This window comes from Macrotis lagotis, chromosome 7 (genome assembly GCF_037893015.1).
Source record: "Macrotis lagotis isolate mMagLag1 chromosome 7, bilby.v1.9.chrom.fasta, whole genome shotgun sequence".
In the NCBI taxonomy this organism is placed as follows: Eukaryota; Metazoa; Chordata; class Mammalia; order Peramelemorphia; family Peramelidae; genus Macrotis; species Macrotis lagotis.
The window spans coordinates 19609158-19753016 of record NC_133664.1 but is presented as its reverse complement, the minus strand read 5'-3'; the positions used below and the strand labels follow the sequence as shown (position 1 = coordinate 19753016).

Genomic DNA, 143859 nt, shown 5'->3' with positions numbered 1-143859 from the left:
TCTTTTAAAAAATGCTTTGTTGATAACATGTTGTCTTTTTATCACCTTTACTTCCTTCTGTATCCATTCACCCACCCCATTCCCTTAAAAAAATCCCTTAAAACAAAAAAAATAAAAAAGGAAAAGATGGAAAAATCACTTCAGCCAAATTAACCCCCATTTTAACTGTGTCCAATGAATGAGTCCCTCTCTACCTCCTCTTCAAAGAAGAGAGGGGAGCCATATCCTCATTTCTCTTTGGAGATCTTTGGTCGTTACTGGATTTTCATTAATTTTTTTTAATTCTCATTTTATAAAGTAAGACATTTAATAATTTGCATTGTAAGTACTCATTTTTTTTTGAAGGCCAAATGAACACCATCACATCCTGCACCCCCAACCTTCAGCAACCCTTGTTTTGTTTTCCATCTATTTCCAGGTCATCTGCAAGGGTGCCAAACAGAATGACCTGCCCTCAGATTATCAGAAGAAATTAGAAGAAATCGAAACAAATCACTACCAAGGACCCGTGAAAGTCCTTGAAGAAATTGAAGCCATCATCAATGAATCACTATAGCAAATGTCCATTATAACTTTAGAACATATATCTATCTAATCTGACTTTTGACCTTATCATTAATTTTCATTACTGTCTCTCTTTGCCACTTTTGCAGTTTTTTATATTTGATAAGGTGAATCCCAAATTGTCAAATAACTTATGCTGCCAGCTGTTGGGACCTTCTCTTGTTTCTGACTTTCCATAGGGATTGGGGTCAAGGCTCAGGCATAACAATTTTGAGACAGTATAAGACTTGTACTTGGTGAAATCCTTCTTTGGATATTGGCCATGATTTTAGGTGTGGTCTGAGAAGAAGAGGACACCCCATTGGCCTTTCTGGACAAGGAGGCTGTTTCCCTTTGTTTAGCAAAGGTGGGGAAGCTGGAGATTGCTTTCATCTGATGGTGATTTTGATAATAAAATGAATGTCAATGATCTGTTACTTTTGGAGGAATAGAAACACCTTGGGGTACCACATGGATTCTGCGCTGACCCAGGAATAGGAAGAAGTAAAAAATTTTATCTGAATCGTCTGTGCTGCAGTTCTGTGTGAGAACAGTTCCTCATCTTTCATCATCATCTTATTCTTTTTTATATTGTATGTGGTCCCCTAAGTGAAACAAGACTTTGGGAAGCCCAACCGACAAGGTCATGAAGGGGAAAGGACCTTGCAGCAGAGTTCTCAGCTGTCTAGGGGCTGACCCCTCAACATTTGTATCCCAGTGATCTTGGACTAGTCTCTCCTCAGCCTCTGTTTCCTCAGCTGTAAAATGGGGATAATCATTGCTCCCACTTTCCAGGATTGTTGTCGGAATCAGAGGAGTTAACAATTGGAGCCTCTAATAATGTGGTTTTGGCCTTGGGAGGGCCACAACCTTCCAGGGCTCCAACTACTCTCCGAGAATGATCTTGAAGCTCTCTCCTCTGGGCGTCCCTCTCCTGAAAAACCCCTAGGTCATTCCTACCTGCCTGTTCTTGAAGTCTCTCATTTCATCAGTTATCCTAACCAATAGTTTGGAGAAGAGTCCTGAGATTTATGTGGAAAATCATCTTCCTGCTGCTACTGTGGAGAGCAAGTCCTTCATACTTAAAACAGGTCTTTGAGATAAAGGAATCCTGTGGAATCATCAGCCTAGAACTGGAAGGCTTCCTGAGTTTATCTATTCCATTGCCCTTGATTTGGCAGATAAGGAAACCGAGGCTCTATCTGGCTCCAGCATTCAAACTCATGTCCCTGACTCCAGGCTTTCAAGGTCCAGCTGTGACTGGCAAGAAGATAAGTCACAGTTGATCGGATGGACTGTATGACCTTCAGACCAGATAACTGATCAGAAGCTTCAAACCTCTTCCACCCAGGCTGTATCACAGGGCCCCAGGATGGGATGTTGGTGAAATGGATACTGGAAGCTGAATATTGGTCCCATAAATTAATTCTATCACCCACAAATCTACTGTTTTATTCCAAAGTGGTGTCAATGACCCTCACCGACATATCTCCTGGTCCTACATTCCCCAAGCAGAAAAACAATTTATGGTTTCTGTTTTAGGGCATCTTAAATAAAAGGCCTGGAAATCTTCAAACAGATTTGCCATGTATAGAATTAAAGACCAATTAAGAAACATTTAAAATCAACCTCTCTGTAGCTTTCTAGTTTCACCTTTCCCTAAAAGGCCTTTTCAGTCCCTTCTTCTGTGTACCAAGGTCTCTTCTTCCTGGTGATGCCAGTGGGTTTCACCCTCCTGGTTCTGTATGAAGGATAATCCTGAGGGGCAGCTAGGTGGTACAGTGGATAGACTGCCAGCCCTGGAGTAGGGAGGACCTAAGTTCAAATCTGAACTCAGAAAATAATTACCTACTTGTGATTGCCTCACAGCTTTGGGCAAGTCACTTAACCCCATTACCTTGCAAAAAAGCTGATACACATTTATTAATTATTATTAATTATGAGCTTACTTTGATCAGAGCCTCAGAGAAGGGTAAACTGAGGGAATCACTATATTGGGTTTCACTACCTTTTGTCCTAGGAAGTTCAAAAGGTGTTCATCGTGTATCTGGCTTCATGAAATCATAGGTTTTAGAGCTCGATCAGACCTTAGAAACTAAGTCAGGTTCTTTCATTTTAGAGGTAAGGAAATAACCCCAGATTGGTGAAGTCACTTGTCCAAGGTCACACAGTTAATAATTCGAATTAATGCAGGAGTTAGAACACAATCCTTCTGCCTCTGAGGGGAGCAACCTCTGAATTTCAGCTCCATCTATAAAACAGCTTCCTTTTGCATGAGGAAAACACACTTGTGTTGTCAGACACCAAACCTTAGTGTGGATTTTAATCATTTAACTTGCAATGTTTGAAATTTTTTTTCACTCTTATTAGTGATTCTTGGGGACAGCCTTGAACATAGTCCTTCCCCTCATACTTGTAGCTTGACCAGGTGACAGTCTCTGAGGCTTCATTTACATTCATTTGCAAGGCTTCAGGGATAAGTGTCTTGCTCAGGGTCGCAGGGCTCCTAAGTGTCAGATGTCTGAGGTAGAATTTGAACTCAGGTCTTCTTGACTCCAGGCCCAGTATTCTACTGACTGAGCTACCTAGCTGCCCCATGCTCACATTTATATGGTGTCCTCAGGGTAACATCATATTTTACATAATTGACATCATAGATTAGATTCAGGAAGAACCATAGACATCGTGTAGTCTGACCTCATTTTACAGATAATTTGCCCAAGGTCCCACAAGTTGTAGAATTTGAACCTGCCTCTTTAAGATTTGTAAAGTGTTTTACAAGAATCTCATTTTCTTTTCACAGTAACTCCGGGAGGTAGGAGCTATTATGAAGTGCATTTAATAGACGAGGAAACTGAGGCAGCCGAGGTTAGGTGACTTGCCCAGGGTTATACAACTAGTGAGTATCTGAGGTTGGATTTGAACCCAGGTCTCCCAGACTCCAGCTCCAGGATTTCAACAGAGTTGGCTAGTAAGTGTTCATGGACGGGGCAACAAGGTGGTGCAGTGGATCGAGCACCAACCAGCCCTGGAGGCAGGAGGACCTGAGTTCAAGTTCCTACTCAGACACGTCATCATTACCTGGCTGTGTGACCTTGGGCAAGTCACTTAACCCCACTGCCTTGCCAAAAAAAGTGGGGGGTCATGGCCATTGTCACCCAGAGGTGGGGCTTGAAACCAGATCTTCCTGACTCCAAGCCCGGCCTAGACCCAAGCGCCCTCTCTCAGTGATTGCTTTTTACAGCTTTCATTTCCCTTCCCCACAGGAACCACAAGGTGCATTTTTTCCTCTGACAGTAAGAGAGCATTCACCGGCTCCGACTCCGCCCCTTCCCGCAGCCCTCCCCCACCCTTGGCTCTCTTGGACGCCCCCTCCCCCTCCCCTCTGAGAGAAGCTTCTCTTGATTCCAGCAGCCACCTGGATGGAGGCCTACTATGTGCGGGCACTGTACCCACCCCTGGGAAGGCACTAGACCTGAGGGGGATGGGGAAAGGGTCCCCTGGGGGGGGGTGCTTCACTGGGGCTTGGAGGAGCATTCCAGGCAGGGCACACAGCCAAGAAAAGTGGCCAGAGGCTGGAGATGGGCAGGCTGGGTGCGGGTGCGGGAGGACAGTGGTCCCGAGGGTGCCGGGTCCAAGTGAGGAGCACAAGCCGGGTGGCCAGGTTGTGAGGGCTCTGAATGCCGAGCCAAGGGGAGAGGCTCGTGTCTGCAGGGAGGCGATGGTGGGGGGCTGGGGAGAGGCGTGACATGGAAGGGCTGTTGCTTTTCGAAGTCTTTTGTCCGCTGAATGGAGGATGTGCGGATGAATAAAGGGGGAGAGACTGGAGACAGGGAAACCCCACTTCTCGCCCCCCCCCCCGCGGAGACTGCCTAAATTCAGGCCAAGGAGATGAGGGTCTGCCCCCGGGGTGGGGGCTGCACGCAAGGGATGTGCCCGGGGTGAACTCCACACTGAGCGAGGGGGATCAGAGAGAAGGGGGACCGAAGGCTTGGAGAATGGGGGAAGAAATCGGATCCCCTCCCACAGAGTGGCAACGTCCTGAGGACCCCAGTGCGTGCTTGTCGACTTCCTGGGTCTCAGTTTCCTCAGCTGTAAAATGGGGGGGGGGCTTGGCTTGGATAATGTTTGGTCATCGACAGCATATGCCCCATTCCGCACCCGTCGCCCCCACTAGCTCTGAACTAAGGGGAAAGCACCCCCCCCATGTGGCTTGGCCAGGTCAGCGGGGTCCCACCGCTTTTTTGGTGCTGACCCCTCCAGGGGGGCCTTTCCGGAGGGCCGGGAGAGGACCCCGGGGCGGCGCCAGGCGCGGCCTCCCCACCCTCGACCCGCCCCCGTCCCGTCCCCTCCCCCTCCCCACTTCCGGGCCGCCTCCTCCAGAGGCGCGGGGGGGGGGGGCGGCGCTGCAACATTGTTGCCTCTCGGGCCGCGCTGAACTTGGCCGCGGCTGTCCTGGCCCCGGGCCGCCTGGGCCGCCTGCGGGCTGGGCACGGGGGGCGCAGCTGTCCTCCCAGCCGAGTCGGACGTAAGTCCCGCGGTCCGGGGACCCCGAGTGGGGGGTGGAGAGGGGCCGGACTCTGAGCCGCCTCCCCAGGACCCGCCTGGACCCCGGAGCTGCTGCTCCTGCCCGGTTGGCTGGAGGCTTCCGCGCTCCCCGACTCTCAGTGAGTATGATTTGGGGGCGCCTTTAGAGGCCAGCCCGACCACCCCGGAGGCCTTTTTGCGTCTTTCCCGGGGTCCGATCGCCCAGGACTCTGCAGGGCGGCCCCCCGGGCGGGCGAATGGGGCGAACTCGCAGTGGTCTGAGCTGTCCCGACGGCTTCCCGGGGGGTGGGGGGGAGGCTACGTGGGCAGCGTTTGGAATGCCAGCTGCAACCCCAGGGGTCTGAGCATGGCTACTCAGCCTTGACCCTTGGAAAGCCAAGTTGGAGGGGCTTTTCCAATCCGGGACGCCAGTTTAAGAGTGCAGCTTGAGGCGGAAAGGGGGTGGGGCTTGCTCTTGGGCTCCCTTGGGAAATGTGAGTCCAGTGGTTAGAGAGTCCAGAGGCTCGGGAGGACACTAATCAGATCCCAAAAGACTCGTGATGGAGAAGGCCGGCCGTGGCCAGAGAAGGTCTCTGGAGTGTAAATGGGCCCAAAGTTTACCGTCCCCAGGGGTTTTAAGTTGTCTTATGAATTAGGTCAGGGTCTGGATGTGATTCTTTTTTCCAACCTGATATTCTAGATCTGTGTTTAACAGAGTCTGTCTTACATTGCTTCCCGTCAGGGGATGAGGGAGGCAAGAGAGGGAGCGAGGAAAATGTAAGAGAGAGGAAATGATTACACGGAGTCGGGAAAATAAGTAAAGAAGGAGGGGAAAAAGAGAATGCACTGTCTTAGGCTGGAGCTGCCACTCCTGCCCTGTCCTTCCTGCATCCTCTCATGCCCAGTGCCAATGGTGGAACCCTAAACCCAGGCGGGGCACAGTTTGGAGGGTAGGGACGCCCTTCCTGGGAGGCAGGTCTGTGGGTTTTGAATCTATCCTTCAGATGCTTACTTCCCATTTTCCTAATTTGGGTTCTGCAGGGCCAGTCTGGGCCCTTGTAACCTCGGTTACCCCCTTCCCCACAGATAGAAGTTAAGGATGAGATCGGTGAGAAGAGCTAAGGGAAGGGGACCAAACACCAGGACACCAAAGAGACCATCAGTGGTTCAAATGAGGACCAGTTCTTGCTTTCATTTAGGGATTTGGATTTGAGCAGCTAGCCAGAGTTCTGGACAAAGGTATCTTTGGGGGACTTTCCCCAGGCCCTTTTCCCTTCAAAAATCTCTAGACTTTCTTCCTTTCACTTTTCTTTTCCTTTTGATAAAGGGCCCTCTCCATCATTTCCTTTTCCTTATAAAGTTTTCCAGTAGCCTCCAGGAAGCCCTGATGAGGGTAGTTTTGGGGGTTAACTTCATGCCCCTCACTCGATTTGGGGTTCACAGAAGTGGGACCCCAATGACCCGCCTCTTTTTCCACTTGTAGTTACCGTCTATCTGTTTGGTCGAAGAGCCAGTCAGCCCAGCCCACTGAACAGAACTGGCCTTGGAGCTGGCTAGTCCTGCGTCTGATACATCCTGGCTGTGTAATAAGCCTGGGACAATCACTTCCTTGGAAATGAGTTTTTCAGAATTGCTCAAAGGAATTAGGCAGTTCCTCCCAGAATATACAAAGGAGTGGGAGCAAGCATTTATTAAGTGCCTGTTGGGTACCAGATATCATGCTAGACACTTTACAAATAATATGTCAGACTGTACAGATAGGAGTTTCCTTAATGTCAGTGAAATCACTGGTCCAGTCCCTATACACCAACGTTTTGTGTTTATTTTCATATAAGCCTGTTGGCTTCATCAGTTGAACACTTCCCCTTTGTCTTTCTGTCCACAGGGGGACACGGTCTGGTATACAGCAGGTGCTTAACAGATGCTTGTTGATTATTTTACTTTCTCCCAAGTTCTCTCTCTCTTTTTTTTAGATTCTTCAAGGCAATGGGGTTAAGTGGCTTGCCCAAGGCCACACAGCTAGGTGATTATTAAGTGTCTGAGGCCAGATTTGAACTCAAGCACTCCTGACTCCAAGGCCGGTGTTCTATCTACTGTGCCACCTAGCCACTCCCTGTTGATTATTTTATTTCTGGTTATCCTGCACCCAATCATTCCCCTTTTTTTGGTGGAGGGAAGAGCACCTCCAATGGTGCTAAGTGATCTCTAAACATTGCTTCAATTCGTCCTCATAACCCAGAAAAGTAGGTACTAGTATCCCATTTTACAGCTGAGATCATTGAGTCAGGAAGAGTTAAAGTGACTTTTCCCTGTGTCTCAGAAATAAAGTCCTTTTAGCTCATAAGCCCTCTGTCGGGAAAATGGCTCTTTATTGCTTCTCCCTCCTCAAGCAGGCCCTGGGAGCCAGAGCTGAGCCAGTCTCCACCTTCCAAAAGCAGCTCACCCAGTGTATAGGGATTCTGCAGCTGATTATGTCCAAGCCCTGGCTGAACTTTTCACCTACATGTCACCCTGCATGATATTCATAATTCATAATTGTGCCCATGCATCTCTTTGACAAAAGAGTGGCATTGTTTATGTTAGAAACCCACGTGGTGAGGCAATTCAGGCATAGCTTTCTGGTATGATCATTTTTTGCTCTAGTCAGCAGCTGAAGCCTAGTCTCTTCCCCTCCCCTTATGACCAAAGGATCCTCTTGATTTTAGTTCATAAGCATCTATTAAGCACCTCTGATATACTCTCCCAAGTAGTGAGGTTGCAGAAATGAAAAGCTACATTGCATCTGCTCCCAGTTAGTTTATGATCCAATCTCAGGAAGGATTGAGCTGGGTGGTTCCAAGAGGACCTATGTTCAAATCCCCCTCCTGCCTGTCTGATCTTAGACAAGTCTGTGCTAGCTCAGCTCATAGGACCATAGACCTGGAAGTGGAAGGGACTCCAGAGACTGGTCACTCCTTTATTTTAGAGCTAAGAATGCTTAGGACTAGGAAAATTCTTAATTTATACCTATAGCACATCTCAGAGGTAGGATTTGAACACAGCTCCTCTGACTCCACAGCTCATGCTTTTCCCACTATATCAAAGTAGCTTAATCCTTCCTAAGGTTGGAGGATAAGGTGAGACCAAGGAGTCACATTATTGTTTTCTGTTTGCCTGTTTGTTTTTTTCTGGATCTGTCAGAAACTTTCTCTGAGGAATCTCTCTCCTCCAGTGCTGACCTTGGGTTACCTGCTGAGGGCATTGAGGGGATCACAGGTGTCTGAAACAGGCTGGGAGCCCAGGGCTCCCTCCCTCCAAGGCTGCCTCTCCAACCCACTTCATCAGGATACTTCTCTCCAATTCTAAATCTACCATCCCCCAAAGTTTTTAGGTTTCAGATTTCTTTTGTAGTTTTTTTTTTCTTTCCAGAGGTAATTTAGCCCAGCTGCAGAATTGGGAGGATTAAAAAAGCTTTACTTGCAGAATTCTTATCTTGCAAAGGTTGGGCGCTGGGCTGTTCTCATAATTTACTGGAGTACTGTTTTCTCCTCTGGGCAAATTCACTTGTTTGTAATACGCAATAACTTCTTTTCCCTGCTGCCTTCCATAAAGGTCTAGACTTGTCTCCTGCAGAATGCCTCTTGGACTCCTCAGATACTGGCTCCTGCCTTGACTCATGTCTTAGGAGAAAAGGAGTTTGATAAGTTGGCATTGCAGTGAATGAATGGAATGGTTCTATCCACTGCCAAACATTCTGACTGCTATTCATCTGGCACTGACACTAGATCAGAACTTGCAAGGACTCCATCCTGTAGAAGGACCTTCCCCATCTCTACGTGGCCCTAGACCAGGGGCTGCAGAGATGTTTAGGTGAGGGAAACTACTCACAATGTGCCCCATTCTTGTGAGCAGTTGGGAAGTACATCGGATTGGGGGTCAGTACACTGATGGAATGACATTTTAGTTACTTGAAGCCCTCCCCCTTCCATGCCTCACTTTCTCCTCTGTAAAATGAGATTACACTAAACCAGGAGTTCTTAACTTCAGGTCCATGGAAGCCAGTTTGTGGATGGATTTTAGAGAGCCTGTGAACTTAGATAGACTTCAATCATAAATGTAGGCACCAAAATGGCATTTGGAGAAGGGCTGAGCCTAGATTATTGCAAACAGAGTCCGGGACACATTAAAAAAGGTGGCGGAGCCTGCCCTGAGGGTAAAGATCCCACAGGTGCCTCTTGCTCTAATGAGCAGAGAAATGAGCAAACTTTCCTCCTAATTCTTGCTGCCAGATTCTCTCCAGATCCTAAGAAGTCTAACATTTCCCACCTCTCTTAGAGTTTTCCTAATAACTTTCATTTTCTTTTTTCTTTTTTGGCAAGGCAGTGGGGTTCAGTGACTTGCCCAAGGTCACTCAGCTTGGTCATTATTAAGTATCTGAAGTCACATTTGAATTCAGGTCCTTCTGACTCCAGGGCAATGCTCTATCCACTGTGCCTTCTAGATGCCCCATAACTTTCATTTTCAAAGCACTTTCAGTTAAAAAAAAACAAGCAAACAAACTAAAACATGTTCATTACTCACAGTCTGCATATGGAGTAGGTAGTGCAAATATAAGCTTCTTGTTTTATAGAAGAGGAAACTGAGCTTCAAAGAAGGGAAATGACCCACCGAGCGTTCCAGAACCAGGCAGCTGCAGAGCCAAGATTCCGGGTTGACCATTCCTTCCACTCTGCTAAGAATGAATGAATGGATGGATGGAAAGATGGATGGGTGAATGAATGGATAGGAGGATGGATGGATGGAAGATTAAATGGATGGATGGATGGATGGTTGCATAGATACATGAATAGACCACAACTAGATAACACTTTGTGCCAACCTCTGAGCTATGCTGAGGATACCATCACAGAATTGAAGCAGTTTGCCCTCAAGGAGTTTAGATTCTAATTTGGGAAAGCATGTCCAAGGGAATAGTGTTCAGGGAAGTCAAAATGGTGACTGGAGCATCAACATGTTTTTTTCCAGAACAATGATAGGATAGTAATGTTGATGGGATTTCTGAGCCCGAAGCTAGAGGTCGAAGTTGAGGGTGGGGGTGGGCAGGATTTTGCACTAAGAGGAATGGCAATCTGGACAGAGTGGATAGTGGGAGGGCACATGACCTTAAATAAGTGAGTGAGGCAGGAGCAGGATCCAAGAAATGTCAAATTAGTCTGGAAGAAATGAGCTTGGGGAGGGCCAGTCAAGATTAAGTGGTGGAGGGTGGTTTTGTTTTTTACCCCAGATGATTACCGAGAGAATATATCTCTATAGAAAGGGAGGGAGATATTATCAAGTACCTACTGTATACCAGGCATTGTACTAAGTGTTCTGCAAATACCATCTCTTTGATCTTTAGCAACCCTCTGAAGTAAGCTATATCCCCATTTTCATAGGTGAGGAAACTGAGGCTGAGAGACATTGGGTGACTTGACCAAGGTCAAACATTGAGGAAGTATTTGATCCTCATTTTGAACTCAGGTTTCCCAGATACCAGACTCAATGCTCTATCATACATAAAGGATATACACACACATACACACCCTCCATTGTATAGAAGTAACAAGGAAATGTTCACAGCTTATATTTTTGGGGTAGTTCTTGACTTCTTCCCTCCCCTCCCCTTCCCTGTTGAATTCCTTATGACTGACTGTACATTAAAGATGAGTTGATCTGATTTGGGTAGAATGAAATTCCACAATGAAGCAAGTGATTTATAGGGTATTTTCCACAATATTATGTACAGTGTTGTACAGATAAAGAAATTGAGACTCAGAGAAATGAATCAACCAGGGTCAAAAGGGTGACATGACAAATCCATCTGATACCATGATTTTCTCATGCCATTTACATATGGTGGAATAGCAAGTAGTCTACCTGACTTTTTTTGCTGGTATCTGTCTGGATAATATTGTATCAGAATCATCATGGTGGGATGGAAAGATTTGGAAGTGGATGGCTCAGGCTTGAATCTGTTCTTATCACATATGAGACCTTGGACAAATTCCTTAAATTCTCTGGCCTTGGTTTCCTTATCTGTAAAATGGTGGAGGATTGGACTAGATAATTTCTGAAGTCCCTTCAAGCTCTAAATCTCTAAATCTAGAATCCAAGTCTCAACTGATTTAAGGGTCTGTAACTCAACAAGATCCTTGTTTGTGAACCCAAACAAGAAATTCAGCAAGAGCAATTGTATGGAGACAAGCCTGTTCTTTGTCCCTGCCATTGCTCGCCCTCCCCCTCCTTTTTTTTGTGGTGTTGAGGAACACGAACCTTTTCATGGAGAAGGAACTCTTTCTTATCCTCCTTTTTGAGGTAACCATTGTTCTGTGGAGTTCATGAGACAGACAAAAGGCAACCTGGCTTGGTGTCTAGAGCCCAGGGTAGGTCTTGGAGTCGGGAAGACGAGAGTTCAGATCTTGTCTCTGATACCTGTTGGCCGTGGGCAATTTACTTGGCCTTTTAGTGTCTTGGAAACCTCCCTAAAACTGTAAATTGCACACACACACACACACACACACACACACACACACACACACACACACACACACACACACACACAAAGATATATTGTCTCTGCAGTTATTGTCTCTCATCCCGAGAGAAGATGCACAGAAGTCACCTTAGAAAAGGCTTCCATCTTCCCAATGGCCTACATGACCACGATGTCCTCTAATCTGTAATTTTTCAGTCTTCTCCTTTAGCCTACAAAGTCTACAAAACTTTGTATCATTTCAAAAGAAAAAAAACCATGAAACTATGAGACTGTTGTTGACAGCAGGGATTAAGGGGGGATTTACAGTATTTATTTTGACATAAATGTGGTTCTCTGAGACTGCTGGCTAAGACATAAGGAAGACAAGGAGTGACTAGTAGTTAAGCATTCCTTCACCTGGAGGTACGTATCCTGAGCATGATTCTGGGGCCACTGGGGCAGAGGAAAAGTTGGATAAAATGGAATGGCAACCCCCCTGGAACCTGTGTTCTAGGAGGATGATTCATTGGGAATAGGGATTAGCACCAGGGCAGATTGCCATTCATTGCCCAGGACAATGGGAGGTTAAGACACTTGCCCAGAGTCACACAGGTAGGTCTTGAACCTTGGTCTCCTGACTCTTGGATCAGTTTTCTAGCCACTATGAAGATAGCCCTTAGGGAGGAGGCATAGTATTACTTGATTCATGAATTAGATGAAAGAGATCTCTGTGAGAACAGAGGGAGTGTCTCTACCAATGGTGGAAACCAGTGAAGGCTTACTGGAAGAGAAGGTATTCGTTTTAAAGGATGGCTAATAGGGGAAAGTGGAAGGAGCATTGGTTTTACTATCAGAGATTCTAGGTTCAACTGTCTAATTGTGGGACCTTGGGCAATTCACTTTGAGCCTCCCCAGGCCTCAGTTTCCTCATCTGTAAAGTGAAGGGATTAGACTCTCTAAAGACTGTTCCAACTCTAAATCTGTGATCCTCAGGCCTGTAGATTTGCAGAGGAAGGGGGTGGGGGAATGTCAACAAATGGGAGCTGGATGGGCATTCTTAGCATAGGGAATGGAAGGAGGTAAGAGATTATACTCCGTGTTGCAGGGCTTCAGGTGTGTGTGTGCTCTTTGAGAACAGCACCACGGAGGGGCCAAGACTGGCTGGTATATAGATATAGGACAAGAATATGAGATTAAGCGAGAGCTACATTCCAGGCAGCTAGGTTGCTCAGTGGTTAGAACGCTGGATTCAGGAAGACCTGAGTTCAAATATGACCTCAGATACTTCCTAGCAGACTGTGAGCAAGTCATTTAACCCTATTTGCTTCAGTTTCCTCTTCAGTAAAATGAATTGGAGAAGGAAATGGCGAACCACCCCAGTATCCCTGCTAAAATGGGGAGCTGGACATGACTGAAACAACTTATGTAGGGCCTTGAATGCCAGAAAGAGGAGTTTTAACCTTACAAAATAGGCAGGAAGAACGAGTGTAGAATTTTGATTCAAAAAGTGAGTTCATGTGACTATAGATTCAAAGCTGGAAGGGACCTCAGAGACCATCTAGTCCAACTTCCCCATTTTTCAGATGAAGAAATTGAGGCACAGCAAGTTTAAGTGACTTGACTAAAAGCATGCAGTAAATTGCAGAAGTAGGTCTTGAACCCAGACCTCAGACTCCAGAAAGAGCATTGGTACTTTTCATTGCTGGGTCTCACTGCTCCTCTAGCACCACATCCCTCACCCTATATTAGTTTTTGAATCTAAGTACAGGCCTGTGTATTTATTTTTTCCAAACCTTTATTCCATTAGATTCTGCCCAATGTTCTAACTTGCCCAAATGGATTTGGATCCTGGTTTTGCTTTCTTTTCAATTGATTACCATTATATTATAATATAATTGAAAACATTTATAAAAATGTTGAAAAGCCTCGGATCAGGGGCAGCTAGGTGGTAAAGTAGAGAGAGCTCCAGCCCTGGAGTTAGGAGAACCTGAGTTCAAATCTGGCCAAGACATTTAATAATTACCTAGCTGTGTGACCTTGGGCAAGTCACTTAACCCCATTGCCTTGGAAAAAAAGCCAAAAGTAAAAGTAAAAATTCAAAATTTCTGTGTCATGACATTTCCCTGTGCCAGTTGAGTAATTCTGTTTAAAAAATGGAAGTAGGGTTAGCATAATCTGATTTTATAAACCCCTCCCAGTTCCCAATGATCATCATTTCCCTTTTTAAAAAGAAATAATTTTTGAAAGTTTTTGTTTTTTTATATTTCTTAAATTTCTCCCTGTATCTCTTCCTCCCAGAGAACTGTTCTTTATAAACATGAAGAGGGGGAAAATCTCAGCACAACCAATCAATACATCAGAGGGGAAAATCATGATATTATATCCAAAATCATGACCCATAAATCCCTTTTCTCAACCTGTGCTAAGAAGTGGGGGAAATATCTTCTTCTGTTTCTTCTTCAGCAACAGGCTTGTTCTTTATAATTTCTCAGCATTTGTTTTTGGTTATTTGGTGACTGCTCTTTTCTCCATTTCCTTGTTTTCCTGGTTTTCCTGCCTTTACTTTCATCAGTTTTCATGCTTTTTTGTATTCATCATTTTCATTGTTTCTTATAGCAAAGTCTTATTCCACTACAATAATGGAATTAGTTAATTTATTTACTCATTCCTTAGTTGATGAGCATTTACTTGGTTTCCATTTTTTTTTTTAGGTTTTTGCAAGGCACTTTTGTCTTTTTTAAGTACTCACTTTTTAAGTACTCACCAGGCATCTCTTCAAAAATGCAATCTAGACTTTTTCTAGGAATGGAAGAAATACAATTTATTGACTTAAGTTTAAAGACTCCACTTTCTTCCCCCTTTTGAAAGCTGTGATTTATTTTTATTGGTGTACCAGTCCTATGGTGTCCCTGTTGTTCCCCATGGCTTTTAAAAGGACTCTGACAATGTCTCAGAAATCACAGCCACATTTTCTTTCAGGATCCTGGGATAGATTTTATTTGGGCCTTGGTCTTGTTTAAAGAAGGCAGCTGGGCAGAAACAGTTTGAGTTGGAAGGACTAATTTGGAATTATGCATAGCTGTCCTGCTCCTACTTTCTCTGATCCCTGGCAAGGAGTATTCTCACCTTTCCTTGAAAACTTCACTTCCCATTCCACTTTGAAATAGCTCTAATTCTTGGAATGTTATTCTTCTTCCAGCCCAAAGCAGCTTCTTTTCGACTTCCCTCTCCTGGCTCACAGTTCTTTTCACCCCCACCCCACATAGCTCTAATCCATTTCCATGGGACAGTCCTTCAAACACTGGGTGAAGGCTATCAATGCCTCTTAAGAAGACTTGAGTCTTCCATTCTCTCATCTCAATAGCCTCAGCTCCTTCATCTCCAGTCCTTTGAATTAGCTCCTGCTCCTCCTCCTCCTCCTCCTCCTCCTCCTCCTCCTCCTCCTCCTCCTCCTCCTCCTCCTCCTCCTCCTCCTCCTCCTCCTCCTCCTCCTCCTCCTCCTTCTGCAAGGCAGTGGGGTTAAGTGGCTTGCCCAAGGCCACACAGCTAGGTCATTATCGAGTGTCTGAGGCTGCAATTTAGGTCTTCCTGACTCCAGGGCAGTGCTCTATCCAGTGTACCACCTCGCTGCCTTGAATTACCTTCTTCTTAATTATCATCTTAATAGCCCTTTTTTTTGGACATTCTCTAACAAGTCAGTGTCTTTCCTAATGATGGATCCCATAGCTGAGCACAGCATTCTAGATCTGGTCTAACTAGTACACAGTGTGGTCAAACTCATCCCTCCCAAGAGGGAAGTAGCTGAGTGTAGTGTTAGCATTATAGAGGCTGCCATATTTCACTATTAATGCAGTCTACTTAGGCCCCACGGTCTTTTTCAGAGAAACTGTTTATAGCTACACCTTTTCTAATCCCCATGTTCTTTCAAAAATCTTGCAGGGTCTCCTAGTTCCTTAAATGTTTATTTATGGTTTATTATTTATGGTTCCTCTAGGCCTGAAAACTTGAATTAACCAGCCAGTTGGATATTATCAGGAAAGGAAACTGAGGTGCTGAGAAGTGAATGATTAGCTGTCTTCCACAGCTGATGGGTGTCTGAGCTGGGACGCTAGCTTCAGTCTACCCATTGCTCCGTCCTACTGCTTCTGGGGATGGGGTCCTGTTTTAGAAGCCATTGAGATCCTCATAGACTAAGAGTGGCACAACTGCCAGGTCAGGAGTCAGAGTGCAGCTTCTCTGTTTCACTCAGAGGTCACTAGGATGAACTTTGTCACCCATTCCTTAGAAGATGGTTTTGCACCTTGACCCACCTCCCTGGAGTCCCATGGGGTGAGGGGCTAGGGCTTCTCTCTTCTGTGCTCCCACTCTTCTCCCAGGTCACTCCTTGCTGGACCTCAGATAGTTTCCTTCCAATCATTGTAGTCAGTCAAATTCCCAGACACTGGCAGGTTCAGGTGGAGTTGACTCCAGTCTCCCCTCCAGCCTTTTGGTTAGGATTTCAGGCCAGGACCACCTGCTCTTGCCTCTCAGCAGCCTTTTATTGGAGATGCAGCATGAAGTGATGGGAAAAACCCTAGGCTTGGGAGTCAGGAGAGATCTGGGTTTGAATGTGGCTCCTGGAATGTTCCTCATATGAAAATTGGGATGACTTTCTTCCTTACCAGGTTCATTGTAAGGATGCAATGAAGTTAATGACTAGAGATAATTAATCTATTCTAAAGAAAGATACCCATGTCAGCCATTGTTATTGAGGACCCTCCCATGCCATTTTATATTTGTGTTCTACAGCATCGATCAGCAAGTAGTTATTAAACATATACATGGGGGGGGGCTAGGTGGCACAGTGGATAGCGCACCAGCCCTGGAGTCAGGAGGACCTGAGTTCAAATGCGACCTCAGACACTTAATAATTACCTAGCTGTGTGACCTTGGATAAGTCACTTAACCCCATTGCCCTACCCCCCCCCCCCCCCAAAATCACATACATGTATTAGTCTCTAGGCTAGGTGCTAGGAACATTTCCTGCCCTCATGTAGATTATGTTTTAAAAAGGAGGGACAGACTACAAATACTTAGGGTTGTGTATTTAAATCTCCACAGATAGAGAAAGGCCCTGGTAGTTGGGGAGCCAGGGAAATGTCCTACAGAATGGTGCCTGAGCTGAGCAGAAGGGAACTAAAGGGTGCGTGTGTGTGTGTGTGTGTGTGTGTGTGTGTGTGTGTGTGTAGGAAGGAGGGTGCACATTCCTGGCATGGAGCCAGCCAGTGCAAAGGAGAGGCAGGAAATAGAATGTGTGTACAGAATAGCAAGAAGGCCACTTGGGCTCCACCAGAGAGAGCATGGAGGGAAATCATGGGGTCATGAAGGGCTTCAAATAAAGGTGTGATTGTTTCAGGTGTGTATGAGTTTTCATGATCCCATTTAGGGTTTTCTTGGCAGGGATATTAGGGTGGTTTGCCATTTCCTTACCCAGCTCAGTTTACAGATGAGGAAACTGAGGCAGACAGGGTGAAGTGATATGTCCAGGGTCATACAGCTAGTGAGTACTGAAGCTGGATTTGAACTCATGAAGGGGAGCCTTCCTGACTCCAGGCCTGGGGCTCTGGGCACTGTGGCACCACCTGCACCAAGTCAAACACAAATAAGTCTGTGTTTGATTCTAGAGGCAAGGGGGTCCCAGAAGCTAATTGAGCAAGGGAATGTCATGGTCAAGCCCAAGCTTTAGGACATCCCTTTGGAGAGGGGAGAGGCTGGAGGGCAACTAATTAGGAGACTGTGAGGGGAGACAAGCTAGGAAGTGATGTGGGGTAGTGACTGTGTACATAGGAGGACCCTCCTGGAGGGGAGTAGGGAAAGACCAAACCTGACAATCCCCAAGTTATTAATTTACAGAGGCCAATCCCTTTGAGGACTTCCTCTTAGTATGATTTCTGGAAGGTAGCTTTTTCCTAAGTTCTGTGGGGTTCATTTCCTTTTCCTCCAGAAGTCCTTTTAATTAGCTGTCCTCTTGAACAACACATCCATACTCTGGGTGGTTTCTAGTGTTCTGGGGCTCCTGAAAGAAAGACTTTGATTCAAATCCAGCTTCAGATGCTTACTAGCCATGTGGCTCTGCCCAAGACACTCTTGGTTTGCTGTTTCCTCACCTATTAAATGGGAGAATAACAGCATCTACCTTGCAGAGTGCTGTGATACAATCATTGTAAAGGGCCTAGGCCAGCATTTAGTACACAGTAGGTGCTCTGAAAATGCTTATTTCCATTCTACTCTCCACAATGAGAAAATATCAACCAATAAATGCTCATGTTATAGCCATCGTGGAAAGAGCTTTGGATTTGGAGTCAGATCTGGCTCTTCTTGCTAGCCATGTGTGTGACCTTGGGTGAGTCAATTCTCCTCTCCTGGCCTTGGTTTTTTCCCTCTCTAAAATAAAACCTGGTTCTTAATGTTTACTGTGAGTAGTTGATTCCCACTCTACCCCCATGATAACCAGGTGGAGGAAGAAGAAAATGAACAGACTAAACTACAGGAGAATGGTGAGGCAGGGATCCCAGAAGCCTGATTGTGCTGACCCAGGAACAGAAATGTGGAATGTTAGAGGTCTGGTGATATTATCCTGTAGAGGACTGATCCAGCTCTCCCCTAGTCCAGAGCTCTCATCTCTGCCATTTGACAAGGGTCTCTTACTATCATTTGATTCCTCCCTGATAAAGAACAATCATGCCATCTTTGAATGGAAGGTTACACAATCACCTGCCTTGGACCCTCGTGTTGTTTCTTTGTGGTTAAGCATAACACTTTAATAAGTCATGGTTGGAAAAAAGGGGGGAGGTTGGATGCCATGATGCTTTCATGAGATCCCTTTCAGGTCTACATTTGTGGTACTGTTGGGGCTAACTGCTTAAGAAGGGTCGGTTCTTTGGCATTATAGGAGGTCAAAACAAGGAAGGTTCCCTGGGGGCTACAGTGGATTTCAGTGCATATAGGTCTCTTATGAATTGTAGGTCTCTTTTCAAGAGATCAGTTATGATAAGGAAATCATTTTAGGAAGGTCAATAGAAATGAATAGATCTTAGATGTTATCTGAAAAAATAAGTGGAAGTCCTTACATGGTTGTATGACACATGTATGAGTGACCCGTCCATGTATATAGATATTGCCAAGGCTCCACCAAGGTTCAGTGGGTGCCTAGGCTGTTTCCCAGATGACCGGAAGCCAAGGTGCCCATCTGAGAGGCTTCAGTTTCTCAAACCCTAGGGGGGTGTAGAAGGGCAATAGCTAATACTGAAGCTTTTGTCCGATGAAGTAGAGTCTTTTTGAATTCTCATGGGCACAGTCTCCCGTCCTTCATTCAGGTGGCTCCAACAGGGCAGGGGACCTACTTAATAATCCGGAGGCTTCACCTACCACTCTACCACTTCCAAGGATCCAACTCAGCACCTTCTGGTTCTCAGTGACTCATCTTTTCATTTACTAGGGAAAAACTCACCAAATATCCCTTGTAAGATCTCTAGTGCTCATTTAATCATCTCTTAGTCTCCAAAGATCTGGACTTTCATTGTGTGAATTTTACAGGCTCAAGATTTAAGACAGTTAAATGCAAATGAGTCTTCAATTAACTCCAGTGTAGTAGCCATCATCCCTGACATGTTTCTTTATATTGAATTTTACCATCCTTTATCAATTGATTTAATTCTTTTTCTTTACTCACACATCCTTTTTGCCCTGTTTAGCATCAAATTGCTACATGCGAGAGGGCAGAACCTTAAAGCGAACATATGATATGTATAATGATACAGAATATCAACCAAGGGATACAGTGATAAAGCAAAAACTGCTCCTGCCCTCCAGGAGCTTCCATTCTGATGGGGGAAGACCTCATGTGTCTAGATAGTCACATACCAGATAGAGATGGAGCAGGTGCAAGGCACCCTTAAAGGACTCTAGCAGCTGAAGTCCTTGGGCAAAGCTCCTGTGGAATGTGTTGCTTGAGCTAAATCTTAAAGGAAAGCAGGGGTTATTCTCAGAGGGTGAATTGAGGAGAAAGCATTCTAGGAATGGGGAACAGCTGGTGCAAAGGTATGGAGATGGCAGATGGAATATTACAAATGGAGACCAGCAGATGGGCAGTAGGGTCAGATTGCAGAGTCATGGAGCAGAGTAGCAGGTCAAGAGTTTGTGAAAGGGCGGCTAGGTGGCACAGTGGGTAAAGCACCAGCCCTGGAGTCAGGAGTACCTGGGTTCAAATCTGGTCTCAGACGCTTAATAATGACCTAGCTGTGCGGCCTTGGACAAGCCACTTAACCCCATTTACCTTGCAAAAACCTAAAAGAAAAACCCTAAATACTAAACACAGAAGTTTACCCAGTACTAGAGGGTGACAATGTCAGACTCACCCTTTAGGAAAGTCACTTTGGCAGCACCATGGAGGATGAGCTGGAGTGGGGAGAAGACACAAGGTGAGAGAGCAATTTAGAGGGCTGCTGCTGCAACAGTCTGAGGGAGAGGACTGAGCTAGGGTGAAGGCTGCTTGAGTGTCAAAAAGAGGACATATCCAAGAGATGTGGAGAAAGAATGACAAGATTTAGCAACTTGTGACCCTGGACAAATCACTTGACCCCATTTGCCTCAGTTTCCTCATTTGTAAAATGTGATGGAGAAGGAAATGCTAAACCATTCCAGTATCTTTGCCAAGAAAATCCCAAGAAAACCATGCCAAAAATCATGAAAGCTCATATATGACGGAAACAATAACAGCAGTATTTTATTTAAAACCGCCTAATAAATGCTGACAGACTGGCTGACTGACGACTGTCCTCAGCATCATCCTGATCACCTCACTCCCTCACTTCACATAAGCAGTGCTTGTCAGAGCTTGCTGCCCTTTCTTCCACAACATCATTACCCGCGCTGCCCTGCTCCGTTCAGCTATAACTTCCTAACTGGTCTCCCTGCCCAGTTTCTCATGACCGCAGCCCATCCTCCACACTGCTGCCAAAGGGACTTTATTTCATTATATGGTTTCCCTAGTCAGCAAGGCCAGTATGATACAGTAGAAACTCCTGTTTCTATAGAAAGGTGACCCCAGCCAGCCTTTCCAGCCTCGTTAGTCATTGCTCCCCCTCTCACCCTGCAGTCCAGCCAACCTGGTCTCCTCTCAGTTCTTCAGTGATGCTCTCCCTTCTCCTCCTGGTGCTCTAGGACTGGTTGGTCATCCTCTCTGGGAAGGATGCTCCCTCTCTCCCTCAGTCTCACAGAATTAGCTCAAAAATGGATCTTCCTATGGATAGCATGTCCCATACCTGCAAGTACGCTCCTTCCCTCGACCTGTCTTTAACACCATTTGTCCTTAATCACTTGATCTATAAAAGCAGAGATGCTTCCCTAGGTCTCTGTGTTGTCTCTCATTAGAATATAGATTCCTTAAAAGTGAGGACTGTTTCCTACCTTGTAGTTGTATCCCCAGTACCTAGCAGAATACTTGCTACATAGTAGGTGTCTAATAAATGCTTAGTAATTGATTGATGCACAGAGCTGATCATTGATCTCATCGGAGCTGATAAAATGGCCAGGTGAGAGGGTGTGGGAGAGTCATCTAGCGGGCTCATCCTGAAGATCCAGGAAAAAAAGAACCAATTGAAAGAGGAAAGGTGGTCAGCCATGCCACATGTGGCTGAAGCAGCCCCCAAGGGTGGGGCCTGGGAAAAGATCACTAAGCTTGGGCAATTCCCAGATCCCTGGTGACTTTGGAGAGGTTGGATTGTGTTGACTGGAAGTTCAATTTCTTATGCAAATCTTTCTAACAGTCCCTTCCAGTCCTGATGTTCCAGAGCAGTAGAAATTCTTGTGGCTGGCTCAGTTCCTCCCCCAGCAGCTGGGTTTTTTTTGCCAGGGGCGGGAGCCTCCCATCACTGAGTGATTCTGGGAAGTCTCCTGACTTGCCAGAGCTCCTTTGGCTTCTCACCCTCCTTCAGACATTGCGCAAAGGCCTGTTTCTTTTTCGATGGTCTCAGCGCCTTCCTGGCCAAGGAAGGAGGTCAGCCTCCTGTGCTAAGTTCTCAGCGAGGGGCTGGGTCGGGCCTTTTCTTCAGCATTTGTGTTGGGAGGGATCAAACTCTGGCAGATCATTCAAGTCTTGAGGGCTTCAGGTGGCAGTGGGGTTTGGGTTTGGATTTTTTCTGCTAAAGAGACATCACCCAGAAATGGCAATGAAACTCAATTAGTGGTGGCTTGGCTCCTCCAGTAGGGGTGCCATGGTGCAGCGTGCCAAGTCTAAGACTGGAGTTCAAATCAGACCTTAGAGCTTACTGGCTGTGTGACCCTGGGCAAGTCACTTAACCCTGTTTCTTCAGTTTCCTCATCTGTAAAATGAACTGGAGAAGGACACCCTGCTCTGCCAGCATCTTAAATGGGGTTGTGAAAAGTCAGACAGGGCTGATAAGAGCTCTGGGGAGCAGGTTTGTAACTTTGAACATGGCTAAAATTCCCAGCAACTCCTTCCCAGAGAGACAAGACATCCCATTCACCAAGGCATCTCCTCCATCCTCTTGGTTCTTCCTGGAGTGACCCTTCACCTAACCCTGAGGCTGGATGTACACCGAGCATGACCAGGACCTTTACCCTCATTCTAATTTCATTGACAAGATGTCAATGGTCCAGATTTCTAAAACCCCATCCAAGTTTTGGGGTATCAAAGTGGGTTTTCTGGAATGATGCTACCAGGTCACTTTGACCTCCCAAGGGCTTCTGGGGGCCAGATTCCCCATCCTCTCTATTCTCTACTCTGCTGTCCCATAGTTCTGGTGTCCTCATCAGCCCATGAATTTCCAGAGATAAGGTGCTTACAAAAAGCCACTAAGTCACTGGGGAGTTCTACTGACCAGGGTTAAATTCTAAAACCAGAGAAACCCATCCTTTCCATCTTCTTCAAAGAGGAGAAGTGACTCATTATAGGGGCTTAGCCCTAGAGCCGGAAGGGCCCTCAGAGACATCTAATTTAACCCCTCACTTCACAGATGAGGAAAGTGAGGCCCAGGGAGGAGAAAATGACCTCAGAGTCACACAGAAAGTAAGTTCTGGAACTGAGATTGGAACCCAGGTCCTCTGAACTCGTCCAGGGTCCCACAGATAATAAGTAGCAAAACTGGAATTCCAAGTCAGGCCTTCAGATTTAATGTTGGATGAAGAAGCCTGAGAGGTTTTTCAGCTCACTCAGTCATACAAACTCTGACTCCAAATCCCTCCCCCTTCTTTCCATTGCCCCATGCTTCCTTGCCTCTAGAAACATTAAAAAAAAATTTTTTTTATTTATTTAAGACAATTTAAATGACTTGCCAAGGCCACACAGCTAGGTAATTATTAAGTGTCTGAGGCCGATTTGAACTCAGGTTCTCCTGACTCCAGGCTCAGTGCTGTATCCACTTCGCCACCTAGCTGCCCTGTATAGAAACCTTTGGTAATGGTAGGTGATGTGGTAGTGGCCAGTACATTCCTGGAGATCAAGGCCCCTGGCCTCCAAGCTGGGCTTCATCTGGAGGGGTGGCAGAGACAAGGCTGTAGCTTTAGATTTGCAAGGGAACAGATCCTAAGAGTCTGTGGCTGCCAGATAATCTGATTGTTTGTCAGCCGGCATCTGAGAATCGAATTTTCTTGAGGTCTTGAGGCTATTTGATTCCTGGAAGAGCCTGGATACACACTGGAGCACACGTCTTCCTAAGCTCCTTTAACATTTGAGCAGTAAAACAGTGTCCTTCCTTAGGAAGGAAATGTAGATTGATTGTTTAATTTGGGTGGTAGAGTGTTGGAGTTTCTGGAAGGCAGTCAATTGGAGCTCCAAAACCTTGATAAGAAGCCCAGGCCCAGCATAAGCCGAGACCACGTGCATCCTTATATCTGGCAAAATCAGATAGCATAATAGCGATAATGACAATAATATTATTATTACTATAGACATTTATAATTGGTTCAAAGGATAGAATGATAGCTCTAGCAGAGGAATATTACTTGTGTGACTCTGGGCAAAGCACTTAATCTCTCTGCCTCAGTTTCTTCATCTGTAAAATGGAAATAATCATACCTACCTCCTAGATTTGTAATGAAGCAGAGAAAATATCTATAAAGCACTTTGCAAATCCTAAAGAGCTAAGTCAATATGAACTAATTGCTGGCTACTTTGATAATTAATTATTGTGAGTAATAACGAATATATAGCTATATACTATATTCCATAGCTCTTTAGAGTTTACAATGCACTATCGCTGTCTGTATTTATCAAGTTACATCTCATTTGATATTTATAACAATACACTGAGGTAAGTACTCTTATTAGTACTTCCATTTTAAGATGAAAAAATTCAATCTAAGAGGGGTTAAGTGACTTGCTCAGGGTCTCCCAACCAATCAATTGCTGAGGCCAGATTGCTCATTTCAGCTCTGGTGTTCTCTGAATCAGAGTTTAGCAATTGATTGGGGGTTTTAAATTTAACTTTTGATACCTAGTGCCTCCAGGGAGGATTAAATTTAGACAGGATTCTTGCCGGCTGGTCTTGGGGAAATGGAGATGCAGATGGGATACTATGGGGTGAGGAACATTATGTACACTGTCAGACTCAGTTAATATTTTGAATAGTTTTGCTGAGTGGGTTTTTTTGGGGTTTTATGTTTTCTCTCTTTTAATAAAGAATAGTCCTACATACGGGAAGGGTAGGAACATATCTGGAAATGAAGGTGATATAAAAACCAAAGATCTCCATAGCATTTTTTAAAAAGATTGTATTTATTTTGAGTTTTACAATTTTCCCCCTAATCTTACTTCCCTCCCCCCACCCCCCACAGACTCCATAGCATTGTTAAAAAGGTCATGGGAATGTGGGGGACATCTACCGCTTTTTAAAATTTGGTCCAGATTTCATTATTGGGGTATCCATAAAGATGCGCAGCTCTCTTGCAGCTTAGTCTTGGTCAAACGGCTGGAGCCCTAACTTTGTAATTCAGTGACTTTGCTCACCCAAAGGTGTCAGATGTGGAAACTGAACTTCCATCCCCCATCTCTCAGCCCCTAAGGCAGGCTCTGTATCCATTATCTCCTCGATTTAGAATCAGGATGCTCAGGAGGCAGCTAGGGATAGAGCACTGGCCCTGGAGTCAGGAGGCCCTGAGTTCAAATCCAGCCTAAGGTACTTAATAATTATCTAGTTGTGTGACCTTGGGCAACTCACTTTATCCCATTGCCTTGAAAATCTCCCCCAAGCCCCCCCCTCAAATAATTAGAATGCTTTTTAGAGATCCCTGAGCCCAAGCCTCTTATTTTACTTGTGAAGAAACTCATCCCAGACAGGTGTTGTCTTGCCTAGCAAGCTTCTGAGGCTCAAAGCCAGGTCTTCATGACCCCCTAATTCAATGCACTATCTATTACACTACACTGTCTCTCATCCCTTATGATAGCAAACCAGGTGATTTTCTTTTTTCTTTTACTCATTGTTATGAAGCAAAACCCAATGAAAAAGACATTTATGTGAGTCAGAGACCAGATCCTCCTGCTCTGGAAAGGTTGGGATGGTTAAAGAGAGAAAACCTTGTAGTTCAAGAATGAAGGAAGGTGGGAAGGAAAGAGAGAGAAAGCTGGGGAAGAGTGTCTCTGACTCTGAGCCTTTCTCAGGGGATCCCCGGTGACTGATTAAGCAGAAGTATCTTCCAAGGACCCTGAGAAACTTGGTCAGAGGGGAGAACTTGAACCTAGGCCAAGTCATGGACTCAGGTCCCTCCTGAGTTGCTGCCAAGGACATACCTAAGGGCTCCTGTCCCTGAAGTGGGGAGGCAGGGAGCCAAAGGACCCTGAGACAAGGAGAAAACATGGAACTTGGGGCCAAACCTCTCTCAGGCAAGAGCTTTAACCAGTTGATGGAACTTGCCCAACACAAAGCTGGTTGATTGACTGTCTGACAGCCTGCACTACTGACTATTCAGAAACCATGTGACTGTTTATTAGCAAGCTTCTCCCTTTCACACAGGCGCCATGAGGATGCCACCCAATGGGGCCTGGAGCCCTGCCAGGCCAACTCACCTTTCTCGTGGCTGTGGCCAACCTCACCTGGGAGTCAGGAAACCTGGACTCTCCTCTCAGTTCTAGCACTGACCTTCACTCCCTGGACCTCAGTTTCTTAATCTGTAAAATGAGGGCATTGACCTAAATGACAAGAGCCTGAGAGGACCCAGAAGGAAGGAGAGGAATGATCTGCATTGGTGAACAAGACACAATCACACATCCCAGGGCCCTGAAAAATCCCCAAGCTCAGAACTGGAAGTGACTAAAATTATCCGGAACCAACAAAAGAAAGGATGCTGGCCGGATTTTATTTTTGCTGGGTTTCCTCTTTTTATTCTTCATTAAACAACTCTTCCCACGCCTATTTAGAAAATTCAATTGCTCAGTTTTAAAGAGAAAGGTAACTTCCTGGAGTTCACATAGGCAAAATTGGTTAATGAATATGAATAACTTTGGAGGGCTGAACTTCAAGTAGAGGGGGTGGTTTCTGTCAGACAGAATCCTTCCTTGTGCCAAATTGCTGCCTCTCCTTTTCATCCCAGAGAGGACAGAGGAAGCAGAACTTGGGAAGGACACAGAAACTTGGGTGCCCCATTCACATTTACTAGCTGTGTGACCTGGGCAAGTCACTTAACTTGTTTACCTGTTTCCTCAACTGTAAAATGGAGCTAAGAACAGCCCTCACCTTCCAGGGCTGGGCTGAGGAGTGAGGCAGATAACGTTTTTATAGGCCTTGACATCTGTTCCTTTTGGTAATTGCTCCCTTTCCCTCTCTTTTCCTAATTTCACTTTAGCAGAAAAAAAAATGAAGGCAATGGTTGCTTAATTTCAATAAGTTTATTGCTTTGATCTTTCTAGGACCTTTAGTGCCGAAGGAGAAGCAATAGGCATGAAGGACCTGATTGCCAAAAAGCCTCAGAGACAGATACAGCCAAAGATGAATTTGGGAAAAGTCCCTTAGCCATGGAAACCCAAGCCCTCTCTGAGGCAACAACAACAAAGCCCAAGGACACCCGCTCTTGCCTCCGACTGCTAAAGGTGAACCGAGAAGGGCTGGTCACCCACATCCGCAATGTCCAGTGCCTGATCGACAACCTGCTTGTCAATGAGTACTTCTCTTTGGAGGATGCGGAGATTGTGGGCGCCTGCTCCACTCTGCCAGACAAGGTACCTGTGATCTTTGGTGGGTCTGTTGCCTCTGGGTGGTGGCCCAGGGAGCTCCTCCTCCAGTCCCAAAGATCACCTGAAATGGGACGTGCAAGTGGGGAGGGAATGGGATGATCTCGGTGAAGAGGGCCAAATTATCCACTTATTAACCAATTCAGATTTGTGTGTTTGGGCTTTTTTCTTAATTGAAACTTTTCATTTTGACTCAGTAGAATACCAGGAAATGTGGTGGGAAAGGGACATTGGCTCTAGAGTCAGAGACTCTGGGTTCATGTCCCAAACTGTATGTGTGTGACCTTGGGCAAGTTCCTGCCCCTCCCTGGACTTCAGTTTCCCAATATATAAAATGAAAAGCTTGGCTTAGTCTTCCCTTCTGGATAAATGATTCTGTGATCATTATCCCTCAGCCCCCCCCCCCAATAGTTAGGTAAAAGATTGATTGTGACTCCCTGTGTATCATTTTCCACTCCCCGTGTTTGTGTTTTCACTTTCTTCACTTGAAACCAACAAAGGCCACTGCATCTACTCAGAGTTTCTGTTTTCATTCATGGGAAGGGCCTCAGGAAGCCCTCAAGTTTAACTCAAATCCCCCCATACCATCTCTGCAATAGCAGATCCAGGAAAGGGGGCTCATGTCAAAGCAGGAGGCCACAAACTGCCTCCTCATCACCTCCTCTGGACTTTCTTGGCACTGCTCCCTCCTGCCTGCATTTTGCCTAGAGAAGGAAATAGCTCCCAGACCACCAGACTAACTGTCTAGCTTGCTAACTGATTCCCTTGGGTCCCTTTGACTGGTAAATGAGTTGGCAAGAGAGTCCAGGTGCTGATGGCCAAGGAAACTTGGGCAGCTGCTGGTCCAGCAATGAGATAAAGCTGAGCAAATCCATCAGGTGTTGAGCACAGAAATGCCAATCCCCTAAGCTGTCTACACCACAAAGGGGTGGGGTGTGGGTGGGAAGACTCACTCTTCTGCAAGAGTGGTGAGTCCACAGGTATGGAGTCTCACATGGAGCTTAGATTTTTGTGTGTGTATTGATCAGTTGTTGATTCTTTTTTCTTTTTTCCTTTTTAAAACAAAATATTATAAGGGATGGTTTTCTAGGATGGAGATGGATACAGTGGAGCATTAAGATGAAAAACTATTAATAGTTAAAAACTATCAATAAAAATTTGTTAAAAAAAAAATAAGGGGAGGGCAGCTAGGTGGCATAGTGGATAGAGCACTGGCCCTGGAGTCAGGAGGATCCGAGTTCAAATCCAACCTCAGATACTTAATAATTACTTAGCTCTGTGACTTTGGACAAGTCACTTTTACAAAAACTAAAAAAAAACGTGGGGTAACAACCACATTTCCCTTCCTATATTTCTTCATTAATCTTTTGAGAAGTGTGGAGAGCTTCTCATAACCTAGGGCCATAGGGGGTTATCCACTGCCCTAAAGACCATCCTCAAATTTGTCAGACATTCTCAGGCAGATGTGGGTTCCACTTGGGGGCCTCTGAAGTCCTTTGAGCTCAGAGCTGATTCTTTGATGCACTTTTTTAAAAAGCAAAAATATTTCAGTAACAACAAACCCTTTTTGGATAGTGAAGACACATTGACTTTCTCCTAGAAAATTCTTTATGGATCAGACACCTCAAGAGGGGTCCCTGGAGACACTGGGGATCTGGTCTTCTGTCCCTGAAGAGTAAGAATGTGGTGTGTCTTTGCTAAACTGAGTAGGTTTCAATCAGGTCCATTTCTCTCTTGATGCCTCACCAGCACTGTGCCCTAGAAGGTGGTCCAAGATGATGATCAGTTCCCTGGTTCTCTCAAGATCATAGAACACCCTGGGAAGATCATAGTATTAGGGCAAGAACAGAGATGAGGAAGGAAAAGAAAATTCCACAGAGAGTGACCTTTGGGATCTGACTAAAAACTTTGGCAACCTGCTGGGGTTCTCCAGTTCAGATAGCCTTGGTCAGATGGCCCATTCCCCTAAGTCCCACTGCCCAACAAGCCCAGTCCCAGAGGTAGCATCAAGCCCCCTCCATGTGACCAAACAACTCCATCAGGACAAAGAGAACTGGGAGATGGGGGTGGTGCAAGGTGAGCTGACCCTGCCTATTTGTCACCGCTAGGTCCGTAAGATGTTGGATCTGGTGCAGAGCAAAGGGGAGGAAGTGTGTGAGTATCTCATCCATGTTCTGCAAAAAATCCCGGAGGCCTTCCTTGATCTGCAGCCCTGGCTGGAGGATATCTGCTTCTCACCCTCAGAGCTTGTGAAGGGCAAGAGAGTTGTGAACACTGACCCTGGTAAGTCAAGAAGCCAGCTGGTAGACGGGTCACAGGATTTGCCAGGAGCTCTGGGACCCCCCAATTCAGAGCCATCCCCTCTCATCTTTTGGGAGGAAACACTCAGTATCTGTCTTTTCAAACTCTCAATCAATGAGTATCTAGTATACAATTACAATGATCCCAATTCTGTTTAAAATAATTCCAGTTCACAAGGATCCATGTGAGGCTAGATACCCTCAGATTAGTCAATCAGCACCCATTTATTAAGGATTTACTCTACCAGGAGCTGTGCTGGAAGGTTCAAAGAATGAAGCAATCCCTGCCCACGAGAAGCTTCCATTCTAATAGTAAGACAAGGACTTCTCTAATTGTGTCTATACTTGCAGAAATAGGAAGTAGTGGAATCTAAGGTCACTGGGGAGAGAGGCTGCTATCAGCAAAGGCTTCCTGGAGAAGGTGAAGCTTGCACTGCCTGGGGAAGGGTATCCCCAGATGGCCAGTACAAAGGCAGAAAGAATGAACCAACAGCACAGTAACTCCTGGCATCTTAGGTCAAGTTTGCCAAGCTGCTCTTTTATTCTTTGTTACAAAGCATACCCAACCCTCAAATCCAATTGGTTCTCCAAGTCCCATTGACACCCCCTTTATAACATCTCTCAAATATGCCCCCTTCTCCCGTAACATTTCCAGCCCCTGGTGCAGGACCCCATCACCTCAGGTCTGGACCTCTGCAATAGCTGCTGGTGTGTCTGCCTGTCCCAAGGCCCTCCCCACTCCTGTCCAACCTCCAATCAGCTGCCAAGGGGATCTTCCCAAATTCCAGAGCTGACATTGTAATCCCCTTTTGCTAAATTCTAATGAAAAAGGCTTGTTTGTACCAGGATGTTTGCATGTTTTCTTCCAATCAAAGCGTAGGTTCCTTGAGAGCAGGGCTATCTTCGGTCTTTCTTTGTATTCTTTGTATTCCCTTTGTATACCCTAGCATCATCTCTAGGATACAGTAGGTGCTTGATAAGTGCTTACTGTCTTGACTTGATTTTTATCAGTTAATTTCTTTCTGAATCAAAATAGTCTGCTCCTGATATTAGAATCCTGAATTAGAAACCAGACTTCTTGGAAATGTTTGCCCTCATCTCTCACTCTCTGTCTCCCTCTTACGGCCTCTCTCTCTCTCTCTCTCTCCACTGCCCCCACCCCCTCCCTCTCCTGCTCTTTTCCATCATCCTTTTCTTCTTCCTCCTCTCTTCTTCCCCTTCTCCTCTCTTTTTTATCTTTCCTTTTCTTTCTTATTTTTCTTCTTCCTTCTCCCTTTTCTTTTTTTCTTCTTCCTTCTCATTTTTCTTTTCTACACCTTTTTCTTTTTTTCTTCCTTCTCTCCTCTTCCTTTCTTCTTTTTCTTGTTCCTTCCCCACTCCTCCTTCCTCCTTTTCTTCTTTTTCACCCCCCTTTCTTCTTCCTTCTTTCCTCCTCCTTCTTCCTTCTCCTTTTCTTCTTTCTCCTTTTTCTTCTTCCTTCTCTCCTTCCTTTCTTCTTCCTTTTCCTTTTTTCTTCTCCTTTTTCTTTTCTTCCTTTTCCTCCTTTCTTCTTCCTTCTCTCCTTCCTTCTTTTCTTTTTCCTTATTTCTTTTTTCTTCTTCATCCTTCTCTCCTCCTCCTTCCTTCTTTTTATTCATTCTTCTTTTTCTTCTTCCTTCTCTCCTCCTCCTTCTTTCTTTTCCTTTTTCTTCTTCCTTCTCTCCTCCTCCCTTTCTTCCTTCTCCTTTTTCTTCTTCTTTCCTCCTCCTTCCTTGTCCTTTTTCTTCTTCTTTTCTGCTTTCTTTTTTCTTCTTCATCCTTCTCTCCTCCTCCTTCCTTGTCCTTTTCTTCTTTCTCTTCCTTTTCCCTTATTTTTCCTTTTTCCTTCTTTTTTCTTTTTCTTCTTCCTTCTCTCCTCCTTCTTCCTTCTACTTTCTCTTCTTTTTCTTCTTCTTTCTTCTCTCCTCCTCCTTTTTCTTTTTTACTTGTTCTCCTTTTTCTTCTTCCTTCTCCTTTTCTTTCTTCTTTCTTCTTCTTCCTTCCTGTTCCTCCTTCCTTCTTTTTGTTTTCCATTCTCCTCCTTTTTCTTCTTCTTTATCCTTTTCTTCTTTTTTCCTTCTTCTTCTTTCTTTCCTCGTCCTTTTTTCTTTCTTCTCTCCTCTTTCCTTTTCCTTTTTCTTCCTTCTCCTTTTTTCTTCATTCTTTTTCCCCTTCTTCCCTCATCCTTTTTTCCTTTCTTCTCTCCTCTTTCCTTTTCCTTTTTCTTCCTTCTTTTTCTTCATTCTTCTTTTCTTCTTTTTTCCTTCTTCTTCCTTCTTTCCTCGTCCTTTTTTCCTTTCTTCTCTCCTCTTTCCTTTCCCTTTTTCTTCCTTCTTTTCTTCTTTTTTCCTTCTTCCTTCTTTCCTCGTCCTTTTTCCTTTCTTCTCTCCTCTTTCCTTTCCCTTTTTCTTCATTCTTCTTTTCTTCTTTTTTCCTTCTTCTTCCTTCTTTCTTCGTCCTTTTTTTCCTTTCTTCTCTCCTCTTTCCTTTCCCTTCTTCTTCCTTGTCCTTGTTCTTTTCTCCTTTCTTTTCTCCACCTTCCTTTCCTCTCCCCCCCTTCTTCCTCCTGTTCCTTCTCCTCCTTTCTCCCCGCTTTCTCCATCTTTCCCTGTCCTGCTCCTGCTCCCCCTCCCCGGGCGGGCAGTGAGCAGGTACCGGCAGCAGCTGCGGCTGGAGTGGGCCCGGGAGGCCAAGTTCGTGCGCGCGTACGGGCAGCAGGAGGAGCGGCTGCTGGCGGCCACGTACACGGAGCCGCTGATGGAGCTGGTGGACTTCGGCCAGGAGAGCCTGGGCCCGGTGCGCGGGCTGGACGCGCTGCTGGCGGCCCCCGAGGGGGTGCTCAACCCGGAGGCCGAGGCGGTGCTGGTGCTGGGGGACGCGGGCATGGGCAAGACGGTGCTGCTGCAGCAGCTGCAGAGCCTGTGGGCGCGGGGCGAGCTGGCGGGGCCCGGGCCCGGGCCGGCGGAGGCGGCCCCCGGGGCCCCGGCCCCGGCCCCGCCGCCCTTCCTCTTCCTCTTCCCCTTCCGCTGCCGCAGCCTGGGCCGCCTGGGCCCCGCCGCCCTGAGCCTGCGCGAGCTGCTGTTCGGCCACGCGTGCCGGCCCGAGCTGGAGCCCGACGCCGTGTTCGCGCACCTGCTGCGCCGGCCGCAGTCCGTGCTGCTCACCTTCGACGGCCTGGACGAGCTGCCGGCCGACTGGGACCTGGCCGGGGCGCCGGCCGCCGCCTCCCCGGCGCGCGCGGCGCCGGCCCCCGAGCTGCTGGCCGCGCTGCTGCGGGGCCGCCTGCTGCCGCGGGCCGCCAAGGTGCTGACGGCGCGCAGCGCGGCCCGCCTGCCGCGCGGCCTGGTGCGCAAGCAGGTGCGCCTGCGCGGCTTCTCGGCCGGCCAGCTGCGCGCGCACGCGCGGCGCTGCTTCCCGGAGCGCGCGGCGCGCCTGCGCGTGCTGGCGCAGCTGGAGGCCAGCCCGGCCCTGGCGGCGCTGTGCTCCGTGCCGCTGGTCTGCGGCATCGTCTTCGGCTGCTTCGGGCCGCCGCGCCGGGCCGCCGCCGACGAGCTGGGGCCGCCGCCGCTGCCGCCGCCCGCGCCGACGCTGACCGACGTGTTCCTGCTGCTGGCCGAGGCGCACCTGCGCCGGGCCCTGCCCCCCGCGCGGCCCGGGCCGGGCGAGCCCTGGCGGGCGGGCCCCGGGGAGCCCTGGCCCGCGGGCCGCGGCGCGCTGGCCGCCCTGGGCCGCCTGGCCTACTGGGGCCTGCGCCGGGGCCTGCTCGTGTTCAGCGCCGAGGAGCTGCGCGCCGCGCGGCTGGGAGAGGCGGCGCTGCGCCTGGGCTTCGTGCGGCGCCTGCCGGGCCCCGGGCCGCCTGCTCCGGAGCCGGGCTCCGGGCTGCCTCCTCCGGGGCCGGGCCCTCTGCTGCCTCCGGGGCCGGGCCCCGAGCTGCCTCTGGAGCCGGGCCCCGAGCTGCCTCTGGAGCCGGGCCCCGAGCCGCCTCCGGGCCCCGGGCCGCCTCCGGGCCCCGGGCCGCCTCCGGGGCCGGGCCCGGGCCGCCCCGCGCTCTTCGAGTTCTCGCACGCCGCGCTGCAGGCCTTCCTGGCCGCGCTCTTCCTCGTGGCGGACGCGGCCGTGGGCACGCGCGAGCTGCGGGCCTTCCTGGGCGCGTGGGCACCGCGCGGGCGCGGCCGGCGGGGCCCGGGCTGCCTGCGGGGCGCCGAGCCCGAGCCCGCGGAGCCGCCCGGCGGCGGGGAGCCCCTGCAGCTCGCCGGCCTCTTCGTGTGCGGCCTGCTCGCCAAGGCCCAGCGCCGCCGCCTGCGCGCCCTGGCCCCGGCCCGCGCCCTGCGCCGCAAGCGCCGCGCGCTCTGGGCGCACCTGGCCGCCTGCCTGCGCGCCCACCTGCGGGGCCTGCCGCGCACCCGCGTGGGCGCCGTGCGCCAGGTGCAGGCCATGCCCGCCTTCCTGTGGATGCTGCGCGGCATCTACGAGACGCAGAGCGGCCGCGTGGGCCGCCGCGCCGCGGGGGGCGTCCGCGCCGACTACCTCAAGCTGAGCTACTGCGACGCGTGCCCGGCCGACTGCAGCGCGCTGGCCTTCGTGCTGCGCCACGCGCCGCGCCGCCTGGGCCTGGACCTGGACAACAACCGCCTCAACGACTACGGCGTGGCCGAGCTGCGGCCCTGCCTCGGCCGCCTCACGGTGCTCAGGTGAGCCCGGCCGCAGCGCCCGCAGCCCCGCCCGCCTCCCCGCGGCCCGGCCTCCTAGCTGCCCCTGCTTGCTTATCTCCGGCCGCGCGGAGCGCAGCGCGCTGCCATCTGGTTGGGCCAGAGCACGTGGAGCCCCTTGGAAACCAGACCCAAGTCGTCTGGCAGCCCGCCCACTGCCGTGCTCCGGTTCAAGTCTCCTCCTACAGTGATCCCTTAGACTTTTTTCTCCTAAGTTGCAGGCCCCTCCTGGGTGAACGTGTCCCTGCCTTGTTTGTGTACAGTCTGGGACAGTCCTGCCATTCCGTGAAGCACCCGGATAGGAACTAGGGGTCAGACAGCAAAGGCAATGCCATCTGCCCCCTGGGGGGGCATCCTCTGTAAAGAGGAAAAGGCAAACAGAACTAGAGAAAGTGTGACAACCCTTAGTACTTACACAGCATCTCCTAGGGGCCAGGCTCCACCCTGAGCCACCTCTCTCCACCCACCCCAGGGCACTGGCCTTGGAATTAAGGCCAGAGCTCACTGGCCGTTACACTAGCTGTGTAACCTCGCACAGGTCACTGAACCCTGCGACTCATTCTCCGTGTGAACAAAGGCAGATTGCCTCCTGTCTCTGAAACTCTGACCCTGCTTCCATGTGACTTCTATTGGCTCCTGACCGTATTACTGTGAGGTCATCCTTTAGAGCCACCCTTGAGTCAATACTTCCTGTTATAGAGGAGGACCCTCAGGTCAGTGGAGCTTAAGGGACTTGCCTAAGAGCACAAAGCTAGTTCTTGTCCAGGGAGTGAGATTTGAACACAGGACTTTCTGACTCGGGTCCAGCCTATCCATTTCTTGGAGTCAAACTTGGTTGAAAGGAAGGGCCAGAAGGTGGCACCGTGCACACAGTGGAGAAAGTGTTGGTCCTAGAATCCAGAAGACCTGAATTCAAATCTAGCCTCAGAGCCTCACTATCTCTGTCACCCCAGTGTGTCTGCCTCATCTATAAATGTGGATAATAACAGCACCTACTTGAGAGGGTAGCAGTGAGGATCAGATAAGATAATTCTAAAAAGAGCTAACAAGTGCTTAGTCCTTTCCCTTTGGGTATTTCAGGGTCTGTGACAGCCAGCATGGTCCCACCTCCTAGGGCCTGCTGGGCAGCAGACCTAGGCCAGACTGGCTTATCTATTGGGTGTATTTCTCCTTTCCTTTCAGACTCAGTGTGAATCAGATCACTGACTATGGTGTCAAGGTGCTGTATGAGGAGCTAACAAAATATAAAATTTTGACTTTCTTGGGGTAAGTATTTAGGGTAGGATGGGGACAACCCCTAGAGAGACATCACCTTGGGAGGAGGGAAGCCTGGGTTGTAGTTTTGACTCTGTTGTGTGATTCTGGACAACTCAAATCCCCTCTTCAAGACCTTAGTTTTCCCAGTCTGTTAAATGGGGGGGGGGCAGCTAGAAGAGCTCCAAGGTCCCCTCAAGGTCCAACAGTCCCTGACAATTGCACAATTTTATTCAAAGCTTCAAGTTTATGTCTGAAGCTTTTGCATTGACCTGCCATCAAGTAGCAAAATGGCCCTGGCATAGGCATGTGGGATGATGACTTGTTATATGCATCTGGAAGGGGGCAGTGGATAGTCTCTTGGAGATGCCTCCATTCACATTCCTCTGGTACCCTTGATGAGATGTAGGGGTGAGGAAGGAAGTACCAGCAGGTTTGGAAAGATTCCTCCAAACTGGAAAGACTTTGGGTCTGGCTATATCTTTGTTGACCAGAAGTAACCCAGAAAAATAGAGATAGGAGGTGGGGGGGGGGAGGTCCATTTGTAGTCACAGCAACTCTTGAAGAACATCCTTGATATTCTGCAGTATAAAAAACATAACTTTGAGGTCAGTAAATCTTAATACTTATTCCCTAGATGATCTTGGCCAAGTCCCTGGGCCTCAATTTCCTCATCTGCAAAATGAGAGCAATTGGACTGGATGGTTTCTGAGGTTATAGAAAGGTTGCTATAGCTGCATCAGTGGGGAGAAAGGGACAAAATCAAAAGTACTGACATATTTGTGAGTTGATTTTAATTTTCTCCTGACTTTGGAATCCCCTCCCTGGCCTTGTTGCTCCAGGCTATGGTACCCATACATACTGTGCCTTTAAAAAAAAAAGATCCTAACAAGCTTGCCCCAAGAAGTGCTGTGGAAAGACATCTCCCCCTTGTTCCTTTGTGGAACAGTGAGTGTGGAAGCAGGTGAGAGTCCATGAAGGGAGCACTGTTTTCACTGACAAATTTTTTTTGATGCATTGATTGGAATATTGAGTAAATAAAAACAAAAAAGACCAATAAAAATGTACTATTTTCAAGTGATCCTAACTTTCAAGATGGAAGAGATCTTAGAAGTCATGGAGTCCAGCTCTCTCATTTTACCATTGAGGAAAAGAAGGCTGAGAAGGCAAGTAAGTTGCCCCCAAGATCATCTTAGAGATCCCAGTGGTTAGAGCACTAGAGCAGAAAACCTGAGCTTAAATCTGACCTCAGGCAGTGTGTGACCCCATCTGCCTCAGTTTCCTCATCTGTAAGACAGGATAATAATAGTACCAACCTTCTGGACTTGTTTTGAGGGGAAAGAAATATTTGTAAAATGTTTTGCAAGTTTTAAAGTATAGTCAAATGCTGGGTATTATCATTATCATCATTATTGTTATTATAATACTTATAGTAAGTGACAGAGCCAGAATTTAAACTCACATCTTGGGGCAGCTAAATGGTGCAGTGAATAGAGCACTGGCCTTGGAGTCACGAGTGCCTGGGTTCAAATCAGTCTCAGATACTTAATAATGACCTAGCTGTGTGGCCTTGGGCAAGCCACTTAACCCTCATTGCCTTGCAAAAAACCTAAAAAAAAAAATCTTGTCTAGTAAACCCACATCATCTGACTTCAGACCCAGTGCTTTTTTTCATCACAGAGTTTTGACTTGTAAAAGCCCCCAGACCACGCCAAGACTCCCTAAAGTTTTGCCTGAAACTGTGATTTCTCTCCAAGGTTATACAATAACCAGATTACCAACGTTGGAGCCAAATATGTTGCTAAGATCCTCGAGGAGTGCACGAGTCTCACACATTTAAAGTCAGTTAAAAACCACCTTGGGCTGAGAAGAAGGGAGAGGAAGGGGGGAGGGGGAGAGAAGGGGACAGGAGATGAGGTGGGGAGGACTGTCTGGGTGGTGTGGGGACATGGGATGCCTGGGCTCCCTTCCCTTAGCTTTGTGAAGGTAGCGCCATTAAAATTCAGAATGAAGGAGGCTAACCAGGGGTCTCAGAGGCAAGAAGACTTGGATTCTGGGACTTTTCTCTTGATCTCCTCTGGTACCCTTTCCTGCCTTCTCTCTTCCTCCTTCATTTTACAGATAAAGAAACTAAAACTCAAAGAGATAAGGTGACTTTTCTAAGACCACACTTACTAAGTAGCAAGTAGGAGAGTCAGGATTCGAACCCTGGTCCTCTGACACTGATAGTTTCTTTCCATTTGACCAGTCCCTAGTGGCCTCTTCAAAGGAAGGCTAAATGCAAGTTAGACTCACTGACCTTCTAGGTCATTTCTGAGGTTCCATGATAGAATATGTGCAGGAGAGTGCCGGGCCTGGAACTGGGAAGTCTTGAGTTCAAATTCAACCTCAGAGCTTTACTAGCTGTGTGACCTTGGGGAAGTCACTAATCTGTCTGCCTCTGTTTCCTCATATATAAAATGAGGAGAATCATCGCAACCACCTCCCAGGGCTCTCGTGAGGATCAAATGATCCGTTATTTGTAAAGCCCTTACCACAGTGTCCAGCACCTGGTCACTACCATAGAAATGTCAGCCAGGGTGAGGAGGGAGTCTTCTTTTGGACTCTCTGCCCCAGAGTCCTAGCTTTTTTCTGATTCTAAGTAAGTTAGCCACTTACTATTACGATTCCCCTCCTGACTAGAAGAGGAAAGGCTGGGCTAGAGGCCACGGCCTCTCTGGGTCATTCCTTTTGTCAGGGACAGGTAGATCATAACTTTCTTCACAGACTGGGAGCAAACAACATAACAAGTGAAGGAGGGAAATATCTGGCCTTGGCCCTTAAGAAGAGCAAGTCCATCATGGACATTGGGTGAGTAGGAACCTTCTTCGACCTGGGCCTTGTATGTGGTGGTGAGCAGCTCTCTGAAATAGAGGCCGTCCTGGGGTCTCCGATTAGAGTGGACGCTCCTTGAGGGCAAGGATCAGCTTTTGTTTCTTTGTATCCTGGACACTTAGCACAATGCCAGCCCTAGAAAAGTCACTTAATCCATGTGAATTGATAAATTGATATTTGTAGAGACCATTAATGTCCTGGCCTTTTTAAGCTGGTGCCATCCTTGTGGAGTTGGCATCAGTGACCCTGTCGCCCTCACCTCTGTTGTGTCTGCCCTGTTTACTGCCACCTAGGAAGGGAGATGAGGAACAAGTTCAACTCTTCCATCCTTTCTAAGAGCCCCTGCCTCTCTCCATCTGACTGATGCATGATACAAATCACTAGCATTTAAATAATACTTTTAGGGGTTCGAATTTGGCCCTTCTTATTTGGCCCTCATCAACCCTGGAGATGGGGGCTATTGTTATTTATCTCTGTTTTAGAGCTGAGGAAAACTAAGTGACTTGCTAATAAGTACCTGAGGCTAGATTTGAACACAGGTCCTTCCCACTCCAAGTCTAGCACACTATCCACCATGCCAGCCAGCTCTCCCTGTAACTGCCTGTAAGAAATCTTCACCTGGATCTTTGGGTCCTTGCTCAGGTTTCTTCTCCTCCAGGGAGACTTCCAGATTCTTCCCCCAGATTAGAGTTCCTCTCTCTCCCCGCAATCCCCCAGGGCACAGGATCTGGATCTCTCCTTTGGCTCCTTGGCTCTCTACTTTATGTGGTCTTCATCTGTGTCCATTGTCCTTCCTGCTGTGGACTGTGAGCTCCCTGAGGGTAGGACAGTCTAATCTCCTCATCTCCTTCCTACCTAGTGCACAAGACCCTGATACCTCTGATGGAGGGACTCAGAAGGGTTTAGGCCCCCCCCCCCCAGTTTCCATTCATAAGTATTCTTCATATTAAGAACATGCATATGTGGTGTCAGAGAGCATGGGGTCCTGGGGAGATCTCTGCAAGGCCTGGCTTTTCATGTGTTCACTCTGGGATCCCAGCAAGTTTGTCTCCAGCATGAGGAGGTGACTTGCCCAAAAAAAGCTCATCCTCAGACTTAACCCTAGTGTTCTCTCTGTCGGGCCATGCCACCTCCTATGGCCATCTTATTCTTAGGCTGCCTTTCTCCAAGGGAGAACAGGTAGTTCCAGGGAGGCTGGCTCGGAAATAATGAAGCGCTGGGATTCTTTTTCTTCCCAGGATGTGGGGTAATAAGATCGGCGATGAGGGGGCCAAAGCCTTTGCAGATGCACTGAGGAATCACCCCAGCTTAGCCAACTTGAGGTAACCAAGGCACCTCCTTTTTGGACCTCCTCCTGCCCCTGGGATAACATTCTGGAGAGGTGTAGCAGCCTCTCCAAGCCCATCGCTCTTTCCTCTTCCCTTACCTAGTGGGGTGGAGGGGAAGGAGGGACAGGGGCTCCCTACCTTCCCCATCTCCTTAAACAGAATCTCTCCTTCTTTATTCCTGAATGCTGGGAGGTGGGGAGAGAGGAGGACCCCCCCCCCCACATACACTGAGCCAGCAGCCTTCTCCCCCATTTACATTTGTCATCCTCCTTCCCCTTGCCCCCCCCCCCCCCAGTTCTGCTTCCAGGCTCTAGGCCTCACTGTCATGCTGGCCCCTGCACCACTCCCTGCATTTGCTGACATTGTCCCTGGTTTTGGCCTGACTCTGGACCGGGCCCCTAAGCTGAGAGATCAGTGGGAGCTTTCTGCCCCTGACCAGAAGATCCAGAGTCAACCTGGTTGGGAAGCAGATACTTAGACAGCAGCTTCCCTGACCACTGCCCAGGAATGGTGGCCCCTAATGAAACGTCCTTGTGGCTTTCCCTTCCAGTCTGGCCTTCAATGACATCTCCACTGAAGGAGGCAAAAGCCTGGCCCAAGCACTGCAGCAAAACAACTCGGTGAAGATAGTTTGGTAAGTTTGATGGGAGTCTGACTGGAGTACCGGTCACTGCATGTGCTTGGGGTTGATACCTGACAAGCTCAGGGGGTGCTGGGAGTCGGGAAGCCCTAAGTTTGAACTCTGCCTCAACATTGAAGAGTTACGTGATCCTCCCATCATCTGTGAAGCAGGGATATCAGTAGGCACTGCTCCCCAGTGGAGTTATCTGGACCAGTGAGATATATCTGTAAAGGGACTCAGTAAACGACTGGCGTCCTTGTTATTTTTATATTAAGCACTAACTAGGGGCAGGCTGTCCCAAAGACATAAGCCAAGTGCCCCAAGTGCCTTGCATTCATTCTCCGGGGGGATCTGAGTTACAACAGACACACAAACTAGAAGCAGGGCCTTGGCTGCACAGGCCCAGTGAGCTCACACATCCTCTCTCTCTCTCTCTCTCTCTAGGTTGACCAAAAACAACCTCAATGATGAAGTGGCCGAGAGCTTGGCTGAGATGCTGGAGGTCAATCAGAGCCTGAGTGATCTATGGTAAGTCCATCTTCAGGAGCTGCCACCTCTGGGATCTCTTGGACTGGGGATGTCACACTCCTAGAGAAACAGGTTCCTTAGCTGAACGTGAGGAACTCTGCAACCATCTACTGGCTTGGAAAGCCTCACCTTGTCTGTATCCTCTAGGACTTGAATGATTTTATTAAGGATTACCCAGTTACACTTTAAGTCTGGACTGGGCAGCTTCAGCTGGGCTTGACATGTCTCTTTTCTGCTATTTTTACATCCTTGGGTTGGGGCAGGGGCAGGATGTATGTGCGATGGATGGGGATATTATGTGTACATGTGGTGTGGTATATAAGTATGTGTGTGTATATGTGTGTGTGTGTATGTGTGTGTGTGCACTATGTGGATGTGTATGGTGGTGTGGATGTGTGTGGTGAATGGGAATATTATGTGTATGTGTGGGCGCAGGTGTGGTATATCAGTGTATGTGAATGTGCTGGTAATATATGTGTGGTGTATGTATGGTAGATGGTGGTATGTGTACATGTGTGGGTGCAGGTGTGGTACATGTGATATGTATTGTGTTGTATATGACTACGTGTGATGGGCATACATTGTGGTGTATATATATATATATATATATATATATATATATATATATATATAGAGAGAGAGAGAGAGAGAGAGAGAGAGAGAGAGGGTATTGTATGTGTGTGTCTGATATATATGGTATCTGGTATGTGCATCTGCATGTTTGATGTGTGTGTGTATATATGTTGGGAGTGGTATATGTGGTAGATGGCTGTGGTGCACCTGTATGGAAGGTGGGGATATGGTGTGTATGTGGCATGTGCGTGTGTGTGTGTGTGTGTGCATACGTGAGTGTATGGTTGTATGTGTGCATGTGTGGTGTATGTGGTGTGTCTGTGATATAGGTGTGTGTGCAACTGCATGTGTTGTGGTATGTGTGGGGGTGTGTGCATGAACCCGCCTTCCTGTGGTCTTCCATGGAGGGGCATCGAGGAGCCATGACTTCAGACCCTGGACCTGCCATTTGCTCCCTGCTTGGCTCTGGGCCCCTCCTGCTTCCCCACCAAAGCCTCAATGTTGCCCGTTCACGGGTCCCAGTGTGCCTTGGCTCGTTCACCCGCTGACTTGTCTCCCCTGCTCCTTTTGGGCAGCAATTATCTTTGGGGTGGCAGGAGGAGCCCACACGTGATCAGCAGCACAGGGGAAGGGGCTGGAATGGGGCCAGCCAGCTCATGTGGTCAGTGTCCAGCTGGCTTTGGTGGGAGGCCTCCACTCTCAAGGATCGGGCTTGTGGCCTTGCAAATCTGCCCCAGGATGCTCTTGGTTGCCCTGGGCCTGGCAGTGGCCTCCCTTCCTGGCCTCCCCAGTGGTGATCACCACCATTTTGGGATGGAAAAGTGCCCAGCCAAAAATGAAGAGACCTGAAGAACCTCTCAATGAGATGGTCCCAATCCAAACCTATGGTTGCTACAGAAAGAGGAAGGCTTACGTCTTGCTGCCTCCCACCTCAGCCCCCAGCTTGGTGTTGCCAGAACAGCTGGCTGCCGGGAATGTGCTTCAAGCCAAACAAAATATTCTCCCTGTCTGACTGGGCCTGGCCGTTTGCCTCTTCCTTGGCCCGCGCAGGAGCTGGGTGAGCTCGCCCCGGGCGAGGCTTTCTGAAACACACTGTTCTGTGCATCCAGGTCCCCGACCTTTGTAGGGCTTAGCCCCTTCCCTCCTTCCTAGAGGACAAAGCAAAGCAAGGGGGAGTTCCTAAGAGTCCCAGAGAGGGGCGAGCTTGAAATCATTCTTACCAGACTGTGGATGTTTAATGGCTCAGAGTGCTCACTTGTGCAAGTCAAGTCACGGGGCTTCTGGGAAAGGTTCAGATCCTGGTGAACAGGAATGCCCCCAGCGCCCAGCTTCCAGATGCCTTGCCCTGCATGATGGGTCTCTACATCCAGTGAACTGACCTCTGGTGGAAATCTTGCCAGACCACAAAGACCGAGATCATGGCAGAGATCAACATAGGGAGGATCTCAGACAGGAATCTAAAGAAGAAACCTGGAGAACCCTCAGAGGCTGGCTATGGAGGTCAATGCCCTCGTTTTTCAGATGGGGAAACTGAGGTCAGCCAGCAGCCCTGTAACTTGATAGTTTCACACAGAGTTGACCAAAGTTAGAGGCTGTCTTTACAGATGAGGGAAGTGAGGCCTCAAGGGTGAAGTGGCCTGCTGAGTGTCACCCACAGGTGGCTTTGGCTCATCTGCAGTTCACATCTGTATTCATTTTAGAAAACTCTCCAGAGTTGCAGAGTTTGGAGCATGCAGAGGGAGGAGACCAAGGCTGAAATCCTATCTTGTGCCTGTGGGACCCTGAGCAAACCCCTTAAGCTTCACTAGGGCTCCCTTCCTCATCATCCCGTCTAGCTCCAGCTCTCTGGACATTTAGGTCCCCCAGTCCAACCCACCTTCTGGCATCCTGGAGGGTGGTCATGAAACCTCTGCTGGAACACCTCCAGCAACAGGGAACTCTCTCCATACAAGGCGGCCCATTTCACGGTGGGAAAGCTAAAGCCAACAGGAAGTGAACCAGAATCCCAGTTGGTTACAGCTTAATCCCACTTAACTCTTGAAACCAATCCATTTTCCTTCCCCCCAGAGCAAAGGGCATAAGCATCCCTTGGCAGCTCTGAGCCAGGACTTTGAAACTGGAAGTCATGGGGGCTCTGGGAAAAGTGCAGCTTAGAGAGCATCCGCCCCATCCTCTGCTCTCCTATCTCAGCACCTGATGAGAATGTTTAATATGAGGCGCCTTCTTTTTTCAGGCTCATTCAGAACCAGATCACAGCCAAGGGGGTCTCACGCCTAGCGGATGCTCTCCAGAAGAACACCACCATCCTGGATATCTGGTATGGCCCAAAGCCCTTCCCTGCCTTGTGGGGTGACATTTTTTGGTGATTTCTTATAGCTGAGAAGGCTCAAGTTGAAATGATAATGAGTCTCTGAATTCATTCTATTTTTTCCAATTCCCTGAATTCCAAATAGATTTCCAGTTTTGAGTGAGTGGTACTGCCTCAACTTGCAGAATTTGGTTGTGCTAATGAATAGTCACCCAATGGTTTGCTCCTTTCATAAGCTGTGGATCTTCTCCCTATTTTTTCTCCCTACCCCTTTACAGAAAAAGGTCTGGTTAGATGACTAAACCCCTACTTATCCCCTTCTCATATCCACAGAGGGCACTATATCTACAATAGTAATGTTAAACCAAGGGCAGCTGGGTGGCACAGTGGATAGAGCATCAGCCCTGAAATCAGGAAGACCTGAGTTCATATCCAGCCTCAGACAAATAATCATTACCTGTGTGACCTTGGACAACTCACTTAACCCCATTTCATTGCAATAGTAATGGAAATAGTAACGGAAACAAAGCTAACTGAAAAATCAAGCCAGCTGTCTTACAATGACCAGTTTTAGTCCAGAATAAATTAAAAGCACACTTGCCTCATCTCTACAGAGCAGACCTGGAAAACCTTTTTTTTTTTGGGCAAAAGGCTATGTAGACATTTATAACATCATTTACCTGCTATATTTGGTCAAACAGTTAATAACAACCAGTGTGAAGCTACCCCCCCCCCCCATCCCTCCAGGACCCAGGAGGGACACCCCTGAGAACTGAGCAGAGTAGAAGAGGGCTCTCAGTATTACAGATCTGGACTTGGCTGTCAGAGTTCACATTCTCATGACCTGGTTTGGAGGGGATGCAGAGACGGCTGTCTCCGGGTGGGCCAAAGGGCCAGATTGTTGACTGCTGGTTAGTGGTGGGGGTGGGGGGCAGACTCCAGTTCAGGGAATACACAGATAATCTTGGCTGTAGCTTCCAGAAAACAGGGGTGACCTCTGCAAGGCCGGTCAAAGACCTTGTGGTATTAGCAGATGCAAGGCAGTGTCCACTTCTTCTGTCTGAACAGTGGGTGGTTTAAGTTAATGGGGCAGGGGATCACAGTCTTTTCCCTTAATTTATCATAACTCCCTCTTCTCCCTCTTTTGTTGGACAGACAGGTCATCCAGGAAGGCTGGGTCTTGAGGCCTGGGTCCCTGTGAGACCTGCCCTATTTCGGCTACATTGGGGGATGGGGTTCAATTCTGAGAGCCACAGTTCAGAGAAGAGTGGCCAGGTTAAGGGAGATCTGGGCCAGGCCATCACTCTGCTAACACCAGTGAAGCAAATCAACAACAAAACCAGTCCTTGCTCTCAAGGAGAATATATTGTGATGGGGAAACCCAGACATGCTAAAGATTACCTAGAGGATAAATGGAGAGTAAATGGAAGGGAGCCTTGGATGGGAGGGTGGGGAGATGGGGAAAGACCTGCAGGAGCTGATGCTTGCACTTGTAAAGGAAGCCAAGTATTCAGCACACAGAGATTAAGAAACAGCATTCCAGGAATGAGGCACTGCCAGGGCAAAGACCCATAGATGGGTAACAGCACATATAAGGAACAGCAAACAGGTTAGCATGACTGGAGAGGTTGAGTGAGGTGAGAAAAGCTGTAAATGCCATAGAATAGAAGGAACCAGGAATTTTTCACCTGGAGATGTGACAACTTAGGGATATGGTTGCTGTTTTGAAATATTTGATGGAATGGGACCTTGACCCATTCTGCTGAGGCTTATGGACCTTATTACTGCCCACATTCGGAATTGAAGGGAATGCGAAATTTCAGTTAGAGATGAATAAAATTACAGATGTCATCTCTACCCCCCTCCAAATACATGGACCCTTGAAATCTAAACAAGACCCTTTGGGGTCTGTGGACCTCAGGTTAAAATGAAGAGGCTGGTCCTCATCAGTGTCAGGGAAGGAGGAGATCAGTGAATAGACTTCCAAGGGATGGTTTGGGACTTGTAGGAAGAACTTTCTAAGAAAGGTAGGAAAAATGGATTGAGCTTGCTCAGACAGAAATAAGTCTTGGGTTGAAGGCTGAGTGAGCCTTGAGAGGTGACACCATAGTGCATAGGACCTCTGCTCTGGAGCCAAGAAGACTTGAGTTCAAATCCAGCTTCAGACTTGCTAGTTTGTGTGACTCTGGGAAAGTCACAGAACTCCATTTATCTCAGTTTCCACATCTGTAAAATGAGCAGAGAGGGAAATGACAAACCGCTCCAAGTGTCTCTGCCAAGAAAACCCCAAATGGGTTCATGAAAAATCAGACACAACTAAAACGACTAACCAACAACAGAGAAGGAACCTGTTGCTCAGGTATGGATTAGACCAAATGACCTTTCTGGTCCTCTGGTTGCATTAGCAGGTTAGGCTTGTCGAGGCTGTAGAAGGGCTGTGGGAACACCAAACCTCAAAGAGCTCAGGTGGCCCTGGGTCATGGTTAGTAAACCACACACCTTGGGTCATCAAGTGTGAGACGTTTAGTGGGTGTCCATCTTGAAAAACAGAATCACCTGAAATCCTCCCCTCCCAAATCACTATGTGTCCCTATGAACACTTGCTTCGCTTTCTGCTTCCCTAACAGCTTAAACGGGAACCCAATCAAGCCCGAGGAGATCAAAATTTTTCAAGATGAGAAGCGGTTCCATTTTTGAGGAGATGTGCCCTCATCAGCACTACCTCATGGTGTCAGTGCCACTGGTACCCAGAAAGAACTGTGCTGCCACAGGAACCCAAAGATACAGCATCACCCACTTGGGCCAACTATCAGGGTGGAGTGACCATCAAGGATGGGAGATGGTGGCCTCTACCATACAAGCACTAGGCAGACAGTCTGCGGAAAGCAACACATTTTACCTTTTCCTATAAGTGACTTGACTAGTATTTTGTTACTGCAAAAGAATTCATTTGGATTCTTTGGACTTGTGTATATGCCACCGGCAGCTCTTGTATAGAGCCATAATTTTTCGTACATAGCTCTTAACAGTGCTGTGCCTGCTGTAAGCACTTCGTTGAGGATGAATGAATGAGAGAATTTATTTTTCTATGTAATAGAAGGAAGAAAAAGCAGAGCTGGCCCAGTTTGATTCACATCCTGAACCCTGAAAGCTGACAGGTATAGGGGACACAGGGAAGACCTAAATTCAAATCTTGCCTCAGATACCAGCTGGATGAACCTTGACAGGTCTCTTCACCTCTCTGGACCCATTTCCTCATCTGTTAAATGAGTTAAGGATTTGGTGAGGTAATAGATATAAAGTGCTTTGAAAATCTGAATGAATTATAGAAAAGCTTTCAAAAATTATTATTTTTGTTTTGAAATGAATCACAGCTGGACTCAAAGACCTGAGCACTGCAATGGCATGGGGTCATAGATTTAGAGCTGGAAGGGACCCTAGAGGGGAAGGAATAAATATTTATATGGTATGGCACTTCCCATGTGGGAACCAGCTCTACATTTAACACTTTACCAATATTTTCCCATTTTATTTTCCACACAAACTGGTGAGGGAGGTGCTGCTTTACCTCCATTTTACAGATGAGGAGACAGGCCAACAGAGATGAAATGACTTGCCCAAGGTCACACACCTGGGAAGAATCAGTGAATTTAAACTCAGGTATTCTGCTCTGTGCTCTCTGGCACCACCTGGCTAGCTCTCAAGTTCATCTAGTCTAGCCCCCTCAATGTAGAGATGAGGACCCAGAGGCCCAGAGATATCCAGCACCTCACCCCTGAGGTCCAGTGTTCTCCGTGTTCATGTTGTCTCTCCAAGGGACAGCTTTGTGTAGTGACATCTCCAGTTTTGGAGGCAAAATGTGTTCAATAAATAGGAAGTGTTTTATCCTGCTGTGGTTCTTCCTCATTCCTCCCCACTCCAGAGGAGTCTTATTCTGCCCATTCCACAGATGAGGAGACTGATCCTACAGTGACTCAGGACCCCAGGGATTGTGAGAAGGCAACTGTGACTTCTGGGCCCACCCCAGGGAAGTTGAGGTTTTGGATCTCTTGAATTCAGGAGTTGTCAGCTGCAGTCGGGATAAAACCAACCAGGGGTCCCGATGGGCACCCATGCAGTGAGTTCCCAGGGCAGAGGGCTCCCAGGGGCCAAAGGAGGGGCAAATTAGCCCAGGCTGGAAGGAAGGAGCAAATTAAAGCTATCTTGCTAATTAGAATTGGGTATGGCCATGAATGGGCAAGAGGGAAAGACCTAAACTCAAGAACAAAATGGTGCTAAAGGAATTACTCGTGATGTGTAGATGGGCTGCATATTAGGAAAGCAGATGCAGGATTGTTAGCCCAGGAGCTACCCTGGCAGCTGGGAAACCCTTGACTCAGGGGCTCCACCTCTTTGATGCCATCCAGCCCCTTGGCAAAAGTCTTGGAAAGTTCCAGGACCCAATTCAGAATCTGGGATTGCATGTATTTTCTTTATCCATTTTAAAAACATGATATAACATGGATAAAGAAAATACATGCAATCCCAAAGGAAGCCGATTATTTTGAAAAGCACTTATCAGAGTGTTTCTTCAAACCAAGTTCATGGTCCCCAAGTTAAGAACCCCTGCTTTTTGGAGAATTTCGAGGAGTACATGAACAAGATTCACACAGTATGAGGAGACAAGGAGTCTGGATTTCCACTGGTAAAAGAAATAGCCCTGACGAAGAGATCATGGACTCCTCCAAGTCATCAGATCACTGAATCAACATGCCATTGTTTAGGCAAACAGGAGAAGCACCATTTCATGGCATCCACTGCCAAGTTTGCTCTTTGGCAAAGAAGAGACAGGTTGTTTCCCTCCTGGAAACCAGGTCCCCCTGAGACATTTTTTTCTTCCCTTCTCAGGCTGAAACTTGGAGATTGAAAACAAAGCTGATAACCACAGTGAAGAACAAATCATAAATCCTCAGAAAACTACAGAAGGAGCAGTATTCCCTTTGACATTCCTAGATTAATTTAAAAAATATTGAAAGCAGTCACTCTTTGGGAATCTAGTAACCCATCCATCACTAATGCAAACATTATGGCACCCATCAATGCATCTTCCACAGAGTTGGTTTCAAGGCCTAATGTTGGACTTTGAAGAAGTCCCAATGCTGAACACATTAGGAACTTTTAGGCATTTAAAAGAGGCCCCAATGAGAAGGCCACATGGGTTAATTAGAGATATCCAGGGTGGGGGGTGGGGAAAGAGACATGGAAAGGGGGTCCTGGAGCAGCCCAGGGAGCCTCCTCACAATGGTTGTGGGAGGGATACCTCCAGAGCAGGCCTGGGAAAAACTAACTTCAAATGTTAACAGGAGCCTTGGGCAGAAGAAGGGTGTCCTTGGTAGCCCAGGGTGCTTGGGTGGATGCTTCAGGACTGAGACCTCTACTGAGGATCATGATAGCTTTGACTATTTTATAGGGATGGTGTTGGAGTTGGGGTGGGTTTGGCGGGGAGGGTTCTGCTCAGTCAGGTCTGAAAAGAAACAAGACAAGACTTTAAATTACAGGCTTAGACGCTTCAGATATAGGGAGATTTCTGAAAGGGGTAGGGTTCAAAGTGAAAAGGTCTAGGTAGGAGGGAACGGGCCTGGGGGAGTAGCCTGTTGTGGGAGAAAGACTAAACCAGCAATCCAGAAAGAGGTTACTAGGGCTAAATTAAAGGAAGATGATGGGACTCGGCCATGTTTTGCCTCCCATCTAGAGCAAACTCTGGGCGACTGCCTGTGGCATCTTTGGGTCTCCCAATTCACGTCCCATAGGGAATAACAAAGGAGGCAGCCCTGAGTCATCATTTCCCTCCTCTCTGATATGTTATATATCCAGACCAGCCACTCGGCTCTTAGCCCAGTGTGGTAAGATTGCCAGACAGACCCTCACATCTCTCTTACAGGTCTCTTCGGCCCAGCTCTGCCCACGTAGCAGCTTACTCTCACCTGAGGGGAAAATATGTGGGCAGAGGAGGCCAGAAAGGGGGGAAATGGTTTCTAAGCCTCAACATAGCCTGGAAAACCCCTCTCAGTGCTTAAGACAAGTCAGACAAGGGGCCGACCTGCACTGGGGATGAGACCTTCCATTCTGGGTCTCCTAGGCTTGTGATCCAACACTGGGAATCAAAGGTTTTGTGGAAGAGTCAAGAGGAGAGGACCTAAGCCTAAAGGGCCTAAAGCTCTGCTTTAGAGGGATGGAATCCCTTAGACAGACCCTCCTCTTCTCCCCAAAGGACAATCTGCTGGCTGCTCAGTCCAGTCACTGACCACAGCAATACATATCTCTTTGCCACACAATCAAGGACAGCTGAGAGGATACCCGGAGTTTGGCCCTGCCGGCGTCCCACCAAGGCAGCGGCATCTCACCAGGGCAGAGGCTCAGTGATCTCTCGCCACCTTGGTAGTGACAGGTTCTGTGGAAGTGCCATCTTTAACTCACTGTTCAACCACCTGAGAGAAGAAATCAGACTCCTGTCCCCTTGGAAGAAAGCCCAGAAAGCGGATGTTCCAAAGGTCCTTTTCTTCACGGCCTCCTAACCTGCTGTGGGTGCCTGATAGCTCTAAGGAGGCCAAGAGGACAAGACTGGGTCAATGAGGAAAAGTTCAAGTTAAATAAAAGACAGAAAAACTTTTAAGCACCCAACCAGTGCTGGCTAGTGCAGGGAGGCAGCAAACAGTGCTCGGTGCAAGCCAGAGGCTTTGTTAAGCTACAAGATACAAGCAAAAAAAGAGATGTGCCCTGTCCTCAAGGAGTTGAAGAATGTGTGTGTGTGTGTGTGTGTGTGTAGAATTCCAAAAGGTCTGGACAGCCTATAATAGTGGCCAAATCAGATTCTTCCCAAGGAGATAATGGTATGTATTTTGGGGAAGGCATTGACATTTTGGGGAAGGCATTGACATTTTAGGGAGGGAAACTACCATGAGCAGATTTTAGATCATACCATATGAAAAGAGGCAACTAGGAGCTTCAGTGGGTAGAGCACTGAGAATCAGGAGCACTCATCTTCCCGAGTTCAATTCTGGCCTCAGAAATTAGCAATGTGACCCTGGGCAAGTCACTTTACCCTGGTTGCCTCTGTTTCCTCATCTGTAAAAAGCTGCAAAAGGAAATGGCAAACCACTCCAGTATCTTTGCCAAGAAAACTTCAAATGGGATCACAAAGAATCAGTTACAACTGAAAAATGAGTAAGCAACAAATGAGAATTGGTTGAAAGAACTGGGAGGGGGGTGGCTAGGTGGTGCAGTGGATAGAGCGCTGGCCTTGGAGTCAGGAGTACCTGAGTTCAAATCCAGCCTCAGACACTTAATAATTACCTAGCTGTGTGGCCTTGGGCAAGTCACTTAACCCCATTGCCTTGCTTTAAAAAAAAAGAACTGGGAGGGTTTAACTTAAAAAAAACTTGAAGAAATTGGAAAGGTGAGAAGGGACACAAGGAGAAAGCTGGGTGAAAGAAAAACAAAACCTACAAATAAAATTTTGTTTTTAAAAAGAAAAACCAGACATGAAATTATTTGCCAAGGCCAACTCCCTGATAAGGAATGAATTCCTTACCTGGTCCCAGGAGTAATATCACAGTTGAAGATGATTCATTTCTTCACAACACGGACTACACCCTTCGATTTATCCTTTAAAAGGAAGGGCAGATGGAGAGAACACCAGGGTTGAGGAGACACAAAAGATCTCAGATTCCTGGAGGTAAGCTTGCCCTCCAGCAGCTAAAAAGTTCCAGGCCCAAGTGGCTTGCCACAAGACTCAGGGACCACAATTTGGAAGTGTAAACCTTGCTTCAAACCCAGCAGTCTGGGGAATTCTAGAGGTTTCTTCGTGGCAGAGTTTTGTAACTGTTTATGAGCTCATGGGCAAAGTACTGCTTTGGTTTTTTTTTTTCTATTAAGTAAAATCTGTCCTGTATTGTTACCCTAGCATGGGTGCTTGCAAGGGAATCGAAGTCTTTCATTTTGTTGTGGAAACCTAGAGACAAACCGAATACTGATGTTTTCAGGGAAAAGCCTGGAGCAGAAGCTGGAGAGAGCTAGTAGGAGCATAATAGTTGGGGGTTATTGAGAAGCCTCCAAACTGAACACGATCTGTTTAAACCTAGAATATTGGTTCTAGAACACAGGTTATCCAAACAAGGACTATTCTGAGATAATATTAGTCAAAGAATCTTAGATATGGAAGGAAATATAGAATTTAAAACAAGGTCCTCCCCTAACAAATGAGAAAGCTGAGGGACAAGGCTAGTATCACAATTCATGTTTCCTGTCTCCAAATCTAGTCTTCTTTAATATATCCCCTAAAAATTTTCCTTCATTCTGGTGGAATTTCTGCTCTCTGGGCCATGCTATGGCTGAATATTTTTAGTCATATGCTAATGGAGCTGTCATTTCTACAGTGTAGATATTCCCTTCTACAATGCAGATTGCAGCCCATCCATGCCCACCCAACCTGGGTAAATGGCTTTTGTCCATGTCCATTTACCAGGGTTGGGGGAAGAGGAACCCAGTATGCTGGCTTCTTTATCCAGATTACATCATGGTTGCCCATTTAGGATGGCCCAGCAATCGAGGACCTATCCTAGACAGATTCCATTTCTAAAATGCTTCCTCGGCAGAACTGTTGGCATCAAGAGCAGTAAATGGAGCCACTGAAACTGGCCACAAGATGGCAGAAGGTGTCCATTGTGGAAAGGCAGTCCACACCCTTGAAGCATGGGAGGATCATGGCCTAGATGGGCAGGTGATGGGGCTTCTGTGAGGTCACCCAAAAAGAGGCAGTGAGGTAGACTGGGAATCCGAGATGGGGTTCACAACTCATTTCTCTGTGACTCAGTTTCTCCTCTGTAAAATAAAAGGGTTGGACTCTGAGGTCCCTTCCACCTCTGCTGCTAAGATCCAATAAGCCTGTATTACATGAATTCAAGAGCTACAAGTCAGCACTTTTTAATCAGTGGCAAATTGTGTTAAATACAATACGCTCTGGGTCGACTTTCACTCGTGGGATGAAATGGAAGGAGTCTGGGACTCCCAGACTTCGGAAGGACCTAGGCTGACCATGCCTCTGCCATCTTTTTTCTTGCCTTGGATTCAGAGACCCATTGTTCTTTCTCTGCCTGTCTCTCTGTCTCTACCTCTCTCCCCCCACAACACTCCTCCCTGGTCCAGGTCAAGCCCTTTCAGCTTCACTTCTATGCAATTTATTTCTCTTGTCTGCAGACCTAAAGTCTTTTCCTGCCCCTAATAGACCTGTCTCTCCTCCTGCTGGAGAATATCTCCATCCGGATATCCCAGTCACGCCTGAAATACACCATGTCCCAAAGTGAGTTCATCTTTCCCCTGCATCCCAAAACTCTTCCTTCACACTTCACTGTTTTGAGTCAGTGGCCACTCCTATTCATATCCTCCATCTCCTGGGTTTGGAACCTTGGGATATGATCTTCAAAATCACCCTCTCCTGGACTCAGTTTATCAAATCCTACCTATTCAGCCTTCCTTCCCTTCTCCCATCTTCCCTTTACACAACTATCAAGCTCATTGTTCATATCAAAGTTCTGATCATGTATTCTTTACTTAAAAATCACCACTAGCTTCCTTTTGGCCTCCAAATCAAGACCAAATACTATATTGCCAGGCCACTCCTGGTGCCACCTCTACTTAGCCTCTTTCATCTCTCAGTATTGGGATTCAGCCAGGCCCTACCAAGACCCCCACCAAGTTCCACTTGTTTACTTAGAATCCAGATAAGGAAGCACCCCTAAGGCAGCAGGCAGCCCAGTGGAAAATTAACTTTGTGAAAAACAAGATTATAAAACAAGCAAGGCTGAGGAGTCCAGAGACATGCAACCCCAAGTCATGTAGTCTGTTGTAACAATTGAGTGACATCCCCAACTGCCAAGTGGATGTGGCATTCAGCCTTTTGGGGAATAAAACATTTGGAGGGAGGGAGCATCATTGCTTTTCTGAGCAGAAAAGACCCTCACCACATTTGGACTGCTGCTATCAGAGGCCAAGACATGCTTCTCAAAAGGGAGGACTGAGGGAAGAAGCTAGGGGTTCCCCATCTGCAATTGACTTCTGAGTTTGATCCCCATGTTCTCTGGTGGTTCCCAGGGAGAGTAGCATGAGCACTGTTGGTCTGAGTATTCACTCAAAGTTAATCAGCTCTCCTAGTGTTTTCATCCTTGCACTTTCTAGATTTCATTCAAACGGACTCTGCATTCTCCAAACATAACCTGTCTTTTCTGCTCTCTGGGTCATACACTAATGGATCTGTCATTTCTACAGTGTAGAAATGCCATTCCCTGTATTTCCAAGGCCTTTCTCCAACTCTTACCTATTGCTCTTGGTCCCTTCCAACTTTCAGCCTATGATCCTAACCATCCCTTAAAACTCAGCTCTAATTCTAGTTTCTTAATGTTTTCTGTCCTTCATTCTTTTTATTTTTTTTTTATTTTTTTAGGTTTTTACAAGGCAAATGGGGTTAAGTGGCTTGCCCAAGGCCACACGGCTAGGTAATTATTAAGTGTCTGAGACTGGATTTGAACCCAGGTACTCCTGACTCCAAGGCCGGTGCTTTATCCACTACGCCACCTAGCCGCCCCGTGTCCTTCATTCTTGAAGACCATGACATCAGGGACCATGACAAACACGCCATGGACTTGAGGAAGAGGGGCTCTTAAGTCCCCAGCCACACTTTCCCCTCCAGAACCATCTGAGTCCGGTGGTCAGATAGGAATCAGGACAGCTGTAGATGAAGCCTTTCCTGATCCACCAAGTTGGGAATATTTTGGGCTTGTCTCTCAGGACCCTGACTGTGTACTGTCCACTGCACTCTTACCTCCAAGAAGGTAGAACTTTGTGTCTCTATGCAGTCCCCATGGGTTATCCGTATAGACTGAGATATTAAGTGGTTTTATGACCCAAAGAGCTTTTTTTACTGCTAGTAGTATCATAATGATAATTAGGAATAAATGAGGGAGGAGGAAATGTCATCTCTCCTAATATCTGGGAGCCTTCCAAAATTGCATTGCATTTCAGTGTTCAAAAGATGGAAGCTGCTGATGCTGAGCGAGATGAGCAGAACCAGAAACACTGTACACCTCAAGAGCAACATGGGGGGTGATGATCAACCTTGATGGACTTGCTCATTCCATCAGTGCAACAATTAGGGGCAATTTGGGGGTAACTGCAATGGAGAATCCCATCTGTGTCCAGAGAAAGAATTGTGGAGTTGATTTTTTTTAGGTTTTTTTTTTTTGCAAGGCAATGGGGTTAAGTGGCTTGCCCAAGGCCACACAGCTAGGTCATTATTAAGTGTCTGAGGCTGGATTTGAACTCAGTTTCTCCTGACTCCAGGGCAAGTGCTCTAACCACTGCACCACCTAGCTGCCCAAGAATTGTGGAGTTTAAACAAAGACCAAAGACTATTACCTTCAATTTAGAAAAAAATATTATCTTATGTAATTTTGCTGTCTCTTATACTTTATGTTTCTTCCTTAAGGATATGATTTCTCTCATCACACTCAACTGAGATCAATGTATACCATAAAAACAATGTAAAGACTAACAGACTACCCTCTGTGGGGGGAGGGGGGAGGGAAGCAAGACTAGGGGAAAAACTAAAACTCAAAATAAATAAAATCTTTCTAAAAAAAAAAAAGATGGAGGCTGGTAGCAAGCCCACGGAGGAATTTCAAGTATTTTAAAGTTGAGCACCCATTTTCTACAACAATAGGGATCCTTGTAACCTGAAAGGGTCTTTTCCAAGGGAGCTCATGAGTCAGTATTCTCCCAAGTGTTGTGGCCAGGAATGTGGAATAGCTGGCTTCAAGGTTTTGGGAGCTGTCAGATATAAAAAGAAAGGCTTCTGTTCATTTTGGAGGCCAGAGCTAGGAAGACTGGGGCAAATGGAAGCTGCGAAGGGATATAGTGGGTAGCATACTGGACTTGGAGTCAGTTAGATCTGAGTTCAAGTCCAACAACAGAACACTTACCAGCTATGGGATCCTGGGTAAGTGACTTCACATCTTTTTGCTGCAAAATGGGAATAATAATAATAATAATAATAACATCTATCTCCCAGTTATTTGGAGGATTAAGTGAAATGAAATTTGTGAAGTATATTTACATGCTTATCCTGCAGCTAAGTGGTACAGAGCCTTGGAGTGGGGAGGACAGGAGTTCGAATATGACCTCAGATACATGACACTAGCTGTATGGCCCTGGGGCAAGTCCCTTAACCCCGAATGCTTGGCATCCAGGGCCACCTCCCATCATGCTGATCCTTACCTGACCACTGGACCTCGATGACCCCAGAGAAGACAGCGAGCGCCCCTCACTCAAACCCAAGTGTTAGGATTTTCTTCAAGAATGAAAGTCCAACAATAACAATGTAAGTGTAAGCTAGGATTATTTTTTAATTCCTAACAGTTATGAATAATTGGAATAGGCTATGTTCAGAGGTCATGAGATTCCTCCTCCATCAAGAGTTCAAGCCAAAACTGGACCAGGAGGACTAGAGAAGTGACAAGGTTCCTTTCGATTTGCAGTTCTAAGATGGTGGAGTGCAGGTGGCCATTATCATTTGCATTTCAATATGGTAGAGAGGCTCATAGTTGAAATCCTTTTGTAGGTCTACCAGCTTCCATCTTTTGAACGTTGAAATGCAATGTGATTTTGGAAGGCTCCCAGATAATAGGAGAGATGACATTCCCTCCTCTCTCATTCTGTCCTAATTATCATTAAGAATCTGTCCATTCAAGCAACATGATAAAGGGAAGATCATTTCTGGATTTCTCTGCTCCTGTTTTTCTTTCAGATTTCTGCCCTATCCCAGACATTTATGCTAAGTAAGGGCAATGAAGAGATTGAGGCCGGATCTGTGTCAGCAATGTCTGAGAGCAGACTTGGATTTCTCATTGTCTAGCTACTCCACAGATACCCAGCCCTGGTAGGCCAGGGAACTTTGCCCCCACCATTCCAGGAGCCTTGGTCAGGTTATGGAGTGCAGGGTGAGCCAGCGACAAACCAACCTGACCCTCTAGGAGCAGCTGTGCCATGTTGGCAGGCCACCAGCTGCGTTTGGACTTCTCAGCAACAGATTCACAGGGTCTGGACAGAGCCTTGGAAATTGAGGACTTCAATCCCCTTGGATGAGAAAAATGACACCCTGTGGAAATGGATGAAGGAATGTTGAGCAGAGTGGGGTGAGGAGCAGAAGCAGCAAGACATTCTTTGCACCCAAGGAGATCGCAGACAATGTGGGGGAGTCCACACATAAAAGAAAATTTATTTTCAGGCTAGTTAGATTGGCCTTGGAAAGGTGCAGCAATGGGGTTGCCTGGCAAGACCCAGAGGCCCTCTGACTTTCAAACTGGCATCACAGAACGTGGAGCACAGCAAATAGATTGATGACCCAAATTAGAAGCCAGACTCCAATACTTCCCACTTGTCACCCTGGGCAAGTCACCTTATTATCTGTGAAATGGGAATAATAACAGTACCTATCTCCTGGGATTGGTAGAAGCTAAAACAAGATTATTTGTTTTGGGTTTTTGCAAATCAGTGGGGTTAAGTGACTTGCCTCAGGTCACCCACTTAGGTAATTATTAAGTTTCTGAGGTTGGATTTGAACTCAGGTCCTCCTGACTCCAGGGCCCATGCTCTATCCACTGAGTCACCTAGCTGCCCCTAAAACAAGATTATTTGTAAAGCATTTTGCAAACCTTAAAGTACTATGTAATTGCTGGCTATTGTTACTACTATTTTGATGACTGGATTTCTACAGAATTGCTTCCTTGGCAATCGTCTTTGTGCATTAAAAATCATGATTCTGTCCATAAAGGTCCATGACCCTAGAAAGGTTCATAGCCCTCCTTGGTGCAAACTCCCTTTCTAGTATTCTTCTCAGATGCTTCGCTCACTTTCAGCTCCTTGGCCAGGACTCTTTCCTCTTAAATCTTTCCAGTCATGCGGGAGATAGTTCTGTCTGGGAACGGAATAAACTCTCCTTTTCATTATCATCTCAGAAAACTCCAGGACCTTCTAGACTACCTGTGAAAAATCACAATGACAACATTTCAGTTTGACATTCGAGTTGGAATTCTTTCCATTATGCTCTCTGCAATGAGGCCAATGGCAATCTAGGCTGAAGAATTGTGCTATATTTGGTTCCAACAGTGAGTTCTGGGCAAAGAATGTAGTCTTTTTGCTGGAGGCAGTTAGGGAAGGCTCTCAGGCCTTAGCAACAAGATAGACCACCTCAGAGGGGGGCTCTGGATGGACTTGGTTCTGGCCATGATGGGAGGGGAAGAGAGGAAGACAGGTGTGCCCAAAGCAAACTTTCCAAGCTGGCAAGCTTCCCTTGGTGACCTGCCGCTTCCCTGTCACAGTTCTTTGCCCATCTCAGGGTCTTCAGGCTAATCAGCCTCTCACCAGGTAACACCACTCCAAAAATCCTCCCCTAAATTTCCTAAATGTTAAAATTATCCAACCAAAGTAAATTTAAAATAAGCAGTGTTAAGTCTCAAAGTCATTTCATTTAAATGATACTTGGTAATCCCAGTACCTGTATTTGAATGGGAGAATTAGTTTTGAGAAGCATCTTATTATCACTGTGTATCCTTCCTCATTCCCCCACTTTGTCTATTCCTAAGGAGTTAATTTTTACTCCATTTTTGAAGGACTGGTACAATGGAAAAAGTGTCATCTTTCAGGGGTGGCTAGGTGGTGCAGTGGATAAAGCACTGGCCCTGGAGTCAGGAGTACCTGGGTTCAAATCCAGTCTTAGACAATAATGACCTAGCTGTGTGGCCTTGGGCAAGCCACTTAACCCCATTTGCCTTCCAAAAACCTAAAAAAAAAGTGTCATCTTCCTGGGTTCTAATCTGATCTCAGACACTTATTAGCTGTGTGACCCTGGGCAAATCATTTAGCCCTGCTTGCCTTGGTTTCCTTGTCTGTAAAATGAGCTGGAGAAAGAAAGGATAAGCCACTTCAGTATTGTTATCAAGAAAACCCCAAGTGGGATCACCAAGAGTCAGACTTCACTGAACAATAATTCCATTTTGAAAATATTGTCCATTCTTACACATGTGATAAAAGTTGTTTAGGAATAGTTGAGAGAACTGCTTACCTAGAGCTGAGACTTCACCGGTTAAATTAGTTCAAATGAATATACTTTTAGATTGACAGGTGATGAAAGATACCAAAATTCAACCAATGGGACAAAATAATAATGGCTAACAATAACCAACATTTATATGTCTTGGTTTCACAAAGCACTTTAACAAATACTATCTCATTTTATCCTCACAATAGCCCCCAAATTAATGTTTATTGACTATTGACTGAGCAACAGTGGAGGGAGGAGATAGACCTGGTATATCTTGGTCCTACAGTCTTGGAACCATGCTCAAACCACTGCTCTCTACATAAAAGTTTTTTTAAAAACTTTGGGAAATTTCTGGTTATAAATCTAGAAAATTTCTGTGGGGGTGGGGTGGGGAGGGAAGTGAGATTAGGGGAAAAATTGTAAAATTCAATAAAAATATAAAAATAAAAGGGGTGGCTAGGTGGCACAGTGGATAGAGTACCAGCCCTGGAGTCAGGAGTACCTGAATTCAAATCCAGACTCAGACACTTAATAATTAACCTAGTCATGTGGCCTTGGGCAAGCCACTTAAACCCATTGCCTTGCCAAAAAAAAAACCCTAAAAAAACAAAAATAAAAAAAAACTCTAGAAGGCTTTGAGTTTGCATGGTGTTCTCTATCTATCTTGGACCACATTTGGACACCAACAAGGCAGATCTGTGTCTTGTGGCAAAATGCCCAAACTGCAGATTTAATGGTTTTGAGAACTGAAATCAGGAAGTCTTTATCAAGTTCCTCTTGGACTTCTTTCTGACCCCCCACCCAACCCCCAATGGATAACTGTGCTAGTTATAGAAGAGACAAAGATATAAGAGACTCAAGGCCTGCCCTCAAAGCATTTGCTATATGGGGGGGGGGGAGGAATGATATGCATATATATGTGTTTCTATAGACATCTCTCATACAGAGAAGAGACTAATCTAAAGAGCTATTCTTGGCCATGATTTTTACTTTTGGTCGATTATGTTTATGGGTAGAGGGTCTGTATTTTCCTTTTGAGTAGGAGAGCAAAGGGAGGCAAGCTAGGAAGAACAGGTAGAGCTTGATGAGGCAAAGAGGTTCATCGTGCTTTTTTCTCACAATCATCACAAAGTAGGAAATGCAATGGGAGTACATGCAGCATCTGACAACAGGGTCTTCACAAGTCAACTTTGGATGGGCAAGGTCCATGGCCAGATAACCATTTAACTCCACATGATCTATTTGAATAAGATGAAAAATGGGAAGTGGATTGAAACAGACGTGGTCACAAACTAACATTATTTTCATAGAAAGTTTAAATTGTTCCCCTCCGAAACCATCACTGGCAACAAAAAATGATCTTTTAACAAAGGCAGAATGAGAGCAGTTAAAGGACAACACTATTTTTTAAAAACAATTTGTAATATCATGAATGAGAGGTTCTAAGCAGTAGGTGCCAGATATCATGCTGAACACTACAAATATCATCTCATTTAATAGAGAGACAGTGTAAGACTAAAGGTTAAAGAGGATAAAATGGACAATTTCGATTACATACAATTTATATAACTTTAAAAATGGCAAAGAACTTTGTGTATATTACCTCAGAGCCATGGGAAGTAGATGTTATTATTCTCATACTACAGCTGAGGAAACTGAGTCAGAGGTGAAGTGACTTGACCAAGGTCACACAAGCTAATGAAGTGTCAGAAGGCAGATTTGAATTCAGGTCTTCCTGACTCAGGTCCAGTACTCTGTCCAATGCACCATCTCGCTGACCAAAGGAATACAATGCATCTAAGAGTAGAAAGAAAAGTTAACTTGGGGTGGGGGTGGAGAATCTTCAAAGCAGATGAAGGTCTCATCTCCAAGTTTCCAAAGAACTGATTCAAATTTATAAAACTGAACCATTCCCCAGTCAAGGATATGAACATGGAATTCTCAATAGATAGCCATAACAAATCAAAACTATTTAAAACCCTTAAAAGGTCCAAATCCTTGGTTAGAAAAAATGCAAATTAAAGCATCTCTGAGATTCTACCTCACACCCCTTAGATTTGCAAAGCTGACAAAAATAGAACATGAAAAATGTTAGTTAGTGAGTCTTTAGCAATGCAGGCAGATTGCTTTATAGTTGGTGGAGTCATGAATTATTAAGCAATTCTGGAAAGCATTTTGGAGTTATTCCCCCCAAATTACTCAACTGCATGCCCTCTGACCCAGCCATAACCACCGATCGGCCAATACTCCAGAGAGATCAAAGAGCAAAAAGTCCTCTGCACACAAAAATCTTTATGGCAGTCCTTTGTAGCGACCAAGATCTGGAGACCAAGGAGTTACCCCAAGATTGGGGAATGTCTGAACAAAGGACAGTAATAGATGTTAGAATATCCTGATGGAAGAAATGAAGATGCCCTTTCAGAGAAGCCTAGAAGACTTGTAAGAACTGATACAGAGAGAACACTTTACATTCTATTGTAACATTGTTCTATTGTAACATTGTTCTATTGTAACATTGTTCTATTTTTACATTCTATATAAAATTGTTATATTCTATTGTTCTATTATAAAAATGAACAATTCTGAGAGACTTAAGAATCCAAAACAATGCTTCTTCTACAACATGCCTAATAATAGAAATATGCTTAACAAGATTGAACATATATAACATTCTATATCAGATCACTTGCTGTTTTGGGAGGGTGAGGGAAGAGAGGGAGGAAGAAAAATATGGAACTCAGAATCTTATAAAAAATGAATGTTGAAAACTGTCTTTACATGTTATTGGAAAAAATAAAATAAAAATAAAGAATTTCAATCAATGAAATGATTAATTAATCATAATTCAAGAGGAACAATGATGAATATTACTCATCTCATGACAGAGAAAAGATTAATCTAAAAGATATTTTTGGATGTGATTGATACAGAAATTACTATTGGTCATTATAATTATTGGTAGAGGGTTTTTATTTTCTTTTTGAGTAGAAGAGCAAAGGGAGGGAAGATAGGAAAGAAAAAATAAATGCTTTGATTTTTTTAAAAGTACAACTGAGCACAACTTGGGATTCAGGTCTCTGTAGGTGTGCAAACTCAAATTTTGGAGGAAAGCTACTTCTACCTAAAGCAATCTCTATAATTCAGAACTCATTGGCTGGGTTGACCAGGATATATTGATAAGCAAAAAAGCAGAGTGAAAAATAGCAAAGCTTTATAGTGGAAATCTGGAGTTGTGAGCTCCAATCTGCTCCAAGTCTCATTGGTGGCCACAGGCACTTCTGACAGCCCCTGTGGGCCCCTGGCCAGCTGGTCTCATGTACACATCACACACAAGGAAGAGCCGTCGCTGTGACTGACAGTGTGCCAGCTTAGCAACCACTGTGAGCCCAAGGACTTGCCATCTTCTGGTCAGCTTTTTCCTCATCAGTAAAATATTAATCTCCCCCCCCTTTTTCATTCTGAACTTTAATGAAACGTCCCTCCAATTTTTTCTATAATTCATCATGATCTCTAAATGAAAATCTGCTGATTCAAAAAGTATTTGGAAGAACTGAGAAGGCAGAATGCTCCCTGGGTTCTACATACTCCCCTCGAATTTATCTTCAGCTATAACAAATTTGAGAAAAAAAGAGAAAAACTTCTTTTTCAGGCTTTGATTAGAATTGGCAAAGTTAATGCTCCTTTTCCTAGACCAGGTGTGAAAAGCCCTTCCCTCCTCACGCCTCTGATTTCAAGAAAACATTGTCTTTTGAGGAAAAAAGGAAACTCCATTTGTCTCCATTATCTCGATGTATGGAAAGGCCATAGGCATGGGGGAGACAGGGGTGTCCTTTGTAGATAGCCAGGATGCCCTGTCATAGGAAAGGCTGGGAGCTCGTCCTTCCCTCCTCCCCATCTGGGCTCAATGTGGCCAAGGCCTTGCCCTCCTGCTCCAACAAGATCTTGACCCCTCTTGAGACCCAACGCAAGGGCTACTTTTGGGTTAGCTAGGTGGCGCAGTGGATACAGCACCGGCCCTGGAGTCAGGAGGACCTGAGTTCAAATTCACCTCAGACAATAATGACCTAGCTGTCTGACCTTGGGCAAGTCACTTAACTCCACTGCCTTGCAAAAAAAAAACAAACAAAAAACAAGAGCTACTTTCTGGGCTCTACTCTCACTTCCTGCCCTTCCTACTTGTGAGTTGGGGGACTATTTGATTCCAATCTTGCCTTTCATCCCAGGTCTATAGGGAGAGGAGCCATTATCAATAGTACATTCCTGACAGATGGCATCATACAGATGTGGTTCTGAGGAGTTAAACTGATTTGTGCTGCTCCCCTGTACTCTTTAACCAGAGCCTGCAGTCTCAACTCCAAAGAGACTCAGGCTCTATTTAGTTTGGAATTGCCTTCCAGCCCCTGTTCCTCCAGAATTCCATATGATCTGCTTTCAGATGAAGAAATTAATGCTACCTGTAGTAGAAAAAAAATGCTCCAAATCAATTTTTTTTTTCCAGTGACAAAGATAGTATCCTACCTTCACCTTTTCCATTTGGGTTCCATGGTTTTTTTTTCCCTTTTGTTTTTTGTCCCCCCCCCAAGGCAATGGGGTTAAGTGACTTGCCCAAGGTCACACAGCTTGAACTTGAACTCGAGTCCTCCTGATTCCAGGGCTGGTGCTCTATCCACCATGCCCCCTAGCTGGCCCACCCCAAGTTCCATATTTTTCCACCACCTTCCCTTCCCTCCCCTCTCCCCATGTCAGCAAACACACATGTGCACTTACAATCATGTTCTAAATCACTATTGATTAGAAAAAATGCAAATTAAAACTCTGAGGTACCACCTCACAGCTTTCAGACTGGCCAATGACAAAAAAGGAAAATGATTGATGCTGGAGAGGATGTGGGAGAAAACTGGGACACTAATGCATTGTTGGAATTGTGAACTGATCTGAACAATCTGGAATAAAGTCCAAAGGGCAACAAAATTGAATGTACCCTTTGCTCCAGCAACACCATTGCTAGATACCCCAAAGAGATCTTTAAAAAAAGGGGGTTAGAGACCCAGACGTACAAAAACATTTGCAGTGGCTCTTTTGTAGTGGCAGAGAACTAGAATTTGAAGGGACGTCCATAACTTGGGGAACAGACAGACTTACATGAGCTGAGGCTGAGTGAAGCGAGCAGAGCCAGAACACTGCACACATGAACAGCAACACTGTGTAAAGACCAGACATGAGACTTGGCTCTTCATTGCAGGACAACGATCAAAGACGATTCCAAAGACTTGTGTTGGAAAATACCATCCACCTTCGGAGAAAGAACCAGGGGGTCTGTGGACCAAAGCATGTGATTTTCACTTTTTAAAATGTTTTTCCTTCTCAAGTGGTTCTTTTCCTTTTTTGTTCAGATTCTTCTTTCACAACATGCTAATACAGAAATGTTTATCATAGTTGTTCATGTATAACATACATTAGATTACTCACTATCAAAGGGAGGGAGAAAAACTCAAAACCTACAAAATATGAATGTTGAAGACTGTCCTTGCATATAGTCAGGGCAAGGGGGATGACCCTAAATCTTAAAGTGGAGCGACTGAGAGGAAAATGAGATCCAGAGAAGGTAAAATGAACTTTCTCCAATAGTGTGGACAGGTCCTCTCTGACCTTGGTAGGTCCACTGCATCCTCCTTGATCTGGCACACAGTAGCATTTATCATTCACTAACTTGGTAATTCTCACAATGCACTTCCTCCATTATCCATTACACCAAATACTGTTTTTGTTGAACAAAAGAACTAATTATTGGGGTGGCTAGGTGGCGCAGTGGATAAAGCACCGGCCCTGGAGTCAGGAGTACCTGGGTTCTCCTGTCTCAAACACTTAATAATTACCTAGCTGTGTGGCCTTGGGCAAGCCACTTAACCCCATTTGCCTTGCAAAAACCTTAAAAAAATAGAATTATGACATATAAAAATTCTGTGCTTTCTGAGCTAAAAATTACTTGATGTATTTTTGATCTTCATAACCTTTGTATAACAGGTCCCCAAGACATTGTATATATAAATACACTTGAATTCCATTATCACCCCTCCAATCTACACAAAAATTGTATAATTATGCACAAAAGTCTGAATAAGAATGACAACTTTAAGCCCTGAAAGGGATACAGGAAACCAATAGGGGCCATGTTTCCCAATGGGATTGGATTTGAGGTATTATTCTACACACCAGGGCATCAAAATTTTTTGGGGGGACTCTATAACTGAGAAACAAAAGAGGGATCATTTTGCTTCACACCATGCCAGAATGGGGGTCAGAAGGGGCATTCATCTTTTTATAAATGAGCATGATTCACATCTTTGAGAACCAAGGATAACCACCAACCAAGTGTGAGGGACTTGAAATGGTTTGTTTTTAAACAGTTGAATTTTTTAAAGCCGATTAATTTTCCGAGATTTGGTCAATAATATCTGAAAATGTGTGTTTCATTCACCAAATCTAGTACTAATCTCACATCCACTGCAGATTAACTATTGTTAAGATGTACTGAAAGCTTGCAGATTATTGAGAGAGGGATGAAGAGGGGGCTGGGAGAAGGCCCCATCAAAGCCAAGTTCTTGAAATTTACGGGGAAGCCCAATAACTTTATGGAGATAGTGTCCAAGAAAACTAATACACTGCAGTCCCTATCCAAGGCCATCTCTGTCACCTTCTGGTGTCATATCACATGTTCCCACTTTTGTTCAGACATACTATGGTTATCTAGTTTCTGCTCTGGAATGGCTAACAGGAGGAGGAAGGAAGTCATTGGGATGATAACAAATCTAATGGAAAAAAAGGACAAAGAAAAAATTTTAAGTAGAAAGCAAAACTTTATTTCTCTGAAACTTTTGAAACAAAAGTAAAAAAGCTTCGTGTGTCAATTTAAAATTCTATGATCCATTGTGATTCCAAATCTCGCCTCAGTCAGTAGCACCTTTCCAGTTGGGGCTCCCCATAGGTGGTGTGCATGATGAGTGACATAAGCTCCCCTCATTCGGCACAGTCACTGCTGACAATTCACCAAGATCTTCCTAGAGTTTGGGAGAAAAGGAATCCTGATGCTCCAAAGGTCACACTTTTCCTAAAGCACCTATCGTAGAACTCAAACTAGAATTATCCTAGAACTCTGGGACCTGGAAAGGAGCTCCAGGGCTCTGGGCTCAACCCAGAGAACAAGAATCTCCTCTACAGCAATCCAACAAGTGGTCATCTTTGACTGACCTGGTCCCTCCTCTTTCCAAGTTCTTTCATTGGTGCATAACTGCCGTCTATGCTACCACCACCTAACCCTGCTTCCCTCTTTAAGACATACTGGCTTCACATCAGGTTCTCTTTAGACAACGTCCCACAACTCGGCTTCACAAGTTGCACTTACAGATCACTTAAACTGCTTGCCTCAGTTTCCTCAACTGTGAAATGGGGATAGAGGCGATGTCAGCCTCTCAGAGTCACCGTGAGGATCAAATGAAACAATATAAAGCCACTGATTGGCATATGGTACGCTAACAAAACGGTGATCTGTTCAAGGTCATGCGGACAGATTAGAAACCCCAATTCCTCCCTCAGAGCATTTGCCACAAATTCAAATGGAAATCTTCATAAAAACCATTCCAACTAAACTTAAAATGGGCTAAGCTGGACAAATCTTCATGAGTAAGGAGCCTATAGAACTTAATACACTTTGCATCATAAATTGTGCTTCAAAAGATTTATTACATTTTCTTTACATAATGGAATGTTATTAAAACATACAACCTAAAATCAAAAAGTATTCATGATTGTGTACTGGCAGACTGTCAAAAATCCCAACAATCTTGAGCCTTCCAATCATACTTTCAATTACAAAATGTAGAAACAGGCACTACATTCAATAATTCAAACATTACATTTTTGTTTAAATTTAAGGTAATTGAGGGAAAACCTCTTATCCATTACCACTACAATGACAATCATTTGATAAGCGATTACAGTTTTCATCTAATACTTATCAGTACATTGGGTAGTGTGCAAAATAAGGTCCACATGTTACCATGTAACATTAATGCTAAGGGATCAAGGTCCCAATTTTTTCTAATGCTGCTTTGGAACAAAATTTAGGGACAGTTAAACATTACCCTCAAAAGCCTTCTCTCCTCTTTTCTACCTTAAAATATTTTTACAATTTGGCAAAGTCAGCTGGGAGAATAATGTATTCAAATGCCTAAAGTGGATGTCTTATTTCAGTTTGAACCAAAGAGGATACAAGTAGTTTCGACCTAATTTTCTACTCTTTATGACTAAAAAGCTCACTGAAAATGAGGAGGAGTGATAAGGAAATGGGGAAAATGAGCAACAGAAGTTACCCAAGTCATGGTCACACAATGGCACCCATGGCAAGTTACTTCTGAAGAAAGGAGGTGGGATTTCTTTTCCTAAACCCAATAGGAGAAAACATGCAACTTTGTCCAAGATCAAAGCCCATTCCTGAGCCCTGGGGCTTGGAAGCAACAGATCACAGGAGATACTGGGCTAAGGATTGTTGGTACAATGTGCTAAATAATAAAAACTTCATTTTCATCTGCTTATCAGACCCCTTCTAGTGGCCCAAGGTAAAATGGTTGCCTAATTCTCTCAACCAAACCATGAAGACCTGCAATATGTCTTCAGATTAGAAACCAGTAAGATCTGAGAGTCAACAGTTAAAAAGCAAGGCTGTCAAGTCTGGTAGCAGGTCAATTAGTCCCTCATGGAATCAAAGTCCATCATGGCCTCTGCATACATGCTAGGGATCCGACAGATGCCCGGCAGCCCGGACAGAGCCAGCAGATAAGCAGCAGGATCTGCTGGCCAGGGTTCTGGCTCACAGATGCCACCCGATCCCTTATTTCTGGAATCCTCTCCTGTACACAAGCGACCTGGGTTGAGGTAAGACGGCTTTAGAGCATTAACGTACTTCTACCCAATGACAAAACCAAAGATTAATTCACCTGATTACCTTCAGTGCTAGAAGCTATTAGCAAGCTAAGCTTGGGAGGGAGGGAGAGGAAGCATTTCCTAATAAATACAGTCATTCTTTGTTTCAAATAGAGACCACATGGCTAGGCAGCATTCCGAGTAGGGATGCTCACTCCGAGCTAGGGATTGTTTTGTTTGAGCAAAGCAAACCAACCTGCCGTTGCCAGGCAAGGACCACAGCAGAGAGATTTGGACTCCAATTGCCTTCCAAATAAACTGGCAAGCATAGGAAGGAAAATTAAGGGGGAAACCCAACAATCTGCCAATCAACCAAAGTGATTCCCAGAACAAAGCTTCAGATAGTAGTCACACACTCCAGGAAAGGGGCACAGAAGTGGTGCCTGACATGCCTCCTTGACTTGAACTTTGGAAACTCCGAATTTGCCTCCAGCTGGGTACGTACGGCCTTCCAACTGTTGCCACAAAAGGCTTCTTATTTCAATGTCTTCGACTGAACTCCCTCGGGGGTGGGGTGGTGAACAAACCACCATTTGTTTATTTACTCTTAGCATCTGTTATTTTATTTAGATGCAAAAGTTGACTTAAAACTGTCAGTGGAGTGGGGATGTCAGTGAGCAGTAAAATTCAATTATTCCATCTGAAAGCCCACAGTTTACAGTATAGCTTATTGGTATGAAATCCATTCTCCCTGGTTATAGGCAGTAAGTGCAGGCATAAGCACAGAGATTTATAAAGTGCTTCCCCTAACCTGTGTCTATCCCATGTAACAGAATTTGTGTACTTTGACATTTTTTTGTCAACAATTTTAGAAAAACTTGTAAAAAGAGAAATGACATTCTTACTATAGGAATTCAAACGTAGCTGGACCTTTGTACTAGGGAGAGGGTCCTAAGCATCTGCCAAGTTTAATCCAAGGTCTCTTAATAACACCAGTTGCCTCTGTTTGATCTTGTCTTGAGCTATCTCAGGAAATCAAATATGCTACAGTTTTCTATTTCAAACGAAATCACTTTCTGTAAAGCAACCTATGCTGAAGCTCATGCCCAGATTTTAAAAATACCCTTCAGACTTAGAGTATATTCTGTTAAATGGTAAAACCTGAGTATTAGAAAGATTTACTTTTCCTTACATATTTAGGCAAGAAATGGACCTGGCAAAAATATTGGGGTGGTAAAAATTGGCAATTGACACATGGTGACAGAACATATTGCTCCCCCACAACGTGGAGCCAGCCATTAGGGAAGGTGAGGAGAAAGCTAGCTCTCCAAGACCCAAGATTTTCTGCCCTGGCACCACTAGTAATTTATAAAATTCAAGCATAATTCCCAGGGATATTTTTCAGGGTTTAAGTACCTAGAGCTAAAATTCTGAACTGTTTAGATGTCATTTTTTTTTAAAGAAATCTTAATAATTTGGGACATTAAGTAATGAAAGATCAGTAGTTTCTAGTATTTTGGGGGGGGCAGGTTGGTCCTCAACAGATTTCAGTAGATAAGTGGAGCTAAAACTCTAATAGAAAAGGACCCCCCACTGGCTCCAGAATTGACTGAGAAAACCACAAATGGACACCTGTCCAAGTTACAGTGTATTTTTAATTTGGTAAATCTTTCCCCATGATAGCTGCACTTGGTTCTGGCCCAGCAGGCTAACAGAGGTTAATGAGGTCCAGGGCACCATCATGACGGGGCACACAGAGTCTAAAAGCTAATATGGGGCTGGACACCTACTGCCAGAAAGTAAATGAAAAATAGTCCCGTGGACAAAAACTCAACCTTGAGGAGCATGTGGCCACAAATCCTTCCCAGCCATCATCATCATCATCATCATCATCATCATCATCATCATCATCATCATCATCATCATCCTAATTGCTGCTATTCTGTCCACCCTGGCACAACTAAGACCACCAGCAGCTTGACAGATTAAAGGAGGAGAGTCAGAGGAAAATGGGCTGCCAGTGGAGACCTAGGGGGTTTTGCATCTCTTGATCATGTGCACATCACAATGGGTAGTTCACAGCAGAGTTTCAGGGACAATGTTACCTAAGTCTGGGGTCTCCCAGCCAGTGCCCCTAGAATGGATGGGCATGGGTGCCATGTTCTGGTAGCTCCCCTTCTTGCCATAAGATGAAGCAGGTAAGGCAGGAGAGGGAGGAGAACTTGGGACATTTAAGGCCCAAGGCAAAAAGAAATGAAATACTTCAACTACTCAGAAATCAGCCAGGACAGCTTCCTTCTGAGGTCCATCAAGTACGTAGCAGAATCTTCACTACAACATTTTCCCTTTATGTTGAAAATGCAGAAACTACTTATTGATACAAAAAGACATTTGCTCAAATAGTCCTGAATTCTCTTCAGTTTAAACCATTCAGATGTTTTTGTGGGAACTATTATTTATTTATTCACATAATTTCCTCAGTACATTTCCCCTACAGGACTGTTTAAAAGCCTCTGTAAATTAACATACATATGCAGCACAGTAACAATACATTAATAAATTATAAATTAACAAAATCTCCATACTTGTTTAAAAAATTATCAAATGCTAATCTCCAGATTATCTGGAAAATGAAAGATGCAAATTGCTATGAATCTGCCATGCAAATTAAATTCTGATTTTTTTTAAAAAAAATCTATATAAAATGTTCCACAAATTATTCTGAGCTCCATCCAAACTATCTCAGGAACTTGGAAAACTTCTCTCACTTCAGCAGTTATTCTTAAGTTTTCATATTTTGCCCCAACTTGGAGAGGCAGCCTGGAGATGAAAGTACAGAAAAATAATTACCTGAAAAAACAAAAATACCCGTTAAAAGAAATTCCCATTGCCGGCAGCACTTAAAACTGTTCCTTCCTTAGGAAGTTGCATAGCTGCATGGGGGTGCCACCACACAGATGGGCAGGAGTTTCTCCCCCAATGAGGAAGGAAGCCATCCAGAGTAAGCAGATCTAAGGGAATCGATCACGAGCTTCACTGGACTCTTTGGGCTGCATTCGGGTTTTTCACTTTTCCTTTGGAGATTTCTGGAAGAACTTGAGATCATGGTCTGCATTCAGAGAAAAAGATTTTACCGCTGCTCCATGGCCTAGTTTGGTTTTTGAGGTGTTAATCCACAAGAAGAAAGCTTGCGGCCATCTTTACTTAAAAATCTGAGAATGCAAAATCTTCCAAGTGGGGAGGAAAAGAGAAAAAACCCCAAACCCCCAAGTCCATTTACAGCTCTAGGGAACTTAAGAAGAAGTAAATCCACTATGAAGTTAGTTAACTTTGGCGTCTGAATACAAAATGTTTACCAACAGTAACTATGGGTAGACGACTGAGGGATGTGCAGCATTTTCAAACTCCCTGTGCTGTGCGTCCTTTTTCCTGGGCTGCTCTGGTGCCCAAGCTTGGTGGTGGGCAAATGTCCTCTCTCACAAAGGAGCCATCTCGCTTTGATTGTCCACCTCTGGGTGATCCAGTCCCGGTAGAACTCAGGTTTCTGTCTGCATAATGTTTTTGCCCAGAGAAAGGTCCACATATTTTCTTATGTTTTCCAAACATCTTAAAAACCTGTTTTAAAAAATAAACAACCCAGATATGCTTAATTTACAATTGGCCCTGGCAAGAGTCATACAAATTAAGACCACAAGACTCCTCCCTGGTGGCCCCTGCCAATATCCTGTAAACATTTTGTTTTCTAATCCATCACTATTTCAAATAAAGTCAGTGTATTTTGCTGACCATCCAAGGAACAGTTTCTGAGGCTTCATTTTCCAGCACTAACCAAGCCTAGTGGAACGTAGAATGCTTAGGTCAGTGGGTGGTGGCACTTTTTGGCTGGGAATGAACTATAGTTTTGTAACTTCCTTTCATAGTGAGGGACAAGCTAACTTGAACATAATAGGTGCTTAAGAAAATGTTTTCTGGATGAGAAAGCTTAGGAAAAAGGAAGTTTAAAAAATTTGTTGGATAAAGAAAATTTAGTTAGTTTTATAAAACAGTTTAGAAATTGTTAAACTGTTACTAAATTTTATGTTTTCCACCTTCCATTAAAGTATAGGGAAGTGAGAATGCCCAATCTTCCTTTCATGTGATTGTCAATGTGGGGAGAGCTTTTGTTTAATCAGTGTTAATCAAGTCCACAGACTTCCTACATTGTCCATCTGCAGTTATCTGAACAGATGCTCAGTGCTAGCTTGGGAGTTCTCATTTCAATCAATTCTCTACCTGTTCCTAGTTGGCACACTGTATAACAGAGGAATCTTTGAAAATCAGCTCCATCAACTATACATTTTCAGATTCACAGCCACATAATGGTTGGTTGCCAGATTTAAACATCTGAACATTGTTATTGTCCCCCAGGGTCTTTTTAAGGTTGGAAGGGACATGGATTTCTTCTAGTCCAATTCACTCATTTTAAAGATGAGGAAACTGACCCTCAGTGGCTGGATTTGGACCCAGTTAACTTTGTTTTCTATAGTTGGAAAGATTCTTCCCTTTTCTGGTTCTTAGCCAATCTGGTGCAGTCTATGAGGTAATTTGTCAGGATAATATTTGTGAATGCCTAAAAATATTTGGGGTTATACAGTAAAAGAAAAATTATCAGTTTTTAAAACTGGGCTCCAGACTTAAGAATCAGAATGGCACCTGGAAGAAGAGAGAGGGCTTTAAACTCCTCCCCTGAAAGGGACTTGCTTTCCATCTTAAAGTCTATGTTCTCTATGAAGAAAAGGTGTCACTTTGGACATCTAGCCCCTTTCAGAAAGACATTATAGAGTGAAGTCATTCCTCAATCTTAAAAATCTCAATTTAACTTTCTTACAGGATCAAGAGGAGCAAAGAGTCACAAACTACCAATTACTAAGGAGAACAGCAAAAAACAAGACTCCTGGAGGGTTTATGTAGAATTAAAGTAGATTCAATATGAAATTCATGCTAATGAAATAGCAGTGATACAGAATTTTACTGTTTAGTTTAAAAATTACTTTGTATTTTTGTGCATGCTGGGTGGGCATGTGGGTCAGAAATGTTCAACACAAAAGGAGGCTGGTTTAAGTTTAATTTTTCAAAGATATGGATTATTGAGAATTGGGTAATTTTTTATTATATTTATTTTATTTTTGTACAAATGATGTTTTTTATACATTACTAAAATATTCTTGTTTAAGAGTAAACAATACCCCTCCCCCCCAAAACAATATAGACCCTCATGAGCAATAAAGAGGAAAAAATTAAAATTAAAATAAAAAAATAATAATAGGGATAGCTAGGTGGCACAGTGGATGGAGCACTGGCCCTGGAGCCAGGAGCACCAGAGCTCAAATCCAGCCCCATGGGTATGTTTTTAAATCATACAAAAAAGGAAATTGCTGAATTGACATGAAATTAAAATGAAAAAAATACTATAGCTTATTTTTAAAAGCAAACTAAAATAGGGCAGACAGGAAAAGAATTACATACAAGACAAGAATCAGATGCTTAATCTGAAGGGTGCTCAGGGCAAGATCTATTGACTTCAAACCATTCATCTATACATCTGGAAAAAGAAAAAAGACAGAACAGAATAAATAAGATCTCATACATTTAAACTGTGAACACTTATTAAAAAATATTTCTTTTAAAACATTATTAAGTAAAAAGGTATATCAACATTTTACAATTTAGTAGAAAAACATTTTAACATTTTCCTTTTAAATTACAACTTTATGCCAAATAGATCTATCTATCTATCTATATATATATATATCCCTTAAACAGTATAAGATTCTTATGAAGAATTATATATATATATATATATATATGTATATATATTTTAGTAAAGAGATGACCATTTTTAAAAGGGAGTTTGGATTATTTAAAAAAAAAAGTCAGGAGGGAAGTAAATGCCTCTAAGAGAATCACTGAGCAGATCATCTCTTGTCACTACCATTCCTTCCTCCCCCAATTAGAATATACCAGAAGAGAAATATCTGAAACCAAAGAGTATCAATTAGTGGGTCCTAATAATAGGATGGAAGATCTTTATTGCATATATGCTATTATTAATCAATAGTATCAGTTAAAAAAATCCAATTTAAAATGAAGACTGTGAATTTGCTTATCAAATTTGGGCAGGATAACGGATAAGGAATGATCAGTCCAGATTCTGAGATTCAGTGTTCTTTCCACTATCCACATGAATTGACTTCAGATCCCATGGAATTATAAAAAAGTCCTAGGTTCAAATGACTGACTTTCACCAATAAGAACTTTGTTGCTGGTAAGAAAATGATGGCAACCGAGGAAGGTGAAGCAGTATTATGACCAATCCTATCCAATTGTGATGGAAAAAGGAAAGGAAGATGCCCATTCCAATCAGAATATAAAAAATGACAAAAACAAGGGACAATAAGAGGCTTTTAAGAGGAGGAAGCTGACTTTAATTCCTAGATAAATTCTAGAATGTAAAAAGGTCGATCTTTCAGACCTAGCATGTCTTGATTATCAAGAATTAGTCATAATTCTATTTGTATGAGCAGTTTTTTGTGGTGGATAAGAGTTGGAAATGGAGGGATGCCTATCATTTGGGGAATGACTGAACAAGCTATGGCATATGATGTAATGTCCTATATTAATGTGCTATATGAGGATTTCAGAAAAACCTGGAAAGACTTACACAAACTGATGCAGAGTGAAGAGAGCAGAATTAGGAGAACCTTGTACACAGTAATAATATATGATGAACTGTGAATGACTAGGCAATACAATGATCCCAAAGGACTCATGATGAAAAATGTCTTCTACCTCCAGAGAAAGAACTAATGGAATCTGAATGTAGACTGATGAATACCCTCCCTACAAAATGACTAATATGGAAATGTGTTTTATGAATACATGTGTATAACCTCTATCAGACTGCCTACCATCTCAGGGATGGAAGAGAATTTGGAACTTTAAAAAAATGTGCAAAATTAGGGGAAAAAAGTAAAATATATATAAAAAGAGCTAGTCACACTAGCTTAATCTCATTTCTCCTTCTTGGTGTGGGGGGGAAGCAAGAAGGAGGCAGGGTCTTAAATGTTATGAATAAAGGAGGGGATGCAGCAGATAGTAATGTAAGCTAGCCAACAATATATGGTTGGTGGGAAGGGTCTGATGCTGGATGCTAAACCCAATCATTAATCATTGCTGATTTGAGGGCCTCTACTCGGCTCTGCCTCCAGAATCCTCCTGCCTGCCATTCCCATCAGAATCAGGGACATGAGGTATGAATAGCATGCAAAGCTGAAGGGGACAGATAACATGGAAGGTCAATCAGGTCTCCTGTGGACACTGTAGTATTAAACATGGATTCAAAGAAACCAATTTGGAAAGGATTTTGGGGTATCTGTGGCCTGCACAAGTGATAGGCAGTCAACAAAGAGAAGGTGAGGAGGTGGGCCACCCAGGACAATCAAGAAGGCCACCAAGAAAAGAAATACTCTCTTGTATTTTGTTTTTTTTTTGCAAGACAATGGAGTTAAGTAACTTGGCCTAGGTCATACAACTCGGAATAATTGAGTGTCTGAGGCTGGATTTGAACTCGGGTCCACCCGACTCCAGGGCCACCTAGCTGCCCCTAAGAAAAGGAATTCTCCTCTGAAGAAGAGCTGCACTGACATCCTCTGAGGGTCTTTCCAAATCTGAAAGCTCAACACATACCCTTTATGATAGATGCACAGACAAGGCAGGCGTGCTATAGTGTCTCCTTGTGTCAGCTCTTCCAGGCATATTGCACATTCTCCAGCATCTTTACTTAGCACATCCTCTAGAGAAAGAAAAAAAAAAGAATTGAGGAAACATTGATGAGGCACAATGTATTATGGGAGGGTGATGTTATCAAAATCCTAAAATGACTGAGTCTCAGTGAGCCCTAAACTAAGTCAATGATGGGGCCTAACTTCAGCTAGGGAGTCATCTTTACTGACATTCTATTAGAATCACTTCAATAACTAAGTCTCAACCTAACAGATTATGTCACCGGTTACTCATGTCCCTGCCACACAATGATATAAACAAAGAAATGGTGGTCAGGTATCGTGGGGATAGGGACTAGATCTGTGATTTTATTGCTATAAGAATTTTCAAATGAGGAAACACCTTCTAATAATTCAGGCTGATACCTTTTCTTCACTATATGTCTTAGACTGAGATGCTGAGTGACCTGCCCAGAGTCACCCAAGGTTATAGTCATTGATACCATGATGGCCACAGAAATTTTAATCTGTATTTTACCTAACAAACTATATCTGCAAATTAAAAAAAAACCAATACTGTTTCAATGAAAGAAAAATACAAATAGAAAATAAAATCTGACATTTATCTTGAGCTATGCTTAGTGTCATAAGAGGCAGATGGAAAATTCTTATGGCATTTCTGAGAAGAGCTTACAGACACTTTGCAGCACTTGTAACCAGCTTTTACAATCTAATTTCAAAAAAGTTTTCCTTTCCTTTGAGATGAGGGCCACTAACACCTTAAAAAAAAAATCCTTATCTGCGTTAATGAGTCTTTTCTCTGAACAGAAGAAAATTTGCTCTTTTCCTGAAGTAGTCAAAGAAAAGAAAGAAGTTAAGGTGGGTGGACACATGCCAGAGATTGTCTAAGCTAAGGGCAAGGAAGAAGAAGACCCTGTACCACTGACCACCATCAGTATAGGAGAGCAGAGTTGCTGGCTTAGCAGGGAAAACAAAATGCAATGAACTTTCAGTGATCCTTTTAACTCAACTGGGTGCAATTATCTCTACCTAAATGATTCCCAGATCTCTTCAGCCAAGCCCTTGGTATTCTCCTGAGTACCAATCCAGGAGCACCAACTTCTGGCTCAATATTTGGAACCCGATGCCCTAGAGGCCCTATCCAGGTTACCATAATCCTTTCAGTCTGCCAGGTTTATAATCTGAGTCATCCTTAAATCTTCATCCCCACCCCCTCCCCGTTCATGCATCCATCCGATCGTCAATTCTCCCCTTCTTCCCACTAATATAGTCTTGTGTTGGATTTAGATCATCTAGCACCTGAACACTGGACCAGTCTCCTTGGAATAATCCCCCTGACTGCCAAAAGCACAGGTCTGACCCCCTCCTGTTTCTTCTGCCACCTCAAGCCCCTCCCCAGTCTGCTTGTGGCTCCTCTTGAAGCCCCTAGCTGCTTCCCTATATCAAACCTGCACTCACCCTTTAGCTCTAGGCCTTCTGCACAGCTGGTCTCTGATGCCTAGGACCTGTCCCAGGGAATCCTTGGCTTTCTGTAAGAAGGCCTCTCTTGATCCCATGCCCCCATATTTCAGGCTCCTCCAACCTCCACACATTTACTCTAGCATTGGTTGTTTCCCTCAATAGAATACAATCTGGAAGGCAGAGACTTCTTTACATTTCTACTTTCTAAAGCAATTCTAAATAGCTTTGGACACTTCATCACATGCACCCTCTAAGAAGGTAGGTTCCCAAAGCACTCATGTCTTCATTTCTCCCTATATTCCCAGAGGTCCATCCAGTGAGAGGCTGGAGTCCCATGAGCTCACAAGGCTGCTTGGCCTTTCTGACTCTGGATGGCTTTCCACTATAATGAGATGCTCTGCTTCTCACAGACAATCAGACTGGATGGCCCCTCGTGTCAGAGCTAGAAGGGAATCTTCTCATCTACCCATTTAATCTAAGTGATGAACCTGAGCATGCTCCTCCTCCTGTGCCCACCCTACAGCTTCTGTTCAAGACCCCCAGCACTCATTTTTGAACAACTTCTACTGGTCAAATACAGCTTCCCTTAAGTGATGCCCTCTGGAATCTATGACTCAATATCTTTGGCCTTGGGGGGGGAGGGGGCATAGTCTTTCAATGAGTTGTTTCTGTGGAAACCAAATCATTGTTTCTGTCCTTAATTTTAAAAAAGCAAGAATCTGTTACTAAATTCTCTCAAGTACTTCAAATATTGATAACAAAACACTTAATAGAGTTGAAGCCCTCTGGAAGAACTTAACAACAACAACAACAATAATAATAATAACAGCAGCAGCAGCAGCAGCAGCAGCAGCAAAAATATTGTCCAAATAGTTTCTGCCAATGTGATACCTTGGCTCTTTTGCTTCCTTTTCCTGCTGTCTCCATCTTAAGTCAAAATAAAAGGGTCTATGCTGATAAATGCCTCTTCCTTTTCTATATGAAGTTACATGAAAATCTAAACACTGAAAGGAAAAGTCACAGAATTCTTCCAAACTCACTTCTCAAATTTCTTAATAAACACTATACAGATAAGCAGTGTAAAAAAAAAAGTACATTTGGTTTATTATGTATATTATATGCATGTTACTATGCATGTTACAATATAGGACTTATATAATAAAAGTTCCAAAACAGTTAACAGATTGTTAACTGGCTTAACAGATTGTTTACTTCATTTGAACACTTCGCACTTCTGTGTATTTGACTTAAGAGAGAAGTGAATCTTACTTTATCTAACATGCTAGTCAAGATATATTCGGAAGTTTGACAACAGCCCAAGGTCACAAAGCTAATGACGGTCAAGAATGGAATCCAGACCAGCCAGCCGGCAGTCAGGACTGATATCCACCATCACAAACTGCCCAGTGTCAGAGGCCTCCAGAGAAAAGAGAGAACTAAATCCATGTGGGATAACAAAGCAGGGGATAGCACTGACCCCAGGACAGAAGTTACCAGAAGTTACAAGAGGATAGGAAGGAGTGACTTGGCCCATGCCCTACTCTTTTAAATCTTAAAATTGTTGACTTCAACACTTGAATATCACCATAATATAATGGAAAAATGTTCATTAATAGTGAATTCTGAGTTTGGATAGTCAATATTCCTACACGTAAAAACTGACCAAGACCGAAGAATATTTTTGTTTCTACTTTGTCTTCTGAAAAAATGAAAGGATTCAAGTGATAAAAATGGTTCTACTTTTAAAAATTGTTCTATGTACAAAACCCATGTCAGTAAATAAAAATTTATAAATATGACCTATTTTAATTTCATTCTCACATATACTGCCTTTCACACTGATTGTTAAATTACTTTAAACCAAAAATACTTAATTCAAAACAGCCAGATATGCAAAATTAAAAATGTTTAGCAAGTTCAAGCAAATGCCTAGTTACTGCAGATCAAGGCAACATGTAAAAAAGCCAACAGCCAAAAGTCTTAAATTAAAATATAAAAATATCAAATTTGTTAAGAGGCAGCCAAGAAAACCCCATGCGTAAATTTTATAACCATCATGAAAATGAAGCTCAACCACCCCACCACATCAATGAGCTCTTCTGCAGTGTACAAAAGACAAGCACTATAATCTGGATTAACATCAGGCATTTTACCTGAAGATTTATTTTTTGATCTTGAACCCTCAATGATAGCAGTAGAAAACAAAAGCAGCTGAAATGTGAAACATTCCCTAGAAAAACCAAGAATTAAAATAAGTTTACATCATTAGTAAGAAGCAATTATATAATGAATGAAATGGGACAGGGGGCTCAAGAGATGTATAAACACAATTTATTTTTTAGGAAAAGGACTTCTAAATGAACGCAAATAACCCTTGATTTCTGGGATCCAAGATCTCAGATCCAAATATCAAGGTGCACCAATAGAAAGAAAGATACCAGCATAATCACCATTATCATACCACATACTTTTGTCTGTCTGGAAGCCTGTGCTGCTCAGCTACAATGAATATTTCTTTAAGTGGATGTAACCAAAGGCCTCAACTTCAAATCATTTCCTCTCAAAACTAAAACAGAAAAGACTCTGCAGGAGAAAATTAACACATCTTGTTTGGACATAATCCCACATAGTTGTCTTTCCCTAAAGTCTAAAGACTGTGTGAGGTGCTTGAGCACGCAGTAGGTGCTTCAAAGTTCATTTCAATCATTTTTTCTGGCTTCCTTCTTTTATCCATTCTTTCCAGAGAAAATGCTTCTAGGTGAGATAACTGATCTTCCCCAAAATAGGTTTCCTTAAACTATTTCATGGAACCATCTGAAGGGACCATGAAGAAAAGATCCAGGACAACAGAGGATAAACCATCTTTCTTGTCTTTTGTGGCCTGGTCAAGAACAAGGATTCTTAACCCTAGGTCTGTGGACTTCAAAATCCTCTGTCTCAATTTCATTTATAATCCCCCTATTTTATTGATGCATATGAAAGGAGTTTGTGATCAAAGCATGCATTTCTTGAGCCCCTTCCCAGGACATTCCTTTCACAATGAAGGAAACTGAAGCAGGCAAAGGTGAAATGACTTTTCCCTGTGTTTGAGAATTCTTCTTCATTTAAGTCAAGGGTGTGAGGCTGGATTCTAGGCAGCTCAGGGTTAAAATGAATCCCCTACATGCTCTCCATCTGAATTCCATTCAAAGTGGAATCCACAGCATGGGCCTTGTGTGCTAGAAGACTTGATCCCAATTCGATCTCAGATATTTTAACTGGAAAAGGCAGCAGGAAACTCACTTGCTCTGCAAAGTAGCTCTGGCATCTACCTCAGATATAAAGGAGTCAAGTTCTATCAGCAACTCTGCAAACCTCAAAGACTTCTTTTATCTTATAGACCTTTATCAAGCATTGGAGGAACACTTTCCTAGGAGGGTCAACTGACAAGTCATTACACCAAGGCAGAGTTTCAGAAAAGAAGTGGCAGCAAATGCCATTAGTAGGTCTGTATGCCATTAAAAAGGGGGGGGGGGAGATCCCCATGTACAAAAATATTTACAGTACCTCTTTGTGGTGGCAAAGCATTAGAAATTGAGGAGAAGCCCATCACTGGGAAATGGTTGAACAAGTTGTGGTCTATAAATGTAATGAAATAGTGTTCCAGAAGAAATGATAGGCAGGTAGATTTTAGAAAAATCTGGGAAGACTTAACGACCCAATGCTGAGTGAAGTGAGTAGAACCAGGAGAACATTGTACAGACAACAGCAATATTATGTGACGATCAATCACGATGAACTCAGCGATATAGTATCAAAGACAATTCTAATAGACTGTTGGTATAAAGTGCTATCCACATTCCAAGAGAGAGAACTGTATGTTCTAAATGCAGATCAAAGTATATTACTTTCACTTTTTAAAAATTTATTTTATGCTTTTTTTCCCTTTTGTTCTGATTCTTCTTTCAGCATCATGATTAATATGGAAATATGTGTAACATGATTGTAGATGTATATGACTACATATAGACATTGTATATGTGTATCAGATTACTTGCTGTCTTGGGGGGTAGGGAAAGATTTATATATAATTGGAAAAATAAATTAGCTAATTACAAAAAAATGTGGTTGATAGCCACAATGGGCTTCAAGGCAGGGGGAGGACAGACACCCCATTGGTTTGGCCATAATATAGTCAGGAAGGATTGACTAGAGATAAACTCAAAGTCTGTAAATGCCAAACAAAGAGATTTTAGCCTGCTAGGAATGAAACAAAGTTCCTGAACAAGGGAACTTATGTTTGAGGAAATATTAATTTGGAGACTGGATTAGAAATCAATCAGGCTATTTTACTATTAGTATTTTAATAGCCCTGCTGAGAGGTGAGAGAACTAGGTTGAGTAGAAGACAAACAGGACACAGCTCTAGTGGCAAAGCAACAACAAACCAAACCTCAAGGAGCTTATATTCTACACCAGGCTGGCAGCTGATTAGATCTTGTGGGGTGAAGACAAGAAAAGATCCAAAGATTATTCTAAGAGTGAGAACCTGTATGAATGGAAGGATGGAGAAGTCCCCAAAATAGAGCAATCTGGAAAAGGGAGGGGTTTGGGGGTAAATGCTGTTTTGAATATGGTTAAGTTAAAACTTGACATTAGCCAAGTCACTTCCTGGTCTAGTCTGTAAACTGAGGCGCTAAGGTCCCTTTTTAGTTCTAAATCTATGATCCTATGACTATGAAAATTAAAAACTGGTAGAGGGAAAGGGACAAGGCATCCCTAAGTTCGGCAAATATCTCAACAAAATGTAATTTATAGTGTCATTTTTTTTAGGACAAAAATACTAGAAAATTTAAATGGTTTGTGAGTACCTAAAAAGGAAGTGGTGTTGACCACTCATGGCTGACTACCCTCATTTCCTATTTTTATAGGTTACTAAACTAAGGATGCCTAGATTGCAGCAAAGCATTTGGTGAGACTCCAAAGAGTAGGAAAGCAGTCAATGGCTCACCATCTCCAGTGGCAGCCCCAGGGAGCTCTATTTGGTCTTTTGAAAGATCTGGCCAAAGGCAGAGAAGGGCATAAAAGTCAGACTAGTGCAAAAAGCCCAAGATAGGAGAGGACCAGCTACTGTGGTCCCCTCCTCAGAGCTGCTTAATGGATCCCTTGTCAGAATCACAGCTGTCAAAATTAATTAATGATCGAGCTAAGAATCCCACTTGGCTGAGAAAAGGCAAAATCAATAAAAAGTCAGAGAATAAATTCTGCCCACCTTTGTGTAAAATTTAAATTGGGGGATTTATATTGGGTGATATTTAGATGAACAAAAGTCTCTTCTTTGGACTCTTACTCATGCAACTGGAGGCAACCTAACATCCCAAAACCAAAAGAATCTCAACTCATTCATAAGAATCTTCAGTGACAAGCAATTTGCTCCTGGGTGAAGTACATCTCCTACCCAGTGCTGGTTTTGCAGTTACAACCCTTGCCAGGCTTCTTCATTCCTCTCACACATGCTATGTCTGAGTCAAAGGGGCCTCTCTTCTCCAGTATTTCATCTCCAGGCTTTGCACAGGTCTGGGATGCATTCCCTGTGTTCAAAGTTCTGCTAATACCCTTTTCTACTCACATGAAAGCTTTCCTGATCCATCATAACTTGATTATTTCATAGAAACATCTAAGTGTGCACATCACTTCCTCTGAACCAAAGTAAGTATCCAGGATCATCCCTTCTCTACTTTGACATCCTTAGTAGCTAGCAGGAGACTTGCTTAAGGAGATGTTTTAAGGTGTGTCCACTGAGAACAGGGTGGGAATGGGAGAGGCTTGAGGCTCTTCAGAACTAGACCAGAAGAGGAACATAAGAGGAGGGACAACAAAGAAACATCATCCAGAGAAGTAAACAAGGAAAATGGCACAAAAACAGGTGTAAAAGACATCATGACAATGGAAGAAATAATAGGCCAAGATATGGGAGGGCAAAGGATGAATCACTGTTCCAGGGTGCTGGAGACTTGATGAAATGAGGTCAGGAGGGAGATGTAAATCACAGCTATTGTGCGCACCAGCAATCATCTCACCACACTCTCACTCATGTTCCTTTCTAAAAATCCGCTGCTCTCCCAGAAGTCTTGTTCTCATTCAGATAATTCAAATGCAGTGGAAGCTCTACTTTCTAAGCAAGCACTTCTGTCCAACTACCACTCTTTTTTTCATGATAATCACACAAAGTATATATGCACCCAATACCACCAAAAAATATTGACAAGTTGTATGTGGGATTTAAGTTTAGCTGGAACATAAGTTTATTCTCAACTCCATAAGAATATTAAAACCATGTGGACAACCAAAAACAGCAGCCAAATTTAGAATCATCTTTCAAATAAAATATACCAATTCATTTGCCAGTCCCCTCTTCCAGTCGCCAATATGTGCAAATTGTGGTCAATGCCAGACCCCTAAAGCAGAGGCAACACTGTACACTGATTATTTTCTATTGATAACATAAACTATTTAGAAATGTCAATGTGACTAGCACTGGCTGTTGGAAATGTCTCAAAAACAAAATGTGAGGTCTGTGTCTACCCCTAGCTCAGCAATGTGGCCCAGACATCCCAAAGGTCACTTTCCTCCCCCACTCTCAATCTGGACAGTTCCCTAGGCCCTTGATATGACTTCCAAGCCTCCCTCCCCTTCTCCTTGAGGTGAGGCTCCATGAGACAAAGGCAGGTGGTGAAGTGGACAGAGGCTAGGCCTGATGCTGGGCCCTTCCTTCCTCAGCCTTCACCCTCATCTTGTATTGATCATATAGAAAATATATATTGTTCTATCTTTCTCAAAGCTTGGGACAAAGTAGGCTTTTTAAAATGGCTCTTATTAATGGAGGAAAATGCAAAAGCTCTCAGCCTCTTTGGGTCTAATACTCTAGTGCTGGAGCTTGCAGGTGCCTGTAATCCCTGTTCAGTGGAAGGAAATGGGAAATGGGGAAGCTGAGGCTAGGGAGCTCTGGAGTTCTAAACTGCAATCAGGATCAGTACAACATGGATGGAATGGTAATATTTGTTGGCAGTCAACAAATATTCCAGAACAATTATTACTCTGTAAATATTGATAAAGGTAAGTGAATGATCTGACCCAAAGGCTGGTCAGAATATTTAGAAAACACAAATACCAACCCCTACACACACACACACACACACACACACACACACACACACACACACACCAGATTCTAGGATTTAAGATGAGATTCTAAAGAGAAACATTTCAAGGAAAAAAAAACGTTTTCATATACCCTATGTTACAACTACATTGTTAAAAAAAACTCAAAGATCCATTTATAACAAGACTAACAGACTGTCTTCTGTCGGGGGGGAAGCAAGAATGGGGGGAAAATTGCAAAACTCAAAATAAAATCTTTCTTAAAAAAATGAAAAAAAAAATAAGATAAAAAAAACTCAGGGACTATTCAAAGAGAACAACAGATTACGTATCCTAAAGAAATTGATAGGTTTCACTGAGCTCTTATTCTTGGTCCTAAAAAGGACATTTTCTTAAATGTTCTAATGTTTCTTTCTCTACGTACTTTTTTACTTTAATATCCCATTTGGCACCAGTTTTAAAGAATGTACCTCCCTGGTCTAAAACCTTTTCTATGCTTCCCCACTTGTGATAGCATCTATACCATCATCCATCTCAAAGGCTCTAAAGATTTCTTTTCACTGTAACTCCAGTGAGTGACCTTTTTCCATTTCAAATTTCATCATTTCCAAAGTGGTAGATCTTATTATACATGTAAAAACAGATTTTTTTCCCCCAATGACTCTCAGCTTAGTAACATGGGGAAGAGATTTTACATTTCAGAAATCATAAGCCAAAGTTTACTAAAAAAAAAAAAACCCTACTTATTCAGCATACTCTTCCCCTAGCTCTTTGAGTAAGAATTCTTTCAAGATAGAATTCATGTAAAGACAACAAAGCTGAAAATTAGTACAATCTACTAAGGTATAGTCAGGTTTCTTTAGCATGTCCTTGTGTTCCCAGAGAACCCAGTCATTCTTCTGGGATCTACAAATACAACCTGTGAGTGAGTGTGAGAAATATAACAATCTCCACTCACAATAAAAATGGAATGCTCTCCATATCCCTAAATATTTATTTTTTGAATTGAATTTCTTTCAAAGTTTGGCTAGTTGGAACATCAGAAATGCCTCCTTTATTTTCATTATTATTATTAGTAGCAGTAGTAGTAACCAATTAAAAAAAAAAACTATGAAATGACTGTAAAGAATACAGCCCCAGTGGACAGGGTGTTGAAGTCAATCTGTGACAGAAAATACAAGCACTGTGGCTCAGTTAATGTCTGCTCTGTAACTGGTCAGTCCTTTTGAGTTTTGTTTCTCCTTTAGCCCTCATTCTCTAACCAGTGAAGTGAGTTTGGAGGACATGCCAATCCTCTTTCAGACTTAAGCTGTTTTTTTTTTCCTTAATGGAGCTTAATGGACTTGGATTTTATTTTTTTAAACAAAGATTCTCCAACTGTCTGTTTGAAGGATAATTTCTGAATACAGAAGTTTTGTTAAAGTGCTATCAGGTATCCAGTGACCAACACTGGTGACTTACCGTTATAGGTTATCCTTGGTTTTGTTAAACACATAACCAGATGCAAGTCCATTTCATCAGAAGGTACAAACTTGGAGCAAACTGGACACTTGAAACCTAAAAGAAAAGGAAAATCACATTTGTCTTTTCACTTTTCTGAATTTTAACCTGCCAAAAGCTCCAAATTTGATAGAATTTGGGTGCATGAGAACTGGCCCAGTAGAAATGGAAGTAGAAGGGTAGAACCTTTGGCAGGATGAGGGAATATTTTGGGGTTGCAAAGAGAGAAATAAAGATCAGATCCTGGCAGAAAACCAATTTTTTGTCTCCTGTGGACATGTGAGCTGTGAGGATGTAGCAATGTTTTCATTTAGTAAAAGAAATGGCCATGCAGCAAGACAAAATATGGCCTTGACAAGTTGATACCATTTGAGCAGCAGAGGATGGGATTTCATGCTATACACATACTATTTCATTGCTCTGGTTGTGGTTTTTTAAATTCTGGAGTTTAAGAAGTATGTAGAATCTAATGATAGATTCAGGACACCAGTCATTGTTATTCTCCAGCCCACAACCCCCCCTTAAAACAAATATTTTATATGTTATGTTTTATCTCATTCCCTCCCCCCTTGCATCCCCAATGAGAAGCTAAGAAAAACAAATCCCATTACAAACAGATCTAGTTAGACAAAGCAAATTAGCGCTATAATCCTGAAAATTCTTCAATCTGCACACTCAACCCATCATCACCACCTCTCTATTCATGTGACCTGGAGTTCTGATATCACAATGACTGTATAAATTGTTCTCCAGAGTTTAGTGAATAGAGAGGTTTCCTCTCAAACTATCCCCTTCATCACTTAGCAAAATAATATTCCATCACATTTGTAAACTACAACTTGATCAGTCATTCTACAGTACTCATGGAAGGAGGGAGGGAAGGAAGAAAGGGTGACTTATGAGAAGAGTTGAACATCATCAGTACTTGGGTAACAGATCCAAGAGAGGGGCAGTGATCACTAAATGAAGATAAAGCTCAGAGCTTTAATGGGATGACACTAAGAATTGACCAGCTCTTTCAAACAAGCTCAGAAAATAAGACCTTTTGAGAGATCCTTAGCTGAATTTTGTCATTCCTTTACAAAATGGAAGTTTCTTTTTTAAAAATTCAATACAATATTAATATATTATTTCACTGATGAAGTTCACTGTTGAAAAAAGTATTCCAGATAAAGCTTGGTCTTGGTGTCCTTATCAAACTGTAAAACAGACACCACAAAAATGTTTGAGTTTTTAAAAAAAATGCTACCACTGAGGGAATGATGAATGACAAAGAATGATGCACAGAGAAACCCGATAGTTCCAGAATTTCAGAACTCTCCATAAAGAGATAAAAAATGCAATATGACCTTTTCACCAGAAAAAGCCAAGAAATATAACTACAAGATGGAGATTTGAAAATTCTGAGTGGAACCTTGCCTGATTAAACAGCATTTAGGTCTCTAAGCTTAATATATTTAAATATACTCAAGGATAGACTTGGAAAGTTGGACAGGTCAAAATAGGATGAATATACAATGTGAAAAGTCAAAAGTTTGATCTTAATGCCAAATCATTTAAAACAAGTGACTGTAGCAAAAATTCCTATTATTGTAGTAAAAGATACATTAAAAGTTTCATTGCACAAGTCAATAAACCCAATTATTAGAATAATTCTCACTCTAATCAATTTTAAATGGTAAAGTTTGCCATCTGTTTTACTGAAGTACAATTAAAGTAGACATAGAAAACTATTGTTGAATCCCTGCAAGACCAGACCTTAAACTATTATCTGTCCTCATCTATAATTTGATCTAGAAATGCTGTTTATTGCTATTGTCCTAGCTTATTTCCAGGTATAAAACCACCTGCATGTTTCCAGGATCATTTGTTCTCCTCTCTAAGAATTTAAGCATAAAATTGTCCTTTTTCACATTTCCAAACAACTCACATACTCCAAATTCAATAAGGTCTGGCCATTCTAAGCCCAGAGATTTCCATTCTGTGGTTCCACAGTGGCTCCAGAAATCAGAGCCACAGAATCTAAAGTTGGGAGGATGCTCAGAAGTTGCTTGTACCAAAAGGGAATGGCCTCACTGCAGAACCCAGCCCAATTCTCAAGAGCTGTTGGAAAGTGTTTGCTATCATAAGACTTAAACCTGCACTTCCTAGTTGTGTTCTTCTGGTTACCAATCCTAGAGGAGGCTCCTACCCCCAATCTCTTTGCAGTTGTTATGGTCCATCCCTCAACACTTCTCTGCATCTGTTTCCTCATCTACACCCTTTTAATGTCCTTCTCTGAATTTTCTCTGAGCCTTTATTGACCCCCCCCCATCCAGTCCCCTCATTAGCCTTTATTGCTTTCTCTGCAAAGCCCAGGCAGATGGTGTGTGGTGGAAAAGAGCCCCAGAAGGCAAGGAGTCAGGCTTATAGTAGGTAAAATCAATATTAAAATGTAGTATAGCGGGGCAGCTAGGTGGCACAGTGGATAGAGCACCAGTCCTGGAGTCAGGAGTAACTGAGTTCAAATCCAGCCTCAAACACTTAATAATGACCTATGTGGCCTTGGGCAAGCCACTTAACCCCACTGCCTTGCAAAAACTAAAAAAACAAAAACAAAAACAAATGTAGTATATTATCAAAAACATAAAATTTCATAGCATCTACTATGAAAAGTTTTTAAAGGAAAAAAACTACTATGACTATATTTACTGGTATCATTCATCAAAGTTCTACCTGGACATTTCATGTGGGACTAGAAATGACTGTGGGTTCTCAAAATCTCCTGCCAGTTAAGATCACAGAAAGGGAAAATGATTAATGTTGAAGAGGTTAAAGGTAGACTGGGACATTAATGCACTGTTGGTGTATACACACTATTTACTAGACTGTTTGCCACTGGCAAGGGGGGGAGGAAATTATGTAACTTATAAATATGCATATGCATATGGATAAATGTCAAAAAAATTTTCATAACATGTAATTGGAAAGATAAAGTATCAATTGTGGAAAAAAAAATGTTTTCACCAGCCATGAGCACTCCCAACACCCTCTAGAGGTTTCTGCCAAGGTAAAGGACACCCTCAGCTGTCCCACTGAAGTTCTTGGTATCTGTTACCTTTTCCTCTTTATTAGCTTGCTTCCTTTGGCAAGTATACACATTTTAAAAAGGATTTAAAGTTTATTTACACTTAAACTCACTTTTTAATTTAAAATCAATCAAGTAGGTCTAATAATCTCACTTTTCTGCTCAAAAAGCTTCAGGGGGGATCCCTATGGCCTAGAGAATGGGGTCTTACTGGACTCAGTCTACCTTTTCAATCTTGTTTCATATGACACCCTCCCCACTCAACTTCCCCTGGATGCAGATAAAGGGACTTGCCAGCTACTCCCTGATGTCTTAAGCTACCCTTGGCTGATCTTAAGCTACCAAGGCTGCCTACTGTGTCAGCACTGAACTAGGTGCAAGAAACACTTTACTCCCATGAACCTTACATTCAATCACACATAATCAGTAAATAAGTATTGTTCAGTGACCCCCCTTCAGCTCATCTTACAGACGAGAGATTGAGCTAAACAGGGTGAAGTGACTTGCCCAGGATCACAAAGCTAGTAAGGATTGAGACCAGATGGGACCTCAGAAAAAGTCTTCCTGACTCCAGGTCCAGTACTAGCTGTGGGCCATCAGGAACAGGCTTTGGGTAAAATGAGAAGCTGGAGCTCAAGTCTAAAGAGAGCTATTGGAAGTCTGGTCATAAGGAAGCTATAAGGAAGTTGGCCAGGGCAAGACACCCAGATGTCAAATGGAGAGCAGTATAGGAGGAGAAGGCCAAGGAAGAGCTTTAAAATCTCCACAACAGTTTATCTGATCCTTGAGGCAACAGGAAGCTATTGGAGTTTAATGAGTAGATCTGTGGGGAAGAAATAACTGAGCCTCTAGTTAGTTCCTAGTGAACAAAATTCTCAGAATTGTCATTTATTGAAAATACTCCAAACCACTAATAAGAACAGAAATCAAAACAAACTAGGGTTTTTCCTCACTCAGCAAACTGGCAATTCAGTCACCACCTCAGATACCAAGTATGTCCAATATTGCCAATGTAAGATAGTATCCAAAGAGATAAAGGACAGTCCCAGCTCTAGCAAAGTCACTACCCATTCAGCAACTACATGTGTTACCATTATTTCCCCATGTACAAGACACATGCTTTTTCAAAAAAATTGGGGTCTAAAAACTGGGAGCATCTTATACAGTGGTTATATATATCTTATACAATGGTTTTTGTACTTGCATTTCCCATTTTTTCACACTTGTTGTCTTTGCATTCATTGTTTCACATAATTCTGGTCTATTAGATGACGCTTTGCCATGTTCTGCCCAGAAATGGCTCAGAAAAGATTTTTGTCCAGGGCTGAATCCAAGTTCAAAGTGATCTAGTTAGCAAAAGGGAATGGAAATCATGCTGCTGAACATTGATCTGGTCCTCCTCCAACTGAGAAAACTATCTGAGACTGGCTATGAGCAGAAAAAACCCTATTGAAAGTGCCCCAACAGAAGGCCATGAGAGGCAAGGCAGCCAAATGGCCTGATCTAGAAAGGGAATTGAAGAGACGGTTGAGGAGCAAAGGGCCATTGGAATTCCTATATCCACAAAGATGGTTCAGCAGGAGGCCAGAAGAATTGATGATGAAAAAGAAATGATTGTTTCCAAAGCGGGACACAATGGGTACACTTCAGGTTCATGAAACAGCATGGACTAAGTAAGCGTCCACCCACCAGACTTGCCCATGGAGCACTTGTGGTCAACCCCAGACCACAGGTAGGAGAGCAGGCAGAGCTTCTCCTAAGACAGTGCTTGGTCATCAAACACAAATGAGGGCAAGCTCATGTTTCAGAATTGACAGTGATGAGTTGTATGAATTTTATGTTAATAAAACTTGAGCTCAATAACTATGTAATACATTTTTCTTCAAATTTCAGGCCCCCAAAATTAAGGTGTCTTATACATGGGGAAATAGGGTAAATGCTAGGGTTACTAAAAAAGGAAAAGCACAGTCCTGCCCTTGATGAATTCTAATGGGAAGGAGACAATGTTTATGAATTTCAGATAAGGACAAGAAACTTGGTACTCCTCAATCCCTGGCATGTAAGATTGGATTATTTCATCTATTTCTACTCATTAAAAGCAACAATGCCCAGTCAATAGCAAAATATCTGTTCTCCCTCATTAACAACCTTTATGACTCTTTTATAAATAGTATCTTTTCTGAGGAAAACCCTTCTGAATCTTTCCTTATAGCAAGGTGAAAAAAAACCAAGAAACTAACCATCTGACAATACAGGCATCATCTTGCAAATATCTTTCTTGCCAAGAGGAAAAAAAATGCTTCTTCCTCCTTTCCTCTGGATTTAAGATCAGTAACTGGAATTTCATTTTTTTTTTAGTCTTTTTATTTACATTACTGTAAATTATGTGTTCTCTTGATTCTAGTCTTACAAATCACATGAAGAATTGTAATTGATGGTCACTGGGCAATACTGACGACACTAAGTAAGTTGAGGACCACAACTTACAAAGTCAGATCCTGCCAATTAAGAAGTTGCACAGATCTCAGTTTGACTCCAAGGTCTTTCCTACCACTGCACAACTTCACCCCAAAAGTACAACTGGGGGGGATAAATGAGAAACAGCATATTGTCAACTATGAAGTGGAGTGTTGAAAAAGCAGCACCCCATCAATTCATCAGCTACTATGGCCAGGCACTGATACTAACACAGCTGAAACAAAAACAAAGTTTCTATCTCCAGGAGCCAAGTAAAAAGTATACTGAGAATGCAAAGTCATTGTAGAATATAAACTTTTTTCTAGACCTTTTCAAGTGGTATCACCAAATTGATCAAGGAAAGAATGTCCCTAAATCTAGAATTTCAATTACAGGAGTTAGAGCCCTGATGGAGGCTGTATAAGCCATACATGAAACTTGCCCTGAAATTGGAGTTTTGGAGCTAAGAATTTTTTGGGGACCACTGAAAGACTGTTAGATACACAATCTTGGGTGTATGAAGATTAATGGGATGAATTATGAACAGGGGATATTAATAAGGCAATTATGATATAAAAGATTGACATCATGATAGAAAAATTGATACTAGCTTTTAGAAGTTATGGATGTAGGTGTAGATTCAATCTCTAGGGGGATAAGTCACTTCATCTCTCTTCATTCATCACATGTAGGTGGTGAGATGATTTCTAAAACTCTAAACCTATGATTCTTCAAGGTCAAGCAGTTGAACCAAAGATACATAAGAACTTGAGCTGCCCTTACCCACACACAGAGGAAGATAAGTACAGGACTGTACCTTCACTTTCACAACTGGGGAGGGGGGAGGGAAGAAAATATTAACACTGATATGAGCCCAATTACTTTGTTTTCCTCTCCAATTAAATAAATCAATAAATTAAAGAGGGAAGCATCTATGATTTTATCCTTGACTGTAAATTAATTCAAAGCATTAATAACTAATCTTTCCTATACTAGATGGTTTATAAATCAAGGCTTCTTTAACTCTGTTTTAAATGTTTTCATAAACATATTTCAATATAATTACAAACTAGTTATTGTATTATCTCTGAAAAAAAATGGTCAATGGTCTTAAAAATTTCCAAAGGAGTTCATAACACAGAAGACTCAAAACTTCTTCAAGACTAGCAAAAATGCTACTAACTATTGCCTTAATCATTAAACCTGTGGCAGAGCCGAATTAATTAGAACTCAAACTCAATCTAGCTTTCACCTTCAACATACACTCAAATAGGAAATTCATGTACTCCTCAGTTGCTGCTGATCACCTCAGTCTTCCCTCATTCTCCAGACTTCAAAGTCTAACTCCAATTTGGTTTTTCCCATGTTGTATTAAGATTTTGTTCTAATTAATTAGCATTTACTTTAAAAATGTCCTCATTTTTATAGAAAGCCTTGAATCTGAAAGATAAAAATATAAACCCAACTAAAGCTAGCTGGGTTAACATAACTTTGTTTCTAACTTTCAACAAAAGAAAATGAACTGTGGGCACTATCAGAGATACATTTGATGAAAACTGCTTTTTAATGATTTGGGTGTAATTTGAATGACTCAGGATTTTGACTTTGTACCCCCCCCCTCCATTTCAATCCCATTAATATTTTCATAACTGAATGAAAACTTTGCCAAATCCATTGCTAATAAATCAGTCTCCCTCCCCTTCCAAAGTATATTAAAAAAAAAACCACAACCCAGAATAGTCTAGACACTTGAAATAAGAAACAAATAACATAGAATCTGTCAAGAAAGCATGGAATAAGAGGCAGCTAGGTGGTGCAGTGGGTAGAGCACTGGTCCTGGAGTCAGGAGTACCTGAGTTCAAATCTGGCCTCAGACACTTAATAATTACCTAGCTGTGTGGCCTTGGGCAAGCCACTTAACCCCATTTGCCTTGCAAAAAAAAACACTAAAAAAAATGTATGGAATGAAGTGAGTAAATGAATGAAGATGACAGCACCATGGTGCAAAATGCTTCAGCTAAGGCTCTCCAAGAAGAGAAAAGATAACTTTAAAATGAAAGCTGGTCAAAAAAAAATTGCCAAAGATTTTTTAAATGTGGGGGAAGGGGGGGCACAACAAGTTGGAAATAAAGATGTCACCTGAGAACCACAGCATGCAGCAGTAGGGAGGACTCTACTACCTTTCCTCACCTCAGGGCTGGGAGCTAATGGCTTGGTATTGGACCTCAGGGACCAGGGTGCAATCTACAGAGTTTTCACTTGAAGTCTGAGAGGTTAAAAATATCTTCAGGAGGCCCAAAACTTTGTAAATTGAATTGGTTAATATACTTACCATAAAACTATGGGCTACAGGAAGAATCCAGTGATGGGGGAAAAAAGAGGAAGAAAAACCCAATCCCTATAAAGTGAAGGTGGGCTTCTACAGGGAACAGGGTGGAGGTTCCATAGGGAGTCAGGCACCTGCCCCTGGTTCTGCTCTCAGGCACTCTTTTGGTCATACTAGGTTCCATATCCACTCCACAAAGTCTGGTCATCAGAAACAGAGGGGCTAGGGATGGAAGGGAAATGGAGTTATTCCTGATTTATCCAAGTCCTTTTATATTTTCACTGAAACTGTACAGATTTCTCCATTCAGCTGAGAGCTGACAGTATATAAATTGGTTCACTAGCAGCAAATGTCATTCATTCTGGCTTTGTCTCTTTTTTTTTAGGGTTTTTTTTTACAAGGCAAATGGGGTTAAGTGGCTTGCCCAAGGCCACACAGCTAGGTAATCTTTAAGTGTCAGAGACCGGATTTGAACCCAGGTACTCCTGACTCCATAGCAGGTGCTTTATCCACTGCGCCACCTAGCAGCCCCTGGCTTTGTTTCTTTAGAATTATGTACTGAAATATGCAAATTTGTTGCTTAATTTTTTTCCATTGAAAATTCTGTTATGTAACTGGCAATGGGGCAATTTTTGTTTTCAACAAATACTTCTCAACAGTATCTAATGAGTGAACACAATTTAAAAAAAGAATTAGGATATAAGCTGAAGAAATTTGGGTTTTTAATTTTGTCCTTTTAGACAAAAATCACAACCCATACAATTCTTAAAGCTTCCCTGCTTCACAGCTCACTTTCTTGACTATAGGAACTTAAGATATCTAGCCTGTAAGTATTTGTAGTTTCATTACAGAAATGGTGTCATTTCAGATTTAAAATAAGCCAGAATATTGGAGATATCAATCTTAAAACATACCTTTCCTTTTTCACACTCTAATAAGAATGAACCCATGTAAGGATTTTCACATTCAAAGTTAAAAAGTTCGAGTACATCATATTTCAAGTAAACTTCATGCAAGTCCAGATTTATAAAATAAACTGAGGGCTAATTGATTCTATAGGATTCCTATAAAGAGTAAACACCCTTGAAGAACCTTATTAGAAAAAAGTGAACAAGCACACACAATTTCTTTGAAATATTTTGATTTTTTAAGTCATCGTCAACATGCAGCATGTACAAATATTTCCTTCCCTTTCCCAAATAACTAAAATCAAAATAGCGCAACTTTTATGATTTAGGCTCCTTTTCCTCACATAAACTTCCTTCTACTATATCTTAAACCTTAATCTTTTCCCTAAGGATCAGAGTTATCTGGTTGTAAATTCAGATTTCAGTCCCACCCCCAGGCCAAAGAAAAAAAAAACTGGCCAGGAGAGAGCCCAGTAGCTGCAACTGCAACTGCAACAACAACAACAAAAATCACTTTCTTGAGTTCTCTCTCCAAGTGAGCTCTGAATGAATGCCAGGTTATTTTAAGTCTCCATTAATTTTTAACCATATTTTAATAATTACTATCTACATCTAGCAGAGTAGTTTGCCATGCTATGAATGATTTAAAAAAATTATTTTTACTTAAATCTGGACATTTCAGTGACTTTGACACTAACAAGGGTGCAGCCCATTCTACAAACCAAAAGGATGTTCCTATTTAAACTGTAACCAAATTTTTGGTAAAAACAAATCACTTAAAAAATTACAAATGGATCACCCTTAGCAAAAGGGTAGGAACTATACCTTCCTTCAGGGAACTTAGAATAAATTGGTTTGGAAATTCTGACTGTTTAGATGGCCAAAAGTAATTAACATATTGGTTTGGTTCTATTTGGTCATTACTAAAAAATCACTCAATGCAATGAATGCTTTTCTCTGGTTTTTGTCAAATAAAATTATTTTCTGTAAGAAAATAACCAGTTTTATGGTATGGTACCCTGTAAATGACTACATTCCAAGGTGTGGATTCTTACCTAAAAGAATGAGACCCAGAAGTCTCCAATGGAGGCAAAGCAGCCCTCTAGGCTGGCCCAGTCAAACAGACTGACATCTCCAGAGAGATTTCTGAAAGTTTATAACTAGTCAGCAAAATTGCAAAGGAAGGACAACCTTTTTTTTGGGGGGGGGGGGTTCGAGTCTATGCCCAAGGTCACAAAGCTAGATACTTATTAAGTGTCTGAGGCCTGATTTGAACTTAGAGCCTCCTGACTCCAGGGTTGGTACTCTACCCACTGTACCATCTAGCTGCTCCTGGTCAACCTTTTCTTGTTAAATCTTTTATCATAAGGCAAAAACTCAAGGCCTAAGTCTTCTTTTGTAGTTGAAGTTGGAATTAGGTTCCTAATTGGCTCCATAAATATTATGCATAGCATTAGTCTATTTTTTAATCACCAAATATTACAAGGATGCAAAGTGTAACTGGTCTGGTCAGTGGAAGGAGAAGGTAGGAAGGGTGGAAGCAGCCACCCAACCCCATTCCCCCTGAACCTCACCATCTGGGCCATACTCACTTCAATGCTCCCAGAAATAAAAGTAGACCCCCCAAGGCAAACACAGCAGATGATCCCTTCTCCTTGTCAAGTCATGCTCCAGGTTTTTTCTAGGCACTACTCTTCCTGTCTGACCCACCCTGTTTCCTTTGCTAAATCTTTATCCATGTCACTCCCACTAAGACTTGAGGCTCCTCAAGGTCTGTCCTGGGTCTTCTCCTTTTATACAAATTCTCTTGGTGATCTCATCAGCTCCCAGAGTTTATCAGTTTATCAGTCCCATCTGCAAGTGCCTTTTTACTATCTCAAACTGGAGATCCCAGAGGCAATTTAAAATGAACATAATCCCAAAGTGAACCCCCTCAAATCCTCCCTTCTTGCTAACTCTCTTATTCCAGTATAGACTCCTTCCCTGGCTGCTCTTGGGTAAGGTTGGCCAGCCTACCCTTCAATAAGTCTCTGTCGAACCCACCCTATTCCATGAGGCCTTTAGATCAATATAAAACCCTGTTTGGCTTTTAAGCCCTTTAATAACCTAGTTCCTTTCTACAGGTCCAGGCTTCTTATCCCAACCCCTTTCCCCCCCCAACCAATCCCCCCCCCCCCCTTCTTCCTGCCTCTTGGCCTTCCAGGGCCAGTTAAAATCCAAGCTTCTACAAGAAGCCTTTTCCATTCCTCAATTTAGGAACCTTCCCTCTAAGACTACACCCCCCCCTTGACCCTGCGTTCATCCACAGTTGTCGGTTGCTGTCTCCTCATTAGATTTAAGAGCTCCTTGAGAGCAGGGATTGTTTTTTGCCTTTTTCTTTGCATCCCCAGCCTCATCTGGTTACTTCATAGTTGACAGCTGACTGACAAATAGAGTAAGTTCTAACCCTTCAATACAGAATTAGATACCTACTCTGTGCCAAAAGTGACAATTACCATCTACAAGTATACAATAAAAACAAATTTTAGTAGAGCAAACTGAATAGACATATGAATTAGATTAGGCTTGAAGAGTCACTGACAGTGGGGAAGAGTGCTTGAAATGACTTGGTAGTCATTTAGATCTGAGTCTGAATCACTCACTAGCTGGGGCACCCTGGTAAGCAGATCCTTAAGATAATAGCACCTACTCTACAAGGTAGGTGTACATAAAATTGCTTAGAATGTCTAAGTACTTGTACTATTTCTCAAAGATGTATTTGAGCATCCTTTCAATAATGAAATCCATAGGATTTTCCTTAAAGACATAAAGTTCTCATCCTAGTCCCCTTCTCCCTCACATGCCCCCTTTTTTCTAAGAAGCCTGGTGTCCAATGCAAAGAGGACTGGCCAGGATGTCTATCAAGTTCTTCCTTTCAGAGCTTTAGTGTGAAGGCACACCATGATTCCACATGGTTTCATTAACCTAATAAAAAGAGGTAAGCTACTATTTGGTATGACTGTAGATTACTGTTTGTATGTTATGAATTACGGTTTTGTTTTGGTTTCCTTAAAACTAAGTCAATTTGTTTCTGAGAAGCAGCACAATTCCTAACAGATCAAATATTTATTTCAATAACAGTATTTGTTAATGTAACAAAATGGAAAGAGTTGAGAATAAGCTCCGTCCCTACAATTATTCTGGATCTTCAGGTTTCTCCCCTATATGGAAAATTAATTTGAAATTAACCTGTCCTACCCAACTTATGGAGATGCAATGAAATATTCTACAGAACACCACCAGAGGCTGAAGACAAGCTGCAGAGTTTTCATGGCAGCTCTAAGGCTGAATGGGTTCTCAGGAACCTTCTACTTGAGCCACCCCACCTGGAGGCCAGGGAAGATAGTAAAAGTGCATTAGAGAAGGATTGAGACCCAGGTGTCCTCAAACTCCAGAAACCAGGATTCTTTCCACGGTTGCCAGACTGCTTTTTTCATTATTTAAGAAATTCATAAAGCTATACCAACCAGCATATAGTATCTATAGCTATATAGTTCATAAAATTTTAATCATGGGCAATGACAATATAATATGGTACTTCAAACAGTCACAAATTTAAGCTCTCCAAATTTTTCATTTCTAGGGGCCCATGATCCAAGTCTCATGCTTCTCCTTCTGTCGGTATTTTTCCTATTAGCATTTGCATCAGATGCATAAGTAGGGGAAAAGCAATTCCTGTGAATCAGTCCACAGCTGATGAATAACAGCCATTTAAGTTTTCTAACTACCTAGAACTTTCTCTATTCACAGTTGATCCTCTGAGGAGGGAGGAGATGGGAATGAGAAAGATGGAAATGGGAGGAACAAAATGTTTCAGATAAAATCCCATCCAGGGTCCCTTGTCCCAGATGAGTTCTGGGCTTCCACTCAGATCTTTTGACTTCAAATCCAAGGATACTTCCAAACACCTTAAGTGAATTATAAAAGGTTTTAGTGGATAAAGACAGTTGGCTAAAATGAAGGTCAGGTTATAGTCACACTATCTTATATGTGAACCATCTTTTTCTATCTAATCAAGGATTAACAAACCAGAATGGTCACTTGGAGAACTTCTCTGAAATAACAGGATCTCTCAAAACTACTCTAAAATGATGTTGAATGCAAAAATCCAGACATTCTTGATGGAGAATTAAAAGGATTCTGAGGATTAAACAGTCTCTATGCTAAAAACAAAAAAGTCCCCTATTGTCAGTGATTTAAATGGGGATGGGGGGTGGCAGATTCCTGGTTTCAAGAGAGGCTAGAACTGCTTTTAGCAGGTCCTGAGCACTGCCTCCAATCAGGAAGACAGTCCCAATGCAGTTTCAGTCACTTTCTGAGGGACCCTCTGTCTGCCTCAGAATCCTCACTAGTAAACTGGGGATAAAAACACCACCAACCCCCCCCCCATATCAAATGTGACAAAAATGACAAAATGCTTAGATGTTGGGCACACAGTGAGGATATGTTAGCTCTCATCATCCTGTCCCAATGATCATCACCCGGGGTTCTGAGGCGAGGGACACCTTTGAACAGGGCAGAAGGACACTCTGGAGGGGGAGGGTATGCCACCAGAAGCAGAGCCCAGGGTAGGATAGTCTAGGGGCATCTTGAATTTTGACAGACAAGTGCACAATCTGCTTTGGCAACAGTGCCTCACTGACACAGAGCTCACTTTGCAAGAGCAAGGTCAGTATATAAAACACAAGCCACATGTGCCACCTGAGAAATATCAGTCATCAGAACTAATTTATGACATTAGGTGAGAACAAAAAAGGCAGACCAAAACATGAAAGTAGATGAATTTTTCTGAGTCATTCTCAGTCCCTACACACTACACCTCAGTTCTTTTCCCCCCCAGCACATTTCTATTAACAGCCTACAGTAGATTAAAAGAATGAAATCATAAGAGATTGTTAAAAAAAATGGTTGATAGGTAAAAAAAGTCCTGGTAGTGAGATCCTTCAGATACAAACAGCAGATAAGACTCACAAATAAGCACCTCAATCTACAAATTTCTTCACAATCCAGAAAGATATCCTCTCTTATGGCATACTGATGGATCATGAAAATTTAACCCAAACTAGGTTAAATGCTGTTCACTGTATTGTTTAGAAACAGCCCTATTCAGTTTTTATTATTACATTATTGCTACTGATGAAGGCTACTTGAATGTAGTAGAAAGCATACCAGCTGTAGTCTCTAGGCCCTTACCAACTGTAAAACAAGGAGTTAAAAATCTTCAGTTTCTTCATCTGCAGAGGGAGCTCCTCTCAAACCACCTCCCTATGACTTGACTATACACAAAATGGAGAGAAGAGGAGAGAGAGCATGAGAACTAGTGCCTGCCCTAGAGAAACTTGTTTTCTGTTTGGGAGGGAAAAAGCACCCAGTTAAATAAACACAAAATAATTTGCCGTGGGAGAAGGCCCTGATAGCCAAGGAGAAATACTTCCCATTGGAGGTAAGCCCAGAAAGCATTCCAGCCTGGGTGAATGAATGCACCAAGTTGTTCAACAGAAGACAAGTTGATCTGGAATGGACAGTTCCAGAGTGGGAGTAACAGGCAATATGGTTGGAAAAGTAGATTGGGACTTCCATATCTTTGGAAGGCTTTAAATAAGAGGAATGTTTCATCTTTAGAGAGCTACTAACTTTTTTTTTTAAGATAAGACAAAGAAGTGATCAGATCAGAGCTTTAGTAAAATACTTTTTGGCTACTGTTTATAAAACGGATTAGAGGGGAACAGTCTAGAAGGAGGCTAGGAAGAGAAAATGAGAAGGGACTGACCATGTGGGAAGAGAGATAGGCACTGATGCCAGAGGGTTTGGGTATGGGGAGTTAGGGGAAAAGTCAAGGTTGTGAACCTGGATAACCTCAAGGGGTGGCAATTCAACAGGAGTAGGTAAGTTTGAAGCAAAGAGGGATATTTTGGGGAAAAGATCAATTCTATTTTTGAACATGCTGGTTTTGGAAGGATATCTAAGGAGACAGTTCAGAGGGGAAAAAAATCAGGTCTGGATCTATATATCTGGGACTCAAACTGCACAGAGATATTGGAACTCAAGAAGAGTCAATGAGATCACCTAAAAAAAAAATGAGAAAAAGGCCTGAGGACATCCAGACTAAGGAATCAAGACAAATGATATAGGCAGAAATGGAGATGAGAAGTTGTCAGAAAGGCAGAAAGAGAAATTACTGTCAAGTGGAGGGGAGGAGGGAAGGAGAAAAATGTGTAACTCAAAATCCTACAAAAAAATGAATTGTCTTTGCATGTGGTTGGAAAAATTTAATTTTTTAAAAACTATGAACACTGTCTAATTTTTTTATCTTTGTTTCTGCCATTTAAACTATATACTTATAGATATTGTATGATTTTTGTTTTGCTTCTGTTTTGTCGTTTTTGGACCTCTTCAAATGATCGTAGTTCTTTAAAAAAAAAAGGGAAAGTCAAGAGAATTGAAAGCTGGGTAGAAGAAGGATGAGGTCTTAGAAAGTTCATTCAAATGGTGAATTCAGACATCAGAATAAGGGATTGAAAATCTAATGTATAGGACACTAAATGAAATTATGTTACCTGAATAACTCAATGATTTCAATACTTCAACTGATACTTCAGTTTCCAAATGATCCACAACAAAGCAACAAGGTATATAGAACTATCTATGTAACAGAAACATAGCTATTCTTAAATTCCCAGTAATACAATAACACTGACACCAATTTGGTATCTAAAATCTCATGAAATATTTGTAGAGTGATGGTCCTGTCCACTTGTAAGGGGACCAATTTACTGTACTGATGGATAGCAATTGACTTTTATTATCCCTATCATAAATATTCTTAATTATATGCTTAAATATTTTTGGATTTTATTGGTTAGCTACTAAAGAAATAGGTTAAAATAACTGAGTTCAAATGTTGATAGATGTTCAAAATACTTTGGACCTTTTCAGTGGGAAGAGAAGTAGAAAGTCAAATAGTTATGAAAAAGATTGCTACGTGCAAAAATTCTTTTATAGGATTCACTAAGTGTCCAAGGACTGACCAAGTTATCTTAAAAGATGTAAAAAGATAACCCATGTGTAAACAGTTGCAAAACATGATCATTTGGTGAGCTGAAACAGAAGAGGTGGCAACCCACCTTCTTTTTACAATTCTGACGAAACTACACTGGACAGTCACTTATGGCCAAAAAGTTTTACAGTTTATAACTTTCTCACCTTTCCCACACCATTACTATAAGATATATTTTAAAATGCCAAATATTAAGTAAGACTCATATTGTACTTAAGTATATTTGTGTCAAATGCTCCCTCTCAGTAACCACTGGTTTTAGAAATTCACAAAACCTTCTTCCCAAGTATTGAAATTTGTAATGGAGGCTGAATATGGTGACAATAGTCATATTTGCATAAAGCAAATATTCTTCTGAATAATAAATAGCCAACTGCGGCTAATAGAAAAACTTGTTTAAAAAAAGGATTCTATCTATATTGTAGGTGGATTTGATAACTAATAAAATGCTATTTGCTCAAATTTTTACATCGATCAGCTTGGCTAATATGACAGAAAAGGGAACTGGGGCACAACAGTTGTTGGCCAAGTTCTGAACTGATCCAACCTTTCTGGAGAGCAATTTGGAACTATACCCAAAGAATTAGAAATTCTGTGCAAACCCTTTGATCCAACAATACCATTATTAGGTCTGTATCCCAAAGAGATGATAAAAATAGGAGAAAAGACCCACATGTGTGCAAAAGTATTTATAGCGGCTGTTTTTGTAGTGACAGAATTGGAAATTAAGGGGATGCCATCAATTAAGGAATGACTTGACAAGCTGTGGACTATGAATGTAATGGACTATTATTGCTCCATTAGAAATTATTAGCAGGTGGATTTCAGAAAAACATGGAAAGACTTAAATGAACTAATACTGAGTGAAGTGAGCAGAACCAGGAAACACTATGTAATGATCAATTCTTAGAATTAGCTCTTCTTGGCAATACAATGACCAAAGACAGTTCTCTAAAAGCCTTGTGATGGAAAATGCTATCCACAACCAGAGAAAGAACTATGGAGTCTGAACACAGAACCAAGCAAACTATTTTCACTTGTTCAAAAATTTGCTTCCTTTCTTTCCCATGGTTTTCCCCTTCGGTCTGATTCTTCTTTCACAGTATGACTAATATGGAAATTTGTGTAACATGACTGCACATGTTTATAAATTCCACAAATAGGTTATTATTTCACAGCAAATTTTTTAAAATACTATAATTTTGACTAGCTATAGAGCTCATCTTAGAGGGAAATAAAAATAAAAGTCAACAAAGTTTTTTTTAACACTTTAGAGCAATAGAAGGAAGAAGAGTTATGGCTATTACAAATATTAGGTCCAGTGTAAGAAGCCTGATCTGTTTACATTCTTTAATTTTGCTGACCATCTACTATAAGGCTGTTGTTCTCCAAGTTACTTTAGATAAGCCAGGCAGGTGTGGTTAAATCCACATAAGGTGAATTTCTTATACATAAGAAAACAAAAGTACTGAATGACAAAAAAAAAATCTAAAACATTTAATAAATCCACGCAAAAGAATGAGAATCTATTCCTTAAGTCATTATTTAAAATATATTTTAATTTTCATTTTTAAGAAGTACAATACCTGTGAAAGAGGATACATTGGAGACGTTGTGTGTTAATAGAGGTCAGTGCTTTTAGAGATCTAACTACAATTTGGAAAGAGAACACTGAAAACTTAGCCAGATTTCAGGAACAAACACTGTTCAGTCAATGACATGACTGAACCAAAGATTTTGTTATATTAAAATTGCCTCCCTTTATTTCCTCTGACCATTAAAGCACTTTGAAATTTCATCCTGAAAACAGATCAATATGATCCAAGTTACTGATCTTCATGGAAACACTGAAAACTTCAAACACTTCAAAACTTCACTAGTTATCTAAAACATTCTCTTGAGAAGCAGAACCCCCCAAGCACATAGTAGGGTCTGTGGATTATTAATTTTAGGGATCATTGACAAAGACTGGCTGCAGGAATAGCACTTTCTATGAGAGTTGCTGAAGTAGCCAGTGGTATAGAACCTCTTCATTCACCTGGACATCTGGCTGGTTGAGGGACAGAGTGCCCCAGACATCTCTGCTATCTAAAGAAAAATGGAAAGTGAAAGAATTCTTGTGAAGCTGTGGAAGCCATTCACTGTGTCTGCTGAAGCAGCAGCCTGTCTGACCCAGCCTAGCCAGCCAACCACTCCCTTCGCAAGTGAGGAGCAGTTCAATAGAAGGGAATTACGGTCCTACCAAAATGAAATTTCAACCTGTCTGGGGATACAGATTCCATTTTAAACTGTAATATTTTAAGAATAAACATCCTTTGGCAACTTGGTAAAAAGCGGATCTGATTCAAGGTAAGGAAATGCTTGTGGGTCTAACCTGATCAAGCAAGTTCCAACTAGTCACAAACTGACCAAGACTAACCCTGTCCATAACCAGCTAGCTGCCTGGGGGACTAGTGGATTTTTCCTTCCCTTTTAATTAAACTGTATGTGCCCTGCCAAAGCTGTAGTCTTCATCTCAGACTGCAGTTATTCACATTGCAAATCTCAAATGTATCCATCAGAATGGTTTTTACCTCACATACAGCAGTACATGAGTTTCATATAGAATGAAAATAACAGAACAAGTGAGAATTTATCCTTTGGCTCTATTTCTACAGTTTCTTAGGTAGCTTTAGGTTATAACTTAGACAAATATTAGAGTATCCCAATGTCCTCTTTTCACATATATGTAAACTGAAAAGTCCAAGAAAGTTAAGTGACTTTCCTGGGGCCTAAAGTAGACAGTGGTATAGTCAGTCCTGGATTCCCTTGTAGAAGGTTCTAAAACATTTGCAGTTCAAAAGAATATCCATTTTGGTAGAATTTAACTCAAACTGGAAAAGGGGAGAAAAGATTGTATGTACATTTCATTTCTCTACTTTTGGGCAGAATCTCACTGAATGGGGGGGGGGGAGTGTGAGGGGGAGATATGAGGATAAAGGGAGTGTCCTAGGTCTATGACCTCACCAGTGTGGAGCAGTGGGTTCAACTTTTTTTTTGGTGTCCTGGACAAAGCAGGTCAAGCTTATGGATCATTACGTGGAATAAATTTTGAACCCCAGATGACATGGGATTGCCAAGGAAATCAATTACGTTGGAATATTTATTCTAAAAGTTCCATGGCCCCAGGTTTAAGAATTCCAGATGAAGAGAAAGTCTAAAACTGATATCCACAGTCACATGCCAGTGAGGGAGGCAGGCCTTGAACTCAGGCCATCTTGAGGCCCAGGCTTGCCCTGATCCCACTGGGACTCTCAAATCCACTTATTGAGAATTACTCAGACCCCAGCTTTCATTAATTAGCTATGCAACCTGGGTAATTCCAGGGTCTCAGCTTCATTGGGTTCAATGAGAAGGGAAAGAGAAGAAAAGATGCTCCATCTGCCCTCAGTCTGAGCCCATTCAAAATTGGGTCCAGGACTAGTCAACATTACTGAAATCTCTTGGGTATCATCTTAGGCCCATTTTAATTTCTGTCCTCAACAAAGGTGAGGAAGGCCCTGATAATGGGAGTGTTGTCAAAAAACTTAAAATCCAGAAAGAAGACTGTCCCATATTATTTTGAAAGGCATTCTAATATGGAATCATAACAACTTAGAACTTGCATCTCTTTGGTACTTTATGGTTACAAAACATTTTAGATATTTAATATCTAAAATCTTACTTTGAGAAAATTTAGGTTTTCCTCAACTATAGCATTTTTCCTCAAGTCCACAGCAAATTTTAACTAATCTTACTTGACATATTAATGCCTGCTCATAATCTAAAATCATTGACTTGACATTGAATTGAAAGTTATACTGCTGCTTACAAATATTCTGCAGTCTGTGTTCACTAATTCGGAAAGATCTCTTCCACTTTTGGTTACTGACAAGAGGGGCATCTAGGTGGCTGGCCCTTGAGTCAGGAGGACCTGAATTCAAATCCCACCTCAGGCACTTGGCTGCATGACCTCGGGCCAAGTTGCTTAACCCTATTGCCTTGCCAAAAAAACCAAAAACAACAAACTACTGACCAATTTTCAGTTGTTTAGTGGCTATAATTACAAGTTTTTCTTCTTGCCTCTTGTGCAAATGTGCTCTGAGGCAGCATTGCTGGTTTCCACCACACTGCTGTCCAGCTCTGCTTCTCTCTAGAGGTACTGCCTACTCCTGCTAGAATCACACCTAAGCCCACTCTGTTGTGTGTGCAAAGCCCTTCCCTGAGTGACTCTCATCTGCTTTTGCAGCCCTTGAACTCCAGGCCAGCCCCAAAGGGCCTCCCCTCTGGCTGCTCATCCCTCCCCATCTCTGCACTTGAGGGGAAGACTCAAAGGACACCCTTGTTGGACTCCCCCACCAACTATGACTTTGAATTCATTTTGGATGACTTCTCTATGTACTGAGAGTATCTACATTCACATGGGTTGTCTCCTAGAATGGAAGCTCTCTGGAAGTCAAGCTTACTCTCACTGAGACCACCTTCTAGAGGCTAAGCAGAGAGATACAGCAATCAAACTAAATAAGGGAGATTCAGAAACAATAACAAACTTCCTTATTCAATAAAAACTGCTGGGAAAATTGGAAAGCAGTCTAACTGAATTTTGTTTTACACCAACACCTTAAATAGTACACTAAATGGCTAAGTGACCTTGATATTAAAGCTCATACCATAAAAACTTTATGAAGAGAAACAGATCACAAACCTTTCACACAGTAAAAGATGCATTCTTAACCCAAGGAGATAAAGGCAATTACAAAAGATAATAGATAACTTTTATTACTTGCAACTGCAAAGCTTCTGCACAGACAATATTAATGCAGCCAGCCTAAGAAGTGGTCAAATGGGGAAAAAAAAATTCTTGACTCAAATTCCTCTGGTAAAGATTTACTAAGATGTACAAATAACAAGTAAGAAATATATATGTATAATGCATATACAAAATTAATAGTCATTTCTCAATAGACAAACATTCAAAGTTTAAAAATTCTCAAAAGAACTACAAGGAAAAAAAATGTTCTAAATCATTAAAACAAATGCAAAATAAAACTGCTCCCATCTTTACCTCACACTCTGCAAATTGGCAATAAAGACTACAAATCACCAATAATGAGTCACTGTTGGGAAAAGGTTGTGGAAGGTAGGTGCACTAATACATAGTTGGTGGATCTGTGAAGTCATACAACCAATGTGGAATTATATAACTAAATTAATTAAAATGTCATAACACTTTGAAACAGATTTCATTACTGGGCTTAAGCACCAAGGAAACCATCCATTGGGGGGGGAAAGGCTTCATTTACTCAAAATATTACAGAAGCACTTTTTGGTAACAGCTAAGAATCAAACCAAAGTAGAGGCTCAATGACTGAAAAATGGCGAATGTTACTGTGCCAAGAAATGAAGTGTGATGGTGAGAGAGCAAAGTAAAGATCTACATGAATTGATGAGCCAAGAAAGACACATGCTCAGTGACTACAATGTAAATGGAAACAACTACATATTGAAAAACCAAAAGGTAACTGTGACAAAATTATAAAGCAAGTCTTCATTGTGGAGAAGCAAGGAGCCCTCATGCACCCCCTAGCCCCAACACACCCAGTTGACTCCCTTCCTGGAAGCAGAAGTTCCACCTTACAATGGCACACTGGGTATTTTTTGAACATGATCATGTGTATTAACGTTTTCTTCTCTGACACTAATTACTCTTAGTCAGATGGGATAGTTCCTGAGAGGAAGGGGACTGGGGTAATTACAGTTCTGTAAGAAACAAGTCAATAAAAAGAAATAAAAAGGAACAAAACAGCTGTGATAAATGCTAAGTGTTTGAGTATTTGATTACCACACGATCGGTACAATTTCATTAAATCAAATGCTATTACAAATGCATTCTATCAAATTATTATTACAGGAATTCGTCTAAAACGAACCCATTTCCAAAACAGGGAAGCCACCTTTTGTTGACCTGGTTCTACCAAGATAATCCTTTAGCAAGGAGAATGGGTCACTTTTTCAGGGGTCCTTTTCAGTTTCAAAGTCATAAAGCACAAGTTCTGTTCTCCCCACAGCTCTTAGCTTGCCCTTCACATCCACCAGCCATGCCAATTCCTGACGAGTAATCACAATGGCCCAAAAGTCCAACCGCACAACCCACATACGGGGGTGGGGGGGGGGATGGAGGAGGTGGCCGTCCCAAACTGGTTCTGTCCCCTCCTTGTGGACTGGGCATGAAGTTTATGTCCCTTAAATAAAGCCCTCTGGCTCCCAAGGGAAACCGCGCTAATGGAATCCTCTCATCAGAATCTACCAGCTCGAAGGGAGATGCCCTGGGTCAAAGGCCTGCCGACTTCCGTCGGGCCGTCCGGTCGGGCATTTGCCACCTTCTCTGTGCACACAAGACACATCTTGGCCACCGTTCCCGCGGCCCCCCGCGCCACTGCCCTTCGCCGAGTCCGCACAAGGCGCGTTTTCTCCTTGAACGAACAGCGCCGGAGTCCGGACAAGTCCCAAGGCTTGGGCCGCCGGGGCAGCGCCCCGGCCCGGTTCTGGAGCGGCCCAGCTTCCGCGCCGGACTGGGGCTGGGACTGGGGCAGCCCTCCGCCGCGCCCCGGGTCTCACGGCCCCGGGCCGAACCCCTTTCTCAGGCCGGGACCTCCCAGCGCGGGGGGCCGGACCGTGGGGGGGGGCCGGGGCGCGGGGTGCGGGGGGCCGGGGGGGCCACCGCGGGGTGCGGGGGGCCGGGCCCGGACTCACCTCCGAACATCTGCGGGGAGAGGTGCGCGGGCAGCGAGCCGATCACCAGGCGCGGGCCGCCGGCGGCCGAGCGGGCCTCGTCCGGGGTGCTGCTGACCGAGTCCTGCGAGCCGTAGGGGCCGCTGCTGCTGCTGCTGCTGGGGATGTGCACGGCCGACTGCGCCGCGCGGGCCCCGCCGCCCCCGCCGCCGCCCAGGGAGCGGCCGCCCGCGCGGGGCCCCGAGGCCGAGGCGGCCGGGCCGGGCGCCGGGCCCGAGGGCGGCGCGGCCGGGGCCGGGCCCGGGGCGGCGGGGGCGCGGGCCCGCGCGGCGCCGCCGGCCGGGGCCGGGGGCAGGTCCGAGCCCGAGTAGGCGCGGGCGCGGCCGTTGGCGGCGGCCGGCGCGCTCTGCTTGGCGCCCATGGCCGGGCCGGGCCGGAGCCTCAGGTGGGCCGGGGCCGCCGCGCCCGGGGGCCGCCGCTAGCTGAGGCCGCTGCGCCCTCCCCGGGCCTCGGCGCCGCCGCCGCCGCCTCCTGGGCTGGGACCGGGACCAAGAGCGAGGCCGCCGCCGCTGCCGCCGCTGCTGCCTCCGCCACCAGCGCCGCCGCCGCCGCCATTCTCCGCGGCCGCCGCCTCCTCCTCCTGTAGCCTCCGCCGCCCCAGGCCCGGGGGGAGGCGCCCGCCCGCCGCCGCCGCCGCCGCCGCCGCCGCCGCCCCGGCCCCGCCCCCTGCCGAGCCCCGGCCCCGCCCCCTGCCGAGTCCGCCCCGCCCCCGCCGGCCACCGCCCCGCGCCTCCCGGCAACCGCCGCCGCCGGGCCCAAGTGCCGGCGGGGGAGGGGGGCGCCGCCGGGCGCGAGGGCGCGGGGAGCCCCGGGCCGGAGGAGGTCGGAGCCGCGCGGGCCGCGGGGGCCGCGACGGGACTCTTCTTCGGGGGGCGACGGTTCGGGCTTCCCCGGACCTCTGGCTCCCCCGAGCCCGGCCTCCGCTCCCCAGATCGGCCACCCCTCCGCCGAGCCAAGGTACAGTCCGCACGGGCGGGGGAGGGGGGGGGCCGCGGGCGGAGCGCGTGACAGACAGGCCGAGGCCCCGCCCCCGGCCGGGCGGAGCCGAAGGGCGCTCCGCCCCCGGGGCCCGCGGGGGGGGGGCAGGGCGGCCTGACGGACGGGCCTCCAGCCCCGCCTCCTGCCCTCCAAGGTGAGCGGCCCTCCGACACAGCCCCCGCCCCTTCCGCGGGCCGAGCCCCGATTGGCCGCCGGGCGCGGGCCCTCCCCCAACCAGAAGCGCCCTCCCCCCGGGCCCCCAAGGGCGAGCACGTGGGCCCGGCTGGGGCAGAGCTTCTGGGAAGGGCTGGGGGGGAGGGGAGCCAATGAGGCTTCGGGGAATCCCCCCGGCCCGGGGCCGCCTCTGGACCGTGACCTTGGGCCGGCTGGTCCTGCCCCCGCCGGGCAGGAGGCGGGGCGGGCCGGCGCGGCCAGGGCGGGGCGCAGGCCACCTTCCCTAAGGCCCACTTGCTCTGTTTGCTTCTTGAAAGGCAGAAGGGTGAAGTGACTTGCCCAAGGTCACCCAGCCAGGGCGGCGGACTGGAGCGCGGGTCTCCTGGGCATGGGGAGGCTCCGCCTGGATGCCAACACCCTTGCCCTAGACAGCCGGTGACTGCCCACCCCATGGGGCCCAAGCTCAGGCTGCCTCTGGGCAGCGTCCAGCCCACAGGCCCAAGCGCCCAGGAGAACGCCCCCTGACGCTGCTCTTTGGTAAAATGTCTATTGGCCGGGGTAAACTACTCTCACTTCCTTCCACTTGTCCTTCCTTTTAGGGTCTTTATCTGCGGCTTCAGCCTTCTGGGCTCCACTGATGCTCCTACTATTTTATTACTGTTATCATTATTATCATTATTATTGTGGCTGTGGTTGGGGTTGTTGTTGGGGTTTGGTTTTTGCAAGGCAATGAGGGTTAAGTGACTTGCCCAAGGCCACACAGCCGGGTAATTATGAAGTGTCGGAGGTCACATTTGAACACAGATCCTCCCATCTCCAGGGCCAGTGCCCTTTCCCTTGGGCCCCCTACCTACACTTGCAAATGCCCTTCTAAAAACAGAGACTCAGAACTGAACCCAGTCCTCCAGTCTGAGCTGCACCGATCTTTAAGATGTTCTTCTGCCTCCACCTGCCATGGGTGTTCCTCAGGGCATTTCCTTTAAATGCCAATAAAAAGTTCAGGAGAGCAAATAACAGCAGTCTCGTGGACTGCAGATCCTGGAGCCAAACGAGAACTCGGTTGAGGCAGGAGGTCACATTCAGACCTAGACTGAGACATCTGGGGGGGGGGGGGGGCTGGCTGAACCAGAGTGGGTGGCTAGTGGCAAGATCAAGCATGGGAATGTGAGGATCGAATCTCAGGATGCCCTTTAAAATTGCTTTGTGACTTTGGGCAAGTCATTTAAGTTTCCAAGACTTCACTTCCCCCATCTGCAAAATGAAAAGACTAGTCTAGGTGGGTTGTGATATCACACCCAGCTCTAAAATTCTTTTAGCATAATGCCTGGTACCTCATTGGCACTTGATAAATGCATTGCCTTGCTTGCCTGTGATTTCTTAAGCCATTAAGTTAAAAGGCCCTGGTTACAAAGACCAAAAAAAACAAAAAACAAAAAAACCCCCAAACAAATCCAAAACTTAAACACTTCCTGTTAAGCTGACAATCTAAGTCAGCAAATGTAAGACAGTTTATTTAGGCCAGGAGAGAACACTTAACAATTTGGGAGTAGCAGGCCCCTTTAGGGAAGGAATCTTAACCTGGGAGTCTATAAACTAGCATGAAGGGAGAGTCCGTTTATTTTCACTAACCTTCCACTGAAAAATTTCCTTCAATTATTTAAAAACATGATTCTGAGAAGGAATCTTCACCCTACAGCCCCAGGGATCTGTACCACACACATAAATGGGAAAATCTCTGCTGTAGGGCAGAATCAGTGAATTGAGCAATGTGAAGGAAACTGAGGCACAAAGGCAAATCAGACACTGAACTGATTGGGGGTGGAAAGCAGAACAAGAATGAAGAGCTAGGAAATTCATCTGTAAAGGAAGGCTACCTTTGCAGTCATGCTTCCTATTTCTTCTTTCCCACATTCTTCTCAAGCTTTAAACTAGCGCACTAGCCAGCTGATCCCTGTCCCATAACTGCCTCCATGTCTTTACCCACATAGTGACCTACACCTGCAAAGTGCCACTTCCTCTCCTCATCCTGGGAGAATCATTCTTCTGAGGCTCACACAGCTCAGATCCCTGATCCCTGGCTGGGTGGCACCTTTCTCTTTCAAAAGTTATATTGAAATAGATGTTCTTTTCTCAAATGAATGTATTAAAGGCATCTACTGTTTCCTTTTGATCTGTGTCATGCTGTTGAAGGAAAAATATTAGAGGGGCACCTAGTGGATACAGCACTGAACCCAGAGTCAGGAGGACCTGAGTTCAAATCTGATCTCAGACATTTTAAACTTACTACCTAGCTGTGTGACCTTGGGCAAGTCACTTCACCCCGTTGCCTTGAAAAAGTCAAAGGAATATTAGAAAAATATTTATCTAGGGAGGTTTGTGCAATAGAATTGGAATGATGAGACTTCTAGAGTTAATTCATTTAAAGTATATACAGGATTATATATGTGTCACATGTAGAGATTATCTAGACCAATTTCACTATGTAGTGGCCAAAATCTAGTCCTGATTCAACACATTTTGCTGAGGATTGCCCCCAGCAGCTGGCTTAACCAGTTCCTGAGGAAATATGTATGAATCCTTGCAATTAAGATAGTGGTGAGGGTGAGGGTGGGGAAGGCTATGCAAATCCACCTAGCTCATCTTCTCTAACTGTCCCCAGGCAGTGCTTCACATCCTATCCAGGCTACCGCTCTCTGTTGTTCATCCCTGGCTCTAGGGACAGTTATTCTGGGGCAGAAAGAGCTGCTTAAAATACGCTGAGGGGCCTGATTCATAGTTTAGGGCCATTAGACTCAGATAGTTGTGGAGGAGAAAGTGAGGCTGGTGACTGTACAGCCTCCCCCCCCCCCCCCCCCATACGCACACATACTCAAATCCAATTCACTTGCTTGTCAGGGCATCACTTCCCTGATGTCACGGTCCTCTTTGAGAACAAAGGACAAACGTCATCCTCCATGAACTTCAATTTAAAGGTAATACACTGGTGTGCACTCAGTAGGTGATGAAAGGAAGGAATGTGACAAGTACTGGGAAGAGGTGAGATTTAATTTGATTATTATTGGATAGATCATAACCTTTTCAAATGAGAGAAGGTTAGGAGGCACCTGATCACTTTAGCTTGGTGATTTGGTGTGTATATAGGTGGTATCAGGAAGTCCAGAGTGACGATGCTGGCTCAGACACAAGTCTGAAGGACCTCTGAGACTCAGGTTCCTCATCTTTAAAATGAGGATCATAGCCCGCACCTCACAAAGTGGTTATGGGGCTCAAATGAGAAACAAATGCTAGTTGTTATTAGAAGGTAAATTTGTTCTAGCTTCCAAAAGGGTTAGGGTACAAGAGATGGACACCCTTAGTGAAACACCAGGAGAACTTTGATCAGCCTTCAGCATACAGAGGATAAGGAATCTCCTCTTGCCCTAATTTGGTGATGTGTTCAAAAGCATTAGGTAGCAGAGAGATATCTTTAAAGCCAGAACAAAGGACTTCTCTCTGATTTTGTCAAATTGAACTGTCTCCTTTTGTTCACACCCTTTACATAATATTTATGAGGTTTGGAGTTCCATAAGTTGCATTTACCTGAGGTCTCTTGGAAGAACTAGGCTGACCTGTAGATGACAACAGCCACATCTCTTTTCACAACTCCCAGGACTTTCCAAACCAGAGTACCTCTCCCAGACCACCACTCCCTACAAGTATTATTGGCATATTAGGGTAGAATCTGTCTCCCTTTCCTTTCTTCATCTTAGCATACTATCTGGCTCCTAGAAACTGTTTTTCATTTATTCTCACTAATCACAGCATCTGTTTGTGCCTTTCTCAGACAATTACATTCTATTTTGTATTTTACTGTGTACAATCCCAAGCTTTCTGAAGGCAGGAACTGTCATATTTATCCTTGTGTCCTGAGCTCCTACCTGCCTTGGGATAGAGCTTTATTGTGGACTTAGCACCATGGAGAGAGGACTGCACTTTAGGGAAGCGCATGGTTTCAGTGACTAGAAGTCCTCTAACTTCCCAGCACTTCTGCTGACTTGTGCCAGATAACTTGTGTGACCCCTTGATGCTCTCAGTCTACAATCCTTCAAACATTAATGATCACTTTAATGCATCTGACAACACAGGGACAATTCGATAGAGGTATCTTATTTAAACTCTATAAAGTACTATGCTTATGCTATTAGGATAAAGATTAACTCATTTTATCTTCACAACAACCCTGAGAGGTCAATTATTATCCCCATTTTACAGTTGAGGAAACTGAGGCAGAGGTTGTTACTTGCCCATGAGGCTGGATTTGAACTCGTCTAACTCTAGGCCTGATACTCTTCTCCATGGTGATAGCTAATTGTCTAATTTGAGAGGATGTGTTTCTGTGGAGTTCAAATATGCCCCACACCTCTGACTCCTTTGTTCCAAGTAGAGGGATACTTCTTAAGGGACCCTTCATCCACTGATCATCTTTTCAGTGGAGCTCACAGGACAGATTCTGCTTACTCATATGGACTCCTTGAGCCAGCAAGACTTAATTTGGGTTAAAAATGCAAAAACGAAAAGAGCCCAATCAAAGCAGAGAACAGCGCACAATTATAGCTTAAATACTTATCACTAAAATCTCCTTCTTCCCTTTTTTACAATTTGACTTTTTGATAAAAATCAATTCACCATTCTCTCATGATTTAAAAGGTCTAAAAAGGGCCTTCTTCACAACAACCCAGAGAGATGAGTGTGAGCATTAGTGTCCCCATTTAACAGATGAGAAAAGTGAGACCGCTCAGAAAGGAACTTTGTCATGGTCTCACATGTAGCTTCTGCGGTTAAGTGCTGGTCCTTAGTCCTCCCCAATAAAAGCTCACCACTCTTATCTAATGCACAGTAGGGGAATATTCAAATTCTGCCCTTTACATTAGCTATGAGATACAGGCAAGTCCCTTACTTTCCAAGCCTAGCTTCATCTGTAATAGGCAGAGAACCTACCTCTCCCAGCTGAGTCTCAAATTAGTTATTTAGCCTAGCGAAAAGTGCATTACAACAAATTTGAATATATTCTCTGGATTGGATCTAAGATTCCATCAGCACAGGGAACTCCTATTGAGGAAACACTCTTTAGTAATGCGGATTGTGCCTTTTTGACTAAGGCTCTGTGTATCCTGGGACATTGAGAGGCTGAGTGATTTGTCAAGGGGTACATGGATACACAGGCAATAGGGGTTTCCTATCACCCCAGCTGACTCATCCTATAATGGAAGCACCCTTTATTATTTTTAATATCTTTTGTTTTTAAATTCCTAAGTTTCCCACTGTATTTCTCCCATCCCTCTCCCAGAGAGTCCTCCCTTATAGACAGATCCCGTGTTATTAAGGTCATAATGACTAGCCAGTATCAGAGCTGGGATTAAAGTTTAAGGATCTCTGAACCCCAAGTCCAGATCTCTGCAGAGTATTGAGGCTTGGAAATACAAATGCCAGCCAAATGAAGGGCAGTCCCAGCCTTGAGGAGTTTGCACTGTAATGGGGAAGGTAAGAAACTAGCATTCAGCAACTACTAAGTAGCAGACATTGGTGTGATTTGATCTCATTTGGGCTTCATAACCACCTTGGGAAGTAGGTGCTATTATCTTTCTAATTGAGGAAGATGAGGCAGAAATAAAGTGACTTACACAACTAGTAAGTGTGACAGCCCCTCCCCCTCCAGTATGCTGTCCATTGCAAAACTTTTTTCACATCTTATTCCAATATCAGAAGCGATTATTAACTTTTTGACCTAAGGCTTCTCTGTCCCAAAGGGACCCTAGTACACCTCAAAAACATTTTCAGTTAGCCTGGTTATTTTAATAGAACTTTTCTGGTCTATTAAAGACAAATATTACCATAAATCAAAAACCACAACCTATTTTCCATCCTTCTCAGAATTATCTCCCACTCCCAAATGTTTAGAGAAATCATGTCAGCACCTACTAATAAAAATAGCTCAATTCTTGTCAGCAACTGGGTCTCGGTGTTAATAAAAGCAAAAATGTTCTTATTGTATTTTCTCAATTCATCCATTCTGGTTGGCAAGCTCTTCCCCTTTTCTAAATCTCCAGAAGTCCTTGGAATATGTCCCAAATAAAACTTCCAATATAGCACTTCTTGTACCAAGGGCCAGTATTGGGAAAGACATCCACAAATCAACTTTTTAAATACAAACCCAAGGATTTGGGAATGGGGAGAAGTGAATCTTAAGGAGAGATCATGGACCTTGGAACACCAGTGTATTTTAGAGAAAGAAACCCCTTAGTTTATTCCACTGTGGAGGAAGACAGGGAACCCTAGACCATTACTGGGGCTTTTGTTGGAGATGCAAGGATTAGGGAGGAGTTTATTGATGTGTTTGTGTACATATGAATGTGTTTTTGTCTCTCTGTGTGTTAGTATGTGTGTGCCTTTGTGCGAGTGTGTATGTGGATGAGTGTTTGTGTGAGTGTGTGTGTGTGTGTGTGTGTGTGTCTGTATGGATATATATGTTTATTTTAGGAAGACAGCCCAGTTCTACCACTTATTTACTAATAGTACTTCTACTAATTATTCTAAAGTTATTTATTTAGAATTTTACAATTTTCCCCTAATCTTGCTTCCCTCCCCCCATCTCCCACAGAAGGCATCTGTTAGTCTTTACATTGTTTCCATGGTATACACTGATCTCAGTTGAATGTGATGAGAGAGAAATCATATCCTTAAGGAAGAAAAATAAAGTATGAGAGATAGCAGAATTATATAACTTTTTAAAAAATTAAAGATAATAGTCTTTGGTCTTTGTTCTGGATCTTTCTCTGGATACAGATGGTATTCTCCATCACAGATACCCCAAAATTGTGCCTGATTGTTGCACTGATAGAATGAGCAAGTCCATTAAGGTTGATCATCACCCCCATGTTTTTAGGGCATAGAATTTTCTTCTGGTTCTGTTCATCTTGGTCAGCATCAGTTCATGAACATCCTTCCAGGCTTCCCTGAATTCCCATCCCTCCTGGTTTCTAATAGAACAGTAATGTTCCATCACATACATAGGCACAGAAGCCATTCCCCAGTTGATGGACATCCCCTCGATTTCCAGTTCTTTGCCACCACAAACAGCTGCTAGGAATAGTTTTGTTTTGTGCAAATGATATTTTTGCCCTTTTTCATGATCTCTTCAGGGTATAGACCCAGTAGTGGTCTAGCTGGATCAAAGGGGATGTGCATTTTTGTAGCCCTTTGGGTGTAATTCCACTACTAGTTATTATAAACAAGAAGATGCTTAGTTGTTTCCTTCCTCTTGAAACAGTTCAAGTAATAACTGATCTAAGTACCAATTCTGGTGGCAAAACCACCAGCTGCCTCACCTTAGTTTTAGCTCTTCCCCTAAAATTTAAAACCATTCCACATTTAATTTTTCTCTCATAAATAAAAAAAAGTTTCTTAGGCACATCAATCCCCACAAGGAATTATGGAATTCATTCCATCTTTTAATGGTATATTTCTTTTTAAAATTTGGATAGACCAATGGTTTTATTTTTTTCATTTTAACCTTTTTATTTAAAGTTTTAAATTCCAAATTCTATTCACCCCCCTCCTCCTCTTTCCCTGAGACAGTAAGGAATCATGTAAACATTTCCATAGTCATTCTGTACAACTCAAAAGAAAAATGAAAGAACAAAAGGATGCTTCTTTCTACAATCTATATCAGTTCTTTCCTTGGAGGCAGATAGCATGCTTCACCATTAGTCCTTTGGGATAGTCTTGGATCATTGTATTGCTGAGAATAGCTAAGCCATTTACAATTCTTCATCAAACAATATTGTTGTTAACTGTGTAGGATGTTTTCCTGGTTCTGTTCACTCAGCATCAGTTCATGCAAGTCTGTCCAGGTTTTTGTGAAATCATCCTCGTCATTTTTTTTTATAGTGCAATAATATTCCATTACGACCATAATACCCCAGCTTGTTTAGCCATTCCCCAGTTGATTTAATGGCATATTTCTGGAAATATTTCATTGGTGTGAGTGCATCACAGGTTGGAACATTACTGAAAATAGTTGAGTTTGCAGAAAGATGAGCCATGAGACAGCCAAGTGATACCACACTAGGGCTAGAGGCAGGATGTTTAGTTCTGGCCTCAGATACTGACTGTGCTATCCTGGGCAAGTCCCTTAATCTCAGTTTGCTCATCTGTAAAATAGAGGTAACAGTAGTATCTACCTCTTAGAATTGTTATTATGTGGATCAAATGAGATATTTGCAAAAATGCATGTTCCCTTTCCAGTGGTCAATCATGAAAGGGTTTTTCCCAGGTCATAGAGCAGGTAGATGTGAGAGGAGAACACCGCCCCCCCCCCCCCCCCAGTGTTGGATGCACTGGTTCCAATATGTGTTTCTCTTTAATCATTGCCAATTACTTAAATTGCTAGCCCCCCGGCAGCTAGGTGGTGCAGTGGATAGAGCACCACCGGCCCTGGAGTCAGGAGGACTTGAGTTCAAATCTGACCTCAGACACTTAATAATTACCTAACCATGTAGCCTTGGGCAAGCCACTTAACCCCATTGCTTAGCAAAAAACCTAAAAAAAAATTGCTAACCCCAAAATAAATGATAGGCAAGAATAAAACCTATTTTGCTTGTTAACTTCCAAGTTCAGGATGAATATTAGTTCTTTCAGGCCACCAGAGTGCCACAGATGGTCAACTTCTTCATATTAGTGGGTATATGATATAGACCTCAAAGGGAATTTGTGGCAATTGTGGAAATGATAAGAATGCAACAGTGGCTCCTCCTAGCCCCAATCCTTGGAAATCAAGAATGGCAAATAACAGAAATATGAGCAGCTGTCCCAGAGGCTCTTAGCCCACCACAGCCCAGCTGTCTTGCTTGTGGTCCAAGTCTGGATTATATGCAGCTTCAGAATCTAGACCTGGGTCCCGTATGGTACATGAGGACACTGAAGGAGTTAGGGACTATATAAGAGACATCTATTAATAGCTAACTTCTTCTAGGACTCTAAGGCTGGGGAAACACTTGGCATACAGTGAGCATTGGAAGCCTGGCTCTAGAGAAGGGCTTAATCTGGGGACCTGGACTATATGTGTACATAAATAGAAAATGTTTAAATACATAAATATAACTAAATAAATCATATATACACAAATGAATATATAAAATATATACATGTGTAACAAATATATACTAGTATAAAACAATCTATATGTTATATATAAGTATATTAGTATTATAGAAGTAATTGACTTCATTTGCAATTTGCAATCCTATATATTTTAATTTATACATTTAAAAATTATTCTGAAAAGGGGGTCTATAGACCTCATAAAAATGATTTCCTACTGAGGAAAATGAGACCCAGGGGAGTTAGATGACTTGGCTAACATCATACAAGCAGTAAACATCAGAGGTAGCTTTGTGCCCAGGTCATAGGATCATAAAATCATAGATATAGACTTCAGGGACCCTCCTTATTTACAGATAGGGAAACTTAAGGTGCTTAACATCAGGTTTTGACTGTGAGGAGGAGGATTTGATTCAGGTCCTCTGACTCCAGAACCAGTGTTGAGATTCTCCAAGAACCCTGTGAAATAGGTATTCAAGGGTCACCTCATAGATTTGTCCTATGAGACTTAGAGAGTGTTTGACTCACTCAAGCAGTGTCTGAAGTCAAATTTTAGCCTAGGTTTTCCTAACCCCAAATACAATTTTTTTTTTATTAATTGAACTATTCCTCTTCATCACCCCCATCAAAAAGTCCTCTGAATTTAGTGACTGGCTCTTCAGAGGAGAAGCATACTCCAAGAAGAAACCTCCGAGTGATTCCTGGTTGATAGATTGACAGATCCATCCAAGGTTTGTGCTTCTTGGGGCCCAGCCTTCTGGGACCAGGGTCCATTCTATCTCACCCTGAGTACCAAGGCTACTTGTTTGGATTTTCCAGGACTAGGTAAATGATAAAACTTAAGGAGGTTGTGTTAGCTGACTTCTGTTACCTGTAGGACCTTCCTGCAGAAAAGAGTATCCTCCTCCTTGCACCAGAGGGCAGAGAGAGAGAGGACTAGTTAGGGAGAGAAGTTGCAGGGAGAGAAGATTTAGTCTTGAAGTTAGAGAAAACTTGCTATTCATGAGGATCACTCCACTTCATTTATCAAAGAAGGAAACTGAGGCCCAGAGAGTTTAAGGGACTTGTCCAAGGTCACAAGGTAGTAGTAAAAAAAAAAGGAGAATTTGAAGCCAGGATCCCTGACTCTAGATTCAGAGTTATTTCTGCCCTTTCCATCTCCAAAAATGGATGAGATTACCTGGAAAGGTAGAGTTACCACCTTACTTGAAGTCTTTAAGCAAAAGCTAGAGGATCATTTCTAAGGAATGACAACAAAAGGATTCTTGCTCAATCAATCAGTCAATAAGCATTATGACAGGTTGGAGTCAACATCCCACCTCAGGCAGGCACTTAGTAGCTGTGGGATCCTGGGCAAATGATTCAATTTCTGAGCCTCAGTTTACTCATCTGTAAAGTGGGGGTAATAGCCTCCCTCTCAGGTTCTTATAAGGTTCAAAGCTTCCAGCAGACCTTCGAGCTAACTAGATTATATATTTCTAGCTGGGTGTCCTGTACAGGTGCATCAAACCTTATAAGTTCTGTGATGACTCTAGCTTTTGAAACCCTCTCCATGCCAAGCAATCATCTGGGTCCTGGGAGCAAAAAGACAAAAAAAATGGAACAATCCATTTTCTCAAAGAGCCTCCAGGAGGTTTGATTGGATGTTCATGGAAGTCCTTCTATCTCAAAAATGCTGTGATTCTGTCACACAGTAGGGGCTTAATAAATGCTTGGTGATTGATGTCACCAGTATAACCGGGCAACTTTCCAAGAAGAGGTAATTGTTCTTCCTACCTCTTTGTTAGGCTTGAACTTACAAGCTTCATGAGGCTTGAGGGAGACTGAGGCTAGGCTAACAGGCCTCGGGAACCAGAGAAGGGAATCTGTGTGGTCTTTCGTCATCAAATATTCTGCAAGGTTATGAAGGCTGGGCACAGGGAATGAGTAAACCACTCCCTACCCAGGCAAGCTGGAGAACTACCAAATATGAAGGCTGGGTGGGGCAGACATTTCCCCTCCCAACTCTGGATGAGAATCATAGAATGTTAGACCTGAAATGTCAGAGATTAAGCTGGCCAACCCATTCCTCTGGCTCCTGAGTGACTGCAGATCCCAGCTCTTCCCCTTAAAACTTGTGTGAACTCAGTTTTCCCATCCCTGACAAAGGATGTCTCAGATTCAGGTCATGACTTGCACAAGGTCACACAGCCCTTCAGTGTCTCTGGCCTCTTAGTGGTTCAAGTCTTTTATTAAGTGGCTACTTTGAGCTAGGTCCTGGGGATACAGTCAAAAACAAATCAGTCCCTGCCCCCCAGCAGTCTCTAGTGGGAGAGACAACATGGAACCACCTAAGTTTGTATGTTTACATGTATATGTCTTTTATATACATATTCATAGTTTAGAAATCAAGGCAGTTTGGGGGTAAAGAGATAACAAAGAGACTAGGGATTCTAAAAGGAATAAGGAAGGAAGGAGGGTACACCTGGAGGCCAGGCAGTACAAAGGTTTGGAGTTGAGAAGATCATGGGTAAAGAGCATCAGTGGGAGTAATGTGTCCTAAGTTTGAAAGAGAGGATTGAGGCCGAGTTGCTGAGGGCTTTAAAAGCCAAATGACACTTTGTATTCAATCCAAAGGGCAATAGGGAAGCAAGAGAGCAGATATTAGGACTGGCATTGACCAGTCATGCACTTTACTTTGGGAAAAATCACATTGGTTGCATGGAGAGATCTGGTCTAGGAGAGGCTTGAAGCAAGGACCTTGAGGGGAAGGCTGCCACAAAGGGAGGTCCAAAGAAAGGCAGAAGCTAGCCGCTGTTCTCAAGTTGCTCCCTAAGCTAGTGGGGGAGACAGCTTGCAAATGGGTTTTGGTGTAGACAGGCTACAGATAGGACTAATTGGAGGTATTGTATCAAGGACTGAAGACAAAAGAGTGAAAAAAAGAAGATGCTGGCCAGTGACCCTGGCCTTGCGGCTGCCCTTCACCCAGGACCTTCCATCTGCACTCTGCAGGCACCTTCCCTGACCATCCTCATTCCCCCATCATTGCCTCTTCCCATCTTCCCTCAAGTCCCACCTTCTAGAGGAGAGGAAATTTCTCCTGATCCCTGTTAATGGCTGCTTCCTTCCCTCTGTAACCAGCTCCAATTTGTCCTATCTGTAGCCTGTCTATAAGGTAACTACTTTGAGATTGCCAATAGGCAGTTGGAAAAAATGAGGTTGGAATTCAGAAGGGAGGTTAGGACCCAGTAACTAAATTTTGAGAATTATTGCATAGAGATGATAATTGAATTCATGACTTCATCAGATAGACTGAGTGGCCAGGGTCCCAAAGCTAGGATCTGAATCCAGATCCTTTTCTCTATGCACTCCTCCACAATGCCTCTCGTCTCCTCTAAACTTTATTTTATAAGTTCTTTTAACTCAATGACCATTTGGAAAAAAACTGTTTTAGAAGCTGCCCACTTAAGAGTTGCCCCAGATGGTATTAGATCCCAAAGGAGTTAAACTCCTGTGCCATAGCTCTTCCTTGGCATCTTGTGCCCCACCTTGGAATTCTGCTAGAATGTTGCCATGGTTACCTACTGCTTTTTTTTTTTAAAGGCAGTAAACAGCATCTTAAATGTCCTTTCATTATCTCAGGACAGTATTGCTGTCATCTTCATTTTATTGCATTTTAGTTGACCTTGAATGTTCCAGGAGGAAGTCGAATTGTAAGTCATAATCCTTATCTCTGTCAGAAGAGAGGCAACAGTATGGAAAACAGCCCTCCCCTCACCAACTTTTAAGAGATTAGACCCAAGATAGGTAATATGGAAGAAATGGGTAGATTTGGAGTCAGAAGACCTAGGTTCAAACTTTGCTCCCTTTGTGATTGTGTGCAAGACCCTATTCCTCTCTGGCCTCAGTTTCTTTCCCTATAAAATGAGAGTTGGATTTCCTGACTTTTAGAGGCAGCCTTATGGCAAATCCCGCAGGAGCTAGATAGCTATTGAGAAAGGCCACACTGACATCTAGTGATGACAAATCGCACTGCTAAACAACAAACCAGACCCCAAATCTGAATCAACTGTCCACTAATTCCTAAAAGATCAATCACAGAATTACTTAAGAGAGAAATCACTGCTCAGAGATCTGCCAAGCTCAGAGCTTGCAGAGCCTTGTAAGGCACCTTGGAGGCTGTTGAGTTCCACCTTTCCTCTTTACACTGAGGCCCAGGAATGGTCTTCAGTGATGAGCTTAAATCATTCAGGAAGTCTCAGAGTTGGGCCTGGCACTCTACCAGGTCCAGTGACCTATTGAGATCATAATAGACTTTAGAGTTTGAAGAGTTCCACTAATGCAACCCCTTCATTTTATAGTTGGCCCAGCCAGGCAATGACTTGCCCAAGGTCATACAGCTAGTGACTGGAAGAGCTAGAATCTGAGCTCAGGACCCTAATTCCCAAGCCAGTACTTTCTACTACCCCCACAGAGCCTCCAACCCCAAACTGGAACCCGGGCTTCTCTCAAATCTCTGACCTTCCACCTAAATAGTAGCTTCTCCATGTGACTTTTGTAATCAGTCAGGTAGATAATAAACATTAAGCTCCTACAGCCTGGGGATACAAAGAAAAGTAAAAAAAAAAAAACCAGTTCCCACCCTCACAGGAACTCACTATCTAACCTAATGAAGTAATTAATCTAATTAGATTAACTAATCTAAATCAGGAATTTATAATGACTTCCAGAGATCGGCAGAAAGTCAGAGGGAAAAGAACTTTCAGAGATAGAATTCTAGTCTCTATCCAGAGCTACTTTCCAGGACAGGAATAGTTAAGTGACTCAGATGTGAGAAGTCAGAGGGCCTGTTCTTTCAATGGCAGAACATTGGACCAAAATAAAAGTTTTACCTGTTCTAAATCATTTTAGGGAGCTAAGGGATGATTTGGGAAAGTCACTGTTTTGTTCAATAGTCACATTGTACTCAAATAAAGATAATTTTGTCAATCTGTTATGTCTACTTAAGACTTCAGAAAAATTCTTTTGGATCTCTGCTTCCTGCATAGGGATCCTTTCAAAGCTATCCCAAAAATATCTGTAGGGAATGAACTTCCCAGTATGTCTTACCCTGCAGACTGTGATATAATCAGACTCTTATTATTAATTAGGATTTTGTTTGTATTAAATACTAATAAAAACAAATTTTAAATGTTGGCAAAAACCTAAACTTTTAAATTCAGAGTATTTTCATTTTTTCCCTTCAAGCATGACAGAATCAGACCTGGTTTTTGGAGATGGGAGGGTCTGCGGAGGTCATGTGGTCCAACCAATACATTGAGGAAACAGGTATAAATAAATGACTTGAAGGAAGTGATTCTATGGTGTTTTTTTCCCCATATCTTTCTCCTGTGATTCTGGGTCATAGAAAGCCCAGTTCAAAGTTGTCTTATATAGACACCATTCTATATTTCCTCATGATCTTCCATGGATTCTATCCACTTGGATTCTATGCTTGGCATGAATAGTCTTCCTTCTCAATCTGTGATCCTTGAAATCTCCCTTCTCCTTCAAAGGATTTTTCCAGTTCCTCATCTTGTGCTCCTTCCTCCTCCTCTGTGTGTTTTGTTGTTACACAGTCTTTATTCACCTATCTGTGAACAAGTTTTAGGACTGGGATTTTAGCCACTGACCTTAAGCAAATCTCCTTTAGTCTCAGTTTCCTCTTCCATAAATTGAGGGAGTTGCTCGGAAGAGCTGAGATTTTTTGCCCTACCTTCAGTTTTATGATCACTTTTATTTCTGTTTCTGAACTGAATAAATGCTTGGTAAATGAGTGATTCGAAGAAACCAAATGCATATGGACAACTTCATCATGGCTCCAAATTAAAAAAAATCCACTTCCCCCTCCCCCCCTCTCTCGGGTAAAATAGAGCAGACTTGAGAACTTCAAAGGAAATTAATCAGATGACAATAAAGTCTAATTGTCTTTGCTCATCCTGATCCTTCCCTTTTAAGCGTGTCAATAATGAGCCTTAAACGAATCACACAGATCCATCTTAGACCAGACAGATGGGGAAGAAAATGTGCTAATTAAATGCCCCTGCAGAAAAGACAAAGGAAAGCTCCAGAATGAAGCAGCATCCACTGTCAAATAGTCCTTCCAGAAAGGTAAAAACATTACCAGAGAAGGTCAAAGCCTCTCACTTGCTGTGAGGATGTGAGCAAAAAAGAAAAAGAAAACAAAAGGAAAACAAAAGACTTGATTTGGGGTGGGAAACAGCTATAAGCCAGCCAAAGACCACAGATCTAAAGGTTTGTGGATGATCTGTGGTTACCTTTTTAAAGCTCAAGGAAGGGAATACATGGGCATAAACAGTTCACTGAAATGCCAGGCAAAGACGATGAAGGATTTGAAATTGTTTTAGTCCAATTTATCAGCTCAGCAAAACTTTTTAGGTGTACACTTCTCTGATATTGCCAATATATCTCTTAGCAGATGGCAGACTAATAATAAATCTCATTCCCTTCTCTTTCTGGCACTAATACTTGGGCAGAGAGGCCTAAGATCCTATCAAAGCAAGAATGAATGAGAAAAGGGGCAGCTGCAATGAGGATTGAGGATTTCGAAGATGCTGAGGGAAGAATAGAGAGAGAGAGCTGGCCTTGGAGAAAAGGAAGGTCTGGTTGAGAAAGTCTGGCCTTAGCCCCTTGCTAGCTGTGTAATCCTGGATAGAAGTGAAAGCTAGGGAAGGCTCTTCATCTAGAGATGACCAAGCAGTGGCCATTACTGATTAAGCCAGGCTGTCTCTGACACCATTTTGGTCAAGCCACTCAATTATACTTCTGTTTCATCAGGCCTACAGAGAGATTTTAGATTAACCACAAGAAAATGGTAGCCCAGATATTAGGATAAACATTACTGGAATCTGAATTTGCAAATGAAAACCAAAAAAGTATAGCTTTGTGTCTTAAAAGAGAATGGGAGAAAGTATGGAAAAAAGTAGGGGGAGAAAAATAAATATCAGAAGTTTAGAATTTAGGAAATGAAAGTTTCCATCTCTAACTCTAGAATATTAGAGTACTAGACTCAAATGAGCACTGTCATTACTGGTAAATTAGTTGCCCTATGATTCCAAAAATAATTAGTAATGATAGTAGCCAGCATTTGGGTAGCATTTTAAAAAATGTTTGTTTATTTAAGGCAATGGGGTTAAGTGACTTGTCCAAGGTCACACAATGATTAAGTGTCTGGGGTTAAATTTGAACTCAGGTCCTCCTGATTCCAGGGCTGGTGCTGTATATCCACTGTTACACCTAACTGACCCCTGGATAGCATTTTAAGATTGGCATAGCACTTTGCAGATACTGTTCCACTGGATTCACACTGGAACCTTGGGAGTTAGGTGATTATCCCCATTTACAGATGAGAAAACTGAGACAGGCAATCGTTAATTTATTTATTTATTTTAGATTTTATTTTTTTTAAGAAAGATTTTATTTATTTTGAGTTTTACAATCCCCCCCCCATTCTTGCTTCCCTCCCCCCACCCCCACAGAAGGCACTCTGTTAGTGTTTACATTGGTTCCATGTTATACATTGATCTCAGTTGAATGTGATGACAGAAATCATATCCTTAAGGAAGAAATATAACAGGCAACTGTTAAATTGTTGGACGTTAAAAATTCTAAGTCTTCCTCACTTCAGGACCAGAGCCATCTCTGCTATCCCATGAAGCTACTTCTCCAGGCACTATTTATTCTGACTTTCTTGTCCAAAACACTCCTCCCTGGATATCAAGCCTCTCTGGTTGCCTTTCCTTATTAGAATGTAAGCTCCTTGGAGGACAGACTTTGATTCAGGTTTGCATCTCCTAAGAAATGATTTCAATTTACAGTTTCCACACCCCACTTAAGGTAGTGTTGGGATATCCAGATAGCATTTAACAGGTGAGAACACATCCCCATTGTTGGCAAAGCTGTTGATAAGGTGTCCTCTCTTGAAAGGAATTCTGTTCTGATTGATTAGCTGAGGCTCTGGGCCATGCCTTCTGGGCCTGGATAAAATAGTTGGAAAAGAAAATCCATTGATGGAATGCCTGCTAAGTGATTAAATAAAATACTTCCACTTGGATAACTTTCACAGGACAACCCTTGAGATACAGTCCTCTTCTTGAAGGTATTAGAATCCTCATTTGAGAGGTGGAAGGAGGAATCTTTGAGGTCATTTATCTCAATTTCCTTATTTCACAAAGGAGGAGATTGAGCTCAGTGAGCTAGTGACTTGTCTAGGTTAACATAGCTACTAAAAAAATGGAATGGTGATGGAAGGATTTGAATTCAAATCTCAACTAAAGCAGGAATCTGCCAGGTTTTCCTAAGGAAGAGTTTATTTGAATTTCACCACACAAAATATGTAACATCACAACATTTCAGGGATGAAAGAGAGCACAGAGGTCATGTCCATCTGGCCTGTTCCTAAGGAACTTCTTGATGACCTAATGAACAAGGATCATCTAGTCTTCCTTGGGGCTCTCTAGTGACGGTCTCATTACCTCCTGAACCATCCATTGCTGCTTAGGGACACCTCCACTTATTAGCAAGTTATTTTTCTGACAGTCACCCTAAATTGGCCACTCTGGAACTTTCACTCTTTGTTCCTGGGTCAGCTCTTAAGGACTAAATGGAAGACATTTTCTGACAGTTCCTCATCTCCCACCTCTAGTAATTTCCTTATTAGCAATGTTATAGATGTTAATATCAAAATATTAAATGTTTTGATCTATTTAAGTGTAATTTAAATAGGTTGTTTTATTTCCTCCACCACTATAATATAAAGAGCTACCATGCCAGTCAGTCTAAATAGTGAATTTTAGGGAATATTTTCACCACAAATGAAAAAAAATTGTCCATTACTGGTTCCCAGGTTCCTAATACAGCGGTTTTTCTCTGTGTAGATAGGAAGAAAAGGATGCATGCATGACCCCTTACATGTTGCAGTGGGGTCTAGGGTCTGACCACACTCCCTTGCAGATCCTAGCTTGACTCATTCCAGATTTAATTCTTATCTATTGGAAATGCATTGGTAGGGTTATATTTCATTAGATAGGAAATTATTTGTAGTCGTTCTTCAGTTTGGAGATTGATTTCTGAGAGAACTTTGGGAGTGAGAATTTGGATCTGGGGTTGAAGGAGGGTGAGGGAAGGAGACATGGCAGGCTCTATTAGTCAGGTACATAGGCAGGAGGGCATGACATCTCCTACCTTGGATTCTCCCTTCTTACTGAAAATCTGCATTTTGTTGTTGAGCTGTTTTAGTCCTGTCTGACTCTTTATGATCTCATATAGAATTTTTTTTGGCAAAGATCCTGGAATAGTTTGCTTTTCCTTCTCTAGATCATGTTATAGATGAGGAACTGAGGCAAACAGGGTTAAGTGATTTATCTCAGTCCATACAGTAGTTCAAGCTACACTTGGAAGTTAGGTCCTCCTAACTTCAACCTGTTACTCACTACAGCACTTTGGGTACTAATATACAAGAAAGATTTAGGTTTGATGCAACTTTTATGGAGATGAGGGGGAGAACTACTTGGCCTACTAGTCTTGGACACCTCCCATAGAGCTGGGCAGACATGTCCCTTTCTGTGGATTGTCCTCTGGCCCCTCGCAGAAGGACATGAACTTTGTTGAGAAGATACAGTGATTCCTATTGGGTCAAAGATGAATGACCTTTAAGACATAGGGAATTAAAGTAAGTACAAGGCAGGGCATCTCAGGCTTCTGCTATTTCAAGACTCCAGAGCTGCTGCTAAATATACTTGCACTGTTCTTGCTGATGTTGGTTTCCCAGCATCGGCTGGACTCTGATAGATGCTTCTTCAATAGTACTACTTCATGGCTTGGATAACGGAGGCTCACCAACTGCCTCCAACTCTGTGTTCAGCTGTTTTCCCTGGCCTGGGCCTATTGTTATGCATTTTCAGACAGAGCTGGAGTCCATATTTGGGGACCCATAGGAGCCCAGGCATGGGGATCTGCTATCTTCCAAGTAGGACACCAGAGCTAGGCACTGTACTTCTTTCACCAACTCAAGAACAAAATTGGTTCTTCTGTAAGGAAAATCTGTTTCTACAGTTACTCTCACAAGAGGGTTAAGAGAAGGTTTTTTTTTCTGGAAACACCAAGGAGTTGACTCTTTTGAGTACAAATAGACCACTCCAAATTTTACATCTACCATTTTTTTTAATGTCACCAGAATTCTAAAGAGGACAAATTAAAAAAGGAATCTCTCACAATCTTCTATTAGGAAAAATTTTCTAACATTGAAATTCTGGTAGAAATGGGCTCCTTGAGAGTAGGAAAAGTTTCTATTTTTGTTTGTATCTTTAGTATTGGGTTTCTCATAACTAAATAAATGTTCCTTGATGCATAACAATGAGAACTGTTCCCAATTGTGAAATGAAAAAGGAGTGAGTTTCTCATCCCTAGAAGTCTTTGATCAAAGGCTGGAATGGCCACTAGCTTGTCATATTGAAGAAGGGATTCTTCTTTAGGTTAGGGTTGAATCAGGTGATCTCTGAGTTTCCTTCCAGAGCAGAGAGCTTGTATTAAATTTGTCTTTGTTTAGAAGAATGTCTGATAGCAGCAACCCTAGCACACTTAGGCAATAATAGGAGAGGGCACCAAGATTGGCAGTGGATCATGACCCATTTCTGATAGTCAGTCTCTCTGGTGTTGACTGCTGTCACATTTGTATATTTGATGTGGTATCAAAAATGCTTCTAGGGAGTCTGTCGTGTTTCCATAACTTTGAGAGCATTAATAAAAAACACATTTGTCCTAAATTTCAGGAAAGGAACCTTGAATTCCATTATTTTAAAGAAGAAGAGTGTTGAAAAAAGGGAAGGAGTCAAATAACTGAAGAGCAAAACTGGATGATTTCCCAGACCCACCCACCCATCCATTCTTTCAATTTTTCACAGGTGAGAATGTCTAAGGTTCTAATGAATCTTTGATCCCACAATGTGGGCTCCCTGCAGTAACTCATCCCTGAGTACATAAGTCCCTTGGATAATTCTTGTCTTCCTTGAAGGTCAACATAGTGATAAGGGCTTCAATTTCTCTTGACATTATGAATATCAATGACCATAATACAGTCAGTTTTTAAAAAATTCTTTAAAAACAAATTAATATTTCTACATCACTGACATTTTCCAATTCCATATATCTAATTGAATCTACTAAAAACATTTAATTAGTATGTTACATCCTCTTTAATTGCAAATACCCTTTCTGCTTCCAACCAGAGCCAACTTTTATAACAACTAAAAAAGAGAAAAGAAATCATTCCAAAAGCCAAGTAAGACATCAGAGTGGTAAGCCAACTAGAGAGTAAATATAAGACTCCCCATCAGCAATACCACACCATTGCAAAGAAAGGAAGAAGTTATATTTTATCATTCCCCAAGGCCCAAATGGTAAGTGACTATTTTGTGACAAAAGACAGTGACACAATGACCATGTGTGACAGTGTGGGTCTTATTCTGTACCTACAGGTCACTACTTCTCTACCAAGAAGAGAAAGGTAGGTTCCATTATTTGCCTTCCAAAATAAAAAATGAACAGGTGCAACATTATAATCCCAGAAAACTTAGTAAGTACTGAAAATATGGAAATGACACAGTATTAGTACATATCAGTCTACCCTGTTGGCTGTATGAATCTCCATGACAGGTGGCATAAATCCTGCCAAGGCAATATCCCACTTCAGAAGTTTTGAAGATGACAATTGATTACTAGTCACTTGTTGGCATCTGTTACAAAATCACATTTGGGAGACTTCCCTTGTTTGGATTTTTCTGCTCTGTGGCACAGTATTTTTTTTTTAACCACTTACAAGTCATTTGAGAAGTTAATTCTGAGATTTTCTTCCTAAAGTACTATCAAAATTGTCCTGGAAGAGTTGCTTTTCCTAACCCCATAAGGTAGGACTAGAAATTGCTAAATTTCTTAGTCCACTAAATACTAATCCAGGGGACATAAAGATAAAGGGGAAGAGAGTTCCTGTCCTCAAGGAGCTTACATTCAAATGTAGCCGAACTCTTTGGTTTATGGTGACCAGAGTGGTGGTGGTTGTTTGTCTTTGTTCTCTAAGAGGACCTTGAGAATAAGAAGGCTTTGCTATGACTTGCAAGTGAATTGGATTTAAGTGAGGGAGGGAAAAGCAAAGTCTCTAACCTCACTTTCTCCTCTAGAGACAACTGAGTGGGCAGATAAAGATCAGGGCAACTAGAGATGGCCCTAGATGCAGTGGGAGACCTTGGTCTTTTTAAACTAAGATCTTTTCCATTTCTCAGTTTGACTGAGGCAACCCTCATTCAATGAAAATAAAAAAATCCAAACTAATCTGGAAGGGGAAGACCCTCAGAATTTTTGGTTAAAACAGAAACAATTACTATTTACATTCACTCTGGGCCATCAGGGCCCATATTATGACCAAATGAGACTTGGGCTGGGCCAATCAATGAGAGTCATAGTGATTTGGATTTAAGGCATGTCCTTAACGATATAAATGTAGCCATAAACCCCAAGATATCCTTCGTGGTTTCAACAATTAAAATTTGTTTTCCTTTGGACAGAGCACCTTGTAGGGGAGAGGGGAATTTCAGTCTGGATGGTGAGTTGGATGGGTAACCGATTCAGAGAGCAGGTAATTTTCCTGATCCTTTCTAGAAGCAATGGCAGAGTTGAGTTAGTTGTTGTTCCCAGAGCAAGAGTAGAAGATGAACAGGATTGGATCCTCACCTAATAGCCAGCCAAATGATATGGGGCTCATCCTGGGGAGGCCCTAGTATGTCTTTTTCTTTTTTTATTAAGGTTTTTTTTTTTTAGATTTTTGTAGGGCAAACGGGTTAAGTGGCTTGCCCAAGGCCACACAGCTAGGTCATTATTAAGTGTCTGAGACTGCATTTGAACCCAGGTACTCCTGAGTCCAGGGCCAGTGCTCTATCCACTGCATCACCTAGCCGCCCCTGCCCTAGTATATCTCGGTAGATGGTTGGATGGTAGGGACTATTTTGGTTTGGGATTGGCTGGATAGAGCAGGCCAGGTGAGTTTGCACTTACTCATAAATCAGGATGGCTCAACTTCAGAAAAGAATTCTAAAGGTGAGAGGTTTAATTCAACTATCCCAAGAATAGACGATGCAAGGAATTTATTGTGAGATCCAAATAACATACTATTTGTATAGTTCTTGGCACAAACTAAGTTGTTAACAGAGCCTCTATCTATCATCTATCTATCTATCTATCTATCTATCTATCTATCTATCTATCTATCATTTATCTATCATCTATCTATATCTATCATTTATCTATCAATCACCTATCTATAATCTACCTAGCTATCATCTATCTAGCTATCTATCATCTACCTATCATCTGTTGTTGCTCAGTCATGTCTGACTCTTCTTGACAACATTTGGGATTTTCTTGGCAGAAATGTTGTAAAATAAACCTCCCTATTTGCAGATGGGGAAACTGAAACAACCAGGGTTATATGACTTGCCCAAGATAGCATAGCTAGCAAGTATCTGAGGCTGGATTTGAACTCAGATCTTGCTAATTCCAATCCTGGTGCTCTATACATTGGTGCCACCTAGCTGCCCCCAAAATTTATCAGTTGAATTAATCATCTAGCTATCTACCTATTTTCTATATCTGACATCTATATATTTACCTCCTATTAATCATTATGTGTGTGTCTGTCTCTGTCTCTGTCTCTGTCTTTGTCTTTATCTCTCTCTCTCTCTCTCTCTCTCTCTCTCTCTCTCTCTCTCTCTCTCTTTCATATCTAACAGCTAGACTAGATGACTGCTAAATTTTCTTCCAGCTTTGATATTCTGTGATTCTTTGAATCTCCCACAATTTCCCCCAAAAGGCAGTGTGGTGTAATTTAATGGTGTGACTTTATGGTCCTAACTGAATCTACTGGTCCATCCTTGACACTAAGGAGTATCTAATCAGACTTTGGAGGGTGAGATGGACAGCTATTCCAGGGACTTTTCTCCCACACAACCACACCTACCTTTTGCTAGTTATAACTCCACCCTTTCTCACCTCACCCTCAAGCTCTTTGGAATTAAACATTGTCTAATCAGAGTAGTCATACCCTAGTTATAACCTCAACCAGACCATAACATCACTACTAAGTGGCATTGAGGAAATCTTTCCTATTTCAGTATGTCCACCAAGATTTTTTTTTCATTTTTATTATAGGTGTGTACCACCAAAAGAAGTTTGGAGAATACTGGTGGAATAGATAAGAGTGCTGAAAATGATGTTACAAGGAACCAGGGTTTAAATCTCAGAGACCCTGATATTTAGCAGCTATATGCCAATGGGAAAATCTCTTTTCTAAGTCTCAGTCTCCTAGTCTATAAAATGAGGGTAAATATATCCTTCACAGAGTTGTTTTGAGGTGGGTAGTGTAGGGTAAGCCCTGCAGGTCTTCAAAATTCATCCTTATTATGTCCTCATTAGAACAATTGAAGAATCTCTAGGTGTGTTTAGCTGTCTGAAAAATAAGAGATATGTCTGGTTCAGAAATAGTAACCCAAGGTCCCACGGGAGCTAGAGAACTCCAAATGGCATCTGAGTAGAGTGACAACCCATCCTGCTTTCCTCAATTAGATTAGGGATTCTAAGCATTCTCATCCCTTATTCCCCAGTCTTCCTCTCCTGCCACCTGGTCCCATAGGCATACTCAGACTGACATCCTCAGAATAAGCACAGCTGCCTTCCCATCTTGTCTCTCCCTGTCTTTGACTCTCCCAGATCTCAAGACAGGGCTTGCCCAAGAAGCACATGATACAGTACACACTAGCCTCAGGACACCTGGAAATTTGCCAACTCAAAGGCATTTACAAGAAGCATCACAGAACTATGCTGCCTCCTGGACCTGATAAAAATGGAACCGTCTGGAATGTCTGATGGACCTTTGAATTTCGGCATCCAGCTCAAATGGATGGTCTCCTGACACTAAAGGGCTCCAAATACCTTCCAGACTGATAACTCAGCAATCAACATATCTCTGCCCTAAGTGAAGAGTTTGTACTTGAGCCATAGCTTGGGAATCATTAGGATTCTTTGGTGATTCCACCATGCCACTGCCCACCCCATTCTCTCCACAGGGATCTGTCATTATTCCAAGGATTGGCCCATTCTGAATAGTTACTGCATGCCTATAAAATAAGCTATTTTGTCTGGAGATCTAGATATTTGAGACTTGTCCATTCGATTCAGACTGGGTTAACCCACATTTTGATCCTTTGAAAAGGGAAATAGCAAAGAGAAAACCCCTGACTAGGAGGTGAGCCATTAAGTTATTCTTCAGTGAAAAGTGAATAACTTGACTTAAAATCACATCTGCCTGAAGAATGCATTTTCTTCTGAATGATTTCTTTTCATACCAATGTTGGCAAATTCACAGTGTAACCCTTATTAGAAGTCATTTGGAAAGACAGAATGTAATCATAGTTAGGAAAGATTGAGAAATGGAGGGAAATTCAATGTCTTATTTTAGTCTGAAAGCAAGCCCTGACCCATTTGTCACTGGAGAAAATTCCAACAGCTGGATATAAAACATAAGCTCAAGTGACCTGTTTCTTTATGTATAATTCATTGGGGTCAATGCAAAGTAGAAGGAAAATGAGGCAAATGGGCAATACCCAAGGAGAACTCACCCAAACAGCTGCCAAGTCCTCGCAAGCCTAGCCCCAATTGCTTTATGCTTCTCCTCTCTACTTACATGGTCACTGTTTTAGGTCCACATTTCATTCCCTGTCCAGGCTATTGCAATAACCTGCCTTTGGTTTCCAAGTTTCCAATCTCTTGTCTCTTGAATTCATCCCTCAAAGGTGAGAGGGAGCATGACATGGTGGGATAGAGCACTGGACTTGGAGTGAGGAAATTCTGGGTCTAAATCTTGATGCAGATTGTTGGTATGATCCAAAGAAGGCTTTCTTACCTTCAGTTTCCTTATATGTAAAATGAAGGGATCGTACTCCAAAGGTCTAAATCCATGATCTAAATGGATTATTTTGTTTAAAAAACATGCACTCAATTGGGTAATTCCAAATACATTGCAGATTTTTTTTTTTATTTTTGCACAGCAGTGGAGTTAAGTGACTTTGCCCAAGGTTACATTAAGTGAATGGGGGCAGATTTGAACTCAGGTCCTCCTGACTCTGGGGTTGGTGCTCTATAAAAAGAAAAAAGAGGGATCCTTATCTGTAAAATAGGGATAATAAAAGTGTTGCCTGTTTCATAGGGTTGCTGTGAGAAGCAAATGAAATAGCATATATAAAGGGCTTCATAGACCTTAAAACATCACAGAAGGCTAGTTATTATTATGATGTCCAACTTGCTTTTCTTTTAAAATATATAATTAATTCAACATTTGACTTTCAGAGCTGTTTTGCTTATATATGATTCTTTTTAGCCTTCCTTTTTCCCTTCTATGTATTTAAAAATACTTCAATGACCTTTTTACTTACATTTCCCTTTTTTTTTTGTAGGTACCCTCTTACTATTGCTCTTACACCTCTTATATTGCAAAAAAGTCCCCATAACAAATACCATAGTTGAGAAAATTGAATTCTTTGACTGTGTCTGAAAATATACATTTTCTTTCTTTCTTTTTTTGCTTTGTTTTTTAGTTTGTTTGTTTTTTTGGTAAGGCAAATGGGGTTAAGTGGCTTGCCCAAGGCCACACAGCTAGGTAATTATTAAGTGTCTGAGACCAGATTTGAACCCAGATACTCCTGACTCCAGGGCTGGTGCTTTATCCACTGCACCACCTAGCCACCCCGAAAATATACATTTTCTTCTGCACCTTGAGTCCAGTGCAACTTTGTTAAGGAAATGGACAGCCTGCTCCATCATCAGTTTCTTAGAATTATGGCTGGTCACTGCATCAGTCAGAATGTTTACATTTTTTTAAATTGTTTGTTTTTATAATGCTGATATTATGATATAAATTATTCTCCTGATTCTGCTCTCTTCACTCTGATTCAAGGCATACAAGTCTTCCCAGGTTTCCTTGATTCTGTCCCTTTAGAAAAATGTTTCCTTCCTAATGCAGAAGCTTGCTCACATCACTTTCCTGCTCTAAAGTCTTGAGTAATGACTTCCAGGACAAAATGCAAGCTTCTCAACCTGGCACTGCAGGTTTTCCCAATCTGACCTCAACCTTCCATTCCATCATTATTTTATATTAGTCTCTTTTCTGGGATCTGCATTCCAGTCAATATGGATCCCCTTGAATACAATAAATGATCCATTCTTGCTTCCATGTATTCTTCCCATCTTCATAGCTGGGATGCATTCCCTCTTCATTTTCCCTTTCATGACCTTCTTCTTTCAGGGCTCTACTCTGGCACCATCTCCTTCAAGAAGCTTTCTATGCTTCCCCCAGTTGTTTGTTCTTTTCCTCCTCAATCTGCCCAGGGCCACAGTTTTCCCATCTTCTTTTGCCTTGTGGATTAATCTTATTTCTGTAAATGTCATGTGTTTCTCTTCTCCCCTTCCCCCATCTCACTCACCACACACACACACACACACACACAGTAGAATGGAATCTCTTTGAGGGCAGGGGCTGTTTCATCTTTGTTGATGTAGTTGAGCTCAAGCCTAGCGTATCACCTGTCATATACTAGACATTTAATATATATTTGTTAAATTCAAGTGGGCTAACCATCTTTTTATTTACATACTCCTGGCAACTTTTTTAGGTTTTTGTGTGCCCAAGGCCACACAGCTAGGTAATTATTAAGTGTTTGAAGCCAGATTTGAACTGAGGTCCTCCTGACTCCAGGGCCGGTGATTTATCCACTGTACCACCTAGCCACCCCACATACTCCTGAATGTACCTGGTTTGATACTCAAAAGTTGACCTGCCTCCATTAATAATAATAATAATAATAGCTAGCATTGGTATAATACTTTAAAATTTGCAAAGTATTTCATATATATTTCATTTGATTCTCATTTGAATCCTGGGAGGCAGAGACTATTATTATCCCCATTTTACAGATGAGAAAACTAAGGTTGAAGGAAATTCAGTGATTTTCCTAGGATCTCCTAGCTAGTAAGAGACTTCCTGATTGCAGGTTTAACCTTTGCTCTAACTTGTTCTGCTCTATTAACTAGCTGCTCTAAAACCTATCAGGTTCCTTCTTTATGGCCAAAGGGCAGCGAGGCTGTAGTCACACCCTGCCCAAGTTGAAACCAAATTTCTCCTTTCCTTTGTTAAGAGAACTAGGTAGATTTGCAAAGCTTATTATTGTTCCTGAGATTCCAGGAAGGTAAATCATTGACTAACTAGGCAAGGCCACAGAAAATAGAAGGCACAACCACATGGCAGTCTGTTTTCCTGTGCCCACATCAGTTCTGTCTGAGGCTCCCAGACAGCCTCTGCATTCCTCAGGCACGTGAATGGAGAGGACAATACTTTTCCTTCCCAATCTTTTCTCTAGCTCTGTGTAGGACTGGGTGCAATTTCCTGGGAGCACCCTACTCATTCTGCAGTGGTAGTAAACTGACCTCTGTAAAAGTGGTCCAGAAATACCAGCCACTTGCATGAAGCAAATGGATTCATGAGGAGAGACATGAAAAGAAGGTAAATGTCTTGGTTTGTGGCTATATTGAATCAGCATTGAAGCCAAGATAATAATTCCTGATTTCCCTTATTCACTTTTTGACTCTGTCCCCTCTACTGGTGATTTCCTTGGGGTCTGACTCTTAAAGCATCCCAGCCTCCTCTCATGCTGGAAAATTCACCATTCTCCAACCTAGGTCTCTGCAGCAATTAACTTTTGGTGGTGAGAACTGGTCCCATCCAGAGTCTGTGCCCTTTGCCTTAAGCTTAAGAAAATACTTCACAGCTCCTTTCCCACACAGTGTCCTGTTCTGGGGAGCTGATCTGCTCCCTCTAGTCCTCAGTTCTCTGGGAAGCTTTGCAGCGCTGGTGCTATGGGGTTGTCTGCTATGGCACTAGCTGTCTCTGGTGGCCTGAGCAAACTTCTACAAACTGGAGCAGGGATCCTATAGCACTGGAAAGCAGGAGTAGGGATGGAGTTAGTTGTGAGCCCAAATCTATGTATTAGATCTTTGGGTGCAGCTTTATTACTGGTAGCATAAGAAGTAGGGGAGGACTGCTGAGTGAGCTCAGAATCAGTGAGCATCAGTTCATGGGGTTTTACTTTTTAGGGTTTTTCTTAACCTTTTAGCTTCTGGGTGTCTTAAACCATTGAGTCAATTGAAGTTGTTTTATTTTTGGCATTTAATTTCTGTTTGGAAGAGGTTTGAGAGGTCATGGGCTTTAGTCCTCTATCTTCATCAGGATAATAATTCAACAGGCATTTAAATGAAAATAAGTTGCTGATATATTTTGCTTTTATAGCACCTTCCTTTCAGAATATATCCCTTTCCTCTTCCATTTGCCATATATGCTCCAAACTTGAGCTCATTTTTCCCTGGTCCTGAATGTATTATTGGGAGAATTTGTCACAGACTTTTTTGGTATGATGTTTTATATCAACTTTTTACTGCACCACCTTAGTAAAATAACCCTTTCTAAAAGTTATTTAGGTTTGACTGACTGATCCTCACATGATGAAGTTATGAGGATTTCTCCCCATTCTGGCGGCCCTCCTTTAGATGTCCTCCAGCTTCTCAGTGTAAGCACAATGCCCAAATGAAAAGCAACATCACTAGGGAGAACAGGATAGGATTTGTGGCAGGTGGTACTTGAGTTGATCCATGGAGGAAGTTAAGAATTCTCATTAGGGAGGGAAGAGGAAAGAAGAGGAGGCACACCAAGGTTGGGGACTATCTAACAGGCCAATTTGACTAGAATGTTGGGTGCCTGAGGGGGAATAACATGATATGAATACAAAAAAGTAGATGATTATTAATAAAGGCTTGTTGATTGATTAGGCCCAGTCAAGTTATAGATGACAAACTAGGGTGTTTGTATTTCATTCTTAAAGGCAGTAGGGAGTTGCTGAAGGTTTCAGAGCAGGATAGTGACATGGTCAGACCTGCATTTTAGGAATATTAATTTGGCAGCTGGGTGGAAGATGAAATGGAGTGGAAAACCTTGAAACAGGGAGGCCAATTAAGAAGATATTTATAAAAATAAAGGAGATAGGCCAGATCAAAGATAGTAGATGTAATAATGGAGATAAAGGGATGCATTTGAGCTGAGGTAAGGAGGTAGAATTGACAAGATTTGGCCTAAGGGGACTGAGTTAAGAACAGTTCCCAGGGTGCAAAGGGTGACTGAATGGGCATCACTGACCAACATTTAAAGCTTATCAGATTCTTTTTGGCCTCGAAGAATGAGAAGAGGCAGATTTTGCCCAATGTCAGAAAAAAAACACCTCCTTAATAATTAAAGTTCTCTCAAAGTTAAGGTAGTGAGTTTCCCATTGCTAAGTTTTTTTTTTAAAAGTGAAGTCTTGTTAAATAAAAAAGGGATTCCTATTTTTAAATGTCTTAAGACTAAATGACCTGAAACAGCTGGGTAGCTCAGTGGACAGAGTTCTGGGCCTCAATACAGGAGGGTAAGTTCAAATCCAGCTCAGGTTGGGCAAATCATTTGATCTCTGCCTCAGTTTTCCCAACTGTGAAATGTAGATAAAAGCAGTGATCTTCCAGGGTTGTTGTAAAGATCAATGAGCTCACATGTTTAAAGCACTTGGAATACTGTCTGGGACACAGTAGGTGCTTAATAATTTCTGATTTGCTTCCCTTCTAGTTCCAAAATCCTGTGATTCATAAATTTGACAAATCATTTCAGTTCATGAAATCTGCTGCTGGAAGGAAGAGGTTAGAAAAATAGGAAATGGTAGCCCCCTTTTTGATTGAAGATTTTAAAAATTATTTTAAAATGTTATTTTATTTTGTTTTTTCCAATTAAATGCAAAGATAGTTTTTGACATTCATCTTTTTGTAAGATTTTTGAGTTCCATATTTTTCTCCCTCCCTTCCTTCTCTCTCCCTTCCCCAAGATGAATAATCTGATATAGTTTGTATATGAACATTTGTGTTTAACATATTTCTTCTTTTTTTTTTTTAAGGTTTTTGCAAGGCAATGGGGTTAAATGGCTTGCCCAAGGCCACACAGCTAGGTAATTAAGTGTCTGAGACCAGATTTGAACTCAGGTACTCCTGACTCCAGGGCCGGTGTTCTATCCACTGTGCCACCTAGCTGCCCCCATCATATTTCTACATTAGGTATGTTGTGAAAGAAGAATTAGAACTAAAGTGAAGGGAAAAAAACTGACAAAGAAAAAACCATAAAACAAGTTTTTAAAAATGACAGTAGTCTACTTTGGTCTCCATTTGGACTCCACAGTTTTACCTCTGGATGTGAATGGCATTTTCCATCCTAAGTCTTTTAGAATTGTCCTAAGTCATTGAACTGCTGAAACCCATCAAAGTTGATCATAATGCAATATTGCTGTGTTCTCCTGGTTCTGCTCAGTTCATTTCAGGTCATGCAAGTCTTTTCAGGCTTTTCTGAAATCAAGATAGCCTCTTTTGACAAATATATACATATATGTTGGGTTATATAGTATTATATATTATATCATATGTAAATCTAACTCTAGATATCTGACTTTGTGATTTTTCATTCTAAGCAAAATCTTATATACATGAAATCCCAAGCATGACAAGGTATGATATTTGCATAGATCATTCAGAGCAGAATCTAATTACACAGTTTCATGATGTTCTAGGGACATAGTGAGGTGTGGTGGATGACAGACACATCCTGAATGTGTGACTCTGACCATGTCACTTAATCTCTCAGGGCTCTCTGCTGATGAGTTCCTGATCCCCTGCTCAGCACAGTGTCTGAAGAACAGTAGGCACTTATATCTATTAATTATTGATTGGTTGATTTGTGAAGAGAATAGCTATACCAGGAATAGCTATTCCATACTGAAGTAGCAGGTCCAGACCTTCTTCCTAGCAAATATGCACCATATACTTCTTTTTTTTTAAAGTTTTTTTGCAAGGCAATGGGGTTAAGTGGCTTGCCCAAGGCCACACAGCTAGGTAATTATTAAGTGTCTGAGGCTAGATTTGAGCCCAGGTACTCCTGACTCTGGGGGCCGGTGTTCTATCCACTGTGTCACCTAGCTGCCCCTACACCATATACTTCTATTGTCTCCTCTTTAGGGTTTGGCATACAGTAGGCACTGGGCTAAACTGTTTTTCTTCCTTTAGAAATGGACTTTTCTTTTCTGTTCCTCCTAGCCCAAGGCCTCCTTTTTTTTTCCATTTCTATTCCTTCTCTGAAGCTTTTCTCTCTTTCCTGCTCTTGTTGAAAATCCCGATAAAATCCAAATCCACCAATTTTCTCTGCAGAATTTGGTGGTACTTGAGCTGGGTAAAGCTTCAGAATCTGGGGGACTGTGCAATTATCATTGGCAGAGATGGAAGAAAAAGACTCTATTATTATCACCCAACTATAAAATTAAATTTCTAGAATCTAGAACAATAGATGCCATCCCCTAGCCCTCCAAATAAGTGGACATTTTGAGGGTTGATGAGCCTAAGGTCAATAGAAAATAGTTTATTTCCAAGTGAAGTGGGGGGGGGGGCTAGAAGAAAGGAGCAGAAAGGGTTAAGAATTTTTTTCTTTTACTGGAAGTAGAAACTGCTCCTAAAAAATCCTCATAATCTATTCTTTTTAAATGTCCAAATAAAGAAACCTGTACCCCAAAGACATTTCTTTAGGTTCAGAGAGCCAGTTTTTTATTCTGCAACTGCCCGCCTCTTTCAAAGTGGTGGTGGTGGGGGTCAGGTGGGGAATATACATGGGGTGAAAAAGGATAAGAAGCATTTCACTGCAATATATTACCGTCCAGCATCCTTTGTGTGCATTCATGACACATGATCGAAGCACTGTTTCCATGGCAACAGGAAGATTGTGGCTTGCCATAAAGCCATCCTCTTGGAGTCAAAGATATTGGACTGAAGATAGTGAGGAGTGGAGGGGGGCACATTTTAAAAGCCAAAAGAAAGCTGCTCTGAGTTTTTGAGGTTTTCTAAAGGTCATACCTGGCATGTCTACTCTTGTCCTCTTCAGAAACCAGGCAGAAACAATTGCTTATTTATTAAGCAGCTCCTCCATGCCAGGCATTTTGCTGGGCTAAAATGAAACAGTCTTTACCCTCAAGAAGCTTACAATCTAATGAGGAAGATGCCATCTATGTAGAGAGACACAAGATAGACTGAGAGACCTATAGATATGACAGTGGGAAAAAATGAACAAAACAAATAGCTTCAATATTGCCTCCACTGCTACTTTTTTTTAAGAAAGATTTTATTTATTTTGAGTTTTACAATCTCCCCCCATTATTAGTTCCCTCCCCCTACCCTCCACAGAAGGCATTCTTTTAGTCTTTACATTGCTTCCATATTGTACATTGATCTCAGTTGAATGTGATGACAGAGAAATCATATCCTTAAGGAAGAAAAATAAAGTATGAGATAGTAAAATTACATAATAAGATAACAGGTTTTTTTTTTTTCTAATTTGATGGTGAGAGTCTTTAGTCTTTGTTCAAAGCCCATAATTCTTTCTCTGGACCTCCACTGCTACTTTCAGACTTTCCCTTCCCTACCATCCCTAAGTAAGCATTTCCTCTTTTTTAAAGGTTACTCCTTGTTTTTCAGATCTGCACTGTTGCCCATTGGGCTGTCTCCCCAGACAGTTCCAACTCTCAGATGGAGTCCCAGTTTTAAGGTGGGTCCTCACTCCTGAAATCATTGTTTAGAGCCCCCATCAATGTGTTTTTCTTTTGATAGTGTGATAGAAGACACAATTAGCTCAAAGTCTCAAAGTAAAGGCAATCCAATTCACTCAAATCTAATTCATGTGCTTTCATTATATCAGTTTCCCTGATGTTAGCGTCTTCTTCAAGAATGAAGACTGTATTTTCTTTATCTCATTACAATAGACAGATTCTCTAAAATGAACAACTCTAGATGGCATAAAGCACCTGAGTCAGGAGGACTCCTCTTCCTGAGTTCAGATCAGCTCAGACTCTTACTAGCTATGTGGCCCTGGACAAGTCACTTAATCTTGTTTGTTTGGTTTCCTTATCTGTAAAACGAACTGGAGAAGGAAATGGCAAACCACTTCAGTAGCTTTACCAAGAAAATGCCAAACTGGGTCATGAACAAATGGAAAGGACTGAAAACAACTGAACAACAACAAAGTACCAACCACTTTTTCTGAGCCTGGTTTGTAAAACCATGTTCGTATCACAAGAAAAGGGGACCTTTGCTTATGGTGGGAAGAGAAAATAGACAGTAGTTGAACTAGCAATTGCTATCATTCTTCATGGTTCTTCTGAAGAATATCAATTAACCATGAACCCTACTCTGCGCCTAAATCTGTCCTTCCACCAAGATAAACCAATAATTTGGAAGGAGGAGAAAATATGAGAAAAAAAAATAGGGAAGTAAAATAATGGATTGGTTAGCATGCTAACTTTGGAGTTAAGGATCCCTGTGTTCAAACCCTGCTTCTAGCCCTAGCTGTGTGATCTTGGGCAAGCCATTTCACCTTAGTCTGCCTCAGTTTTCTTATCTGTAAACTGGGACTAATGATAGAACTTAGAGGATTATATGAATAACATATATAAGTTGATTTGTTAACCTAAAAAAATATGTAAAGACTAGATATTTTTACTGTTTGAAGTCTGAGGACATGGGTTTAGAGTCTGATGTGCCATTTCACATCTCTGTGATTACCTGTTTTCTCATTTGCAAAAATGAGAGGGGTTAGACTCAATGATGGGTCTTTTCCCCATCTAAATCTGTGTTCCTAATGTTTCTTATTTCTTTGATGCATTACAAAATATACTCAAAAGATCCACATTAGTCAAGAAAAAAATGAAGAAACCATTGTTTCTCAAATATTTGAGATATTACAAAGTACCACACTCATTTCATACCCACAGGGGAAGAGTAATAAATGAGGTGATTTTTCTTCTGGGGACTCAGTATATTTCTATAATACATTTCTAAAATACTTTGCATTTCATAAGCTAAAGATAAAGATAGGGAATTTATTCTCTCACGTTAAAAATTCTCATGCTTGCAGTTGAATCATAGTTATAAATATAGTTAATTAGATAATATTTGTAAAATGTTTAGCACAGTGCCTACCTAGCACATTGTAGGTACTAGATAAATGATTATTCCCTTTCTTTCTCCTTCCCTTATTTCCTAGCCAACACTATTTCTTAGAGGTACAAATCACCACTTGTAAATTTGAATTTGAATTCAATTAAAGGAAATTTTATGATTTATGTGATATGTTCCAGGCACAGCAGTAGGTTTCAGAAGTACAAGGCAAAAAAACCCCCAAATGTTCCCCTAAACCTTATATTCAAGTGGAGGAGAGCTATGTTCTTATTCTATCATGGAAGCAACTTTGTAATAAATAAAGTTGAATAGTTAGAATGAATATGAGGAAGAATGCATGCATCTAAATTGTGACATGATGCAGTAGACAGGGCCTTAACTCCTCCTCTTTGCTAATTCTTGTCCTGTGACCTTGGACAAGTGAGTTAATCCCTTGGGTTTTTTATTTGTAAAAAGAATCAAACAAGATGACCTCCAAGTGCCT

At 43.1% G+C, this 143859-nt stretch overlaps 3 protein-coding genes and 1 long non-coding RNA gene across 9 annotated transcripts in view; 3 read left to right on the top strand and 1 right to left on the bottom strand.

Annotated features, from left to right (window-relative positions):
- Nucleotides 1–2167, top strand: part of GGCT (gamma-glutamylcyclotransferase) — an 8518-nt gene extending 6351 nt beyond the window's left edge. The window contains exon 4 of the mRNA XM_074195579.1: nt 419–2167. Within this exon, the coding sequence (XP_074051680.1) occupies nt 419–556 (138 nt within the window). The 3' untranslated portion in view covers nt 557–2167. The remainder of the gene's footprint in view (nt 1–418) is intronic.
- A 14425-nt stretch (nt 2168–16592) lies between these two features.
- Nucleotides 16593–47185, top strand: NOD1 (nucleotide binding oligomerization domain containing 1). The gene is made up of 13 exons (XM_074195577.1): nt 16593–26007; nt 26466–26774; nt 28895–29069; nt 31749–32975; nt 33153–33795; nt 34996–35079; nt 36825–36908; nt 37834–37917; nt 39180–39263; nt 39820–39903; nt 40336–40419; nt 43226–43309; nt 45928–47185. The coding sequence occupies exons 2-13, from the start codon at nt 26571–26573 to the stop codon at nt 45995–45997; spliced, it is 2907 nt and encodes a 968-aa protein (XP_074051678.1). The 5' UTR covers nt 16593–26007; nt 26466–26570; the 3' UTR covers nt 45998–47185.
- Nucleotides 47186–54925: 7740 nt separating this feature from the next.
- Nucleotides 54926–108519, bottom strand: ZNRF2 (zinc and ring finger 2). 3 transcript variants are annotated; one of them, XR_012470435.1, is made up of 8 exons: nt 107856–108519; nt 85192–85287; nt 75075–75180; nt 72855–72930; nt 70200–70964; nt 63573–63746; nt 60034–60227; nt 54926–57370 (listed from the first exon to the last, which is right to left on the bottom strand). XR_012470435.1 is itself a non-coding variant. In XM_074195578.1 (5 exons), exons 1-4 carry the CDS (start codon nt 108253–108255, stop codon nt 72873–72875), a joined length of 660 nt encoding a protein of 219 aa, XP_074051679.1. In that variant the 5' UTR covers nt 108256–108519; the 3' UTR covers nt 63764–70964; nt 72855–72872. The 3 variants fall into 3 exon arrangements, 1 of the variants encoding a protein (XP_074051679.1); XR_012470436.1 differs by lacking the exons at nt 54926–57370; nt 60034–60227; nt 63573–63746 and adding an exon at nt 63759–65488; XM_074195578.1 differs by lacking the exons at nt 54926–57370; nt 60034–60227; nt 63573–63746 and having other exon boundaries at nt 63764–70964.
- A 150-nt stretch (nt 108520–108669) lies between these two features.
- Nucleotides 108670–135065, top strand: LOC141494427 (uncharacterized). Of its 4 annotated transcripts, XR_012470440.1 has the most exons (6): nt 108670–108851; nt 128993–129124; nt 129449–129726; nt 130781–130851; nt 132420–132590; nt 132978–135065. It is a non-coding gene; the product is annotated as an uncharacterized LOC141494427 (long non-coding RNA). The 4 variants fall into 4 exon arrangements; XR_012470438.1 differs by having other exon boundaries at nt 129449–130851; XR_012470441.1 differs by lacking the exon at nt 132420–132590 and having other exon boundaries at nt 129449–130851.
- The last annotated feature ends 8794 nt before the right edge of the window (nt 135066–143859 follow it).

Excerpts from the sequence above, each read along its gene's own strand:
- ZNRF2 (XM_074195578.1), bottom strand. The coding sequence starts at position 108,255 with ATGGGCGCCAAGCAGAGCGCGCCGGCCGCCGCCAACGGCCGCGCCCGC. Across the intron at positions 85,288-107,855 it reads CTCCCCGCAGATGTTCGGAG|GTTTCAAGTGTCCAGTTTGC; the intron begins GTGAGTCCGGGC and ends CTTTTCTTTTAG. Across the intron at positions 75,181-85,191 it reads ACCAAGGATAACCTATAACG|AGGATGTGCTAAGTAAAGAT; the intron begins GTAAGTCACCAG and ends TTCTTTCTCTAG.
- NOD1 (XM_074195577.1), top strand. The coding sequence starts at position 26,571 with ATGGAAACCCAAGCCCTCTCTGAGGCAACAACAACAAAGCCCAAGGAC. Across the intron at positions 26,775-28,894 it reads GCTCCACTCTGCCAGACAAG|GTCCGTAAGATGTTGGATCT; the intron begins GTACCTGTGATC and ends TGTCACCGCTAG. Across the intron at positions 43,310-45,927 it reads ACCACCATCCTGGATATCTG|CTTAAACGGGAACCCAATCA; the intron begins GTATGGCCCAAA and ends CTTCCCTAACAG.